The following is a 131,631-nucleotide window of genomic DNA, read 5'->3' as shown; positions in this document are numbered from 1 at the left end:
GTTCTCGCATATTCTTGAACTTGAGTCATAACCTTATCATGAATTCACAAATAAAATTCTACGAATAAATACTCATTAACGTAAATTCTTTCGTGTTCCCAGCTATGGACAACTCCACATTAAAGGTAGAGTGGTCACAGAACCACTCTGACATGGAAAAAAATAATTATATATAAATTTTTAAAAAAATTTTTTTTTTTTTTTTACTCTTACAAGCTTTTTTTTTCACCCTACATTTTTTTTAGGTCCAACATAATTAAACTTTGGATAAAATTTGGTACTTAGTTGTAAACTAAGGCTACTGTTCCACTTAATTTTTTTTATTAGATGTGAATTTTGATAAATCCATAATTGGATTACATTTTCTTGTTGTATATTCCATACTTACAAAATTTCAAGAGAAAATCAAAGATTAATAACTATGTCATCAATCGATTGTTTAAATTTTGAGTTTTTGTAATCTAAAATTATACATAAAAAATAAGCTTATGGATCAAATAGTAAATAAAATCTGATTGACATGAAATTTGACATGTGTTTTGAAAACATAAAAAACATGCAATTCAACTTATATTTTCAAAATATATAATCATATTAATTTGTTTACTGAGAGTGTTAGCCTTAAGCTACAACTAAGTTTGTAGCCAAAATAAGAGGGTCCCAAAATAATTGACTATGAGAAAAAAATTAGTTCAGAAAACCAACATATTAGCCATTGAGACAGGGATGGACCCAAGGGGGCCTGGCCCCCGTGGCCAAAAAAAAAAAACATTAGTAGGTAAGTTTTCAGTATATATATATATATACACTTGGCACCCCCTTACCTTGTAGCTTGGGCCACTCCAAAATCATGAACCATTAACCCATAAATCTTAAAAAATAAAAATAAAAAAAGAAAATCCAAATTTTATTTTTTAAAAAAAAGCAAAAATGAATAAAAAAAGAAAAAGAAAAATAGAGAATAGTTGAGACAGAAAAACTAAATTAATTCCTGCGAGATAAACTGAGAGGCACTCACGCCCACGCCGCCACGAGAGACCCATCTTCCTACCGATTGCTCAATCGGGCCAATCCAACTTCGTTGCTCCAATCTTCATAGTTCACGCCGCCAAACGAGACCCATTCCAGCCCGTTTCGGTCAATTTCTTCATTTTTCTCCCGTATTTAGATTTTGCCTTCTTGAACTAGTTGAAACTTAGGCAAACTTACTATTTACTTATGGCATTCTTTGATCTTTGTCTTACTGTAGCACGAAGGACGTGAAGAAGAAGATGCTGAGAAGGAGAAGAGAGGAGTGCTTAGATTCACGGTCAAATGATGAAGACTAAAAGTATGAAAGAATATTTGAGTAAAGAATTAATTTGAGATCCTGGCATTGCTTCCTTGGTGAGAGACTGTTAGGAAGAAATTTGGTTGCAAAAATAGAGAAAAGAGATCTAATGGTAAAAGTAAAACACGTGTTGAGCAGTGGAGAGGAAACTTCTAGGAAACTTCCTACTTAAAAAATAATCCTATATTCTTCTTTATTTACAAGATTGTCATAAGTAAATAGTAAGTTAAAAATCTTATATAAAATGTGAATAAGATTATAAATAAATATTTCTTTAAATCCCACCTTATTTAAGATTTCTAAAAAAAATTAAATTAAATTCATTATTTTATATAAAAGTAACAATTATTATTATTATTATTATTATTTGATGGGTATTGATTTTGCCTATCTCCAAGTCGTCTATAAAGGTCGTCCGTAACCCGTCTGGAATGGTACACACCCTTTGGAGCCCACCTGTAACTACCTCGTCCAAGCAAGAAGAGCTCTGGACGAGGTAAGCACCACCATAGTGATGCACTCGTCCAGAGTGCCGACAACCTCGTCTTGAAGGAATTTGCCTGTTAGACGAGAGAACCCCTGTGCGTGTACCAAAGCACACTCAACTAAGGAACTCCAGGACGAGGGTATCATACTTAGGAAAATCTCCGAATATGACGTGATAATCCCTTATCCCACGCACAACCGCCTGGTATCCGTTGTGGAACAGAAGCATAACTTCTAAACGGTTATGCAAGTTACGGTTGATTTCTACCTCTCCTTGAATCCAAGAGAAGTTCCAGTTTTGATAACCGCCTATAAGAACACTATATAAAGGCTGTTTCAGACAAGGCCAAGGTATGTTCATTTATTACTCCAAAAAAGTTGGAACTCAGATAATATAGAGAGAAAAACTAACTTTGCCATCGGAGGGTTTTTGGCCGGTAGCCCCGGTCGCCTTTGATTCGCTTTTCTTTCTTTTTCAGGCTGCAGAGAGAACCAGTAGTCCATTAAAATCCGAAACATCCAGCCTACTGATCTTCTTTGCATCATCAGTTGGCGCCGTCTGTGGGAAAGGAGTTATTCTATCCCAGACAAAAGGCTGAATGGTTCGAACGAGATCAAGGGCTACCAGCCCAGGCCACCAGGAGAGTAGGGATGCCTCTAGCAATCCCCTTTGCGATCGCAGATCAACACCTGCAATGCAACCGCCTTCTATTCAGCATATACAATCCATGGCTGCCGTTATGGCAGAACTGACACGTCAAAACTAGGAGTTGAATAGGGAGATCAACCTCAGGAGGCAGCGTCAAGGACACATGGAGGGAAGGGCCCCAAGTCAGGAAGGAGGAGGGGAAAATGTAGAGTCCGAAGATCAAACAAGGGGTACCGCTTCAAGAAGGGTGCCGCACTTGGAAAAATAAATGGACCAGGTGAGAAAAGCCATGGATGAAATGAGGAAAAACATGAGGCGAGCAAACCCAGTAGATGATATGGTCCACCGAACAGACTCCCCTTTCACAGCTTCCATCAACAGTCACCCTCTACCCCCGAAATTCAAAATGCCTTCTTTAGACTCATACGATGGAAATCGCGACCCTTGCGATCACATTGCAACTTTCAAGACGACCATGCACCTGCAGGGGGTCCCAGACGAGATCATGTGCAGAGCTTTTCCCACCACACTCAAGGGACCAGCGCGAGTGTGGTTCAGTAAGATTCCCCCAAACTCAGTGGGATCATTTGAAGAACTGAGTAAGCTGTTTGTCAAGAACTTCATTGGAGGATAGCGTCACAAACGTTCCTCCTCTAGCCTGCTGACTATAGAACAAGGGGACAATGAAAGTTTGCGATATTTTATCATCCGGTTTAACAGAGAAGCCTTAACGGTTGATGAGATGGATGACAAGCTATTGCTGGCCGCTTTCCACAATGGGGTCAATTCTGACTTGTTCATTCATAAGCTCTACGAGCAGGAACCACAGACTATGGCCGAGCTTGTCCATTCAGCCTAGAATTTTATGAATGTTGAAGACGCTATCATAGCCAAGAAAAGAAAAAGGGCAGAGCGCTCGGAAGTGGGCCACCATCGCTATCCGGACCAGGGACCTCGTCCAAAGAAAGTTCGAGTAGACGAGAGAAAAGATAAGGATGGTAAGAAGGCCAGTTCCTCCGCGAGGAATCAGCAATACACGCTCCTGACTATGCCATTAGAGCAAGTTCTTATGCAGATCAATGATGATCCGTCCTTGAAGTGGCCGGACAAAATGAAGGGAGACCCCAACAAGCGTAATAGGAGTAAATACTGCCGTTTTCACAGGGACCATAGGCATGATACGGACGAGTGCTTTGACTTGAAACAGCAGATAGAAAATCTCATTAGACAGGGAAAATTGAGGAACTTCCTTGGACGAGACCAGAGAGATGAGAAAATGAAGGCCAAGGTGGAAGAATCATCACGCCCCCCACTAGGAGAAATAAGGGTAATTATAGGAGGGAGCTCGACGGCGCAGTCGTCCAAGTCAAGGAAGACATACCTGAAGGTGGTGCAGAACATCCAACAGTCTGGACGACCTCCTAGGACGAGGGAGGTAAACCAACAGGCTGTTACTTTCACGGACGAGGAGGCAGGACGAATTCACCACCCACACGATGACGCGATAGTCATCACCCTACTCATCTCTGACTACACGACCAGGAGGGTATTGATAGACAATGGCAGCTCTGCAGACATTCTCTACTACCCCGCATTCCAACAAATGAGGCTAGGACGAGATCAGCTTCGACCAGTGAACTCGTCGTTGGTAGGATTCGGAGGAATGAAGGTGCAACCTGTGGGCACCATCACGCTGCCAATGGTCGTCGGAACGTATCCGCAGCAGATAACCAAAGAGGTGAATTTCCTTGTTGTTGATTGTGCATCGTCATACAATGCAATTATTGGAAGGCCAACTTTGAATAGCTGGAAAGCGGTAACCTCTACCTACCACCTGTCCATCAAATTCCCAACCGAGCACGGAGTAGGCCAGGTACAAGGAGATCAGCTGGCTGCCAGAGAATGCTACTTAGCTATGCTGGCCATGGACGAGCACATGCAGGCGATGAGTATAGACGGAAGAAGGGTCGTGGCTGAGCCCACTGAAGCATTAGAGGACGTCCCTTTGGACGATAACCAGCCCGAGAAGTCTACTAGACTTGGGGCGAGCATGGAAGAGGGGGCAAAGCACGCTTTGATTCAGTTTCTGAAGAAAAACCTCGATGTCTTTGCATGGAGTCATGAGGACATGCCTGGCATTGATCCGAGCGTCATTACCCATAGCCTGAACGTGTGTCCCTATTCGAAACCAGTGCGTCAGAAGAGAAGAGCTTTTGCTCCCGAGCGAGACAATGCCATTAAGAAAGAGGTGCAGAAGTTGGTCGCCGCGAAGTTCATCCGAGAAGTTCATTACCCAGACTGGTTGGCGAACGTAGTCATGGTCAAAAAAGCCAATGGCAAATGGCGGATGTGCGTGGACTTCACTGATCTAAACAAAGCTTGCCCTAAGGATAGTTACCCATTGCCGCGCATTGACCAGTTAGTGGACTCGACGGCAGGTCACAGGCTACTTAGCTTCATGGACGCTTTCTCAAGGTATAACCAGATTCAGATGAATGAAGTGGATCAGGAGAAGACCTCATTCATCCCGAGCCAAGGTTTGTATTGCTACAAGGTAATGCCCTTCGGTTTGAAGAACGCGGGGGCAACCTACCAAAGACTGGTTAACCATATGTTCCGTCCTCAAATCGGGCGAAATGTGGAGGTTTATGTGGACGACATGCTGGTGAAGAGCCAGGACGAGGATAAACATCTGGACGACCTTCAAGAGACTTTTGATACGTTGCGACGGTACCACATGAAATTAAATCCGAGCAAGTGTGCTTTCGGGGTTTCATCGGGTAAATTGTTGGGGTTTATGGTGTCGCATAGAGGAATTGAGGCGAATCCGGATAAAATCCAGGCGATACTGAACATGGAGCCACCGAAAAATATCAAGGAAGTCCAGTCTCTTACTGGACGAGTCGCCGCCCTCAACAGGTTTGTATTGAAAGCTACTGACAAATGTTTACCATTCTTTAAAGTCCTTAGGAAGGCTTTTGAATGAACGGACGAGTGTCAAAAGGCCTTCCAAGACTTGAAGACGTATCTAATGACGGCACCATTGTTGAGTCCGTCTGTACCTAGGGAAGAGTTGTACTTGTACTTGGCAGTGTCCCCACACGCAGTAAGCTCAGCGTTAGTCAGAGAAGAGGGGAGAGTCCAGAAGCCGGTCTATTACACAAGTCACGCGATGAGAGGGGCAGAAGGACGATATCCGATGATGGAGAAACTAGCCTTCGCATTAATCATGGCTTCCAGGAAGCTGAGACATTATTTTCAGGCACACGTCATCAACGTCCTAACAGACCATCCCATAAAAAAGGCGATGAGCAAGTTGGAAGCTGCTAGACGGCTAGTACAGTGGGTCGTTGAGCTCAGCGAGTTTGATGTCAGGTACCTCCCAAGGAGCACGATAAAGGCGCAGGCGTTGGTAGATTTCATTGCAGAATTCACCCCCAGTCAGGACGACCTAAACAAGGACGAAGGAAATGAAATGTGGGTGGTTAATGTAGACGGATCGTCCACTGTTTGTATGCGGGGAGGGATTGGAATTATGTACTGAAGTCCCCTGAGGGTGACAAGCTGGAGTATGCGGCCCGTCTGCAGTATCCAACTACCAACAACGAGGCTGAGTACGAGGCTTTACTCAAGGGATTGGAATTGGCCAAGTCCTTAGGGGTGGAGTCGTTAACAATCAGAGGAGACTCTCAACTGGTCATTAACCAAGTAAATGGGATGTGTGATGTCAAGGAAGATCGAATGAAGAAGTACCTCAACAAAGTGAAACGCCTTGCCCGGAAATTTTCAACCATAAGTTTTATTCAACTTCCAAGGGAGGAGAATGCGGAAGCAGACGCCTTGGCAAAAGCCGCCTCGGCAGGAGTCATAGACGAGTTCGGCGACATCCAGTACATGCCAAGCATAGACATCCCTGACATATAGCAGATAGGAGGAGGAGAAAATTGGATGAGTCCGATAATAATTTACCTCAAAGATGGGAGGCTTCCAGAAGACAAGGATGAAGCGAGAAAGTTAAGGGTCAGGTCGGCCAAGTATGTCCTCATAAATGAGGTGTTGTACAAGCGGGGCTTCTCCCAACCCTACTTAAGATGCCTGGCTCCTGACGAGTCAAACTATGTTCTGAGGGAAGTCCATGAAGGATCGTGTGGAAATCATTCAGGGGCAAGGTCCCTTGTCCATAAGATCGTCCGTGCCGGCTACTATTGGCCAACAATGCGGTGCAAGATGCTAAAGCCTATGTCAAGGTATGTGACCAATGCCGGCCGTTATAGCAATGTGCCTAGATGCTCGTCGAATATCGAGACCCCAATGTACAGGCCATGGCCCTTCGCAATGGGGGACCGGATATCCCGGTCCTTTTCCCATAGGAATCCGGCAAATGAAGTTTTTGGTGGTAGGGATAGATTACTTTACCAAGTGGGTAGAAGCCGAGCCTCTTGCAGCAATCACTCAGCAGAACGTGAAGAATTTTGTATGGAAGAATATCCTATGCAGGTTCGGAGTACCCAGGATATTAGTATCTGACAACGGACGTCAATTTGACAACGCACCCTTTAGGGACTTTTGCAATCATTTTGGGATCAAGAATCACTATTCTTCACCCTCCCATTGAGGCAAATGGGCAAGCGAGAAGTAGCAAACCGATCCTCGCCGAAAATCATCAAGACTCGGCTTGAAGGGGCAAAAGGATATGACCAGACAAGCTGCCAGGTGTTCTTTGGGCTTATAGCACGACTGTACGAACTCCGACAGGAGAGACCCCTTTCAAACTAGCCTATGGGAGTGAGGCTGTTATACCAGCGGAGGTCCATATGGCAAGTTACCGAGTGATGAAGTACCAGGAGAAAGACAACGGGGAACAACTTCGCTTTGACCCCGATCTTATTGATGAGGTAAGAATGGATGCGGAGCAAAGGACGGCAAGGTACAAAAATCTCATGGCCAGACAGCATGATGCCATGGTAAAATCCAGACGGTTCAGTATTGGGGACCTTGTCCTCAAAAGGGTCTCCTTGGCGACTAGGAACCCAGCTCATGGAAAACTGGGACCCAATTGGGAAGGACCCTACAGGGTAATCAACTGCAAAAGGCAAGAGTTCTACTACCTGGAAGCCCTGAACGGGCGGAAGTTAGAGTATCCTTGGAACGTGGAACATCTGCGAAGGTACTATCAGTGATGAGCAGGGACGAGGGAAGTCAGTGGCAAAATTACAGTTGTGATTTGCGTGTTTGTTATATTTACTTTTGCTTTTACTACTGTTATGGTGTGTTATGAGTAAAAGTGCACTAGTTTTTAAACTTTTGCACTACTTACAGAATAGCTTATGAAAGACGATGCTATGTACTTGAGTATTTTAATAAGGCACTAGCTTGTAAGCATGTGCCAAGCTTGTGAACAAGGTTCATGTAATAATATGGTTTGGATTTCTTATGTATTTGAATTCCAGTTTCCCTGATAATACCCACGGACGAGGCAAAAGCCTTAGACAAGTAAAATCTCTGGACGAAGACAAACTCGTCTAAGCTTTCCTTAAAAAAGAATGAGGATAAAGCAAAGAAAAATGCTAAGACATGCTCGTCCAAGCTTTCCTTAAAAAAGAATGAGGATAAAGCAAAGAAAAAATGATAAGGCATGCTCGTCCAAGCTTTCCTTAAAAAAGAATGAGGATAAAGCAAAGAAAAATTGCTAAGGCATGCTTGTCCAAGCTTTCCTTTAAAAAAAAATGAGGATAAAGCAACGGGAAAAATGCTAAGGCATGCTCGTCCAAGCTCTCCTTAGCCAGGGCCTACTCGTCTAAGAAAGAAAGTAGGCATTAACACATGCATCCCAACGACGAGCATATGGTCGAGACGATTGTGAACTCGCGAAAATACTAGTAATCGCCTAAAGAGCAGGCAAAATGATCATCATCGTCCTAAGCTAGTCGTTCATAAGGGCATCATGTAAACAATCACCCAACACTTGGGAACATTGCTTAAAAGGCAATTGAATAAGAAAATAATACACAAACTCGTCCATGGAACAACAATAATGATAAGCGAAGATAAACATTCATTAGACAATAAAGGGTGAATGACCACCGTCCAAAAACCCTTGAGAAATAAGCCTTGAAAGGCAATTGTTTATAAACTCATCAAAAGTATTTCAGACGAGATAAGTGTACCCTTATACATTTAAAAAAAAAAAAAAACACTTGAACAAAGAGAATCTTCAAATAACAAAGGCATCGTGCATCGGGTCGTCTCGAAACGGTGCTTGGTTGAGGCATCGTCTTCAACGTTGACATCCTCAGAGCTGGTCTGAAGAAAAGAACTAGCAGCACCTCCAAGTTGAAGGACGATAGGACTGAAATCAACTTCTGGAAACTTTTCTTTTGCCTCCATGCGAAAGTCTTCAAATCCAGCCGCATAGTTGGCGTCCAGAAGGTCAGTAAATTGCTTCGAAGCCCTAAATTCCTCCACGGCTTCGTCCTTAGCCCTCACAAGGGAATTTCTTAGCTCGTCGATCTTCTTCTGAAAGTGGTCAAGACGAGAGTCTTTTTCCACTATATCAGCCTTTAGTTCCTCGACGAGGTTCAGCAAACCCTTGGCCTCGTCCTTAGCCTCGGCGTAGTCTGCCCCGCCTACATAATCATCTTTGACCTCCTTGATCCTCCTCTCCAACAGCGAAAGCCTGCGTCCCTGTCCGGCTCGAGCTCGCCTGGACGCAGCTATAAACTTGGACATGGCCTGCACAAACAAATAAGAATTTTCGTATCAAGCAAAGTAAACAAGCATGAAAAACTAATGACGAGAACATATTCGTATCAGTTACCTTGAAAAGATCGTGGACACCCGAGTGCTCAAAATCTTTCAGGGACATGTTATAGCATGCAGTCACGTCCTCGTCAGACACTGCTTGTTGGAACCTCTCCCAAGCCAAGCCCTCACTCTCAAGAAGGTTAGGCACAACGTCAACGGGAGGTTGGGACGAGGCAGGAACGCCGGTCTTGGACGGTGGAGTGGGAACAGGCTCAGACGATTCCACGTCGAAGATCTGGACGGACGGTGGTTGAAGAGGAGGAATGGGGGCAATGGGAGAGACGACCCCAGGCTTGGACGACTTTCTGTGCTTGGCTCTCCGGCTGGGGAGGTTTTCAAGATTGATGGCCTTTGACAGGCTCCTCTTATCGCCAACAGAAGGACGAGCCCTAATCTCAGTGTCTTGCTTACCACGCTCGTCCACGACCCCTTTGCCTTTGTTTTCCTTCATGGTAGCCATCCCTAAAATAAACAACAATAATAATGAATGTAGGTGAATAAGTCAACAAATGCGTCTAAGATGACAAAAAAAAAAAAAAAAAAAAAAAAGGGGGAAATGCAAGACGAGAACTTACGACGACGAATTGTGATCTCGTGGGCTAAGGCTTCTGGAAAGGGCTCTGGGCCAAGTCCCCAAGTCGCAAGACGTTGGAGGGTGACCAAGGAATGGAAGTCTCTCTCTGGGTGAAGACGAGCCTTCTAAACGCGTCCTAGATAAAATTTGTTCAACGACGGCCTTCTAACACCTGCAATAAAGACGAGAAGTTTAACATGGAAGAGTATGTAATAAAGGCGATGTCACGGTAGTGGTAAGCATACCTTCAGGACGAAGGTTCCCTATGTCTCCTGTATAGGGGGGAAACGAATCCCTGCTCAACTCAATAGGGCGTCCTGCCCAAAAACCGGAGACGAAGAAGAACTCCGTCTTCCAGCTCCTATCTGAAGTAACCAAAGATTTAATTATCCTACAATCTTTCCTCCTGGCTGTGAATTGATAGAAGCCACGAGATTGACTAATTTCGGAAGGTTTATAGCAAAAAAGGAATTCGTCCACGGTAAGAGGACAATCCCCTTCAAAAACCTCTCTCCACAAAACTTGCATGGAAACAACTAGTCTCCATGCATTAGGATTTAGCTGACACAAACCTATACCTAACCTAGTAAGCAACTCCCTAGCGAAAGCGTTGAGAGGAAGCCTAAGACCCCCTAGGAGATAGGCTTCATAAACCCCAATGCCAAAACGAGGTTGGCAACACCACTCATCACGGACGGCCAATCTAGGATTTAGCTCGTCTGGAATTTGGTACCAGCTTCGAAGAGACGCTAATTTTCTCTCGCCTATCCTGGCCGGAACCCCCACAGCACAGCTGTAAACAGTCTTGACCTCGTCCTTCTGAGTGGACGAGGGCGCACTAGAGGGGCCAGCCTTAGACCCTGACATCACTCTTGTCCTAAACTCCTCTTGGAAAACTTCTAAGGGAACCCCAGGAACCCCAGAAACATACTCGTCCGTAGTATTGCCACCGCTACTGCTGCTATCACTACTAGAACCACTATAGCTAGTCGTGTTGCGATACTCGTCTATATCCCTATCAACGCTATTGCTAGACGAAGAAAAAACCTCGGACATTGTGGAAATGTAAAGGAAGCCTAAAGACGAGCGTAGAGAAAATACCTGGTTCTAGACGACAGAAACTAGGGACGCTGGAATACTCCTAGACGAGGCGACGGACGAGAGATGTCAAACAAGGAAATTTGAAAAATGGAGAGGGTATGGGAGGAAATCCACTATTTATAGGCGTTGAAAAGTGAGGCCTGAAATGAAATATCCAATCAGGGAGAACCACGTGGCAACTTCCTCAAAAACTCAAATCGACATGACGGTTAACCAAGTAAGTGATGACACGTGGCACAATTTGGTGGCCTTTGGAGCCCCACCCTCTACCTTGAGGCACGTGGGATGATATGTTGAAGCGTGTCCAAAAATCGAAGAGCTTTGGACGACCCTTAAACAGGGGGCAACTGATGGGTATTGATTTTGCCTATCTCCAAGTCGTCCATAAAGGTCGTCCGTAACCCGTCTGGAATGGTAAACACCCTTCGGAGCCCACCTGTAACTACCTCGTCCAAGCAAGAAGAGCTCTGGACGAGGTAAGCACCATCATAGTGATGCACTCGTCCAAAGTGCCGACAACCTCGTCTTGAAGGAATTTGCCTGTTAGACGAGAGAACCCCTGCGCGTGTACCAAAGCACACTCAACTAAGGAACTCCAGGACGAAGGTATCGTACTTAGGAAAATCTCCGAATATGACGTGATAATCCCTTATCCCACGCACAACCGCCTGGTATCCGTTGTGGAACAGAAGCATAACTTCTAAACGGTTATGCAAGTTACGGTTGATTTCTACCTCTCCTTGAATCCAGGCGAAGTTCCAGTTTTGATAACCGCCTATAAGAACACTATATAAAGGCTGTCTCAGACAAGGCCAAGGTACGTTCATTTATTACTCCAAAAAAGTTGGAACTCATATAACATAGAGAGAAAAACTAACTTTGCCATCGGAGGGTTTTTGGCCGGCAGCCCTGGTCGCCTTTGATTCGCTTTTCTTTCTTTTTCAGGCCGCAGAGAGAACCAGTAGTCCATTGAAGTCCGAAACATCCAGCCTACTGATCTTCTTTGCATCATTATTATTATTATTATTATTATTATTATTATTATATATTTTAAGAACCCCGAAACACCCTGAAACGGGCAATATTAGAGACAAGTAACAGAAAGAGGAACATTGATTTAACTTTCAAGGAATAAAAATGGTAAAATTAGGAAAAGTGCTTGTTGGTAGTGCATAATAAATTTATAGTGTCGAGTTCCATTTTCATAAATAATGTATTAAGAAACAATAGTGTTTTGTCTCTTTTGTTTTTGTTGATAAATTATTACATCTTAATATATTAAGAAACAATAATTTTGTGTATTTGTATTGGTTGATAGTTTGTTAATAATATATGGATGCATATTTGATTTTTTTTTTTTGCTTAATTATCTTCGGCCCCCTAACTTGAAATCCTGGGTCCGTCCCTGCATTGAGACCTGTAAGTTTGTATCAAAATCCTATCATGACTATCATCCTAAGAACAAATTCCCGTTGACGCATCATATCCCAACATTCCCATCACACAGTCATCTTCCAGATTCTATTCCAACCAATCAATAATACAATGTGCAACTCCAAGGATATATCTCTGCCTATATATATGTCAATTACGACGAAGGATTTAAAATAAAGAAAGACATGAAACTGGTATATAGAAGATCAGTGAAATTTGTCTGTGTCTTGCATGAAGAGATAGAGAGTGGAGTTGAGCCAGGGATGACTTAACCGAAATTTTCTGTGCAAGCAATATGCTTTGTCTCGGCCATAGGCTAAATCTTTCTTGGCTCCCCTTCGCTTTCTGTATCTCTCATGCTAGGCCCTTGATAATCATGAATTTGCACCAAATAATATCTCTCTCTCTCTCTCTCTCTCTCCCAAAGACCCAAAAAAGATGAACTCTGTGATTGTTTTGGCAATGGTTAGGATACCGCTTTTTATTTCAACTTGGTAGTCATATGGTCTCATCCTAGTTTTAAATTAAATATTAGTATAGTACAACGAAAACAGAAGGTTTATAAACCCTTTGTAGTAGGAAAAGGATCTATTTGCAGTGAAACATAGAGAGGAATGGATCCTTTTCTTTGTAGAAGACTAGTCATTATTTGCAAACGTAATTCCTAGAACTCATATGAGGAATCGGATATCGACAATGCCAAAAAGAAAACATGACTATAGGGTTTTTATTTATTATCATTTTTTTAATTATTTATTTATTTGAGCTGACCAAAAAAGGGGAGAGAGAGGACTCAAATGACCCCCGGTATTTATTTGAGCTTACAATGTCAATGATCCAAGAGGCTATTTGCAAAACGTGACTCTAGTTACTAGAAAATAGGAGAGAGAGAGAGAGAGAGAGATACGTAGCAAACCAACCAAAACATTGAAATTCGAATGACCTCCCGTACTTATTATCGATACATTAAAATAATTTATTCATACATTTTATATGCTTTTGCAAATGTCAAGGCCATTATGAAACCTATTTGCGTTGTGGAGGACTACAATTAATGGATTTCAACATAAGGCTCTTGTGCTCCTACAACAGAAGGATCACGATAGCAACTATTGGTTGCCCTTATGTACTTCCAACAAAAGCTACAAATGCCAAAGTTAAGATCATGAGAGAAATATCGTCACAAATTGCTTTGAGCCTTCCATTTACACTTAGGTTGTGTTTGGTTGGGTGTAAAATATTTTTCGGGTGTAAAATAATTTCAGGTAAAAATATTTTTCAGAAAAGAAAAAATTTTCAAGTGTTTGATGGTATTTTAAAAAATACTTCGAAAATATTTTTAGTGTTTGGTTGTGTTCTTGAAAATACTATGAAAAACACATTTTCTACTTGTTGCTCATATTTTCTCACATTTTCTCAGCTCCCAAACAAATAATATAATTTCTCAATACAGAAACACAACACAAACAAAACCCAAAAAAAAAATTCATCAAATCCGGTCAGAAAAGAACGAATCAAATCGGCGATCTCGCCGGCGACTGGGTTTTTCGCGTTGAGGCATTGATAATCAGATCAGCGATGGCGAAGGGTTTTTCGCATTGAGACAATGGCGATGGCGATCGGCGAAGGGTTTTTCGCGTTGAGGCGATGGCGATCGACGATGGTTTTTTCGCGTTGAGGCGATGGCGATGGCGAAGGGTTTTTCGCGATGGCGATCGATGATGGGTTTTTCGGGTTGAGGCGATGGCGATGGCGAAGGGCTTTTCACGATGGCGATCGGCGATGGCGAAGGCACGATCTCGCCAGCACGAGTTGGGGCACGATCTCTCTCTCTCTCTCTCTCTCTCTCTCTCTCTTTGCGCATCTGAGTCCGGAAATGGTTTGAAGTGAAAATTTTCACTTCAAACCATTTCCAAGTCAAACCCATTATTTTTACGGTCAACGAAAATGCATTTTCGGAAATTCTATTTTCCATGCGCAACCAAACACACGGTTTTGCAGAAAATGATTTCCTGAAACGGTTTGAAGCCAAAATAAACGGACCCTAGTCTTGAACTTGTTCAACTAGTATTTGGAGAGTTTTTGTTAGTCAATCATGGAATTGGCCCTAAGCTATACTTAAACAGTACTTGCAAATACATGTATTGGGAGTGAATCTAAATAAATCTTGATTTGGAAAATTTTAGAGTACACCAAAGAAATTTAGAAATATATGTTGAAAACCTCATGGTTTAATCATTGGAAGAGTCAAAGAATAGAAAAAGAAACCGATTCCCAATTTTGATCGGACCAATTTTGGGTCTAATTTTTCACTCAACTAGTCAGTTCAATCCGGTTTTTAAAATAGTAGAAAACCTACATAATAACACAATATAGAAGGTTAGCACAACTTCTTTAGACGCAATAACTTAGTTCATTTGTACATATTTAACTTCCTTCCAAAATTGTTAGTACATTTGTATTTGTATTTTTCTTTTTGGAGAATCTAGTACATTGCTGTTATTTCCTTGTAATTGTACAATTTTTAGTGAATATGTAGTGTTAATAAATTGACAACTCCTTTGTTGGTAAGATCTCATTCTTTAAAGTAAAGGATATTGGTTAATTAAAAATCAAGACATAAAATTGCCAAATGGACAAAAGTCTAGGCTAATAAAGTGTGGTTAGAAGAAATATAGATTACAAGATATTATATAATTAATCTGTTAGGTTTTCCTTATGTTTTAGGTATTTTTATGGATTGTCAAAGGGAAAATTGTTAATGTTATGTGTCCATGAATGTTGGCAAACTATTCTCAAAATATGTGCAAATGTAACTTAAGTTGTAAGTATTTAGTGTCTTGTTAAGTGATTGAAGATCACATTTCAAGAAAATCACTTAACGAGATCACATTTCAAGACACGAGAAAATTCTCAAGAATTTTTTAAGAAACAATCGTGTCTGCTAGCTGCCTTAACTGCAACTCAATTGACTGAGGCTCATTATAGATTGATTCATTCCTCAACACCAGTCGATTGGCCGAACCACAACAAAATTGAATTCTTAGATTTAGCCCCATGATAAAATTGGGGAGAAAATGTCCATACACCCCCTAAACTTTCAACTACTGGCCAAAAGACCCCCTCAACTATTTTATTGGCTAATTTACTCCTTAAAATATTCATAACGGTCAAATCAATGATTCAGTTAGTCACACGTTAAAACACTAACGGAATAAGCACATGTCACTCATGTGACTTTAAAATACAAACTTAAAAAAAAAAAAACCCAAACATCCAAAACGCAACGAAAAGAGGAGAAGAGAGGCAGGTCCAGCAAAGAGAGAGAGCGAATCCACGCTGTTCAGAGCCACCGCCGAGCTTCTCTCCTCCGTCGTGCCGCCCTTGTCCCGGCAGTGCCTTGGTGGTTCCGCCGTACTGTTCAATATGGGTATTTTTTTTTTCCTTCTTACGTATTTCTATTGAAATCCTCTAAGAACTTTTTTTTTTTTTTAATCTCCATGTGCGAATTTTTATAGTAGAAATTCTTGTTTTGGTTTAATTTATGGGTTGGTCTCTATGAAATTCTTGGTTTTTTACTATCTCCATGTGCCTTTCACCAACTGTTGCATTTGAGTATGCCATAAAACTGTTTGATTAAATGACTGAGAGAGATATGGCTGCTGCTAAAGGGGTTCGGTTGCTTGGGGCCTATATTAATTAGCTAAATTGACATCTTCATGCAGTTCAAAGAAAAAGCGAAAGGGTAGGAGGTGATTGTGGAATTGCTGTCATGGAAGTTAATATAGAGCTAAATACACACAAGTGGCAATCTCTCAACCAGTGAGTTTCTAAATTTTAGGGAAGGGCTACATTAGCTATATAAGTTCCAGCAATAACACCAAAAAGCTTTCCGGGTAACCAGTTCATCAACTCTATTTGGTCCCTAAATAAAAGAGATTTTGGAGGTGCTGCTACTATTTTCTAACTAGAGTCTCTGCATTGCAACATTTTCTTTCTGGGAACTTGGCCACATGTCTCTTAGTTTCTTTCAATGGCAATGTACTAGCATGTAAGCCAAAGATATTGATGCACCAAGTGATTAATATATAATATATAGTTTAGTGTTAAAGTTATGGCTTTTGGTTAGTTTTTTTTATTATTATTTTTATAAATCTTAGGACTCCATGAGGTTTAGCTTCCCCACCTTATGGGTCTCGGTGTAATGATTCCAGCCATATGGTCTACTGACTAAGCCACCATGTTAGAGTAGTACTACTACTACTAGAAGTTTCTGAAGCAGAGATTCCTATTCCAACATCATTGCTTCTCAGTTCAGTTAAAGGTTTATGCAGTTTAGGTACTTAACCTAGACATGTTTTTTCCCCGCTCCATTTTCTTTTTCCAAAGTTTATTTGTTTGATTAGTACTGTAAAAACTAAGAACATGTGATAGAATTTGAGTATTAATTCAGCATTTTGTGGGTCATGCTAAGCCACCATCGTGGAAACTAGTATCATTGATCATGTGCATAATCCATTTATAAATGGTAAACAATGATATTGATTAGCAACAACAATGCATATTGTAATATTTTGAATTATGTGAATTGAATTAGCAGCAATCATGCACATGTGCATGTGCAAATTGTTATATTTTTTTTCCCACTATTATATATATATATATATATATATATATATATATATATTTTTTTTTTTTTAATTTTGTTTTCTCCAGCTCTTCTATTAATGTTCTTGTTAATTTTTTATTTTAGCCATGGATGAATGTCCACTGTCACTTCCTGAAAATTCACCTTCTATGCCAAATGTACAAGCCCCTCAATCCCAATATGTATCTATTGAGGCTAATGGCCAATCTGAAATTGTTAATGTTCTAATTGATGTGGAGGATGACGAAGATTACAATTTGAGTGATTTTTTCTGAATTTGATGATGATATAATTGAAGATTTTGGTATGGAGATGATGGAATCAATAAAGCTATTGGAGGCAAGCAAATATACATCTGGAGCTAAAGGGAGTAAAAAATTATCGGTAAGTTTCAAGTACTACTTTGTTAAACTTTTCATCCAAATTTCAAGTACTACTTTGTTGAACTTTTCCAGCCTTTTTGCATTTTTATAGGGTACTCAGCAATCAAATATAGGTACTCAACAATCAAGTCAGAGTCGTACAAAGGACAACACTAGTGGAAGCAAGAAAGATAAGGGAAAGGCTAAGGTCTAGTGGCAGCAAGAAGATAAATAATTTTTTAATTCAATATTTTGTTTAGTGATACACGGCCTTCTAAAAATACTGATGGAGCCAGTATACCTTTGTTTTTCAATATTGCTGGAAAAGTGTAATTATTGATTCATTGAGTGTTATTTTTTTGGCAAACAATATACCATTTGTAAACACTCATTTGATATTTCAATCCATGACATATTGAGATCCTTTTAAGTTTTATTACGCCATATATGCAGTTACAATGCACGTCTCTGTTTAAACTTATATGTAGTTAGAATGCACGTCTTTGTTAGGGTGACATTTCTTTGGTCATCTTGAAAGCTATGACAATTACAATAAAAACATAGGAATGAATCTACAGCCTTTCCTGTTAGTATTTTTCCCACCACACCCTAAATGGTTAGTTTCAATTAGTTCCTCCAAGAACCAACATTTGGAATGGACCAATATATATTGAATGAATTAAAGAATTACAAATGGAAATGTGGCAAGTGGACAATTACTAAACTTGAGAAAAGCTTTTCCTACAGATAATTACTAAACTTGAGAAAATATACTGCCATTAATTTCATAAGTTGAACATTACATAGTTGTGAACATTTGTATATTACATTACATCTAATTTTCACATATAGATACATTACATTACAAATCCTTTTTTTTAGTACTCCTACATATTTAGTCGCCGCAAATAAAGATGACTTTCAACGTTAACACTTGGACCCCATACAAAAGGCTATCACAATCCCACTATTGATTTAAGAAACCACTAATAATCACCAAACCCACTTAGGGATTCTCTTATGCATTGCAGCTTCATTCTTCAGCCTTCAGTTAGTGTCCAATAGTCTAGTAGTTACACTTTTTTCTAGTTGGTGTGAATTCAATGTCATGCCTCTCAAAGTAGTTACATACATTACATTCTTCAGTCTTCAATCTGATCACCTGAGACAGCTACGTTCCCTGCAACAAACAGATTTTAAAATCATAAGAACCCCAGGTTACATAAACCAATAATTTTTTATATTACACTCTACTAAAATTATATACTACCAAATGCCAAGTTTGAATGAAATTATTGGCAAACAGTGAAGCAAGATATCTGCAGCACAATGCAAGCATTCTTCCATTCAGGTACCAAGATGCATTTATTAAAGAGGTGGATGTGAGACCAGTTTGTCATAATCCTCCTGCAGGTCAGCAAACACAGAGTTCATTTTAGATACCTCATTTTACTGATTGGTATTTCAAAGACAAATTTGTCAAGCAGGAATGGTGAACAAGGAATAAGATGAATCAAGGACACTTTCACTTTAAATATATATATCAATTAGAATGGACCTTATTGGCAGTTTCTCCCAGTAAATACGATGGTGATCACAAAAATGATAACATAACAACAAATCCATAATAATGTTCCTTGCATCACATTTAGAAAGATAATGGCTTCAATCTACCAAACCTACTAGTCTAAGTTTATTACCCGTAGAAGTAAGAGGCTTTTTATTAGCCATGACAATGCAACAGCCCAAATCAACCACTTGTTTCATTACTCCAATAGTCTCAGAACTAGCAGAACAATCCACTAGAGTCAAACCTACAATAAATCAAAAATACCAAATTCGAAACCAAGAGCATGAAAATAGGCCCCAAAAAAAAACCCAATTTCTAGAATTCAGTGAAACATAAAAGAACACACACGTGCATACCACATGCCCATTGATTTACCCAAAAGAGCTGCAATGTCTATAAGTTTTGTCATTGAATCTGAACTGGTTAGTACTTGATAATCAGCTCCTTCAAAGAAAAAAAAAACATACAAATAAAATTGTAAATCCATTTTAATGAGTAAAAGCAAAGACATAGATATATATAGTAATGGAATTACTAGAAGTAGTAGAGTGTGAGGAGAGAAGAACCATTGGACTTGAGTTGACAAAGTTCCAAAAGAAATAAGTATGGTACTGCTTATGCATTTGAAGCTAAGAACAAATATGGTGAGTTAGTGTTCAGGGGCATCAGGAGCTGTGCTGCAACCTCTGTGACTTATGCTCTTCAAGAAGCCTTAGTGGAAGCATCTATCACAGCTAGAAGCCTAGGATTTCAGCAAATTTTGTTGCTAAGTTGTTGCAAATAGCTAGTCCAAGTCTGCAGTGGGTGGAGAATTCCGGATTGGAAGGAAAGGACTATGAGGCAGACATTTCACACCTTCATGGGATTAGTTTCTAAGCTGATTTTTGTACCTAAGGTTGTCCTTTCTAATGTTTGACAGTTAGCCGTGATGGCTACAAAAATGCCAACTCAGTACTGTTGGCCTAGCATGGATCATGTTGTTAGCTAATTTGAACTTTTTCTTTATATGGTATATAAAAAAAAAAGGCCTATCTATTGGAAATTAGTTTGAACTGATGCATGCAGCCAGTTTCAGGCTTCATTGGTTAAACCATCAGAGCAGTAGCCATATGTCTCTCAAGCATTTAATCAAACACCTAGTGAACAACACATGGAGATAAATAAAAAATAAAAAATTTCACAGAGACCCAACCCAAAAATTAAAACAAACAAATAATTCTTACTATAGAAATTCTTACATGGAGATAGAAAACAAGTTCACCGCCGAGCTCACAGAGACCCAACCCAAAAATACCAGGTGGTACAACAAATCAAGCTCACAGAGACCCAACCCAAAAATTAAACCAAACCAATAATTTCTATTATAGAAATTCGTACATGGAGATTAAAAAAAGAAGAAGTTCATTGTGGATTTAAACTCAGGGATGGATTTAAACTCAGGGAACGAATGAAGGAAAAAAAAAAAGACATACCAAGATAGAATGGCGCGGCAGAACCACCAAGGCACCGCCGGAACAAGGGTGGTGAGACGGCAGGGGAAAGCTCACAGTGGCTCTAAACTGCCCGCCTAAGCTCTTTCACTGCCGGACCTATTTCTCTTCCTTCTTCTTTTAGCTAGGTTTTGTGATTTTGGGTGATTAAAGTTTGTTTTTAAAAGTCACGTGAGTCTCACGTGCTTATTCCGTTTGTGTTTTAATGTGAGACTAACTGAAGCATTGATTTGGCAGTTTTGATTAGTTTAAGGAGTAAATTGGCCAATAAAAAAAGTTGAGGAGGTTTTTTGGCCAGTAGTTGAAAGTTTAGGGAGTGTATGGGCATTTTTCTCTAAAATTGACCCTGGGATTTGTGCCATAGGGTTCCAGAAAGTAGAGAAGTTCATTGATCTTAGGTCATCATAATGATAGGGAAAACATAGAGAGAAAGAGAGATATTGTTGCAACTGTGTGCACTAAGGGTTTTGTTTTGAGAATCGTCTCCAACATCGTATTGAAAGATATCGAGGTTTTCAAACTGAAGTTGCAGTATAAACCTTCTTCAATCAAGTTGTATTGTAGTGTTTGACAGGGATTGGGTCTTTGTGCATTGTAAAGATTCACAAGGTAGAAGAGTTCAATCATGTTAGAGTGTGTGTGGTCACACGAGTAAATCCTACTGTAGATAGAATTTGTAGGATCAAGTTATATTTTTATTGTTGTGCTTCCACTCTACTATTTTAAATTCTTCCATTGGGTGGTATTCGACAAACCCACAAAGGGTTTTTACGATCACTGTCTCCTTTCATAACCACCATATCAATGTATCAAATTTATTTTTTGCTACATTATTTAATCATGCTATGGTTGTGCCCACTGTTCGCTAAATTAGAATCCATTGCGTAATTGATTTAATTAATCAAGTTGGCTAATTTGGATTAGAAGAAATCAAGGTAAAACATTTTTTAACAATATCCAAATAATGATATGTGAGAGATTGTTATTAATAGTATCTCCTCTTAAGGGAATTAGGTCAAATCACTATATCAATTAAATTTATTGACCTCTTGCCATTGTTCATATTCACAATCATGTATTTTTAGATATTAAAAAAATATATATTTACAAGCATTTGGTTAATTCTAACGGCTACAAATGCGATATCAGTCCACTGATTTTCTTTTCTTTTCTTTTTGTGAAGAAGTCCACTAAAATTGTTTGTGTAGTTTATTTATTTAATGTTCATATTCATCCATCGTACATATGGCATTAATTTTATTTCATTTTGTATTATCATTGGCTTTAGTACGACTTTGTATTTACTAAACTCAATAGAACCAAAATTTTGTCACTAGTTCGATATCTAGGGCCAATGAAGAAAGAATGCAAAACAACTCCAAAAATAACAATAAAAAATGTATATCACTTGCAAAGACTAATAGCAGGCCCTCAGTAATATTAAAAGGCTTTCAAGGCCCAAATTTTGAGATAATTTCTTGTGTATTCAATATTTTAATGCAGATCTTCAATACACGCATTTAGACACTAAAATTTACAATTTTTTTTACATGAATAAGGTTTTGATACGGGTTTCCCAACACTCAAAATGAATTGACCCTAGGAGACTCGCATTAATTGGGGGAGAATAGATGAAAAAAAAAATTAAATTCCACTTTTTAAGCCTTTTATTATCAACTAGGGTTACTGGTGCATCAATAAGTACATGTATAATGCCTTCGAACTAGGTTAGGAAACCAATCTTGGTGTCCTTGCATATTCTTGAACTTGAGTCATAACCTTATCATGAACTCACAAATAAAATTTTAAGAATAAATTCCCATTAACGTAAATTATTTCGTATTCCCAGACAGGGACAGCTCCACATTAAAGGTAGGGTGGTCACAGGACCACCCTGACATGGAAAAAAAAATTATTATATATAAATTTTATGATTTTTTTACCCTTACAAGAATTTTTTTTTACCCTACATTTTTTTTAGGCCTAACATAATTAAACTTTGTATAAAGTTTGATAGCAAACTTAGTTGTAGACTAAGACTATTATTCCACTTAATTTTTTTTTTATTGGATATGAATTTTGATAAATTCACATTTAGATTACATTTTCTTCTTATATCTTCAATGCTTACAAAATTTCAAGAAAATCAAAAATCAATAGTTATGTCATCCATCAAATGTTTAAATTTCGAGTTTTGTAATTTAAAATTATACATAAACGATAAGTTTATGGATCAAATAGTAAATAAAATTTGATTGATATGAAATTTGACGTGTTTTAAGAACATAAAAAACATGCAATTCAACTTATATTTTCAAAATATGTTGTCATGTTAATTTATTTAGTGAGTGTTAACCTTAAGCTACAACTAAGTTTGTAGCCAAAATTTGCCCTTAAACTTTAGTATATTCCCTTAAAAACATATTAGGTCCTTACAAATAAAAAGAGAAATCCTTACAATTAAATTTTTATTTAATTGGATTGTATATCTCTCTCTCTCTCTCTCTCTCTCTCTCTCTCTCTCTCTCTCTCTCTCTCTCTCTCTCTCTCTCTCTCTCTCTCTCTCTCTCTCTCTCTCTCTCTCAAAGACCTAAAAAAATGAGCCCTGTGATTGTGTTGGCAATGGTTAGTATAACGCGTTCTATTTCAACTTGTTAGTCATATGATCTCATGCTAGTTTAAGCGTAAATATTAGGGCGAAAATGGGCAAATGCCCCCTTTTCCAAACTAATTATGGAAATGCCCCTCTTTTGAAACTCGATTTTCTCAAAATCGAGTTTTAAAAAAAAAAATTCTAGAGCCCTATAGCGACGTTTTAAGGAGCCTATAGTGACATTTTAAGGACCTATAGCGGCGTTTTGTAACTTGAGCTCCATGAACTCAAGTTTCATGCAAGTTTTTCTTTTCTTTTTTACCTATAACTTGATTTCATGAAGCTCGAATTACAAAATACCGCTATAGGCTCCTGAAAACGTCACTATAGACTCCTTAAAATGTCGACATAGGGCTTAACTCGATTTTAAGAAAATCGAATTTCAAAAAATGGGCATTTCCTTAATTAGTTTGAGAAATGGGACATAATGCTTTTTTTTTTTTTTTTGTACGTGAAAAGGACATTTGCCCATTTTGGCCTAAATATTAGTATGCTACAACAAAAACAAAAGGGTTTAAACCAAGGGAGTTAATTCCGTACCGTACCGGCCGGTACAGCCGGAAATTTTCGTGTCGATGGTTGAACCAGTACAGAAACTGGGTTGATCCGTAACGTCCTAAATACCGGGGTGTTTTGGCTTGTATCGGCTATTTTAGTGGATTCTGGTGCTTTTCGGCGGTAACTTCATTCCGAACCGGTACAATTTGAAATGGGTTTCTATAAATTTTTTGATACTTACGTGCTTCGCCACTATTAAACCTTCATTCACCGGTGAGATATTGCCGGACGTTGAGGCTTGAGCTTGTGGTCATTGCGTCCTAGCTTCTTCATTTTTCTTCTCTCCTCACTGTCTCTCTTTTTCTTTCAGCATTTCTTCTAGTCTGGGTTTCTAAAGAGAATGTTTACATAGAAACTCAAATTGATTTCTTCACTATTTCACTAGCTCATACCTACTTTTGATATAACCAAAGTTATTAATAGGCGGAGAAACCGAAGTGGTTTGCCTGCCACTTCTTTACTTTTTATTTTTCTAATTTCATAGAAAACCGCCTAGAGTTATTTTCATTTATATTTTTAATTTTTTTACCACTCCTATTTAGTTTTAATTTTTTATTGGATAGTGAAATGGGCTAGACATTAGCTTAAAATAATTTGAACATGCATAAAAAAGAGTAAATTTTTTAAATACAATTAAATATATTAATTTATACAATATAAGTTTTTTTGAGTAAAAAAAAGAATATATATATATATATATAAATATAAAATTGTGAAATTGCGGTAACTCTGAAACGGTACACCGATATTGACCGGTACCGAAATATTTTATTTTTTTAGTTAAACCGAAACAGGTTTCGGTACGGTATTGACTTCCTTGATTTAAACCCTTTGCAGTAGGAAAATGATGGAAAAGACTAGTCATTATGTGCAAACGTATTTCCTAGACCTCATATATATATATTAAAAGGGAGTCCCCTTCTAACTAAACATATTCTATATAACTTTTTTTTTTTTTCTAAATTTAACCCATCTTCGAACTTTTTATCAAAAAATTAAAGAAGTATATCTTTAATTAAGTTCTATATAATGAAGCAATTAATGGACACCTGACTTAATTAGTAGACATGTACATGCATCTTTAAGAGCAACATACTCATTGATTTTTTTTTTTTTTTTTGAGAAACAACAGACTCAGTTACTATTCACTAAATTAATACATCAGTCCATGCCTCAAATCTTTTGTGTACACTTTTTTGTCGGCACTACCACCTCCATTTGCATTGAATCTCCCTAACACCCATAATATTGGGGAAAAAGAACCACAATCAGATAGAGTATTACCTAAAGAAAAAAAAAAATCAAATATATGGTTAGGTTAGTGAATTATTAAAATGAATAAGTTCATGATAAATTCTTTTGTGGACATCCACCATAGCTTTGGTCGATTCCTACAAATCATGTACAGCCTTAGGTGTCTTCTCAAAAAAAAAAAAAATGTATAACCTTAGGTCAGTTAGGTGAAAGATCCTTTCTCTAAAAATTAATATAACTACAGTGAATTAATAATTTCATTAATAAATTTTTCATATATGGTGGAATAATCGTAAGTTGTGATTAGTGAAATATGAAATGCAATACAATAAATGTTAAAAGATATTTGTATTCCAAAATGAACACCTTGACTTGAGAATCTTAACAATTTCAGTTTAACAAAAGTATATTAATATTATGTTTACAATATTTTCACAACAAATCTTAACAAAATATTATTACTTACTAGTACTTTTAAACAAGGCCCACCAGTAACAAAATTGTTGAGAAATTGTTGTAAAGATGTTATAGATGTAGTATTTTTCACAAAAATAATCTTAGCTTCCCAAACATAATCCTCATTCCCTTAAACAAAAACATAGAAGTCCAAATACCAACAATAAAAATTAGCACAAATAACAACAATAGCCCAAACAACAACAAAATTAGACCAAACAATAAAAATGAACAAAATATTCAACATAAAGCCCATTTAAAAACAAAAAATGAAAGCATAATCATTTAGATTTGTAATTCATTCAATTCTTTCATAAAAATAATCTCTAATTTTACTTTATTTCTTGTATACACCCCATTTTGTAACTCCCATTTAACCTAACTCATATTGCATCTAGCATACCATTGCATATCACATCACAAGGAATAACTGTAATTTTGACTATATGATTTCTATTGAACTCATAACGATCAAAATGATAGTTCGTGAGTCTTAATCGGACTATTGAATTTTAAAAAAATATATCAAAAAACATGTTTTAATGGTAAATTAAAAATTCATGAATTATGTCTTAACCATATGTGATTATGAACTCTTACATTTAATTGGTTTATGTTTAGGCTAAATTAAATTTAATGATGTGTCATAATATTATTAGTTGAGGATATAGTTCATGGTAAGGGACATGTTTGAATGTAAGAAAACTAATCAAACCTTAATTTAATAAATCCTAATCTAGTTCAATAAAAATGATTTATTTTAAAATTAAATAAAACTACCAATCAATTAAACTAAACAAAGAGATATTGAAGCAGTAAAAAGATGTAAACAATCAACAAAAAAATTATTAAGGTTTTAAATTCACTCTGTTAATTCATATCAGCATATATTCATGATGATAATCTAGAATTCAATCTTTTTATGTTGTAAAATATTAGCATTTCAAACGAATGGTATCGAACATGTGGGACGTTTGTCACCACACGCAGCCGAGGATCTCAGTCCACACCCGCACTGCCAGTCGACGTCCTTCAACCACACACACCAGACATGTGTTGACCTGCACTAAATCGCTTAATACTTCCTCTAAGCCAGTATCCTAAAGGTTTTCTCGTATGACTTCAATGACTTTTCATTGTAAAACTTGTGTTATGTATAATGCACATTAGTAGACTTTACATTCATACACTAACTTCTCATACAATGCTATTCTTCTTAATATTGACCAGTTGTGTCCCCAAAGCAAAAGCTATATCCATGCTCTCCGAGCGTCCCCATTCCTTCATAACCCACAGGTCCAGGATCGAAATCTAGCTCTGATACCAGTAATGGTCCCTTAATGTGTATGGTAATGTCATTAAACTGTGAATCACTAACATAAATAGAGAGAGAATAATAAAAAGTAATGTCATAATAAATAAGGAGTCCCAGTATTTATAAACTCCTTCATGTCTCTTGGGAAGAGATATGTCTATTCACCAAGAGTTGTATCTTATATAAGAGACACAACTCTTCAGTAAATAACTAATTCTAACACTTAATTAATACTCTACTGTATGTTGGTGAAGCAACACCATCCACCAAATAGGGGACATTGTATAAGTGAGTGTGCACCATATTATAGTGTGATCACCTATTACTAATATATACTAACAGTAAATTGTTACTGGTTCTAATTTGAACCTATCATTGAAATTACCTTCTCTTCCACTAATAATAGTTAGTAATAATCTTTCACTTAAAATTTATTGTGAAAGTATTATATTGTGGGCATAACATTTCTTAATATTAAAGTTTTTCTATTCTTATCCAAACTCACCGTTTTGGCTTAAGAATAGACCGAACCAAACTATTGTAGATAAATCTCCTCACGCTTGCTTTTTATATAGTTAGTAGATTTGAAAGCCACGAGAAATTGAAATTGATTGATGTTGCTTTTAGGATATCAATGAATATGGTCTGTTGTCAATATTTATGAATGCCAAACCCAAACGCTAGTTATAAATTTTATCTAATGGTTTTATATTTGTGGGGGGTAATAAATAGCCCAGTTGGTATTGGGCCATTAGCCATAGGCCCAATGAAAAATAGAGAAGGCCCAATTGATGAAGGGGGTCCACTCAGGAGCCCATATCATACCAAAGAGCTTTGTTTGGCTCAATGTCACTCGTCAAGGAGAATTTCATCTGAAATCAACAAGCCAAGGAGAACTTGCTCGAGGTATATGGCAAGGAACCACAATGCTTGGGGATGCTCCACAAACAAGCACATTATTCAAGATATGACACTGATTGTGAGGAATAGCTGCAATAGTGGTGTCAGCAAGAGACAATGGTGGCCTACGCATTAATTTTTGAAGTGGGCAGTATAAATAGTGGGTTAAACACGTACTACCAGTATGATTCCAAAAGGCGAATCTGATGTCTAACAGAGCCCATATCATTACAAGCTCACTACTTACATTAGCATAAATAGGGGACAACCCCATGATATATGGGGGAGAGAGAGAGACAAAGAGAGATATACCAACAAGTGTGTGCTTAAGGGTCTGTTTGGTTGAAAGAGTAGAAAAGTAAGAAGATAGAAAATGGAAAAGGGAATAGAAAAGTGGGAGGATAAAAGAAATATAGGTTAAGCTTGGTAACAGTTTTTGTTTTCTATTTTCAAAAACTTGTTTTTAGGAATATAAGGAAAAAACAATTTTCTTGTATTTTTAAATCAAAAACATGTTTGGTTAGATGAAATTAAAAAGATAGGTTTTTGAAAAAAAAATAATACTAAAATATGTTATTCCTAGGATTTGAACTCTAATGCTAACTCATTAAATGAGACAAATTCATTAAATCAAATGTGTGTTTTCATTAACTTTTAAAAATTAGAAACTGAAAACAACCTCTTACATGTTTTCAATTTCCTTCTTAAATTGAGTTTTGAGAACAGTTTTTGTTTTCTATCCATTTTGGGTTGCCAAACAAGTTTTTTAGTCTCAAAAATAGAAAATTGTTTTTGGAAACTGAAAATAAGGAGAAAAAACTTATTTGTTTAGTTGAGAAGAAAAATGAGAGGATGGAAAATAAAATTGGTATAAATTTACAATTATGTCTCCGTTAAATAAAATAAAAAAGTAACAAATTTTTTTTATTTTAAAAAAATTTTGTATGGACACTTCTATATTAAAAAAAGAAAAATAGCACAAGCCAATGGAGAGAGAGTCACGGAAACTTAAGGTAACGGAGAGAGAGTCACGGAAATAAAAATCAAAGGAAAAAAAAAAACCAGCAATGAAACTACGAAGCCCATGTGCAATTACACATGAGTATTTTTATCAGCTATTGAGCTTTCCCCCCCCCCCCCCCCTCCCTCCTGTTCCTTCCCATTTTGAGAAGAAAACATTTTGGTAGGCTCGAGGAGAAAACACCTGGGTCCACCACCTTTTTTTTTTTTTTTTTTTTTCTCTCCTCCTCCCACCCAAACATCCACTAAAACTACTTTCTATCTACTTTTCTCTCCTCAATTTTCCATCCTCCCTAAAATCTCTCCAAACAAATATAGCCTAAAGTGTAGTCTTATATGTTAGTATTTTTGGGTCTTTGTATCATCTCTACCATCTTGTTTCTAAGTTTGGTCTCCTTGGATTTCTCATTGTGAGCTATCCCTTCATTCCCACAAAAATATTAATTGCGACATTAGTCTAGTCCAAGCAAGGTTGACTCGACCCCCACAATATTAATTTTAGAAATGCTTTTTTAAAATTTAGTACATGTTTATATTCTCAATATATATATATATAATGTAATACTGTCATATCATTATTTTATTGTATTGCATCAATGTCTTATATTGCTTTCCTCCCCAAAAAAAAAAAAAAAAAAGGTCTTATATTGCAACCATGTCTAGTGTTTGTATAACTGCTACTTATCCCCCCTCTCTTTAAGTCTAAGGATCAAGTTCCATCTATTCGATCTCCACACATATACACGACAAGACTAGCAGTGCAGTTCCACAGCTAGATGAATCAAGTTTTTGTTTCTCATATCTTAGAGCCAAGCAATTCAAACGGAATAAAGAGAGAGCTATGACAAATTGTATAGATAACAAACTAACAAGGTTATCACAAAATAAAAGACTATAGCTAAGCTAAGTGAAGGAATATACTGTAAACCAAAGTAGAAATAAACTTTATGCATTCCAAATCTCGGAAGGGCCAGCATCAACAAAGAAAAGCAACAATAATATTTCAATTAACAAATACTAAGGTTTTGTTTGGTAATGGTAAGTGAGTTCTAATTTATATTTTCACATTTTAAATAATATTACACACACTTTTCTATACTTTTTCACCCATTTGTATATCAAAAACACACCTAGTTGATTAAAACTCTTTTAGACCGGAGTATTCATTACTTCCACTTGATATTCATGTCATGTGGATAACAACTCAAAAGACAAAAGTTACAATACTGCCACGGGGTAAAGAGAAAGTAATATGACAGTGTCACTGTCACTGACCCCAATGTGACAGAATTGGTGGAGTAGTTGATTGATCCTTCAGAGAAATTATTGGGATATAAAGTAACAAAGGAGCAATCAAATGAGTTGGAGTAGATGTGGAATCCACTAATGGATGGTTTAGTCAAAACCGTGTGGAGCCAGATTTGAAAATCACTAATTAATGCTTGCTAAAGTGACAAGGAAAGAAAGATGGAAAAATATGTAAGTTCTCTCCATCTATTTATTTTTTCTTACATTCAATTTATAGTTTGTTCATACAAAAACATAAATACTCTCTCTATATATATTCTTTCTTTTGATGAATATTTAATTCTTTAGATTGATGAATGTTTATGTTTAACTTACTTTAGATTGATTTGATTTGGTTATATTTTAATTTTTTATATTTTTAATTTTATTTTCTTTGTATGTTGCATGTTATTCTATGAAATTAGGTCTTTTAAATAAAAACAGAAGAAATTAACCCGAACTCTAACTGAATCCAAAACTCAACCCATTCAAGCACCATTGCCCAACCACCTCAAAGCCACCAAATCACCACTGTGTATGCCAGCCTAACCACAAACTTAACGGCAAACCTAGGCGAAATCGCTGCAACCACCCTGTAATTATGTCATATTTGAGTGGATTAATAGTCAAAATGAGATTAAATGAAATGAATCAAGCTATCTTGTATGAAATGAATCAAATACTTCAATTTTCAATATTCCAGAAATGTATTAAAATTTAGCTATCTAGTATGAAATGAACCAAATGACACTAGAGATATGAACTTGTAATTGGTAAGAGACAAAAATTAAACATTCAAAATCAAAATCATAATTGATTGAGTTGGAAACTTTGAATTAACGCGAGATTTCTGTTTTTTTTTTTTCCTAGAGAGAGTAAAGGAAAGCAACATAGTAGGGGTTCAACAATTTTTGTAATTGTAAAAAATTTGAATGAGATAATGTTTGGTCTTATATGTGAGTATTTTTGGGTCTTATATCATCTCAAACATCTTGTTTCTGACTTTGGTCTCTTTGGATTTTTCAATGTGAGCTATCCATTCGTTCCCACATAAAAATTAATTGTGACATTAGTCTAGTCCAACCAAGGTTGACTCAACCCCCACAATATTAATTTTAGAAATATTTTTTTAAACTCTAGTACATGTTTATATTCTCAGTATAAAAAAATAAAAATAAAAATGATGTAATACTGTCATATCCTTATTGTATTGTATTGCAACCATGTCTCGTGTTCGTAGTAGTGCTACTTAGTCCTCTCTTTATATATCTAAGGATCAAGTTCCATCAGTTCGATGCTCCACGCACATACATGACAAGACCAGCAGTGCAGTTCCACAGCTAGAGCTAGATGAATCAAGTTTCTGTTTCTCATATCTTAGAGCCAAGCAATTCAGACGGAATAAAAAGAGAGCTGTGACAAATTGTATAAATAACAAACTAACAAGGTTATTACAAAATAAAAGACTAGCTAAGCTAAGTGCATGAATATACTGTAAACCAAAAGTAGAAGAAGAGGAAATAAACTTTATGCATTCCAAATCTCGGAAGGGCCAGCGTCAACAAAGGAAAGCAACAATAATATTTCAATTAACAAATACTAAGGGTTTGTCTAATAAAGGAATTTAAGTAATGTTGTTTGTATTTTTTTTAAAATACATATGAATAAAAAATATATAAAAATATATATAATATTATTTAAAAATTAAAAATATATTGTTAAAATGGTCTACCAAACTGGCATAATTGATTAAAACTCTTTTAGACCGGTGTAGTCGTTACTTCCAACTTAATATTCACGTGGATAACAACTCAAATGACAAAAGTTACATCACTGCCACGGGGCAAAGAGAAAGTAATATGAAAGCGTCAGTCACCAACCCCAAAGTCATACATAAATAGTAAATGATCATGCTTTTCCAATGTGACAGAATTGGTAGGGCAGTCGATTGATCGTTCGGAGAAATTACTGGGTTATGAAGCTGGAGTATATGTGGAATCCACTAAAGGAGTTAGTCAAAACCGTGTGGAGCCAGATGTGAAAATCACTAACCAATGCTTGCTAAAGTTTTTTTTTTATTATTTTTTTTAAGAAGAGAAAGATGTAAAAATTAATTAAATGCCACTAGGAATATACCATCCAAAAGAGAATATGCTAAGTCAACTCAAGTCCACGCCTAGTGGAGCCAAAAGTAAAAAGACACAGGTAAATTAGGCCTTGAAGCAAAATACTAGCTGATTAGGCATTTCCCTTCTGGCAATTCACTTCTCTTCAACTATCCTGTATTCCTATAGCAATTTATTCCTAGAGTGAGTCAAAGAGAGATCATATGGCGGACTTACTTCTTTCTGCCTTGGTGAGCACTGTGGTGGGGAACTTGAATACTTCTGCACTTCAAGAATTTGGAGTTGCTTGGGGCTTGGGAGCTGAGCTTGACAAACTGAAGAGCACGATGTCTACCATCCAATCCGTTCTCCAAGATGCAGAGGAGAAGCAGTGGAACAGTAAAGCTATCACGGATTGGCTGAGAAAGCTCAAAGATGTAGCTCGTGACGCGGATAATGTTCTGGACGAGTTTGCAACTGAAGCTCTAATGCGAAAGGTGGAGAGAGAGAAAGGTGCAACAAGCCAAGTAAGTAGATTCTTTTCTCTTCCAAACAGAATTATATTTCGCATGAAAATGGCACGTAAATTGAAGAATGTGAGGGATAGACTAGATGCCATTTCTAGGGAGAGATCTGAATTCCACTTGAGTGAGGGAGTTATAAACACGGAAGTTGTTGATGTACAAAGGAGAAAAACTTGCTCACTTGTGAATGAAAGTGTGATTTATGGAAGAGATGAGGAAAAAGAAAAGGTCATTGAGGTGTTGCTCACTAATGTGTCTGATGATCAAGATAATCTGGCCATTTATGCTGTATGGGGCATGGGGGGCTTGGGTAAAACAACGCTTGCACAGTTAGTCTACAATGATGTAAGGGTGGAGAAGCATTTTGAATTGAGAATTTGGGTTTGTGTATCAGATGATTTCCAGATAATAAGGCTGGTGAGGGCAATCATAGAATCCATTGATGGTAGTGGATGTAATCTATTAGAGTTAGATCCACTGCAGCAACACTTGCAAGAAAAATTGCGTGGGAGGAGATTTTTACTTGTATTGGACGATGTCTGGAACGAGAACCATGAGGAATGGGACTGCCTAAAACATATGTTGACGTGTGGAGCGAAAGGTAGTATGCTTATAGTTACAACTCGGAATGAAACAATTGCGAGAATGATGGCTACATTACATCCTATACACCGCATGGGATGCTTGTCAGAGGATGATTCTTGGTCCTTATTTAAAGGACGTGCATTTGGGATGGGAAGGGTAGAAGAGAAATCAGAATTGGAATCAATTGGTAAGGAAATAGTGAAGAAGTGTGGAGGCGTGCCTCTAGCTATAAAGGCTCTTGGAAGCCTCATGTCCTTAAAAAGTAGGAAGAGTGATTGGGAATCAGTGGAAAAAAGTCAGATTTGGGATTTACCAATAGGTAACAATTCTATCTTGTCGGCCCTCAAGTTGAGTTATCACCATCTACCCCCACATCTAAGGCAATGTTTTGCTTTTTGTTGTGTATTCCCCAAAGATCACAACCTTGAGATGAATAAGTTGATACAACTATGGATGGCTAATGGTTTTATTCCCTTCAAAGGGCCATTGGAGTTGTATGATTTTGGTGTTGATATCTTCAATGAATTAGTATGGAGGTCTTTCTTTCAAGACGTCAAGGAGGAATATCCCGGCTATATAACGTGTAAAATGCATGACCTCATGCATGACCTTGCTCAATCTATTATGAGTCATGAATGCCTTGTAGTGGAATCCGGTAAAGATGTGAAGGTTGCAGGCAAGATTATTCACATGTCTTTCGACCGGTACTCATCGCAAGCCATTTCTTTGAATGAGGACCTATGTAAAGTTCGATCTCTACGCACATGCCTCGGTACATCTGGTCGTAAAGCTTTTCTGCCATTCTTCTTTAAACAAAAGTATCTTCGGGCATTGGATTTTAGATCTGTCTATTCGGAAGTACCGAGATCAATCAACAATTTAAAACATTTGAGGTATCTTGACATGTCTGGCTCTAAAATCAAAGTTTTACCAGAATCAACAACCTGCCTCTTGAACTTGCAAACGTTGAAACTAGATAGTTGTCATTCTCTTTGTAAGTTACCCAAAGGTATGAAGTACATGAAAAACCTTATGTATCTTGGGATCACTGATTGTCCTTCTCTTACTCGTATGCCTGAAGGAATAGGACAATTAACTTGCCTCCAATCATTGAGCTTCTTCATTGTTGGCAAGGAAAAAGGTTATCAAGTAAGTGAGTTAAAAGGTCTAAACCTTCGAAACAAGTTGACAATAAAGGAACTTGATAATGTCAGAAATTCAGTGGAGGCCAAAAATGCAAATTTGATCGGAAAACAAAATCTTCATTCGCTAAGTTTGGTTTGGCAGAGAGACAATAAAAGCCATGTACTGGACCATGTTGAAGATGTTCTTGATGGTCTCCAACCTCATTCAAATCTGAAAGAACTGTCCATATACAACTATCATGGTTCAAAAATTCCAACATGGATTCAAGATTTAGTTCTTTGTGATTTGGTTGAAATTTCGCTATATTGTTGGGAAAGATGTGAACATTTGCCACCTCTTGGCAAATTATCATTCCTTAAGGTTCTTGTTATAACCGACTGGCATGCTGTGAAATATATTGGCAATGAGTTCCATGGAGACGGTGTAAATTCATTCCCCTCATTGAAGATATTTAAGCTCTATAATATGCATGATTTGGAGGAATGGAGAACAATGACTGGAGGAGAAAGTTTTCCCTGCCTAAGCACATTAGAAATCACGCGTTGCCCAAAGTTAGTTGAAATTCCTATTATTCCTTCCATTACAAATTTGACTATGAGTGGCAACAATGCAATGTTAATTAGGTCACTGATGAATCTCACTTCACTTTCTTCCCTTGTGATTGGAGACATGGATGATGAATTGACAGTTCTTCCAGATGGACTGTTGCAAAATCATAAGATGCTTGAAAAGTTGAATATTTCCAAAATGCCCAATCTCATGTCACTGACTAATCAGTTGGATAATCTTTCTGCATTGAATGAATTTCGTCTTGAAAATTGTGACAAGATCGAAAGTCTTCCAGAAGGACTCCAGAACTTACATTCATTACGGGAACTGTACATACAGAACTGTAATAATCTTTTGTCCTTACCAATGAATGGTTTGCAGGGCTTATCTTCACTACGGAGTTTAGAGATTTGGAGTTGCAACAAATTCTGCTCATTGTCTGAGGGAATTCAATATTTAATTGCACTTGAGGATTTATATATTGACAGCTGTCCTAAGTTAATTTCATTGCCAGAGGGTATTCAACATCTAACTGCTCTCCGTTATTTGCGAATCTGGAATTGTGAAGACTTATCTTCTCTGCCGAAGCAGATTGGTTTCCTCACATCGCTTTCATATTTGCGAATTTCGAACTGCCCTAATCTAATGTCAATACCAGACGAGCTACAGAATCTTACAGCACTCAAAACATTGAGAATTGGAGGATGTCCACATCTGCAGAAGCGGTGCAAGAAAGACAGTGGAGAGGATTGGCATAAAATATCTCACATCCCCGACATTGACATCACTTCTTATCCAGAGACATCATCATCGACGGGTTGGGGATCGCTACGAAAACTGAAATGTTGCTAAGTTGGTCAACGCTGAGATGGCAATGTTAACACGCTTCAAAAAAAAAAGTTTATTTATAAAGGTAGCTTTCTCCCCCTTTTTTATTTTTCTTTTTAATGGGTTTTTTTTAACATTTCTTATCTTATCAAATTGTATTTGGATTTTAATATGGATATTAATATATGCATTACTCTAATGTATGCTTGCAGTAAACTAAACCCATTATGCCTTCGGTGGACAGTGCAATGGTACATTACCTTCAATCTTTGCTTGCTGTTGAAATTCAGATTTTCTTCTCTTTTTCTCCCAAAAATAAAGGTTCAATTCAATTTTGTGACTCACTTTTCATTACTATTTGTATATTTGTTGTATTTTAAAATTGCTATGGACAATCCAACATGTTCCACTGTTATATATATATTTTTTTTCTCAAAACAAGAAAAGAAAGGATTTTTTTTTTTTCTTTCTAAATAAGCAAGAAAATCTCTCAAAACAAAACACAATTACAAACAAGTCAAGTAGCTCATAAACTAGCGAAAACACATGCAAAGCAAGCAAAAAAGAGTTGCAACTCTCTTAGCAAAGCAACAAGCCTCTTATCCAGAACCTAGTAATCAAACTTGAGATGCATAATTAGAAGCAGCATTTTCCATTCCATATATAGAGCAAAAAATGGGCCAAAAAACCATATAAGTCAACCTTGTCATTAGTTCAGTCATACTAATTTTTTCTATACTTCTTTTGTTTAGATGATAAATAGTGGGAGTATGAAAAATAAGATTTAAACCATATGTACGGAGCACAAAATAATGCCATAACAATTGAACTATCACTTAAGATAACAATTATTTTCTTTTTCTTTTATTATTTTTAATTCTCGTACAACCATTCCCTCCCTTCTAAAAGCTCTACATTACCAAATAAATAATAACTAATTCACTTTTGATAATTCAATAATTACAATGGGAGGAGGAATTTGAGCCCTAAATATTTTTATTAAAAACACTAGAAGATATCCATTAAGCTATAAGGTTCTTGGCAAATAAAAATCATTATGGAATCATGTCTTAAGAAAATCCTGAACATTAGCAATGCAAAATCGCCCTAAAAAGCTTGAACATCGCACATCTTTAAATTGAAAAAGAAATAGAAAATTTAATAATTTGACCATTATTCTGTCACCTCTTTATGTGTGAGCCTAGACTTTCCCTCAATAAGTGATTAATACCATAATCAATTACCAATACCATAATCAATTACCAATTTATGCCAAAATCTTAAGCTGATAACTAGTGGGAGAAATTAACATAACCATTATTCTAAAAAGTCTATTACATCATCCATATAAATACCAAGTATTTTTTATCATAATATACAAAAATATTTATATCTTCTGCACTAGTGAAAACTGAAAAGAATTTGCCATAAAAATTGGCAAGAAAGTGAAATATTGTAAACCAAGTTAAGTATCACTAAAGTGTGTTTACAGTAATGGGATGGAGGACCACAATCCCTATCTTCAATTGCCGAAGTTAGTTACAACGTGGTTCATCCAACATCTCTACTACCGGAGCAAACTGCAAAGTTGAACAATGAGCAAAGATGAGATCATGAGCGAGAAAGTTCATAGATCAAATTTTTAATATGGATGCACACTAACCTCATCATCTTCTTCAAAGTATATTCCATCAACTGCACTGTTCAGCTGAAACTCCCACCCTAGATTGTTCTCAAGTAGCTCTTTAAGTTTCCTCGTCTATAATAATAAAAAGAGAGGACATTACAAATTGTCGTAAGTAGCAGAAAGCAACTACTTGCAATGAAGTGAAAGCTTTACATTCCCTTACGGGAAGTTTCACTCAAGTGAAGGCTCAACAAACTCCTTTCCTATGGGCTATGGACCAAATGACTTCAACCGAAGTGTTAAAATGCATTAAAACTAATATGGCTCAAATTGAGTGTAATGGCCCTTACATAACATTGGGAGTCACAAACACAATTTTACCAGAACCAGCTGAAGCTACCATTGACTGTTGAAAAATATCAAAATATTGACAACTATTGGCCTTTATACCAGATGGCAAATATTGACCATTATTGGCCTTCATGTCATGCATTTCAGCCATCACTAGCCATTACAGGTATGGCATTGATATCACAAATTCATATCGGGCTATCAGTCATCTAAAACCAAGACAAATCAACTATTTTCCAAGGTATCCACTATAATTTGATTCTAGACTAAAATATGATTTACACCCTTTAAGTCTGGGGTTGCTATCATTTTGTCCCTCAACGTCTTTTCATTCTTGCCACTAACCCACCAAAAAATTACGTCCTTTTGAATAAAAAGAGAAGAAATTAACCCAAACCCAAAAATCAACCCATCCAAGCTCCATTGCCCAACATCTCAAAGCCGCCAAATCACCAGTGTGTATGGCCAGCCTAACCACAAACTTAAAGGCTAACCCAGGGTAAATCACTGCAACCACTGATGTCATATTTGAGTGGATTAATAGCGAAAATGAGACAGACCACGATGGAAGGGACACTTTGACATTGATTTCATATTTGAGGGTGTAAATTACAAATTCTCATTGTCGATGGACAACAACTCCAAACTTACAAAGTGTAGATGGTAGTTTAGAATTGATTGTATGTCTCCCACCATAAAGCATAAAGGCTGAGGTCATTGATTCAATCCTATAAAAATACGTGAGTTGTCTCTATCTATTAAAAACAAGAAAGTAAACATCCTTATTCAAGGAAATCAAAAAATGCATACTTCAATTTGCAAGATATCATCTTAAAACATACTTAAATTTTCAATATTCCATAAATGTATTAAGATCTGGGTAGTGAGTTGTCTCTATATATTAAAAACAAGAAAGTAAACATCCTTATTCAAGGAAATCAAAAAATGCATACTTCAATTTGCAAGATATCATCTTAAAACATACTTAAATTTTCAATATTCCATAAATGTATTAAGATCTAGCTACCCAGTATGAAACGAATCAAATGACACTAGAGATATGAACTTGTAGGCTTGTAGCTGGTAAGAGACAAAGATTAAACATTCAAAATCAAAATCATAAATGATTGAGTTGGAATTAACGAGAGATTTATGTTTTTTTTTGGTAATTGTAAATAATGTGAACGAAATAATGCCTGGTTTTATTAATGAAGCAAATTTCCTTGACAAGAATTTTTTGTATAGGCAGATTTATATGTTATATGCGTGTATCTATATATAACCAGTTAAAGTAATAAATACACAACATCTAATTTGCAGAGTTGATAATCCATAATCTTATGCAGACCAAAACAGAGAATCAATTGCTAATGCCTAAAAGGAAAGTGTATGAAGAGAAAATGAAAGCCAAGCAAGTTGCCCCAAGCTCCAACCTCCAAACCAACAGAGAATCAAACATGATGAACACGAAGAAGCAGGATTAGTGTTCCTACCCAAGACAGCAGATGTCCATCAACAGATGAGGCATCTAGCATCAATGAAAAGAACTCCTGCAATTTCATTCAGCAATTAGTCAACAATCTGTGATGAACTTACCAATTCTTCTTTACAAGTAAAAATGTTACGATGGAAACATAATTCAATCAACGCGATTAAAACTGACTAAGCAATGATTTTTATAGCTTTTTAAGCAAGTTGCTCAAATTGACCGATAAATGTTGGTGAGTAGGTAAATAGTTCACTCGATCAATGAAAGCCTTGAAATCTGACTTGCCAATAAGAGTTATATCAACAAGGGAAATTGTAAATTTGCAAAAATGCCCGTTAAGCATGGTAGCACAATCATGCATTTAAACAATGACTTAGTAACCTCAAAGAGGTACCTTGCAAAGATGGTGCAAAAAGCTATCAGCAGATAACCATGAATCATCCAATAGAGCGGATACCCCGGTTGCTGCACCACTGGTATCTGTATGATCTTTCTCAAGCCCAAATTTCAATTGATAGTAGATAACCTTAATGAACTGCACAAAATTATATAAGTTGTCAGAGCTCTATATAAAACTAACAGCGAAAATAGGACAATTACATTTATTGAGTGTTAATCAGTATTAAATGAAGAAAGAAAATGCAATTTTAATTTGGCGAATTGCCAAGAGCCATGTAGCTAATTAGTTGGCACTTATTAGTGTTTCCAACCAAGACATCCAGAGTTCAAATCACCCTACTCCCAAATATCAATACATCAAAAATTTTAGTTTGGCAAATCAAACATACTAGGAAATTCTATGCAAGTTAACTACAGATGTTGCAAATATAGTCACAACCTGATAAACCAATGAAGCTTATTACATGCCCAATATCATAGTTAAAAACTTCAATTTATAAGGGACTACATCAGAAATAAAACCTTCAGCAAGAAGAGGACTTCAAAGAAGTAACTAAAATAAAAACTTTTGATAACACAAACATATAACAAAGGGCAAACTGAAACTGATTAGGCTTTTGAAAATTAGGCCAGACTATCAAACAACCTTATCCTTTCTTATTTAGTGTATCGATGTTATTATTAACGAAGTAACAATGTCCGATTGTCTACCAAACAAAATGGCCCCACATTGAGTACAATGATGAAATGAAAAACAAAATCACCAAAAGAAAATAGTTGGCAAAGGGCCAAAGACCTTGTAGGGTTGATTTGCGTCTTGGATATGCCTTAATAGCTACATCCTAAGCTTAATGGCAACTCTAGGAATTTTTTTTTTCAAAGGGTCATTAAAATATTTAAATTGAAAACAAAATTTTATAAAAAGAGAACTTGAATATATCGAATTATCGACACACAAAAAAATAAATAAATAAACACGCACATGAAGTTTTACAATTTCCTTCTACGGGTTTTACAATCAATTGTCATTATCTATTGTCAATATGGGTAAGTGTGACAAGTTTGTATAATGTTTTTATTTGTATATAGTTGTCATTATCTATTTGTCATTGTTTTTATAAAAATATTTTTAATTAAATAACAAAACTCAACCCATTGACATTTTACTAGTTGTAGACCCACTCAAGCACACTCATCTATACATAAATAACACACTAAATGTCTACTTGACAAATCAAATGCATGAACAATCAGTCAATCACTAACTCTACTATTTTTTTCTTGAATGTAACTTTATAATAAAAAGTTATTATAACATAATAACTATAACAATACATACACACATGTAACGAACACTTAGTATTTCCTAATTATTAAATTATAAAAAGTTATATCATATTTATACTATACACGCAAATATTCACAAACCACAATTTACACGAAACATTATAACAATAAAAAAATAATTTGAAAAATAATACACAATCAATATCAAACACACTCACATATATAATAAAAATTTATGATAAAAAGAGAGATACTCACAACTCACAAACACTCGCTCTTTACTCTTAGAGACAAAGAGACGAAGACAAATAGAGAAGAGAGATAAGATTCATGAGACTAAGTTCAATGATCCGATCAGATCAAAGAGAGAGAGATCTATGTTGTTTGGTTTGGGGATGGTCATATCTGTGTTGTTGTTTGGTTTTGGGTTGAGCTAATATGTGATCAGGGTGTTCCAAGCCACAGGCGTGCATGATTTAAGTCAAGGTGTGCAAAAGTATTTTCAGATTAAATTAAACTAGTAAAAAAAAAAAATTATATAGATAATTTTTCTTCCCAATACCCCCTGAACAACATGTAGAACCGCCCCTGCCCAAGCTACCATTGCTCCGCACATTAAATCAGATAGTAAAATAGCCAAAAATCTTAGAGCTCATCTAATACCTCTTCGTGTTTTAAATAACAACATTCAATGTTCAAATCCCCTTCCCCCATTGTAACTATCGAATTATCAAAAAATTTTAAAAAATAATAATTTTCCTTTTAATTACCAAATTAATAATAATAATAATAATAATTTAACCAATTTCCCTTTTATTTACCAAAAATAATAATAATATTTTTTTTAAAAATAAATAAATAAGAAAAGAGCATTACCTTTGTGAATAGTTGAGTCCTTGTGCTAAAAGGCTGCTAAAAATATAAACTTTCAGACATACATTTTAACAAAAATAAAATCCTCCCAACATTTAAAAAATTAAAATAAAGTTATTAAATATAAACCACATAGGACTCCAAGCAATATCATAATAATATGTTAACTATATAGCTACATACAACCATGATATCACCCATGAATTATTTCAGAAACAAGTGAAATTTTCTACAATAAATAGATATTAAAAACTTCCACAACATAGCATCAACGAATATGTTTGAGTCACCTCCAACAAAGATTATGCCGTTCTAATTCTAACAATGATGGTGTCACTATTCAATGACCAATGCCGCAATTACTATAATGCTGTCTGCAATATCAAATAGCAAAATTATGCAAGACAGCCTAGGCTTCACCACCTGAGGATTGTTTGGAATCACACACCAAACACAAATGCAATTTGCGCGAATAAATATCATTAATCAAGTCTCAATAGTCTGCCTACAAAATAAATCTAGAGCTTTTGTAGAGCTTCCAAAAAAATAAGAGATAAAGACAAACATCCATGAAATGAATCCTAACTGAACTCAAATACTAATCCAAATACTAAACTAATCCCTACCTAAGATATGAAATTTAATCTTTATCATAACTCAAACTAAATAAATAAAAACTTAGAATATGAAGTAATACAATGAAAATTCAAATGTAAATATTGAATTAATCTCTGGTTGTGCTCCTGCATCGCAAAACCTACAAATAGATTGATGTCCCATGATATAAAAGCACCAAATTGACCTGAAGTCCAAATATCAAAAGAAAATGATGTTCTGAAACTTTTAAGAAAAGTCTTTTGTATGATAGATCATTTAAAAGAAAAGGTTTGCGTTCCAACCACATTTGTTCAACTAAATGACAAAAGTTGAGGAATTTTGGCAATTTGCACCATCAAAACCACAACTTTGGCCCTAGAGCATAAAGTGCCTTAGAATTCCTACACAAAGTAACAAGAAACTACATGGATTTGAGGTATTTTTAAATCAATTAATATTCCACACATGTTTTTGAAAATGAAGTTCTGAGATCAATGAAAACAATGACAATTGTGTGCATTTCAGGGCAATGTTTTCAATTATACCAAAAGATTAAGTCGAGTTTTTGGCACTGAAGAGAATCATCACATCATCTTCTGCATCTTTCTTTAAACCAAAGCTATGAAAGCATAAGATGACATGTGGCACAAAAGGACCCAATATGCCTACACCTTTCAAGTTTACTCACGACATTAGGTCAGAACAAATTCAATCTCACAAAATTGTTCAACAAATCAATGGAAAACTATTAGCCAAATGAATACTTACAGCCTCAATACATCCAAATAAAAGGTTAACCAAAGCTTTCCACTGTAGAAATCCTTCAAGTGATTGTCCCATCTGCCGAATTTTCAGATGTCATAAAACCTAACAGCAATTTCAACATAATGAAAGTTTTATAAAGGTCTACACATACCAAAAACGCAATAAATGCAAATTGCAGCTCTCCAAGAAGTACATATTCAGAACCTCCATAATCCTTTATCAGCAAACTTTCTAACAATTGTGTCCGAACAGATCAGTGGAATTTAAAACCTAAATCAGCAAATGCTAAATGGTAGAAAAATCTGTTGAGGTCATGTCTAAGTCTCTAAGATCTCTTACCTTGTCAATATTCAAGGAAGTAAGTTCTTGCCCATGTATTCCTTTTTGTTTGATAACACGGGGAATTGATGTATAGTAACATCTTCTGCTCTGAGAATTGTCCATTGATGTTAAGAACTTACTAGACTTCATCTGCTCATCTAGTGCTTTCTCCATTGCTGTTTTAGGAGTGTTTGTAACTATCCCTGACTCACATGCAACAGTGATCTCTCCTCCAATGGGCTCTGCATGTTGAATGAATCATTTAAATTTAAATGTTTATGCAGAATTGACAATCAGAAGACACAAACCATAAATTCAAACAACAAAAACCAAGCCTTAGTCTCAAAATTTAAACCAAAGATTCAAAGTAAACAAAGAATCAAGATAACTGAAGATAACTGGTATAAAAAATAAAATAGAATTCATGATCTAAACCAATTAAAACAAAGATATAATGGTAGACATTAGGTGCAGCATAAACAACAGATAACATTATTGAAGTTTCTGAGTGGCACAAGCCGTTTATCTTACTAAAGCAACACTCCACCCGATCAAATGCCCTTTCTTTACACATCTTGCAAATGTAATATATCAAACAAGAAGAAGATGGTGTCCAAGCCACAGTAAGTTCTACCCAAAAATTTAGGCAAAAACCAATAAATACCAACTAAGGAAAAATCAAAGGATCAAATGACTTTTTAAGTGGGCAGTTCAAGAATACTTCTCCATCCCTCAAACACATGTAACACCAACACACAATAAATTTTTTCCCACACCACCAAATCCTAGGCTGTAAAAAGACTCATTACAGAAAGCCCATCGCGCATTTTTAGTCCCTCATAAGGCATAGAAAATAAAGAATCAATGTATATTTTGAGTGATCAGTGTCAAAGTTCATATCATGTAAGAGTTACGTTGGACAAAGTTGAAAGTTGATGTATACTAGAATGATGGTTAAATGACAAATTCTAGACACATTTGTACCTTAGATACACCCAGAGGGATGGACAATGGAAACCTTTCAAGGGGGCCTAGGAGTAGAACTGTTTAAACATATGATGGTACAGATAAATTGCATAAAGCTTGGTAGGCCAGGATATTATTTTCAAAGGGAAAAATTAGAATAGTACCAAATTCTACTGCTTAAATGTATCTTTGAGGAGCTTGGGGACCATGGCCCCAGTATATTTTTTCCTGGCAATAGACCAAAAGTTTCCATTCAACTTTAACTACTACATGTGCCTCTCAATTGTGAAACCTCCAAGATATCCACTCACCAAAAATGACCACAACCTCATATTTCTTCATTCTTGCACACACACCTGGTGAGTCTTGAACCAATCTCATCCTCCACCCTATTCTTGAATGCAAGGACAGAATACCTTTATCTCTCACTCTCTAGGGTATCTACAATAAACCTTATTGGAAAACAGAACTCCTTCTAAGAAATGGTTAATTCTCTCTTCTTAGATGATAACTCCTCCACACAAAATGAAATTGATGAGAAATTTGCACACATCTATAGACATATAACATGTATCCCATAGCATGACACTACTCTGAATCGTTGAAGCTTTCTACTATTACATGGTTTCCCAGCTTTAGTTAGATAATTATGAGCTTAATTTCCACCATTTGCCTAGTGCCAGTCCATCTCAAAGTCTACCATTTTCCAACTTCAAAGTCTAGTCTCAAATCTGTTTAATCTATTTTTCATAAGAAACATAACTAGAACAGAAAATCAGTGAGCAAGAAGCATCTAAATATTGCACAACATGAAAAGAAAAAAAAAAACTCAAATTGATTGAAAAAGAAACATATATGCAGATGGAAAATAGATAATAAATCAAACACAAGTGACAGTTGTAAAGAAACTCATAATAGATTGCAGTATTAAGAGCCTCAAGTGTAGTTAGATGGAACTTACCAATCCGTTCAATAATGCTGTTTGTAATGTAATTTGATAAATGCTTCCAATCTCCATACTGGCTTTAGATTGTAAGGACCAAGTTGTCTGTCAAACTCCAAACTTTTAACTGCTTGACAGTATCTCTCTTCCTTAAAATAGGAAAAGTGAGAGAGAAAAAACAAACACAGTTACAGATCAATAAGATTTTCAAATTTAGACTTTAGAGACTCAGCAGCATTCTTCACAAAAGCAAAGTTTCAAGCTTCAAAGCAGGTAGCTTGGTGAAACTGAGTGGCATAATAGTTATAAATCTTGTAAGTGATCTCCTAGCAGAATATATTATGAGGGTTGAACATCCACTTGTATAAATTTGAACAATAGGATCTACTAAGTAGGGGAACATAACCATGTGAAAGTATTATGTCAAGTTGGAATTCTCACTGTACTACACAATTTTTGTATTTTCAATAGTTACAATGGGGAAAGGGGGATTTGAACCCTAGATGTTTTTGTTGGAATCACCAAGAAGAGCTAGTTGAGTTACAAGGCTCTTGGCACTCCACAACTTTTGTATGGTTAGAGTAGGTCAGAAAAATATTAGAATTCTCACAATACTACACAATTTTTGTATTTTCGATAGTTACAATGGGGAAAGGGGGATTTGAACCCTAGATGTTTTTGTTGGAATCACCAAGAAGAGCTAGTTGAGTTACAAGGCTCTTGGCACTCTACAACTTTTGTATGGTTAGAGTAGGTCAGAAAAATATTAGAATTCATATTAAGAGATATCACCTAATACGTTCCAATAAAATGACATGATACAGAAATGTCAAAAACACCACCAAATGTAACTCGCGTTATTAACTGTATACTTGCTATAATATGTTTTTGGGCAGTCAATTCTCAAGTTAACTCTGATTTAGAAAACAGATTAAAACCCAATTTAAGGAAATAAGACAAGAAGAAAACCAATAGTGCAATTGCATTAAGCAATCAATTGACATCAGGTTAGTCTTGTTTTTAGATGTAACCATCCTGTCTCTACCCCTATTGGAAAATTAGTTGACAACTAACTCTGATGTCAACTTTATAAATCATCTGACATACTTGGTCAAATGCTCAAATGTTTTTAAATAAAACCATCTTTTGATTTCCTTACAAGATTGCAAAGCTTTATAAGTATTTGATTGCAAAGAGGGGAAAAGAATCACGTTTTCGTAAAATGGATGCTTGATTGATTTTTCTTGCTTGGTAGCGCTTCCAAAATGCAGCAGGTTAGCAAGTTCTGTTTTGCCAAAACCTAAAAGGGCACAAGTTCCCTAACTAATGTCAAGACTTGAGGCCAGAATTCAAATCCATGCAGGTTGCAAAATACATCAGTCTGACTCTGTCCCCATACTAGTAGCTATATGCATCACGTACCAAAATAAATAAATAAATGGTATGTGCAACTAAAAAGGTCACAAACCTCTTCTTCGGATACTTTGACCAATCTTTCCTGTTGTTGATCCCACCTACGAACAATTACCTGTTGCAGCCATTTACATGAGGAACATCATTCTTGGTGCCAATTTTCCAGCTCTTTTGAAAATAGCTTATCGTTAAATCTAATCAATTATTGGCAAAATGAAGTGGGCTTTGGTTAAATCTAATCAATTATTCTCCAGTTACAAGGGAGTATCACATTTTAAAAAAAGCTCACTTTATCTAAGCTTTCATGCTTAAAAAGGCAAATACACAATAACCTTATTGTTATGCAATGGCAGGATGCCAGTAGGAAACTATGCTGAAAATGATAACATAAAGATGTCAATTACTTGTTTCTATTTTATTCTCTCAGCCACAATTTTATACAAACTGTGTCAAAAAGAAGCTTTTCTCTCTCTTCATAACATGGGCTGATTTACCTAATTATTTGTATAATAAATCATGTTGGCCTATTATTTTTACAGTTCAAACGCGTGCTTTCCATCAAAGCCTCATTTCAAACATAGAGAAAATAGTTATTAATGAACTTGGAAAAGATCTAGATCCTCTATCTAGGAGCATGGATGCATCAAATAGTTGAAGTGTACAATTAGGATATGTTTTGGACCCACCAACTTGACCAGATATGCTTCCTATACATTCAGATCATCGCAGGATACTTCGGTGATACAACAAGGACACGGCCATGACATGTTTGGGCCTATAATGAAATTTTCTTAATAAGAACCGGGTTTATAAATACTCTTTAAAATACTTTAGGATTCAAATATTAGACAAAGAGGATACAACTGCTTTATTTTTAAAAAATATTTTGAAGGAATGAATAACACATCTAAAGATGTTGCTTTAGGGATATGAATGAATAGTGTATGTTGTGGAAAAGAGAATACACCATGAAAATAAACAAGAAGTAGCCTAAAGAATAGCAATGGGATAATATCTACATATGAGTTGACTCTATGAAGGAGTGAATAGAGTTACTATCAGTAAGACCCAATACAAAAGACCACTCATAAAGAAAACTAATGAAGGATGCTTTTATTTGAGAAGACGTGCACTCCACATATTCAAAAATACGCCGATTTCATTCTCTCCATATAGTCCGCATCAAACATAAAGAAATAAGATTCCAGATATTCAAATTTGGTCCACGACATCGCCACCCACACAATAAATCGAAAACCTTTTTTGGGTAAAACCCACTGAAACCCAAACATCCTAAAGGTAAAACTCCATAACTCAAAATCTATGCTACAACAAATCAAGAGGTGATTCATAGTCTCCCCACTACCGCAGCACATACAACACCTACTCAGCATTGAAAAGCCTACCTTGATGAGATTCTCAGACAAAATCCTTGAAGTACATGCATTTAACTTCCATATCATCCTATCATTCCCCTCCCCAAGGGTAGTATGAGAGTCTAACAAATGGAAAAATGAAGCCACCTCATCAATCTCCCAATCGTTAAAATTTCTTATGAATTCCACACGCCAATTCCTACTCTGCCCCTCCACCTGCCTCTCCAACAGTGATTCCACAGAAGCATTCTTATCCATGTTGTGGATATTATTCTAAACATAAATGCTAGCCCAAGATATTTGTTCTTCCATATCCATTATTGTTTGTATATCAGTTTTAAATTTATTCCTTGTTTATCCTCTGAATGAAAAAATAATGAAATACGTATGCAGAAATACATATTATTTGATTTGTCAAATTAACATGCATCCACCATATTGTACCATAATAATTCAAGAACTCACATATCATAGTATTGCATCTGTATCTCATGTTGGTATGAATGCTACTTAGCCCTCTATTTATCTTATGTTCCAACTGTCCAATGCACCACAAATCAACATGACAAGACTAGAAGCACAGTTCCACAGCTAGATTAATCAAGTTTCTGCTTCCAATATGACATTGACATTAACACTGCAATAGATGTAAACAGTTATAAATTGTAGTACTAAACAAAATGAAAGATTCTACAAAGAGCGGAGCGAATTGAACCCTCAGAAGGAGCAGCGTCGATAAAGAAACCAATAATTGGTGAGAAATCCTTGCCATCTCTGTGCGCAACAAGTATTACAAAATTGCTCTACAGACAAAAATCGCATAAAAATACAATAACTAAATTACAAGAACATAAGATTTCTGACAATGAAAGTAACCTAACCAGGTGGATGAACTATAATAAAGAAAATGAGAAGCAGGAGGAATCATCTTGATGCCCTTAAAAGCAGGCCCAACAGAAAACATCTGCCACATTGATTGATTGATTGATTGATGAATAAATATCGGTAAAACCAAACAGAACAAAGAAGAATATAGTATATAGTATATGGTACCTGAGTATCGATGCCAACGAGGGTGTATTGAGGAACATCGAGGAGGAGAAGTGTAACGCCCTGCATTACGAGCTCTTAATGCTGTGTCCGGATCCATACTGAGAGACATCTAGAAGGCTCTCCCGTCTCGTGCACGTGACGCACAAAGAGAAAACGAAAAATGAATTTTCATTTTTATCCCTTTCTTTTAGTCCATATGAAAGGTAAATAGTAAAACAGAAAGGCAAATTAAATATGACTAGTTTAAATATAAAGCATTCAATTTTTCTAGGCAAAAAATGTACTTTTATTTTATTTGTTAGAAATAAAGTTTGATTGAAATGTGTAAACTTTGGGCAATGAAAAGGTTATTTGGGATGTGTAAAGTCTATAGGGGAGATATATATCCATAAGTGTCTATAGGAGAAATGTATATCCATAAGTGTACTCATTATTACAACCTTATTTCATAAACTCTACAAGCATTCTAAGGTCCTATATATATGTGAGATTACTATATTGTTACTGTACACACATCTAAGAGAAATCAAAAGAATTGTGGATTACAACTTGAATATAAGAGTTTATCAATATATATTTCTTGTTTCTTTTACTTTGTTTTATATATTTCTATCATTTTACAACACCTTATCAGCACGAGCTTCTACCCAATCTTTGGAAAGGAAGTTGTCCTCCTATTGTTCTTCAATCATCAAAGATTATTTGTATAGTTTTCTCAACTCACTATAAGTTTTCTTTTTAAGGAATTAGTAATTATCCTATTTGTTTGTCTTTACGTTTTATGCTTATAATTTTAATGATTTTTAATTGATTAAAAATTTTATGAGATTCACATTATTCTATTGTTATATATTGTTATGAGATGCACGTTATGAGATTCACATTTAATTGATTAAAAATATTTTATTAAAAATAGTTTGTGATAAAGCAACTTAATAATAGTTATATGTACCGTGTATGAATCAACTTTGAATATATATGTCTATATAACATTCTTTCATTAGAATTTTGTATGATAAAAATATTTGTTTATTTAATTACTTACGTAATTATATATTTGATATAAATATCAAACCTTACAAAGCTTGAATTTGTTGTTGTTGACATCTTAGGCAATAATTCCTTATCATGGATCCTTGGTACTAAGATTCATCTGGAAGCAATAAATCTTGATGAGATCTATGTTGATGTAATAAATCCTGAAGATATTATTATGGATGGCAACAGGGTATCCCAAAAGGATCGTTCAAAAGCAATAATTTTTATTTGTTATTATTTACATAAAAACTGAGTACTTTACAATAAAAGACTCTTTAGGAGAATCACAAGTTCTAGAAGAACTTGATCATCCTAAAAGCTTAGTATGACTAAAGTTGCAATAAATTAAAGGTGCAAGTGAATTAATTTGGCACTTTACAATCAACCCACAATTAAAATCATATAATAGAAGACACATATATCATGTTTCGAATGTGCTCCTACAGTAGCAATATCGAATGCATATGTTCATAAAGTGTTATGAACTAATGTTTTATCTTTTAGTGGCTGAACAAAATAATGAGTTGTTACTGAAAACCATCAAAGGATCATGAAAATAAGTGTTATAGGTGTGGAATGGAAGGTCATTGGTCATGTATTTGTCGTACTCCTAAACATTTGGTAGATTTGTACCAAGCCTCCATAAAAGAAAAGGAAAAGGGAATTGAAATGAACTTTTCTAATTATAATGATCTTGAAGATCTTATGAATTATCTTGATTTTTCAAATGGAGTGGATATGACTCATCTTAACGTCTCTGATTTCTTTGAGAATGTTGATGGAAAATTTGATAATTTGATTGGTGATGGAAATGTCCATACCAATTAATTATTTTCTTTTATTATATTATCGTATTCTAATAAGTATGATTGGTAATGGAAATGTCCATACCAAATAATTATTTTTCTTTCATTATATTATGACATTAAAATAAGTATTTTTTTATATGTTTTATTTATATTTAAAGTAATAAAATTTAATTTATGTTTTGCATATGTGAAAATGCATGGGTCATACTAGTAAAATCAATTCCAAGATGAATAGAGAAAATTTGTGTCTAGCAGACAGTGCAACAACTCATACAATCCTTAAAAATAAAAATATTTTCAAATTTAAAAATTATGCAAAGCCAATGTCAATACCATACTAGGTTCATCAAACGTAATTGAAGGCTCTGAAGGAGCGATTATCATGTTGCCAAAGGGCACAAAACTTTGTATTAATGATGCTTTGTATTCTTCTAAATCAAGCAGAAATTTACAATGGTTATCATATTAAAACCAATAACGAAGGCAGTGAAGAATTTATTTATATTACTTTAATAGTATCGGGCCAGAAGCTCATATTAGAAAAACTGCCCATTTTCTCTTTTGTGCTATATTATACTACAATGAGAACAGTTGAAACAAATGTTGCAATACACCACACCAGAAGTGTTCGAACCCAAAGGTTTTTATGCTTTGGCATGATCGTCTTGGACATCCAGGATCAATAATGATGCATCGAATTATTGAAAACTCTCACGGACATCCCTTAAAGAACCAGAATATTCTTTTATCTAGTGATTATCCATGTAGTGCATGTTCTCAAGGTAAATTTATTACCAAACCATCACATTCAAAGATTGTTGTTGAGTGTCCATCTTTCTTAAAAAGAATTCTGGGTGATACATGTGGACCAATACACCCACCTTGTGGTCCATTCAAGTATTTTATGATTTTAATTGATGCATCAACTAGATGGTCACATGTATGTTTACTTTCTACTAGAAATGTTGCATTTGCTAGGCTTCTTGCTCAAATAATTAGGTTGCGAGCACAACAGAAAACATCTGCCACATTGATTGATTGATTGATTGATAATTAAATATAAGTAAAAGCAAACAGAACAAAGAAGTAGAAGAAGAAGAAGAAGAAGAATACGGTATTAGTACCTGAGTATCGATGCCGAGGAGAGTGTATTGAGGAACATCGAGGAGGAGAAGTGTAACGCCCTGCTTTACGAGCTCTAATGCTCAATAATTTTATTTCAATTGTTGTAAACTTTAGATTGATTTTAGTGGTTTTATTTGGAAGGTGATAGATGATTAGAGATTTTAAAGTTTTTTTTTTTCCTAGTACTTCAAGAAAAGTTGTTGCTTTCTAGTTGGTGATTCGTTTTTTTACTATTACTTTTTATAATTTTTAGATTTCAAAGACTTTTCATAAGAAAATTGGACTATTTAATTGAGATGGTAAATATAAACTAAAATGAAATGTCATAATTTCATTAAACCAATTATCTCACATGATGGTCTTTACGGACAGTCCAACACAATGCATAGATGGAATGGAGCAAATCCAACCACGTAATATTAGTAGAGGAGACAAAATTTTGAAAATTTAGAAGATAATATTAAAATTAACTCAAACTTTAAGAGTGTAATATGTAAAAATAATAAATTTTTAAAAAAAAGTTTGAAACAACAGTAGGTTTTTGTACTTTAAAAAAATAAGCTAGGTTCAAGTTACATATTGTGTAACTTTTTTTAAACCATTGGATTTAAGTAGATCTAACGGTTAAAAAAAACTATAATTATTACAAATATTTAGATTAGAATCTAATTAATTACTCTCATTTATTACATTCTAAACTTATCTCTATACCCAAAAAAAGTTTGACTTCTGACTCTCTCTCATTTACGCTTCTCTCTCTGCGTTTCTCCCTCTCTTTCTCCTCCACCACCTCCACAGGGTATTACTCTCAATTTAAGCTTCCCCTACTCTACAAAGGCCTCTCTTGCAAATATTACCTTTTCTAGTGCCCTATATGGGTCAAATAATGTGCAGTAGAAAACCATTTGGAATCACATGTAGTTAAAACCGGCGGGCACTGCCTTCTCTTGTGCTGCCATATCGTTGCTCACCACTACGTGCATTAAAGGCTCGAGTTTCTGATTCAGAACTTGAATATTCATCCTTAAACTTTGGCATTTCTCTAGAATTGTATGGTCCACTGTACGCATCAAGATCTGAGCTGTCACTGCCAAGTGCCATCCTCCTAAATGTCATAATTTCTTGATTGTATTGGCCAGAATCATATAGTGTGCTCTGGCCATATTTCACCCCAATAATTTGATTTAAAGCCTAAACTAATAATCTATCCTACCCTTATCTATTTACTTGATTCCTAATAACAAAAATACAATATCAAAATGGTATAATTAAAGAGATAAATAGAGGCACGTCACAGACCACTGTGCTGTAAATTCATTGGCATAATGCCTGTAATTCAATGATCATCAGAACAGTGCAATCATAAGGCAATAAGGGGACTGTCAATTGGTCTTGCACTTGCATATATAAAAAGAGTGGCAAGGTCACCTTTATTTCTGTTCATTGGAACTTCTGACTCATTGGGTCCCTTGGTTGAATTTTTGTACCACCAACCAACCTATTATGAGTACAGTATGATTATAATATCATTGCTCTCCAATCATCAACAAAAATGATAAACTCAAGCCGCTCATACCACTCTAACAGAATCCTTTTTAGACAACAATTAGACGAGAGAGAGAGAGAGAGAGAGAGAGAGAGAGAGAGAGAGAGAGAGAGAGAGTCAGAAGTCAAACTTTTTTTGGGTTTAGAGATAGGTTTAGAAGGTAATAAATGAGGGTAATTAATTAGATTTTAATCAGAATATTTGTAATAATTATAGTCATTTTTTAACCGTTGGATCTATTTAAATCTAATGGTTTAAAAAAGGTGTAACTCTTTAGAGTTACACTAGGGGTAACTTGAACCTATCTCTAAAAAAATTATCTAAAAAGTAACCTTGGACTATTTTTTATTTCTTTCCTCAAATAAAAATGCCGTCCTAGTCTATTTGTCTTGCATTAGTATCTACTTATTTGGCAATTGGATGCCAAAGAAAGTGAATACATTTATGGTTTGTTTGGATTAAGGGGGAGGGAAGAAAAGTAGAGTAGAGTAAATTTAGCTTAAAATTAGTCTATTTTCATCTAGCTCTATTCTACTCCCTCTCATTACCCTATCAATCCAAACGGACCCTTAATCTTTCTCCCTTATCCAATGGGTGGTTTTGGGTAGATACTAGATAGCTAGAAAAGTAAAGTTTGGCTGTAACACTTGTTGGGGTAATTCGGTTTTAGGAAGTAGGTTTTTTAATCATATAACTACTTTTTCTAAACTTTTTTCTTTTAATTCAAATCATTGAAAAGTTTCAATTAAGTATTTTTAACTGAAGAGTTTTTCAATTAATCCAAGACTATTAAAACCATGGTTTACATCCAATCCAAGACTATTAAGTTAGAACATTTAATTCTTCTCAAACAAAAAGTTAGAACATTTTTTTTTTTAAATCTTGAGAAGAACTCATTGTTGCTCGACGAAAGGAAATTATCATATTTCAGAATATACTTTCCGAAAAGAGGAAAATAGAAAATAAATTTGAACTATGAAGATCAAAGGTATAAATAAATATATAAATATAATGCTATAGTCAAAAGACATAAATTATAACTAACGGAGGAAGGGGTTATTCAATATTATTTGGTTCCATTTGATTTTTGTTTACCCTATTATTTTTTCCATTTTTAAATATTTGTTGACTCTGCATAAAATCAAAAATAATCATATCACATATTTAAAATAAGCAAATTAGATTTTGTTTCACCATTATCAAAATTTTAAATAAATACAAATTAATACTCAAATTAATGATGATAATCAAGATTTATTTAAATATTGATGTTAGTAAAAGTTAAACCACTCATTAGTGTAATTTCTGTTAAATGCTAGAATAGATGCGGAAGTAGAAAAATATATAAAATAGAAAACACAAGAACACAAAATTATGTGGCAATTTGACGACTTATGTCCATGTAAGAAACTGTTAATGGCTGCATTTTTTATTATATGAGAGTTTATATAGTACAAATTATGTATTACAATGAACCTAATATATGCATATATAGTATGTTAAACTCTAAACTAACCAATCACTAACTATAGTTAATAAACTTATAGTATAAGTAAGAGACTTGATTTGCATCCAGATAAATTAGGCTTGAGCCTACTCTATTGGACTAATATATCTAATATATTTCTAACCATTGCAATTTTTTTTCCCTATAAAAGTTTAGACGTATTTGGTTTCCTCAATCTAGGAGGAATAGGAAACATATTATTTGTAATATTTTTTTTATATGGTAATTTAATTTGTGTCCTTAATCTAATAGGAATAAGAACACTATTGCGAGACTAATTTGGTATCCCAACTGGACTATATATACACACATAGGCTTAGACTTACGTTCCAAAAGTCTCTCTCAGTTTCTTTCTCAGAGAGTTGTTTGTTGTTTGCATCCTCTTACGACTATCAAGCATGTCTCTACTCAGAAACCACTCCGTCATCGACCATACTAATTTCTTGGTATGGCAGCAAAGCCAAACCAGCAGCAACCACCAGCAGCCACCATCTCAGACGACGATGTTGAATGTCTTCCCCATCAAATTTCAACTGCGTAGTCTACGGAAAGTGGAGTTCTACGAAGGAGACAGTCCTGAACCACATGCTTCCTTCGAAAATACATTTCGTAAAAGGGTATCCGCCTGGTTGTTCGAAGAAGATAAGGCGTTGTTGCGTGACAATGGTGATCGCTTCTGTTTGTATCACGACTTGGGCATCCCAGAGACATATCATTGTCCTGTGTTACAAAAAATAGCTAGTGTTGTTGCATCGGCTAGGGGATCAAGGATGCCAATTGTTGTGGATCTAATGCACACGGTGAAACGCGTAATAAAGATACCCACGAATCATGATTTGGTGTTTTCAAGGAATGAGGATGAGGCGGATGTTGATACGGTACTTTTGCACTCCATAGAAACTTATGAATCTAAGCCCATTCCAGCGGCGAAATCTTCCGTTCGAGCTTTGGAGAAGGTCAGGTTTCAAGGAGGGTCAAACTCGATTCAAGAATGTACAATTTGCATGGAAGAGTTTCGAATTGGTTCAGAAGTCACTCGCATGCCTTGCTCGCATATCTATCACGAAAAATGTATCTTCAAGTGGTTGAAGATGAGTCACTTATGCCCCTTGTGCCGATACCCAATGCCACAACACTCTTGAGATTTTCTTTGTTAGTGTTATGTTAACGTTGTACGTGGTTCTAGATTGGTTTCTTTGAAAAGATTAGTTTTTTTTTTTTTTTTTTTTTTTTTTGAGAAAGTTGAAAAGATTAGTTGATATTGAAGTTTGATTCTTTTTTTTTTTTTTTCTTCTTTTTTAGTAGCTAGACATTATGAAAAAAATTTATGCCAATATCTTGGAACTTTGATACGTGCGAAGTGTTTTATCATTGTTGACCTCCCCCATAACTTGGATTTGGTCCCATTTGATTTCTATGTAAAAAAAAAAAAAATGGTTAGTATTTTATCCAAAGTATCCACTATGGGCTATTTTATTTTAGTTCAAATCTTAAAGGTCAAAATGTAACAGTTAAGAAAACCTATAGAACTAAATTGTGATTGAGCCAAACCAAGAGGGGTAAATTGTTTATCCACAAATTAACTACGTTTTTTTTTGTTTAAAATTTTGAAATAAACCTAAAAAATTAATTTTAATCCGTACTTGAGGGAGTTAGATATAAGAATTGAAATTTCATAGACTAAATTGTAATAGAACTAAACCACAGTGGGGTGAAATTATAATTTTTCCTTGTTGACTAAGTGAATAATGGTTTTGCATTCAGCTCGACAAATAAATAGAGTATCCTAATGTGATGAATGTATTACTATACTAAGGCTATCTATTGATATGTTTCCTCAAAGAGGAAGCCCTAGCTTTTCAAAGAGTGTAAAATTAATTTGTCATTTTGGTATGGCTGGAATTCTTTGTGTGGCTGAATGGATTAAACATACTGAAATCAACTCTCTAGGAGTGTTTTACTTGCATGATAATATTAAAAATTAAAACTAATTAAAAATTATTAGTCTTAATTTTTACCTAAAATTCAACTATCCCCTTCAAAGTTAATGTCAGAGGGAAGGGAGCGGCCACATTATATCTTACTGTACATCTCCTCCCTTAAATTATTAACAAAAAATTTTCATTATGTTAAAATTTTTTTTACTTAATGGCCATCCTCATTTTTTTATTATAAATAATTATACAAACACTTAAAGAACTAGTGTCTCATTTTTCTCTTTCAATATTTTTTTTGTCCTATGTAACTCATCAACTTTAAGAGCATTTTTATTATATATTCATGAAAATATATTTGTAAATCTATTTAGTTAAAAACTCTTTTTCTTTTCCAAAAAAAAAAAAAAACCCTTTTTGATTGAGTTAAGAAGATAGGATTGTGTGGTTTTTTTACTTTAGGAGAAAATATATTATGAATTATATGGATAGAATTTTGGGGGCCATTCTATTTTTTTATCAATAAAAAATAGATTCATTTAGTTTTTTGTAAGTATTATATTTCTCTTATTTTTTTATATTTATATATGTTAAAGCATTTAAAAATAACATTCATTATATAATTTTATCTAAAACTAATTGATGTATATACATATATATATATATATATATATATATTACGTATTTTAAAACTATTGTTATTGATGAAGCAGTATCTCGTCGGTTCCTCTGGGATTCGTCCAGATGATTCCCGTCAGTACTCTGACAACCTTGAATGAGCAAGAACTTACTCGATGGGTTACCGGTGTGGTGCCTGCCACAGCGCCTTCGATGGCAAAGTCAGTACGAAAGAAGGCAGTAGTTGAAATATCAAGAATAAAATTAGTTAAAGTTGTGTTGTTGTTTTCGTACCTTGTTGTGGTGTTGTGAGGGCTTTATATACCCTTGGGGATTATACCCGTTGGGGTATTAATGATCCTTCTGATAACGTTTTTAGGGGAGTAATGGGCGTTAATGCCTTTCCATTGGTTCGTCCAGCTGGTCTTGTAACGATTGAGGTTTTATTGGCAGCGTTTAATGACATTAACTCTTCCTCTGATGACGCTGATAATTGGTCAGGTTCGTCCGTAAGACCACCTCGTCTATGTTTAACTTCGTCAGTCCCATCAGATGCCCCCGGGTTTCACGGTCGTCAGTGACGATCGTGGAAATCGAACAGTTTTTTTTTTTTTGGCTCTTGGGATTCCGTGCCGCATTGAATGCGTGGTGGTGGTGTTACGTGGGTTGTGGCCACGTGGCATGATGTGGTTGGCGGAGAATTATGTCCCTTGGGTTTCCCGCCGATTTTCGGTTTCACCTCCATTTGGTTTTTAAACTCCTTCTTCCTTGCTTTATCTTACATTTTTTTCCTAATTCTCAGTTTGTCCTAGCTTTTTCTCTCTCACCTATTTCTCCATTTCCCTCTGAGCTGGTGCGTGTCGGACTTCTTATCTCTTCTCTTTGAGGTATGTTTCCTATTCCATTTTTCTTTCTTTCCTCTTTTTTCTTCTTCGCAAGTGTTTGATTCCCTTTTCTTTTTGGTTTCTGCTTGTTTTTTTTTTTTTTTCAGTACTTTCCTATTTACCTGTGCTTTTTCTGGGTGTCCATGGTCGGTAGCTTAGAAGTTAGAGAAACTTGCCCTTCGATTTCCTTTCTTTTCGCTCGTTTAGAAGGGTCCTTAGGTGTTTTTCCCAATTTGGAGGGTTTCGTTTTTGCGGGTAATAGCTTAGGCATTGTTTTGGGCGATTTGTTTCCCCTCCTTCGCCGGTCAGTCGATTGGTTTGAGGGTTTGGTGAGGGAACAACGGCCGATGTCTGAGGTTAGGTCTAGTGATCTAGAGACGGGGTTATCATCTAGTGGTGATTTTATGGAGGGGGATACTGCCGCGTCGTCCTTTAGAGAAATTAAGGCTTTCCATGCCCTCGTGGAGGCGTGTGGGCTAGATTCCGAGGCCGTGGGTAGGTTTAGGGATAGGTTTCAGTTCCCGGAGCGAGTTCGGGTTCGTCGGCCTACTGACGAGGAGAGGGCTTGTCAGTTTTTCCCAGGTGAAGTGTGCTTTTATGAGGCAGCTTTTACTTGTGGATTAAGGCTTCCCGTTCACCCGTTTGTAATGGAGCTTTTAGCTTACTTGGGTATCACTCCTGGGCAGCTCATGCCCAATTCGTGGAGGATAGTAGTCAACTGTATGGAGATATGGTTGGCTGCTAATGGGGATATGATCAAGGTAAACGAGCTTGTTTATTTGTACCGTTTGAAAGAGTCGAAGGAGTATGGGTATTATGAGCTAGTACCTTGGGAGAGAAGAACCAGAATCGTCAAGGGCTTACCCTCGTCCTTCAGATACTGGAAGTCCAGATTTGTGTTTGTGTCAGGGGACGACTTTGAGACCCCCTCTAACCAGGATTGGGGAGATATCCCCCGATTGCTTCGTCGGTGGGGAGCCCCGACTTTAGGTGCGTCAGTATCCTTTCCTTTCCTTTTCTTATTGAATCCGATGTTATCGTTGCTAATCTCTCTTTTTTTTTTTTGGCAGTCAAAAGGAGACCAAAACTAAAAAGCAGGTACAAGGAGCGTGTTGAGGCAGCCATTGTGTATGCCCAGTCTATCGAAAACTGGGACGACTTGGTAGATCCTAGGACGCTCGCTTTTTACAACTTAGGCCCCGATCCATCTCCCTTCGTCCTCCGGAGTCTCGATATTGAAGGGAAGGAGTAAGTATTTGGGTTCGTCAAATCTATATTCGTATTTAATTGCTCTGTTCTTTTACAATACTTCCCTCTCTCGCAGAGATGACGACTAAATTCAATAAGGGTATGTACGAGAAGATGCGATCGAGGAAGGACGAACCTTTGTCCAACATTGGGAAGAAAGTGGTCCAGGTGAAAGGGAAAGTTTCCTCCGTCACACCGATTACTTCGTCAACCCCCGTGATTTCTGGTGCCGACACTACGAGGACGGCCTCGCCGGCTACTTCAATAGAGGAGATCCCGACCCCTGCTTCGAAGAGGCCTCGTACAGCGGAGAGGGGGAAGGAGGCTACTTCTTCGTCGACCATTTGGGATGACGAGAAGTTGGCGATGGACCGGGCTCGTGGTGTCGTGACCGCAGAAGACCTAAAGGTGTTCTCGGGCATGCCCATAAGTGAGTTGATGGGTCGTCATCTCCAGAAGCTCGTCCAGGTAACATATATGTCTGTTCTTTACGTTGGTTTGTTTTGAGCTAAATGTTGCCGTGTATAAACTAACATGTATATTTTTTTTTTTTTCTTTTAGGTGCTGGGGGAGACTGTTCATCTTTCGTCTGAGTATCTTGCTCAGGAGGTTGAGGTTGAGTCTTCGCTTTCCCGGATCAAGGTCTTGGAGATGGAGAATTCAAAGCTAAAGAGGGAGCTAATTGCTTCGATGGAGGGCGCCCAACAAGCCAGGGAGGAAGCCAAGAAGCTAAGTGACGAGCTGAAGGTAGAGCAGCAGCTTGTGCTTGAAAAAGACGGGGAGCTGGCAGCTGCGAAGGAAAAGATCAAGGTCGTCGCCTCCAGAGCTATCGAAGGTTTCCAGCAGACGGAGGAGTACAACTCTGTGCTCTTCAGCTGGTACTTCAAAGGGTTCGAGCTTTTAAGGAGGTACTGCCTCAAGCACCCTTCTGGGATTGACCTGGAGACATTGGATATGGAGGAAGTAGACAGGGAAATCTCGGCTGACGAGGCTGCTCAAGCCGCGGCTGCTGACGCTCCTGGAGGCCTTCCTGCTGTTGATGTTCCAGTTGTCGAAGCTCCTACTCCTGAAGTCCCAGCTGAGGACGATGTCGATCCGGACATTTGAACCTGTTCTTGACCAGCAAAAATTATCTCCTTTTTTTTTCTTTTTTTTTTTTTTGTATTCGTCAGTAACGTACATCCGTCTGTGCGGAATCTTATTACTTAGACAAAATTTTTTGCTTTTGTCTTTGTCAGTAATGTACATCCGTCGATGCGGAATCTTATTACTTAGACAATTTTTTTTTTGTCTTCGTCAGTAATGTACATCCGTCGATGCGGAATCTTACTACTTAGACAAAATTTTTTTTTTATTTTTGTCTTCGTCAGTAATGTACATCCGTTGATGCGGAATCTTATTACTTAGACAATTTTTTTTTTGGTTTTTGGTAGCGGGCCTCCGAGACTTTCTATTGATGGTACCTGTATGAACACATTATTTGAACCATTATTTCATTTAATTTTGAGGAATCGGTACACTCTTGATTTACATCTGTTGGTGGTACTTCTTCAAGTGCTCTATGTTCCAGGGTCGCGGGAGTTTTTGTCCGTCTAGGGTCTCCAAATGATAGCTACCCTGTCGGGAGTAGTGCACGACCCTATAAGGTCCTTCCCACGTGGGACCGAGCTTCCCGTGGGCGGAGTTCTTGGTTGCAGTAGTCACCTTGCGTAGGACGAGATCGCCAATTCCTAGTCTTCTGAGCTTGACCCTCTTGTTATAGTATTTATTCATCTTCTGTTGGTATTTCTTCGTCACGTCCAAGGCCTTATCCCTAACTTCGTCTAAGCAATCCAGATTGATTCGAAGTTGGTCGTCGTTGTCCTCCTCATGGAACACTTCTCGCCTGATGCTGGCCATACCTACCTCGACGGGAATTACAGCTTCGATGCCATAAGTGAGCCTGAAAGGTGTCTCTCCCGTTGGGGTTCTTGCCGTCGTTCTGTAGGCCCACAAGACATTGGGCAATTCTTCCGACCATGCGCCCTTAGCTTCGTCTAGCCGGGCTTTGACGATCCTGAGCAGGGTTCGATTAGTTACTTCTGTTTGTCCGTTTGACTGCGGGTGTCCAGGTGACAAGAATTTATTCTTGATGCCTAGCCCCGAGCAGAAGTCTCTAAATCCCTGGCTGTCGAACTGTCGGCCATTATCTGAAATAATTGTTTGTGGGATCCCGAACCTGCAAACTATATTTCTCCAAACAAAGTTACGGATTCTTGCGTCTGTGATCGTTGCCATTGCTTCCGCTTCGACCCATTTAGTGAAATAATCGATAGCGACGAGCAAGAACCTTACCTGTCCTTTTCCTTGGGGTAATGGGCCGACGATATCAATCCCCCATTGTGCGAACGGCCACGGGGAGGTAATCGTCGTCATCTTTTCTGCTGGCAACCTCTGGACATTCCCGAACCTTTGGCACTTGTCGCACCTCTTGACGAGATCCGTGGCGTCGGCCTGCATGGTTGGCCAGAAGTATCTTGTGCGGACAACTTTGCTTACCAGGGATCTGGGCCCGGCATGGTCTCCATAAATCCCTTCGTGGATTTCGTGAAGGACATACTTGGCTTCTTCCTCGTCGAGGCACTTCAGATAAGGTAGGGAAAACCCTCTTTTGTATAAGGTATCGTTCAAAATTGTAAACCTAGCCGCTCTTGCTTTAATCTTCCTGGCTTCCGCTGAGTCACGAGGGAGATGCCCGTCTTGGAGATATGAGACGATCGGTTCCATCCAACCACCTCTGTTCTGGACGGAGAATACTGGGACTTCCTCAATGCTGGGGTGTTTCTGAATCTCCATTAGAATTTCACTGTTCATTGGTTCTTCGTCGGACGAGGCCATTTTGGCGACCTCATCTGCCACCGCATTCTGGTTCCTCAGGATCCGAACAAAATCCAACTTATCGAATCCACAGGCTAAATATTTAATCAGCTTGAGGTACTTCTGCATCCTCTCTTCTTTTGCCTCATATTCTTCCCGGATCTGCCCTATTGCCAACTTCGAGTCACTCTGAATAAGCAGGTTCTTAATCCCGAGGGCTTTGCCAAGTCTCAGTCCCGTCAGTATGCCTTCGTACTCAGCCTCGTTGTTGGTTGTCGAGAATTTTAATTGGACTCCATATTGGAGTTTTTCTCCATCGGGGGTGTTTATAATGACCCCTACTCCTCCTCTCTTTTGGGTTGACGATCCGTCAGTCTGGATCGTCCACCGTTCCACCTCTTTTTTGTCGTCGTCATCTTCTGGAAGGGTGAACTCGGCTATGAAGTCTGCCAGAGCTTGCGCATTGATTGCCGTTCTGGGATGGTATTCGATGTCGAACTGGCTGAGTTCAATTGCCCATTGGACCATTCTCCCCGCTGCTTCAGGCTTGTTCATGGATTTTCGGATAGGTTGGTCCGTCATTACAAGTATAGGATGTGCTTCGAAATATGGTCGTAGCTTTCGTGAAGCCATTATTAGGGCGAAAACAATCTTTTCGATCCTGGGATACCTGGCCTCCGCTCCCTGGAAGGCTTGACTGACATAGTAAACCGGGAGCTGCTTCTTATCTTCCTCTCTAATTAAGGCCGCACTGACGGCCGTGGCTGATGCTGCCAGGTATAAATAAAGGCTTTCCCCTGCTTTTGAGGGACTCAAGATGGGCGAGCTACCGAGGTAACGCTTGAGCTCTTGAAAGGCTGCTTCACATTCATCGGTCCAGGCGAAAGCTTGCTTCCATGTTTTGAAAAATGGGAGACATTTGTCCGTCACTTTAGAGACGAACCTATTGAGTGCAGCTATCCTTCCTGTGAGCTTTTGGACTTCCTTGACGGTCTTGGGTGATGCCATGTTAAGTATTGCTTGCACCTTCTCTGGATTTGCTTCTATCCCCCTTTGGGATACCATAAACCCTAAGAACTTTCCTGAAGCTACCCCAAACACACACTTACTAGGATTGAGCTTCATCTGGTATTTTCGGAGGGTGTTAAATGTCTCTCCCAGGTCGTCCAGGTGAGCCAATTCTTCTTTGCTCTTGACGAGCATATCGTCCACATATACCTCCATATTTCTCCCAATTTGCTTGCTAAACATCTTGTTTACCAATCTTTGGTACGTTGCTCCTGCGTTCTTCAGTTCGAAGGGCATTACCTTATAGCAGTAGAGTCCTTGGCTTGTGATGAAAGCAGTTTTTTCCTGATCTTCCTCAGCCATCTTTATCTGGTTGTAACCTGAAAATGCATCCATGAATGTTAGTAACTTATGTCCGGCCGTAGAGTCTACCAACTGATCTATCCTCGGCAGGGGAAAACTATCCTTCGGACAAGCCTTGTTCAGGTCCGTGAAGTCCACACACATTCTCCACTTTCCATTTGCTTTCTTCACTAGCACGACGTTGGCCAGCCATTCGGGATAGTAAACTTCTCGGATGAAGCCTGCCTGCAACAATCTGTTAACTTCTTCCGTAATTGCTTGGTTTCGTTCGGGGGCAAAGACCCGTCGTTTCTGCTGGACGGGTTTTTTCTCGGGATCTGTCTTCAACTCGTGCTGGATTACCTGGCATGGTATACCCGGCATATCTTCGTGACTCCATGCAAATATGTCCAAATTTCCTTTAAGGAAACGGACGAGTTCATTCCTCATCTCGGGGCTTATGGTTGTACCTATCCTCGTCACTTTTGAGCTCTCCCCTTCAACGAGTTCCACCATTTCCAGGGCTTCTATGTTGTCTTCTTTTTCTCCCTCGATCGTCCATGTGTGGTTTTCTCCTGCAGCCAACACGGCCTGGTAGCATTCTCTGGCCAAAACTTGGTCTCCTTTTACCTCACCGACTCCGTCTTTGGTTGGGAATTTTATCTTCAGGTAGTAGGTGGACGTTGTTGCTTTCCACTGGTTGAGCGTGGGCCTCCCAATGATCACATTGTATGAAGAGGGGCAATCTACCACTAAGAAGTCCAGATGACGGGTCTGCTGCTTCGGGTAGGCGCCTATTGTGACTTTTAGTGTCACAATGCCCTTGGGATATACTCTGTCACCGCTAAAGCTGACGAGGGGGGACTCAAACGGGCGCAATCTACCAGGACCTAGTTTCAACTGTTGGAAGGCCGATAGGTACATGATGTCTGTAGAGCTACCGTTGTCTACGAGGATCCTCTTAGTGTTGAACCCTTCAATTGTGAGTGCTATCACCAGAGGGTCGTTATGGGGCTGCCTGACTCCCCTCGCGTCGTCTTCGCTGAAGAATATATCCTGGTTCGTCCGTCTTTGTTTTAGTAGGGGTTCCATATGGACACTGTTTACTTGTCTCTAGCATGCTTTCTTGAGGGACTTGTATGATCCCCCCATGAAAGGTCCTCCTGCTATTGTGCTTATCTCCCGATCACCTCTTGTGGTTGAGATTGGCGACTCTCGTTCTTGGACGAGGGCTCTCGTTGGCTCGTGTCGCCCTCCCTGAACCTGTTGGAGTCCCCCTTCTTTACGTACTTCTGAAGTTTTCCCTTCCGTATCAATTCTTCTATCTGTCCTTTCAGATCTCGGCAATCTTCTGTGTAATGGCCGTGATCCTTGTGAAATCGGCAGTATTTGCTTTTGTCCCGCACATTTGGTGACGAATGCAAGGGCCTCGGCCACTTTAGGTGGTGTTGATCCTAGATCTGTGTCAAAATCTTGTCAACAGGCATAATTAGAGGTGTGAATTTTACCAGTCGTGGAGCTTTCTCGTCTTGTCGTCTGTCGATGTCACCTCCCCGGCGGCTTGGGCGCTCCCTCTTTTGTCCCCTGAGTTCGTCTTCCTTCCTTCCTTCCATCTTCAGCTTCCCCTCGTCTACGATGGCCGCCAGTGCGTCCTCAGCATTCATGTACTTTTGGGCCTTCAATAGCATCTCCGCCATTGTCCGGGGCGGATTCTTTGCCAACGAGACGACGAATTCTCTGGACTTAAGCCCTGCTTTAAATGTCATCAGTTGGACCTTATCGTCTGCGTCGTCCACCTCTAGGGTCTCTCGAGTGAAGCGTTTTACGTACGACCGCAAGGTCTCCCTCTCTCCTTGCTTAATAGTGAGTAGGTGATCCGCTGGTCTCTTGGGGCATTGCCCCCCGACAAAATGGCGCAGGAAAGCATTACTTAACTGCTCAAAGTCGTCTATGGACGAAGTTGGTAATCTTGTGAACCACTCTCGTCCAGCTCCCCTCAGCGTAGTGGGGAAAGAACGACACATGATCTCATCAGGGGGCTGTTGAAGGCCTAAGGTCGTCTTGAAGGTGTTGAGGTGATCTTGGGGATCCTTGAGCCCGTCAAAAGGCTCGAGCTGAGGCAACCGAAATTTCGCCGGCACCGGTCGTTCTAGGACTGCCATGGTAAAAGGGGAGTCTGTCGCTTTGACCATTTTATCCAGGCTTCGATCGGTCTTTTCTTTGATGGCATTTCTTAATTCGTCCATCTCCTTTCTCATCTCTTGGAGGATGTCAGAATGCTGTTCCTCTGGGGTTACCGTTCTCTGTCGGTCACTCCTTCCATGGCTATCCCCTTCGTCCTCTTGGACAGCTCTTGACTGGTTCTCTTATTGCTGTAACCTCTGTCTCATCTCTTGGTTCTGTCTGGTAAGTTCTTCGACGGTGGCTGCGAGATTTCGGACTTGCTGTGCTAAGGCCGCTGAGTCCTGGTTGGATTCCATCTGGAGCTGGTAGGGACCACGTTCTGGTTGTATGAGAAAAACGATCCCCACAGACGGCGCCAAACTGATGAAGCAGTATCTCGTCGATTCCTCTGGGATTCGTCCAGATGATTCCCGTCAGTACTCTGACAACCTTGAATGAGCAAGAACTTACTCGATGGGTCACCGGTGTGGTGCCTGCCACAGCGCCTCCGATGGCAAAGTCAGTACGAAAGAAGGCAGTAGTTGAAATATCAAGAATAAAATTAGTTAAAGTTGTGTTGTTGTTTTCGTACCTTGTTGTGGTGTTGTGAGGGCTTTATATACCCTTGGGGATTATACCCGTTGGGTATTAATGATCCTTCTGATAACGTTTTTAGGGGAGTAATGGGCGTTAATGCCTTTCCATTGGTTCGTCCAGCTGGTCTTGTAACGGTTGAGGTTTTATTGGCAGCGTTTAATGACATTAACTCTTCCTCTGATGACGCTGATAATTGGTCAGGTTCGTCCGTAAGACCAACTCGTCTATGTTTAACTTCGTCAGTCCCATCAGTTATACTTTTTTTTTTTGAAGGCAAACTATTGTTATTGTAAGGACACAATTCAAATTCCCAATCTATGACTGAAAGAAAATGGGCTTGAAGGGCCTTTTTTACAATAAATTTGTAGAGGATGGGTTTATAATCTAGATTTCAAGGATGGTTTAGACAATAAGGAAAAGAACGGGCTTCGGGCCCAATGGCACGAATTAAAGAGTTATTTGCAAGAGTATGACTGAAAGCTCCTCCTTGGACACAATCCGAGGATAGTTTATAATAGTATTTTTCTAATGTTGGATACAATTATCGATTATCATATACTATTGACCTTCTACTTCACTGAAAAAGCCCTCCTTTCTTCGTAGGTCTTCCCCTTTATTTATACTTCCTCCTCTTCTCTTCATCATCTTCCACCTCATGGTTGTAACGCTGGCTTTGGATACTTGTCCCATCAATTCTTTCCCAAAGTCCTCTGGGGTCAGGGACCAAGTTCCGAACCTCATGCTCAGGTCCCATCTTCCCCTTTCTGCAGTCATTTATATCAATCACAGAGCTTTTAATGCATGGGTGATGGTAGCAGCTTTACCTTAGATATTCCACCGCTCTTCCTATTATCCTCCACGTATGTCGTGTCTTCCCGTAGTCATAGGATTTCTTATAGCATAGTCCTGGGACTCCAAACCTCTCTTCTTATGACCTCGGCTTAACAATCCGAGGACAAATCTATTCCTCGGACGTAATTGGTCATTCGTTTATTATATCTTTACTTGGCATTTCTTTATGAGATACATTCAGATACTCCAAGATCATTTGATGTCCTCGAATTTGGGTTTCTAGCCCAAAAGACTTCGTTGGGCCATCCTTGGTAAATTACTGGGCCCAATGCCCCTACAGTTATACTTTAATATGTAATCTTAACATATTTAACTTGAGTCCCTAGAAAGATTTTCTGACTCTATTATTGTTTGATGTCTTGAGTCATTCTTCAATGACGGATAACTACAGTTGGAGTGTTTATTTGTGTGGTATCAATAAGTAATTATTTTTTTAGTTAATTAATCTATTGCTTTAAGAATTTTGTGATCTAAATCACATTTTTTTTATATAAACTATGTGTAACAATAATTTTTTTGGGTTATAAAAAAACTTATACGAAATTATACAAAAAAATTAAATAAAATTTTTTATGCTTACATGCATCCAAGACTTTTGAGTTAGAACATTAATATATATATAAATATATATCTTGTGGAGAATTTGTTTTTTTCTCTCTCTCTAACACAAGGGAATTACCATGTTATAGAATATATTTTTAAAAAAGTGGGGGAAAAAAAGAAGTATGAACTATAAATATCAAAGGTTCAATTGTATACGCTGTACTCATGACATTCGTCATAACTCATAACTAGTGGAGGAAGGAGGTTTTATCATTGTTGGCACCATAACTTGGATTTGATCCCATTTGATTTTTATATACCCTATTTTTCTTTTCTAAATATTTGTTGCCACTGCATAAATGAAAACAATCATATCTCCTATTTAAAATAAGCAAATTAGATTTTGTTTCACTATTATTAAATTATAAATAAATACTAAAATAAAATGATGATAATCAAGATTTTTTACATATTGATGTTAGTAAAAGTTAAATCACTTAATTGTGATTTTTTTTTATTTTCTTATAAAAGTTTAGAAGTAATTGTTTTCCTCAATCTTGGAGTAATAGAAATCATATTCAAAAATAATAATAATTTTTTTTTGGATAAAAGGTTAGAGCGAGTGGGTCTTTCCTTTCTTTTCTTTTTTTTCTTTCTTTTTTTAATATAAAGTTAGAAAAATGGGCGGGTTTTTCTTGCTTTTGATTGATTTAGTAGGAAATAGGAATAGAACTCTATTTCAATACTAATTTAATATCCCAACACAAATATATATATATATATATATATATATATATATATATATATATATATATGTATATATATATATATATGTATATATATATATATATATATATATATATATATATATATATATATATATATATATATATATATATATATATTTATATATATAGAACACATAAACATAGAATCATGTTCCAAAAATCTCACTTTCTTTCACAGATTTCTTGTTGTTAGCAGCAATAACCCTAAAGAGTTTACATAACTAATTAATTTCGCCTTATTGCTATCCACCTAAAATTTTCCTTAAAAAGTACTATTCAACAATTAAATTAAAGAATCTATACTTTATATATATACACACACATAATATCGCATCTCTACTTAATTTGATGTTTCATTAAAAATTAATAGTAAATATATTAAGAGTGTGACACAACATTGTCAATAGCGATCCAGCATCCATTCTCCCATTAGTTAAACAATAATTCCATGACTGAAAATCAATGCTTCATCATCCAAACTTACATATTAAACTAGAATCAAAACAGAAAAAAGCTACACATTATGTCTTATCTCATTGGTTATCTCTACTTTTGTTGATTACCTTTAAACAAAAGCACTAAAAATTTAATAACTTTAAAAACTAATACTAGTCTATCAGCCTGTAACTCCTACCGGTGAATGGTTGGACCTTTTCATCTACTTTCTTCAATGCCACATCTTATTTAGAGTTCTTTTCCAATTCCTTATTAGAACCAAAGACTAGCTTTCCTGGTTTACTTCTCAGGTTGGACTGAGTAGCCTTGCTTTTCTCATTGACTTCATCTACAAAAATTTGCTTCAACCTGGTAGAGCAATCTGATACAACCGACTCCATTGAAAATCTCCCATCCAAGCGCCTTGCTTCGCCATAAAAAGGTTCAAACTTCACATGATCACATCATATATCCTTTACTGCTTGCTCCTCAACTTTCTTCGTAGCCATGACATCCTTTGTCAAAGTTTAGATGGTAAGAAGTCAGATGCAAGCACTTCAAGATGAGTTTGCTGAAGAATGAATGAAGACATTAGCTCAGGCAGAGAAGCAGAGCATTGGAGCAAAGCATTGGAAAAGTTGTGGATGAATTCGCTAATTCACTAAACAACTACTACAGCAGATACGACCTGTAGTTTTAGACTTGGATTAGTTGGTTGTTATGTATTGACACGTGTAATGTGATGATTGGTTGTAGATAGTTGATCCGCATATTTTGGAATTAGTTTAGAGTTAGTTATTTTCATTTCTTTTGCTAACTCTGTTATATAAACCTCTTGTACATCATTTTGTTAATTAATGCAAGTATTACAGAGCTTCTTCAATCTTGATTCTCTCACTCTCTCTCTAGCTTCTCTATCTCATAGCACTCTGTTTTCTTATTAGTGAAGTAGGTAGTCACTGTTGCATCTCCTTGCATAATTGTTGAGATCAACTTCTGAAGCTGTGAAATTCGTGGACCATTGGCTTGTGAGAAACGATTTCTGAGTGAATTCCAAACCTCCATTGCAGTGTTTCTATAAATCACACTTGCAATGATGTGAGGTGAAACGGAATTCAAGATCCATGAAGAAATCATGGAATTGTTCTTTGACCAAGCAATCTTTTCTAGAGGGGTACAACCATGGAAGCTGTGATAGAACCATCCACAAAACCTAGCTTGCTTTTCGCATCCAATGCCATAATTAATCATAGCCCTAGCCCAATTAGGGTAATTGTCCTCTGTCAAGAGCTGAGTGACAAGAATTGCACCTAGTGATTCTCCATGGTGCAAGAAGAAAGGCAAAGGTAGACCTATATGCAGCCACTGTGGCAAAATTGGCCATTTCATGGAAAAGTGTTACAAACTAGTGGGATTTCCACCAGGGTACAAGCAAAAGGGCAGAGTTTTTGTGGCAAATCAAGTGACTTTTGATGGTGAAACTGGTCAATCCGAGGCTGCATCACAGTCAAGCTCTTTTCCCTTTACAGCTGAACAATGCCAGCAGTTGTTGTTAATGCTGAGCTCCCATGCATCTTCTTCTAACAACCAAGATGTTGTTCATGCAGCCAATTTAGCTCTCTCAGGTATTTCTTGTGCCCCTTTCTAGGATTCTGTTTGCCTTAGTTTGAAGAATTCAATTTTTGCTGAAAATCCTTCAAACAAAACAGCTCACAATGCAGAAACTTAGGTTCTTGACACAGGAGCCACTGTTCATATCATTCATTCTACATCTCTATTTACCAAAATAACTAGTTCAATATCTTCTTTTGTACATTTGCCTAATGGTGAAAAAGTTCTTGTCACACACATAGGCACAGTTCAACTCACTTCAACCTTGATTCTTGAAGATGTGATTTGTGTTGCAGCTTTTTCCTTTAATCTAATTTCAGTAAGCAAATTAACCAAATCCTTGTCATGTTGCTTGGTTTTTCTCTCAAACTATTGTTTCATACAGGAACTTACTTGTTGGAAAGTGATTGGATTAGGTAAGCTTCATAACAACTTGTACTTGCTACAAACTTCAGAGAATTCCAAGCCTGTCTCCGTAGCCACTACTATCCTAGAGTCAGTTTTCAAGCCTTTTGCTCATTCTGTTTCCAATGCTTCTAATGTCAATTAGCCTTACTTGTGGTATCTTAGATTAGGACATGTGTCTGATGACAAACTTCACTAATATATATTAGATGTATCTTCTTTTCATTCAAATAAAGACTGTGTTGTTTGTCCAATTACAAAGCTTAAAAAATTGCCATTTCCTAATTCTAATCATCTATCTGAGCATGCTTTTGATTTAATACATTGTGATGTATGGGGACCATTTGCTAAAGCAACTCATGATGGTTTTAGATCCTTTCTTACAACTGTAGATGATGCTACAAGGTCCACATGGGTTTATCTCATGAAATCTAAAACAAATACTAGGCCTTTGTTAATCTCATTTTACAAGATGATCTTTACTCAATTTCAGACCAATATCAAAGTAATTAGAACTGAAAATGCTCAAGAATTTTTCCTCAAAGACTTTTATGCTTAACATGGGATTGTCCATCAACACTCATGTGTTGCTACTCCACAACAGAATTCAGTTGTGGAGAGAAAGCATCAGCATATTTTAAACATTGCTAGGGCATTGAAATTTCAGTCTAATATACCACTTTGCTATTGGGGAGATTGTGTTTTGACAGCTGCTTATATCATTAACAGGCTGCCTAGTACTGTTTTGGACCATAAAACTCCCTTTGAGAAACTTTATTGCAAGATTCCTTCTTATCATCACTTAAAGGTGTTTGGTTGTCTTTGCTTTGCATCTACACTAGCTCACAATAGGTCTAAGTTTGCTCCTAGATCTATTCCTTGTGTCTTTCTTGGTTACCCTTTTGGTGTTAAGGGTTACAAGTTGTTAAATTTGGTCACAAGGCAGATATTCATCTCAAGGGATGTTTCATTTCATGAAAATGGTTTTCCTTTCATTTCTTCTGTCACTTCACTACAGTCCTCTATTTCTTTTCCTCATATTTGTCCTAATGTGGCAATCCCAATTGATGCCATGTTTCTAGATCCTATTTTTTCCTCTCCAGGCATTCCTTCTTCTACTTGTAGTTCTACTCAGGTTTCTAACCAAGTATTGGATCATGGAGAGATATAAAGCAAGATTAGTTGTTAAGGGGTTTACTCAGCAAGAGGGATTAGATTTTACTGATACATTCTCACCAGTTGCCAAGTTGACTATTGTTAAGACTCATTTAGTCCAATTAGATGTCAACAATGCGTTCTTAAATGGGGATTTATATGAGAAAGTGTATATGCAACTCCCTTAAGGCTTTCACAACAAAGGGGGAAATGTTGTTTGCAAATTAAATAAGTCTTTGTATGGGCTCAAACAGGCATCAAGGCAATGGAATGCAAAATTTTGTTTTGTTCTTAAGCAGCTTGGTTTTAAGCAATCAAAAGCTGACTACTCATTATTTACAATGAAGTTTAATAATTCTTTCATAGCATTGGTGGTTTATGTTGATGATATTCTCATAGCTAGCAACAATGTTCAAGAAGTTGAAGCACTAAAATTTTCTTTAGATCAACACTTCAAACTTAAAGACCTTGGAGGTTTGAAATATTTTCTTGGTCTTGAGATAGCTAGATCAGATAAAGGGATTACCTTGTGTCAACGAAAATATGCCTTAGAGATTTTAAAAGATGCAAGAATGTCAGCTTGCAAGCTTAGCAAGATACCCATGGAGCAAAAGTTGAAGTTGAGCAAGTTTCAAGGTAAACTGTTGTCTGATCCTAGAGTGTACAGAAGGTTAGTGGGTAGGTTGTTATATCTAACTATCACTAGACCAGATATAGCATACCCTATTCACAAGTTGAGTCAGTTTATGGCCAAACCCAGGAAGCCTCATTTAGATGCAGCTTACAAGGTGTTGCAGTACATAAAAGGTTGTCTTGGTCAAGGAATTTTCCTATCAGCCTCATCAGATTTTCATTTGAAAGCTTACACAAATGCTGATTGGGCATCTTGCATAGATACCAGAATGTCAACCACATGGTATTGCATATTTTTGGGTAATTCTCTAATCTCTTGGAAATCTAAGAAACAATTTATAGTGTCTAGATCTTCTGCTGAAGTAGAATATAGAGCTATGGCTGTCACAGTTTGTGAAATGACTTGGCTGTTGGCATTATTGAAGGATTTGGAGATCTATCACCCTCAACCTGCTCTTTTATTTTGTGACAATCAAGCAGCCATTTATATTAGAGAAAATCTTGTATTCCATGAAAGAACCAAGCACATAGAGGTGGACGGCCATGTTGTCAGAGATAAGGTGCAAGACAATGTAGTTAGATTGTTCTTTACTCCCATACACACACCACTGGCAGACTTACTTACAAAGGCTCTTAAAAGTCAACAGCTGAGATACTTATTAGGTAAAATGAATATTGTGAATATCCACAGTTCAGCTTCTCATCTTAAGGGGGAATGTCAAAGTTTAGATGGTAAGAAGTCAGATGCAAGCACTTCAAGATGAGTTTGCTGAACTACTGTTGTTTGCATCTGACTTCTTACCATCTAAACTTTGACATCCTTCACTACTGGTGTTTCTGGTTCATGGTAATCCAAAGGTGGAGCAAATTAAGTCCACCTCACAGTCTGTCTCAAAAATACTTATAGCATCAGACGGTGCTATTTCGATCACATCAATGAATAAATTCTTGTCATTATGCATGATCACGATGGTATAACCCTTTGTCAAACAAAAGAAGTTCCTCAATGTTGTTTCCAAAACAGCTCTAGGGTTGGAAATCTCCAAGAAATCCTTAGTATGAGGTTGTAACTTCACGTAAGTTCCTTTCCTCAAGCGTATGCTTTTGACATTGGCACGGTCTCCTTGTTCTAAATCCTAGTGCTCCATCATCCAGATTGGCATGAACACAAAACCCTCCGGGGCATCAAATTCCTCAACTCCACAATGCGTGAGTTCCCCATTTGTAGGGTTGCTTAACTTGAACAACATGGGGTTTGTGAAACCTGTTAATGCAAGGAAACTGAGAGCTGAAGCAGGCATGATGATTCTGTCACCGTTTTCTAGATGGGATTTGTTGCAGTATGAGAAAGGGTAACATAGATAGGTTTGTGAAAAGCTAGTGTGAAGTCTATGATGAGTAAATTGATCCATGAGGAGGATCGATGAACAACACAACGATAGAGTTTCTTGGAATTGGTTTTGAGGGCAAGGCAGTGAGAAGAAGAATAGCTTTAGATTGATTGTTAGGCCCTGAAGTATGCGTGTTTATATAGGAAAATTCTTAGGTAGTCCTGGAATATAGTGAAATGGTGCTCCCTCCTCTCACATTCATGGTAGACCCTACCATAAATTTAATGAGCGGACCCCACCATGAATGTGAGTGGAGGGAGCACCATTCTCCGTGCTCTGAGAGTACCTAAGAATTACTCGTTTATATAAAGGTAAGAGAGAGAATTTGTTTCCAAAAAGTGAAAGGAAATCTGTTCCGAATAGGAATAGGAATAGAAAGAGAGAGATTTCTTTTTATAATTATTTTAAGGCTAGGATTTTGGATTTTTTTTTTTTTTTTTTTTTTTTTGCTTATAATTCCTGAATGAAATGTTGGGATTTACTTATAAACTAAAGCAAAGAAAATGAGTAGAATAGATATGATCAGGCGGCCCAAGGCCCAGGCCTAAGGCGGTAAGGCCCCACCCAAAAAAAAAATCCCTAGGATAAAAGGCCACTTCCTCAATAGTAAAAGGCCCAAAAAAATTTTATAAAAATATTACATTTTTAAATGATTGAGCACTTAAAAAAAAAAAAAAAAGAGTAATGCTAAAAATTTTACTATAAGCTTACAAACTAACATAACATCAATTACATAAAAAAAAACAATTCAAAACACTCATTAACTAGGTTGTTGTCATTCATCAATCACAGTGATTATCACATTATATTGTGAACATTTTGTAGTATTTTTCTTTTTTATTTCTAATAAGGCTTCCAAAATAAGAGACTAATAGAAATTTAACTCAAGTGAAACCCTAAAATGTTTCTAAAAAAACTATTGCAGATTTATTAGATCATCAATGATGAATAATATCCCTTTATGGTTTAAGACTTTAATTTTGTAAACTAATTACCAACAAAGTTACACACCAAATAATATCTATCTATCTATCTCTTCCTCTTAAAAAGAATATATAAATTTCAAATTTAGATTACAACTTTACTATATATATATGTATATATGCATGGTGATATATCCAAGTTAAAATAAGTTTTTCTTTTAAATAATTTTTTTTAGTTCTTTTTGTTTAAATAACTATGAAATTCAATCTTCTATATGAAATTAACCTTAGCTTAAATAATATTCGTTTCAACTAAAATAATATTGCTTTTGTTTTAGTTCTTTTTGTTTAAATTTTAGGGCCCATAAAGGCTCCATCATTTTACATCCTCAAACACTATTTTATCTATTTTACCAACTCATTTCACAACTCACCTAACATCGTAGTTTCTATTTTTACATACAACTCATTAGAATAATATAAACTATACTAATAAATAAAATATTCACTTTTATGATGAGAGAGAAGAGAGAGTCTAATTGGTTTATGAGGAGAGAAAGATTAAAATAATCACTTTTATGTTTACAAACATGCTACACATATATGTAACCTTACTGTAACAATGATGGGAAAAAAATTTAGATTTACATACCCAGATGTGGCATGAGTTTAAGGATCTAGGTGGTAAAGTAAAATAGCAACAGTTTTTTTTTTTTACACCCCCAATACTAGTGCTCTTATACATCTAATTCCACTCTTTTGCACAACATGTTTATGTGTCAACTTGTGATTAAATATCAACAATTACATACAAACCACTATAGATACTAGGTGAAAAAATAGGGAGAAAAATGTTGTTTTCCACTAGAGTATGTTTGGTTGGGGTGAAAACAAGGACGATGAAAAATAGGGAGAAAAATGTTGTTTTCCACTATTTGGTTGAGAAAGGAAAATAGGAGAGACAAAAGATTGGGGAGAAAGTTTTCTTTCCTAGGCCCACTTTTTTTATCCTCCCAAATTGAGAGGAAAATGTAAAGGGAAAAGTGACGAGAAATCCATTTTACACAAATACCCTCACCTACCGCTTACATATTATGTAACAAAGGTATAATAATCAATTTATATAAATTACATTTTCCGTCATTCCATTTTTCTCTCCAACCAAACAAAAGAGTTTTCCACCCTCCCATTTTTCCACCCCTCCAACCAAACACACAAGAGGAAAAAACCAAATATTTTCTATCCTCCCACAATTTTCCATTCTCCCATTTTTCCTCTCCTCTAACCAAACGGAGCCTTAAAGAATGTTTTGCATTTTGGAAGTGAAAATAGGCGTGCCTCTAGAGTTTTCCTTTTTCAATGCACAATCCTTTTTCAAACAAAAACAATAAAATTCAATCAAGATGAGTCTTAAATCTGGCTGTAGCAGAACTCATCAAGACAACATACATAACACATCCGCAGTGTATGTTCAGTTAAAAGTTGAATGTTCAAGATTGGGAAAGGTCGCTAGAAATCGAGCGAAATTGTACTACAAGTATATTATAGTTGTATACCTTATAAGCAGTATATTGGCTGTAAGGTTGAAAATTCATATTGTATAATTTAGGCGTCAGTAATCAGTTTTTTAATCAGCAGCAATCTTTTATTTTTATGGAGGGATGGAGAGAGAGACAGAGAGAGGATGAAATCACATTTTCTTTTTATAAATAATGCCAAATTGTATCAGATAAGCATGATTATTAAATATGCTCCACCGCGTATCACCTATTTAGTTGAATTTTTCAGCTTTGAATGCAACTTGTGGATTGCGAATGCATCCTAGCTTTGAATCAAGCGAATCTCCAAACTACTTGATTGAGGATCGTATCCCACGCTATTATAGTCATTCAATGCCCTCTGCAGAAGTGCCTGCAAGGACGAGAAACACTCCAACAATCAATTTACAATTGTGCAACGATGAGAATCCAATCGCAGATGGTAAACTGCAAGCCATAGTTTAATACTCTCAAAAGTAATGGTTCCTCTACTAATGTCTTCCTTTCCTCTTTTACTTTGTAGGCACACGCATGGAAACAGATGTAGAATCACTAATCTTTTTTTTATGAAATTTATAAAATCACTAATCAAAGCTTGCGAAAGTGACAAAGAAAGAAAGACATTAAAATATAACCCCAATCAGGTCGTGACTAAAGCATATTAGCATCTCATAGAGGAATATGCTAAGTCAAGTCCACGCCATGTGAAGCAAATGATGGAAAGACGTGCAGAGTTGTAGGTAAACTAGTCTTTAAAAACATAAAAATAATTAAAAAAAAAAAAAAAAAAAAAAACCATTTGATCACGAAGCACAATAGCAGATCAAGCATTTCTGTTTTCGCAATTCACTTTTCTTTACCTGTTCTGTATTCCTATAGCAATTTGTTACCAAAATAAGTGAAGGAGATAGCATATGGCGGCCGTACTTCTTTCTTCCTTGGTGAGCTCTATCATGAGGAGCTTGAATACTTTAGCGCTAAAAGAATTTGGAATTGCTTGGGGATTGGGAACTGAGCTTAACAAACTTGAAAGCACGCTGTCCACCATCCAAGCCGTTCTCCAAGACGCGGAGGAGAAGCAGTGGAACAGTGAGGCTGTCAGGAATTGGCTCAGAAAGCTCAAAGATGCAGCTTATGATGCGGACAATGTTGTGGATGAGTTTGCAACTGAAGCTCTAATGCGAAAGGTGGAGAGAGAGAAAGGTGCGCTAACCCAAGTAAGTAGCTTCTTTTCTCTTCGAAACAGACTTATATTTCGCATGAAAATGGCACATAAATTGAAGAATGTGAAGGATAGACTAGAAGCCATTTCCGTGGAGAGATCTTTTCACTTGAGAGAGGGAGATATAAAAACAGAAGCTTTTGATGTAGAAAAAAGACAAACTAGCTCATTTGTTAATGAAAGTAAAATTTATGGAAGAGATGAGGAAAAAGAAAAGATCATTGAAGTATTGCTCACTAATGTGTCTGATCAAGATAATCTTGCCATTTATGCTGTATGGGGCATGGGGGGCTTGGGAAAAACAACACTAGCACAGTTAGTCTACAATGATGCAAGGGTGGAGAGCCATTTTGAATTGAGAATTTGGGTGTGTGTATCAGATGATTTCCATATAAGAAGGTTAGTAAAGGCAATCATAGAATCCATTGATAGTAGTGCATGTAATCTTTTAGAGTTGGATCCACTACAACAATATTTGCAGGAAAAATTGCATGGGAGAAGATTTTTACTTGTCTTGGATGATGTCTGGAACGAGAACCACGAGGAATGGGACCGTCTAAAACATATGTTGATGTGTGCGATGCCAGGTAGTATGGTTATAGTGACAACTAGGATTGAAAAAATTGCACGAATGATGGCCACAGTACTTCCTATACACCACATTGGATTCTTGTCAAATAATGATTCTTGGTCCTTATTTAAAGGACGTGCATTTGCAATGGGAAGGGTAGAAATGAACACAGAACTGGAATCAATTGGTAAGGAAATAGTGAAGAAGTGTGGAGGCGTGCCTCTTGCTATAAAGGCTCTTGGGAGCCTCATGTCCTTGAAAAGAAGGAAGATTGAGTGGTTATCTGTGAAAGAAAGTCAGATTTGGGATTTACCAATAGGTAAGGATTCCATCTTGTTAGCCCTTAGGTTGAGCTATCACCATCTACCTCCACATCTAAGACAATGCTTTGCTTTTTGTTGTGTATTCCCGAAGGATCACAAGCTTGAGATGGATAAGTTGATACAACTGTTGATGGCTAATGGTTTTATTCCCTTCAAAGGACCATCGGAGTTGTATGATTTTGGTGTTGACATCTTCAATGAATTAGTATGGAGGTCTTTCTTTCAGGATGTCAAGGAGCAATATCCAGGCTATATTACGTGTAAAATGCATGACCTTATGCATGACTTTGCTCAATCTATTATGAGACATGAATGCGTTGCAGTGGAATTCGGTAAAGATGTGAAGGTTGAAGGCAGGATTTTTCATATGTTTTTTGGCATGATCTCATCACAAGACATTTCTTTGAATGAGGACCTATGTAAAGTTCCATCTCTACGCTCATGCCTTGGTACATCTGATCTTAAAGCTTCTCTGCCATTCTTCTTAAAACAGAAGTATCTTCGGGTATTGAATTTTGAATTTGTGGTTCAGGAAGTACCGAGATCAATCAACAATTTAAAACATTTGAGGTATCTTGACATGTCTGGGTCTAATATCAAAGTTTTACCTAAATCAACAACCTGCCTCTTGAACCTACAAACTCTAAAACTAGACCACTGTGATGATCTTTGTGAGTTACCCAAAGGTATGAAGCACATGAAAAGCCTTATGTATCTTGGCATCATTGGTTGTCATTCTCTTACTCGTATGCCTGAAGGAATGGGACAATTAACTTGCCTCCAATCATTGAGCTTCTTCATTGCAGGCAAGAAAAATGGCTATCAAGTAAGTGAGTTGAAAGGGCTAAACCTTCGAAAAAATTTGACAATAAAGGAACTTGATAATGTCAGAAATTCAATGGAGGCCAAAAATGCAAATTTGATTGGAAAACAGAATCTTCATTCGCTACGTTTGTTTTGGCGGAGTGACAATAAAAGCCATGTACCGGAACATGTTGAAGATGTTCTTGATGGTCTCCAACCTCATTCAAATCTGAAAGAACTGTCCATAAACAACTATCATGGTTCAAAAATTCCAACATGGATTCAAGATTCAGTTCTTTGTGATTTGTTTGAAATTTCGCTAGATTGTTGGGAAAGATGTGAACATTTGCCACCTCTTGGCAAACTATCATTCCTCAAGGTTCTTGTTATAACTGGCTGGCATGCTGTGAAATATATTGGCAATGAATTTCATGGAGACGGCACAATGTCGTTCCCCTCATTGAAGGAATTTAGGCTCCATGAGATGCGTGATTTGGAGGAATGGAGAACAATGAATGGAAGAGAAAATTTTCCCTGCCTAAGCACATTAGAAATCACTGAGTGCCCAAAGTTAGTTGAAATTCCTATTATTCCTTACCTTACAGATTTGACTATGAGAAGAAACAATGCAATGTTAATTAGGTCAGTGATGAATCTCACTTCACTTTCTTCCCTTGTGATTGATGACATGGATGAATTGACAGTTCTTCTAGATGGACTATTGCAAAACCATAAGATGCTTGAAATGTTGAAGATTTCCAAAATGCCCAATCTCAAGTCACTGACTAATCAATTGGATAATCTTTCTGCGTTGAATGAATTTCGTCTTCAATATTGTGATAAGATCGAAAGTCTTCCAGAAGGACTCCAGAACTTACATTCATTACGAAGACTGTCCATAAGGGAGTGTAATAATCTTTTGTCCTTACCAATGAATGGTTTGCAGGGCTTATCTTCACTGCGGAGTTTATACATTTGGAGTTGCGACAAATTCTGCTCTTTGTCTGAAGGAATTCAATATTTAATTGCACTTGAGAATTTAAATATCAACGGGTGTCCGAAGTTAATTTCATTGCCAGAGGGTATTCAACATCTAACTGCTCTCCATTATCTGGAAATCTGGAACTGTGAAGACTTATCTTCTCTGCCTAAGCAAATTGGATGCCTCACATCGCTTTCAAATTTGGGAATTTGGTACTGCCCTAATCTAATGTCTATACCAAACGAGCTACAAAATCTTATGGCACTCAAAACATTGACAATTAAAGGATGTCCACATCTGGAGAAGCGGTGCAAGAAAGACATTGGGGAGGATTGGCATAAAATATCTCACATCCCCAACATTCGCATCATTCCTCATTCAAAGATACCATCATCGACGGGTTAGGGATCGCTACGAAAACTGAAATGTTGCTAAGTTGGTCAACGCTGACATGGCAATGTTAACACACTTCAAAAAAAGTTTATTTATAAAGGTAGCTTTCTCCCCCTTTATTTTTTCTTTTTAATGGTTTTTTTTTTTTTTTACATTCCTTGTCTTATCAAATTGTATTTGGATTTTAATATGGATATTAATATATGCATTACTCTAATGTATGCTTGCAATAAACTAAACCCATGATGCCTTCGGTGGACAGTAGAATGGTACAATTACCTTCAATCTTTGCTTGCTGTCAGTGTTCAAATTTTCTTCTCTTTCTCCAAAAAAAAGGTTCAATTCAATTTTGTGACACACTTCTCATTACTATTTGTATATTTGTTGTATTTTAAAATTGCTATGGACAATCCAATATTTTTTTTTTTTTTGCTTGAGTTCTTAGAGATTTCCTATTTGTCCAATCTCAATTGTCATTATCTATTGTTAATGTGGGTAGGTGTGGCAAGTTTGTATAATGTTTTTATTTTATACAATTGTCATTATCTATTTATCATTGTTTTTATAAAAATATTTTAAACTAAATGACAAAACTAAACCCACTGGCACTCTATTATTTGTTGACTCACACAGCCACACTCATCTATACATAAATAATACACTAAGTCTCTATTTAACCAATCAACTATTTTCCAAGGTAACCCCCAAAATTTGATTCTAGTCTATAATATGATTTACACCCTTTAAGTTTGGGGTTGCTATCATTTTGTCCCTCAACGTCTTTTCATTCTTGCCGCTAAACCACCAAATAATTACATCCTTTTGAATAAAGGAGACGAAATTAACCCAAAGCCAAAAATCAACCCATCCAAGCACCATTGCCCAAACACCTCAAAGCCGCCAAATCACCACTATGTATGGCCAGCCTAACAACAAACTTAAAGGCTAACCCAAGGTAAATCACTGCAACCACCCTGTAATGATGTCATATTTGAGTGGATTAATAGCGAAAATGAGACAGACCACGATGGAAGGGGCACATTGACATTGATTTCATACTTGAGGGTGTAAATTACAAATTCCCAGTGTCGATGGACAGCAACCCCGAACTTACAAAGCGTGGATGGTAGTTTAGCCTTGAATGTATGTCTCCCACCATAAAGCATAAAGGCTGAGGTCATTGATTCAATCTTATAAAAATACGTGAGTTGTCTCTATCTATTAAAAATAGGAAAGTAAACATCCTTATTCAAGGAAATCAAAAAATGCAGACTTCAATTTGCAAGATATCATCATAAAACAAACTTAAATTTTCAATATTCCATAAATGTATTAAGATCTAGCTATCCAGTATGAATGAATCAAATGACACTAGAGATATGAACTTGTAACTGGTAAGAGACAAAAATTAAATTTTCTGTGATGAACTTACCATTCTTCTTTAACAAGTAAAAATGTTACGGTGGAAACATAATTCAATCAAGTGATTAAAACTGACTAAGCAATGATTTTTATTGCTTTTTAAGCAAGTTGCTCAGATTGACCAATAAATGTTGGTGAGTTTACCGTAAACTGTTCACTAGATCAATGAAAGCCTTGAAATCTGACTTGCCAATAAAAGTTATGTCAACAAGGGAAATTGTAAATTTGCAAAAATGCCCATTAAGCATGGCAGCACAATCATGCATTTAAACAATGACTTAGTAACCTCAGAGAGGTACCTTGCAAAGATGGTACAAAAAGCTATCTGCAGATAACCATGAATTATCCAATAGTGCAGATACCCCTGTTGCTGCACCACTGGTATCTGTATGATCTTTCTCAAGCCAAAATTTTAGTTGATAGTAGATAACCTTAATGAACTGCATAGAATTCTATAAGTTGTCAGAGTTCTGTATAAAACTAACATAAAAAATAGGACAATTACATTTATTTAGTGTTAATCAGTATTAAATGAAGAAAGAAAATGCAATTTTAATTTGGCGAATTGCCAAAAGCCATGTAGCTAATTAGTTGGCACTTCTTAGTGTTTCCAATCAAGACATCCAAAGTTCAAATCCCCCTACTCCCAAATATCAATGCATCAAAAAATTTAATTTGGTGAATCAAACATAATAGGAAATTCTATGCAAGTTAATTACAGATGTTGCAAAGTCAAAACCTGATAAACCAATGAAGCTTATTTCATGCCCAATATCATAGTTAAATACTTCAATTTATAAGGGGCTACATAATAATTAAAAACTTCAGCAAGAAGAGGACTTCAAAGAAGTAACTAAAATAAAAACTTTCGATAACACAAACTTGTAACAAAAGGCCAACTGAAACTGATTAGGCTTTTGAAAATTAGGGCAGAATATTAAACAACCTTACCCGTTCTTATTTAGTGTATTGTTGTTGTTATTAATGAAGGAATAAGGTCCTATAGTCTACCAAACAAAATGGCTCCACATTGAGCACATTGATGAAACAGAAAACAAAATCATAAAAAGAAAATAGTTGGCAAAGGGCTGAAGGCTTTGCCGGGTTGACTTGCATCTCAGATATGCCATAATAGTTACATTCCAAGCTCAATGGTGGCTCCAGGAATTTTTTTCAGGGTTCATTAAACAGTAAAATTAACAACAAAATTTTTTAAAAAGAGAACTTGAATATATCGAGTTATTCATACACAAAAAAATAAAGAAATAAATAAAACACTCACACACACACACAAATATATGAAGTTTTACAATTTCCTTCTATGAGTTTTCATATTTTGAAATCCTTACCTAATAGTTAATTATCAATTGTCAATATGGATAGGTGTCACAAGTTTGTATAATGTTTTTATTTGTATGCAGTAGTCATTATCTATTTGTCATTCTTTTTATAAAAATATTTTAAACTAAATAACAAAACTCAACCCATAAGCATTGTATTAGTTTTTTTTTTTTTGATAAGTAAAACATCAACATTGTATTAGTTGTTGATCCACACAACCAAAGTCATCCATACATATAAATAATACACTAAGGATGGGTTTGGATTGGGCTGAAACGCAGTGCGTCTGCGTTTCTGCCCCTTTTTTTTTTTTTTTTTTGCTGGACGCGCACCTGTCACTGTTCATTGGCCATGAACAGTGATTTTTAGGTGTGAATAGTGTTTTTCACACATTAAAAAATTATTTTCCTACAGTGTTTTTCAATTTTCAGTTTCAGTTTTCAGTTGTATTCAAACAGACCCTAAGTGTCTACTTAACCAATTAAATGCTTAAACAATCAGTCAATCACAAACTTTACTAATTTTTTTTCTTGAATCTAACTTTATAATAAAAAGTTATTATAACATAATAACAATAACAATACATACACACAAACATGTAACAAACACTCTGCATTTCATAATTATTAAATTATATAAAGTTATATTGTATTTATACTATACACACATTCACACACCACAATTCACACAAAATTTATAACAAAAAGAAATTTTGAAAAATAATGCACAGAATCAACATCACAATCAGTATCAAACACACACTCACACATATAAAATATAAATTTATAATAAAGAGATAAATACTCACAAACACTCACTTTTTATTCTTAGAATTAGAGATACCAAGATAGTCAACTAAAGAAGAGAGATAAGACGAGATAAGATTCATGAGACTGAGATAAAAGATCAGATCAGAGAGAGAGAAAGATCTATGATATATGTTGTTTGGTTTTGGGATGGTCAAATCTGTAGTTGTTCTGTTTTGGGTTGGGCTAATATGTGATCAAGGAGTGCAAAAGTATTTTTAAGACTAAATTAAACTAGTAAATAAATATTTTATATATAGATATTTTTTTTCCCAATACCCCTGAACAACAAGTAGAACCACCCCTGCCCAAGCTATCACTGCTTTGCATATTCAATCAAATAGTAAAATAGCCAAGAGTCTTGCAGCTCAACAAACACCTCTTGGTGTTTTAAATGAAAAAATCCAAGGTTCAAATCTCCTTCCCCCATTGTAATTATTGAATTATCAACAAAAAAAAAAAAACTTGAATTTTCCGTTTATTTACCAAAACAATAATAATAATAATTTAACAAATTTTCCTTTTATTACCAATAATAATAATAATTATTATTATTATTATTATTATTATTTTAAATAAATAAATAAGAAAAGAGCATTACCTTTGTGAATAGTTGAGTCCTTGTACGAAAAGGCTGCAAAATATAAACTTTCAAACATACATTTTAACAAAAATAAAATCCTATCAACATTTAATAAAACAAATCAAAATATAAACCACATAGGACTCCAAGCAATGTCATAATAATACGTTAACTATATAGCTACATAAAACCATGATATCACCTATGAATTATTTCAGAAACAAGTAAAATTTTCTACAATAAATAAATATTAAAAACTTCCACAAAATAGCAACAAAGAATATGTTCAAGTCACCTCCAACAAAGATTATGCTGTTCTAATTCTAACTATGAAAGTGTCACTATTCAATGACCAATGCTGCAATTACTATAATGCTGTTTGCAATATCAAATAGCAAAAAATGATGCAAGACAGCCTAGGCTTCACCACCTAAGGGTTGTTTGGAATCACACACCAAACACAGATGCAATTTGCACAAATGAATATCATTAATCAAAAATAGTCACAATAGTCTGCCTAAAAAATATATCATCTAGAGCTTTTATAGAGCTTCCAGGAAAATAAGAGATAGAGATAAACATCCATGAAATAAATCCTAACCAAACTCAAGTACTAATCCAAATACTAAACTAATCCCTACCTAAGAATATGAAATTTAATCTCTATCATAACTCAAACTAAATAAATAAAATATGAAATAATACAATAAAAATTCAAATGTAGATATTGAATTAATTTCTGGTTGTGCTCCTGCATCGCAAAACCTACAAACAGATTGATGTCCCATAATGTAAAAGCAATGAAATGACCTCAAGTCAAAATACCAAAAGAAAATGATGTTCTGAAAATTTTAAGAAAAGTCTTTTGTATGATAGATCACTCAAAAGAAAAGGTTTGAGTTCCAACCACATTTGTTCAACTGAATCATAAAAGTTGAGGAAATTCAGCAATTTGCACCATCAAAACCACAACTTTGGCCCTAGCGCATAAAGTGCCATAGAATTCCTACACAAAGTAAAAAGAAACTACATGGATTTGAGGTATTTTTAAATCAATTAATATTCCACACATGTTTTTGAAAATGAAGTTCTGATCTCAAGAAAAACAATGACAATTTTGTGTATTTCAGGGCAATGTTTTCAATTATACCAAATGATTAAGTCAATTTTTTGGCACTGAAGAGAATCATCACATAATCTTCTGCATCTTTCTTTAAACCAAAGCAATGAAAGCATGAGATGACATGTGGCACAAAAGGACCCTCTATGCCTACACCTTTCAAGTTTACTCATAACATTATAACGGTGAGAACAAATTCAATCTCACGAAATTGTTCAACAAATCAATGGAATACAGGTAGCCAAATCAATACTTACAGCTTCAATACATCCAAATAAAAGGTTAACCAAAGCTTTCCACTGTAGAAATCCTTCAAGTGATTGTCCCATCTGCTGAATTTTCAGATGTCACAAAACCTAACAGCAATTTCAACATAAAGAAAATTTTATAAAGGTCTACACATACCAAAAATGCAATAAATGCAAATTGCAGCTCTCCAAGAAGTACATCTTCAGAACCTCCATAATCCTTTATCAGCAAACTTTCTAACAATTGTGTCTGAAAAGATCAGTGGAATTTAAAACCCAAATCAGCCAATGCTAAATGGTAGAAAAATCTGTTGAGGTCATGTCTAAGTCTCTAAGATCTCTTACCTTGTCAATATTCAAGGAAGTAACTTCTTGCCCATGTATTCCTTTTTGTTTGATAACACGGGGAATTGATGTATAGTAACATCTTCTGCTCTAAAAATTGTCCACTGATGTTAAGAACTATACTAGACTTCATCTGCTCATCTAGTGCTTTCTCCATTGCTGTTTTAGGAGTGTTTGTAACTATCCCTGATTCACATGCAACAGTGATCTCTCCTCCAATGGGTTCTGCATGTTGAATGAATCATTTAAATTTAAAAGTTTTATGCAGAGTTGACAATCAGAAGATGCAAACCATAAATTTAAACAACAACAACAACAACCAAGCCTTAGTCTCAAAATTTAAACCATAGATTCAAAGTAAACAAAGAATCAAGATAACTGGGATAAAAATAAATAAATAAAATAGAATTCATGATCTAAGTAAGTAAACAGAAGAAAGAAGAATATAGTATTAGTAATAGTACCTGAGTATCGATGCCGAGGAGAGTGTATTGAGGAACATCGAGAAGGAGAAGTGTAACGCCCTTTCTTTACGAGCTCTAACGCTGTGTCCGGATCCATACTGAGAGAGAAGAATTTCAAATTACTGTTCCTCTTTTAGTTTTGAAAATTTTTGTGGTTTTTCTTTTTTTGTTCGGTGTTTCCAGAAGGCTCTCTCGTCTCGTGCACGTGAGGCACAAAGCGAAAACGAAAAATGAATATATCTTTCTTTTAAAGGGTAAATAGTAAAATAGAAAGGCAAATTAAACATAAATGATAAATAAATAATAAAAAAAACAATTCAAATTTTCAGGGCAAAAGGTGTAGTTTGTTTGTTTGTTTTTTTGTAATTTTTGTTGATTTTTCTTTCTTTTTTTTTTTTTTTTTTACAATTACACTCTTCTTCTTTTAGGCATTTCGGTTGTATTTATAAGGGTAATGCTCAATAATTTTATTTCAATTGTTCTAAATTTTAGGTCCATTTTAGTGGTTCATATATATAACAAAAAGGGATAATAATAAAAAATTCTTATAGTTTTATTGCTGGTACAGGTTTTGTTTGGGAACAACTTAATTAACTGAAATTGAAATTTTTTTTTGCTAAAAGTATAGAAAAAAAAATTAAAAGTTAACTAAATAGTACCATGGAACCCATGAATAGTATCAAAAAAGTGTAATGGGACTCATGAATAGTACAAAAAAGAAACTAAAAACTTAAATAAACTAAATTAAATAAGAAAATCACAAACACACTCTATGGTTCGTTTAGAAACAGCTTATTTAACTGAAAGTAAAAACTTTTTGTTAAAAGTGTAGAAAAAAAAAGTTAAAAGTTAGCTAAATAGCACAATAGGATCTATGAATAGTACAAAAATAAAGCTAAAAACTAAATAAGCTTAAGGAAATAAGTTCATCCCAAACTCATCCTAAATCTCAAATTAAGGGTGTAAGAACTGGGTTTAGAGGCCCGAGCCCACTTAGAGTAATAGAGCCCTGCACTTCAACCCAAGCCCAACAATAGAATTTTTTAGTGAAGAGATGGGAAAACAATTACAATACAGTAATATATCAAGTTTCTGGCTAAGGATGTTTGTCACAGTCAAGGAAAAATGAGTCAAATAAGTAAAAAAGCTCTCTTCGGTCTTTCTCAAGGATGTGTTCTTATATAAGTCTTACCGAAATTATCTCAGTTCGTACATTGTTCTTTTTCCTTTTTCTTTGATTTTTTCCCAAAAGTCCCCTCATTTCAGAACTTCTTTCTTCTTATATATCTTACTTCTTTGCATCATGACCTTCCACGTGTATGTCCCAAAACTCTCACTCTGATACTTGTCCCATCAAGACTCTGTTGAAGATGGTAGAAGGGGTTGCTAGCTGTGAAAATATTGTTCAAATATCACCTCTTCATAAATGCAATAAATAAGTTTACTACAGAACATTCAATGCAGGAGTGGTAGGTATACCATTTCAGGTAACTTCCTACAGCTCCATTGTTTCTCCCACAGAGTGCTACCTCTCCTCCTCGGGCACTCATAAGACCTCATGCCTCTTTCCCATCTTCTATTCAGGTAGACCTCCTCCTCGGATCTGAGACACTTTACAAATGGTTTGGTAAGGAACGTCATGCTCCTTGTCCTTCTCGGTCCTCAAACACCCCACAAAGGGAATCACTTTTGTATACTAAAAAGAAGGCAAAAAATAGTGTTGTGTTTTTCAAAAAATCAAATTAGCTCTAGAAATAAGTAGGTTCAGTTGTTCAAGCAAGATTCACTATATTGTATTGTAGGGAGTTTTTTCTTTTCTTTTTTTTAAGCCAAAGAATTCGAGTTTACTCTCATGTGGAGGAGATATCAAATATGTTATATGCATCATCTCCCTCATGGTATGTGAAATTCACACACTATTTTTACTATAAAAAAAAATTAAATAAAAAAAAACCCATACATTATGAAAAGTTAGTGGATCAATTCATTTTTTTAGGAGGTGGCCAAAGGTGCCAAGTGCCAACTACATTAATAGGCCTTTGGTGCTCCTGTGTTATTACTTACTTATCATGAGACTATTTGGAACCACAGTCACAACTTTGTAATAACACAAACTGAAATAAGCTAAAAGACAAAATCGTTTATGGAGAGGACGGGCTTGATGCAAATTTACTATTTTAGGCTTAAGGCAATAATGAGATTTTTTTTATTCCAAATTTTTATTTGAATTTTATTTACTATTAATAATAAAAAAATCTAACAATAAAATTACCCAATAGTCTTAATTTTCATAAGTAAAAGACATATTCACTTAAAAACAAAATTTAATAGTTGATTTTTTCACATCAATTATGTAACCTTAGTCTCAATTTTTTTTGGGGTCGATTATAAATCCTCAACAAATTCATCAAGGACAATCACATGTATTCTTTTTTTCCTTTATTTTAATTTATTCAAAGCCATACTCTCTGTTACTTCTTTAAATGACATGTCATTTTTTACCACTCCACTAATATTATTTAGTCTTCTTCTACCTCATTTTGTTCCCTCAACTTATATCAACTCACACTTTTTTATTTGTGTATTAGTTGTTTTCCTCTAAAAATAATCAAATCATCTCAAACAGCTTTGTCTTATCTTTTCATCAATAAGAACAACCACTTTCTTTGAGCAGGTTTTCTCATTTCGAATATTGTGTTCATAGTTGATCCTCAGCTCGAGAAAATGATGAAGGTGCGGTAGGTTGAATGCTAGCTTATTTTTTTATTTTTGATTAAAGGATGGCTAGCTTAAAGTTAATCATTTTATTGTTATAATTGTATACAAAGTAAAATTAATTAGAAAAAAGTGAGCCACTTAATTTTTTCCTAGAGGTCACCAGATCATTAGGATGTCAAGCATCAAATCAATTAGAAAAAAAGCCAAGAACTTTAAGAGGGAGGTGCAATTTGCAAATATAAAAGCTACAAAACGTGAGAAGGAAGTACGATTTCAAGAAAACTCAAATAATTATACCACTATTTCAAAATCCTAGACTGAATTTATCATTGAAGTGACACTAGTGAACCCTACAGGGACAAACTAATTTCACGACAATCTATGTTAGTTTTGTGCGTATAGAAGCTAGCAAAACATCTTGACTAAAAAAAAGGCGTGAAATGCCAAACGCCAAACGCCACTATCCAAATGGTGCTTAATAGGAGAGAATCCCACCTCCCACAGCTGGGCAAAATGCTAGCATGCAACTTTCGGTTTTAGTGTCCATACCATTTGTTGTGAATGCGTTGTATTGTGAACTTTTTTTTTTTTTAATGTTGTGGGCTAACATAGTCATTGTCTTAAGTATTTAATAAAACATGAATTAGTTGAAGTATATTTTAGTGAGCATTTGTTAGACCCAAAGTGAATAGTAATCACTAATCACCGTAAATTGTTAAATTGGCTCATTTTAGTGCATCTTATTATTAATGGTATGGATTTATTATTGTGTAATTTATTTGGTTAAAGGCAACCACGGGCTTGAATTTTAAGTACTCACAATGGAAAGGTCATTACCCTCTACTTGCTAAAGTATTAGTTTGGCACATTAAAACCAATATATTGTGATTATCTCAAAACCCATATATATATATTTGGTAATTCTACGATACTCTTTCTTTTCTTGAAGGGTACCATACCCATAAGTAGGCAACTTGCTATTCTAGATTATCAAAATATCCTATTATCAAAAAAAAAAAGTTACCAAAATATCCAAATTTGACAGTTTCATTCTCACATTGTGCAGTAATAACATCACATGTAACTGTACTTTTGTCACATGTAGGGTACGTTTGGTACACTGAATGTAGATTACATTAGGAATAGTAATATTTATTATTAGAAATAAAAGACATTGTAATGAAATAATTATTACTATTTATAAGTTTGGTTGTTACATAAGGAAAGCTTGTAAAAGATGATTTATAAAGAAACTTTATATTTTTGTAAATATATTAATTTTAAAACTTATTATATGCACTAAGAAATAATCATTACATCCATTTTAAAGAGGAATAACTATTCTTTAATTTACGCTCCGTTTGTTTTTATGTAAAATATTTGCAGGAAAATATTTTCATTTTAGGCTGCGTTTGTTTCGGCAGTAAATAGTTTCCGGGTGTAAAATGATTTCAGCTGAAAACATTTTCGGGAAAAGAAAATATTTTTAGGTGTTTGGTAACATTTGAAAAAATACTTTGAAATTTTTTTTCAGGTGTTTGGTTGTCATCTTGAAAATATTATAGAAAATGTATTTTGTATTTGTTGCTCACATTTTCTCACATTTTCTTAGCTTCCAATCAAAGTATAAAAATCTGTTCTGAGATAAACAGAACAAACAAATCCAAAAAAAAAAAAAAATCATCAACTTTGGGAGAGAAGAAGGAAGAGAGAGAGAGAGGAGAGATCGTGCGATCGAAGGCGGCGGAGGCTTCGATCGCGCGATCGAAGGCGAGACACATGGCGGAGGTTCGATCGCGCGATCGATGGCGAAGGCGAGACACGTGGCGGAGGTTCGATCGCGCGATCGACGGCGGTGGAGGCTTCGATCGCGCGATCGACGGCGAAGGCGAGACACGTGGCGGAGGTTCGATCGCGCGATGGACGGCGAAGGCGAGATCGCGCAGTGGAGGCTTCGTTCTTTGCTTGATCGCGCGGTGCTCGGCACGACTCGGACGGCGAGATTGTGCGGCGTTTGGGCTGGCCGGAGCTTGGCTGGCTGGCCGGAGTTTGGCTGAGGTGAGCTTGGAGATGAGTTTTGGACTGTGTGAGGAGCTCTCTCTTCAGTGTGATTTTCGGAAATGGTTTGAAGGTAAAATCAAAGTGGAAATGATTTTCCGTTGGTTTGGGCTGATTTTCCGGTCAAACTGTAAATGGTTTTCCGTTGACCGAATTTTCCGTGGCTGCCAAACATACGAAAACGCGGAAAATGATTTCCTGAAACTGTTTTCAGTCGAAACAAACGCAGCCTTATAGTGTTTGGAAAAATACATGAGATTACTTTGTAAAATATTTTTAACACAAAGTAAAATACAAAAAAAACTATTAAAATATTTTTAAAAATCCATTAACTTCTAAAAAATACATAGAGACCGATGAAGGAGCATCAAAGTTAGTAAAAAATATTGTTCTTTACTTAATTTTGAACAAACTTTCTACCAAGATATATAAAAAGTTTTTGCTTACTTTACAACAAACAAATTCCTTTACTTTCTTAAGTGAAGCCGATGTTAATTTTTTATTCAAAAGGTTGGGCAAGTAACAATCTGGGATTAGAGTTCAGAAAGCTAGCAAGAAATTGAATCTAACAATCATGAATTCAAGGTCAGGAGATTTGGGAAAAGCAATCTCACAAAATTGCATAACTACTACTATCTTGATTAGCTTTAAGAACTTTGCAAAAAAGTATACATTAGAGATGGGAATTAAATTGCTTCAGTTATCTTCATCTCTTTAGTCCTTTTGGCACAATACTTCATCCCGTCTTTGAGAATATATACATATATAATGTGATGTTTAATGGTCAACATAGAAATCGTTTCAAATTTGCCCAGTAACCACCAGAATCACCACCAACGATTCAAAAAATAGCCATCAAGACCACCACCAGCCACCACCAAAGATTCAAAAAAACAGCCCCCAACTACCGAAAAAACAAGCACCAACCACCAAATCATCACCAACCATCCAAAAAACAACCACCAACAACCCAAAAATCCATATCAAAAGGCAAAAACACCCACAAAACCAACTCAAAAACCTAGAAAAAAAACCCATGAACAAAAATTCTAATCTGAAAATCCAAAAACGCAGCAAATCTAGTAGAGGTGAGATCGAAATAGCCACCAACAAGATCAGAGTAGCCACCAAAAACCTAAGCTACCACTCAGCCTTCAAATCCCGATGGATTTTGTGAGAGAGACGAGAGGAGGAAGGAGAGTGTGGAGTTGGTCTTGGGTGGCGCCGTTGGTGGGTGGCACTGGTAGGTTTTGGGAGAGAAGGATTGGTGGGTGAGAGAAAACTAAGAGATAGCGTGAGAGGGAGAGAGAGAGTGTGTGAGATAAAACTAGGAGAGATAGCATGAGAGTCATCGAGATGAGAGTTACTAAGCAAATGTAAAATATTTTACTAAAACTTTAAGTGTAAAATATTTTATACAAATTTGCTTAGATTGATTTGGTTGACTGAAAATATTTTATCTTTGACTAAACATTTTACTACAAAACAAACACCGTAAAATAAGAAAATATTTTTCTGCAAATATTTTACATTAAAACAAACAGAGCGTTAAAGAATAGTTATTCCAATGTAATAACTAATCCATGTAATAAAGATGCACCCAAATGATCGAATTGATATTACATATGAATAATTATTCCATTACAGGTTCTATTACAGCGTACCAAGCATACCCTTAGTGATTCCCTTTTTTTCCTCACATTTAATGGTTTCATTGTCACATTAGGTAATAGTAATACCAACATAACATTCTGTGGTACCCTAATATGATCAAGTTCAATAAAGATTAAGAGGTCTTTATGGTTATTGTTGGGTTCGAAGACTTTAGGTTTAAATGTATTAGAACTTCATTTTGTAATGTTGTCAAACCATTATCAAAACATTTAGTCATGTTTTTAGACTTGCTCAAAGTATGTTTTTATATAAAGTTGGAATCGAGTGCACTATAGGATTTACTGTGTAAATCTGCCTGGCTCGATCGATCGAAAATTAGACTCGATCGATCGAAGGTGCAGATTATTTTTCTACAGAATTTTTCCAACTCAGCCCAAGCCCGGTTTGACGTGTAGGGTTTTATGTTTTGCCCTAGGTATAAAAAGATAAACCCTAACCACGTTTTAAAGGTTATTGCAGTTGTTGTTTATGATGTGTATGTGAATCTCTTGTAAGATCTAGAGGTGTTTGCCTTCACATATACTTAGGGTTATCAAGAATCAAGATTATGTCAAAAACTTGATGATCATTTAGTTGCTGCATTAAGAGCTTAAAGATACACAAGTAGAAGTGCTTGTTCTTGCTGAGAATCTAAGAAATAAGTAGTCCGTGGATTCGGAGCTGTCATGTGGTCGTGGTAGTAAGTTTCCTAGTCGAGGTTGCAATAGGACGTTAGTGGTCTAAGTCGCTAATGTGTAAACTTCAATTCTTTCATAGTGGATTCGTTTTACCTTGAGGATAGCTAAGTTAAATCCTCCCCAAGTTTTTTACCGGTTTGGTTTTTCTGGGTTATCATATCATTGTGTTATTTATTTTTCACACTATTTCAATGATATGATTTATATGTGTTAACCTAGATCTGCATAATTTACCTAAGTTAATCACTTAACTAAATAACTAAGTTAATCTGGTTGTGTTTAAGGGATCTAAAAACATACAGTTATTGTACATTTGGTTTCCAATGGGGTTTAAACTTTAAAAAGCTGTCATGGTTATTGTACATTTGTACAACTGGTGGGGGCTCAGCATCACATATGAAAAAAGTTCTTTATGAAAGTTTCTATTTTTACAGGCCAAGTTTCTATTTTTATGGTCAAGTTCAACATCACATGTTAACTATTTTTAGTCAATTAACATGCAAATAACTTCAAATTTAATACTAGATTTTCGTTGGAATATGTATCTAATCACACAATAAATTAAAAAAATAAAATAAAATAAAAACTTGATTTTTTTTGTTGGAATCTATATTTGAAAGAAGATAAGTTAAAACTAATATTTTATATCTAATCATATATTGAACTAGTTGTTTGAACCGATAATTAAACTAGTTTTTTTTTTTGTTGCTGGCATGTATCTTTATAATATGCTAACTTGCTAAGCATTCCAAAGAATTCTAAAAGTAGTTGAATTAGTAAAATGTGGGTGAGTTGGGCTTGGGCAACCATGTCTACCCACTTGATCAAAACCTAACATAAAGCCCGAGGCCCATCAGACGAATTAAACTTGGTACGTAAGGAGAGAATTGGCCTTAGGCCTTTCACAATGGGCCCAACCCCGAGATTGAGACCATGGCCGAGGGGACGACAACTTGAGAGGCTCTTGAGTGGTCGGCTAAACTCTGATCGATAACAAAGGCAGTCAGGGTGAAACATGAATCTAGTAAGATTGGTAGCTGAGGACTGATAGTGTCATTAGAGAACCACCCCCAAACACTATTCGGCATCTGGAACAAGTTTAAAGGGAATCTTCTAAAGTCATAAGGATCTCTTAGGATTCTAATGAACATAGGTATATGTGTGAAAGTGGGGGAGATAATAATTATGACCCCATTAATAAGAGACTATGAAAAGGAGAAGAAGATAGAGGCAAGGGGTTGGAAAATTCTGGGGAGGGAGAGAGCAAGAGAGAGGAGAAAAACAGGGAAACACAAGGAAATTGAACGTACCAAGGGAAGTTTGGGGCCTAATCCGTAGGACTGAGTCTTAACCCACTTATAAATAAATTGTGACCCAAATACTCTAGTTCAAACAATTTTGGGTGACCACATAAAACATTTGGTTTATACTTTATATATACTAAAAAATATAAATAATAAATAATAATAAAAATAAGGGTAAAATACAGTTAATGCCCATAAGATTTGGATTAATGTCAGCTAAGTCCAAAACTTTTAAAAAGTGACTAACTTAGTCCCTAATCACTATGAGAGAGAGAGAGAGAGAGAGAGAGAGAGAGAGAGTAATTGTTTAGGGTCCAAGTTGGTTTTACTAGTTTAGGAACCAAGCTAGTTAGTTTTGAAAAGTTTTAAACCTTGCTGACATAAGCCAAAATCACAAGGGTGTTAACTGTATTTTACTCAAAAAATAAAAAAAGGAAAACATTTGGTTTATTAAAACACATTTGTCAATCTTGTTCGCCAGATTTCAAAATGTAGCCCAAACCAAACTTTTCTTTTTCGAAAGTTTATTTTCAACGAAACTAGAGACTTGGTACATCATACATGACTAAGACACAATTATTTAGTAGCAATGTGTCATAATAATAACGAAAAGGTACATCAAAGAGAAGGTATTACATGTCAAATTCACGACTAATAAAGATGAAGCGGAAGTCGAGGCTCCATCACTGCAATAAGTGGGAATTTGAGAGATGTTGCAAATCCATAAACTTCATCCATGCTTAAATCTTCACAATTCATGTTATCCGGTAATTTCCAGTAAAATCCATGCAACATATTAGCCAAGGTAGTGCTAACCACCTTTAGTCCATGGTTGTAGCCAGGGCACATTCTCCTCCCTGAACCAAATGGTAGTAGCTCAAAATTTTGCCCCTTCACATCAATAGCCTTCCCTAAAAACCTATCTGGGCAGAACTCTTCAGGTGCATCCCATAGTGAAGGATCTCTCCCTATACTCCATGTGTTTATGAAGACTCTAGTTCCTTTCTGAATTTTGTAACCAACTACATCACAATCTTCAAGAGCTAAACGTGGTACAAGTAATCCAGCCACAGGGTGCTTCCTCATCGTCTCTTTCACAATTGCTTCAATATAAGGAAGTTGTGGAATGTCTTTCTCTTCCACCCATCTCTCTCTCCCAATTACTCTATCCAGCTCTTCAGTGGCCTTTTTGATGAGGGGTGGTTGCTTTAATAATTCGGCCATTGCCCATTCCAAAATTGTTGCAGAGGTATCTACGCCTCCAGCCAGTAGATCCTGACAAAATGTCAATGCTAGTATGAGAAATTGCCAAAAGCTTTTTTTGCTCAATTGGTGGGCATCTCTTAATATGCCGAAGACATTGAGGGATCAAATTCCCAATTTTCTTTATGTTAAATTAATATTAAAATCACCAAAATTTTTATAATTTAATTGGTTAGTATCTAACTATTGAAATATCCACACAAAAAAACTATTAATGTAAAAATTAATAAAGTAATTATTATCTGACTGAGGAATTGGAGAATCTAATATACTATACATAAGGTAAGTTTTACCCATAAATGAATGTCAAATTTTTTTTTTTTTTTTATAGTTTGTAATTGTAACATATTAGTTTATAAAATTTATATAGTAAAATTTGTAATATGTCTAACGTCAATCAAAAGTAAATATGACATACTAGAGAACATGGGAGAAAAATAATCAAGTGTAGGAGGAGAATTTATTCATTCCTCACATTATTGTCAGTTTCGTTTCGTTCCAACTAGAAAGTTCCATTACTCTTAGATAACCAATATGAACTACCCACCATCTCTTTCACTTAGGTCTAAATTTCAGCCCACTCGGATCCATTCCACTAAATTCTAAGTGTTATGATGATTTCGGCTAGAATGTAAAAACAAAGATTTTGTTATTTCTAAACTCATTTTTTGTCACTACTCTACTCACCTATGAAATTTTTTTTCCCTCTCATTAATATTTTTTTTTTCATTTACCTTACTCACATTTGACTTTTTTTCTTCATTAAGACTTTTTTTTTCTTTTATATCATATTTGACATGTTATATAACGATGATATTAAGAATAAGCATTATTTGATTTTGATTTGATAAACGACATGTTAGAATATTACGTGATGAAAAATTACATCTATTTATTTTGTACATATATATATATATATATATATATATATATATATATATATATATATATATTTGAATTGCTAAAGTCGAAGAAAAATTGAAAAAATAACTTTAGAAAAGTAGCAGTACGGTAGTACCTGGGTGAGTGCCTTAATACTATCGTAAGTGAGCTTAACATCAATATTTGGATCATTAGCCAGCTGCAATAATATATCCACCATATCCATTGGCACAAAATCCTTCACTCCTTCCATCTTTTTCTTGTGTTCGTTAAACACATGGTCAAGGAACCGATCAAATTTCTTCTTTAAAGCCTTCATTTGCTTCACGTACCCCTGCAAGTCCAAGAAATTGAGCCATGGTATCCAATCCCCAATATTAAACACCCCATTTAGCAAGAACAACTCTTCTATCATTTCTTGAAATTCTTCTGGGCTCACTATCGAGGTCTCGTATTTAGACTCACCACTAACATATTTCTTATTGAATATAAGTCTGCTCATACTGCTTAGAGTAAAACGGAAGAGATGGTCTTTAAGCACAACCGGCTTCTCTGACAATGTGCAAAGGCGTGACAAAAACGCACGCATTTCTTCAACACGAATGTATTGATAGGACTCGAGTCGTTTTGAGTTAAACAACTCAGAGAGGAAAATCTTACGGCCTTGGCGCCAATATGGTCCAGCAGGTGCCCACGTGATATTGTGATGGTTATAAGATAAGTACTTGCCAGCGGCAGATTTGGGTCTAGAGGCAAAGACATGGTCATGTGTTTTTAGGAATTCCTTTGCCATTTCAGCAGATGAGGCAACCACAACAGGGAAAGATCCAAACTTTAGTTGCATAATTGGTCCATATTTTTGGGCCAATATGTGAAGAGATTTGGGGGGATGGGAACCTTTAAGATTTAGATTGCCTATGATTGGCCAAGGTTTGGGACCTGGTGGAAATTTTAGCTGGTGGGATTTGAAGGGTAATAATTTTGAGAGAAAGGCTAAGGCTGCTAGTGATGCCATTACTATAAGAGCCCAAGAAGAGGAAGACTCCATTTGGTGACAATTATTGAGAGACAATGGTGAGAGTTCGATGTGGATGATGGGGTTTATATACTTGAATATATTTGTCTTTGTACCTACGATCTATGCATGTGATGTCCTTGTGTAATTTGGGCGTAGTAAGACATAAGGGCCCAACATTGAATTATGGGGTGTCACGTCCCTGTCAACTTTAAAAAAGAAAAAAAGGGGGGGGGGGGGGGGGGAGGGGGGAGAAGTCAGATTTTAAGCCCCTCCCACGTGCCCCACCTAACCTCACTATCCATCATTCTCCACCACTCATTTTTCTCTTATTTCTTCTCTTTTTTGGTCGGCTCTCACCTTTCTTTCTCTCTTTCATTTTTCTTTCTTTTCTCTTCATTTAAACACACCGTCTCACCATCATTTTTCCAGCAAGATCACCGGAAAAATTCTTAGGAACCCATAAGCACCTTCATCATTTTATTTGAGGTAAAAAATTTCTAATCTTTTGGTAGGTTTTACACTTTTGCTTGAGAATATTTTTATCTAAGTTTTGATAATGATACCCATATAATTTATGTGCATTAAAAGTGATATTTATGTGTTTTTATGTATGGATTTTGTATTGGTGGAATTTTTGATGAGTGGGTATATATATATTTTGTGCTAAAATGACTATTTAAGGTTTATGTATGGTGGAAAAATTTAGAGGTTTTAAGATATAATATATAATGGTTGGTAAATTTAATTTTGCCATTGTCATTGGGTTTATTTGGAGTTAGTGAAATTCTAAATTTCTTGTCTTGGAAGATATGTTGATCTTTGCTTTCATGGGTTTTTTAATGAGGTAATGTAAATCTTATGAAAGCTAGTCATAATGTTGGAGATATTATTTATGGGTTAACTTTATAAATTGGAGTTGATACTGTGGGGAGTAAAATGACCCAAGTGGGTATATGGGCATTTGGGCTGTAGCAAGGAGGGCCGACCTGTTCTTGAGCTAAGAATTTGTTAGTACGCGAATCGGCCCATACGTCGAGGATCCGAGGACACATCCGAGGGTGAGTTTCTCTCGGATAGGCTAGAGCTCGGAACTTCAGCATGAAGGTCAAGGCAATATTCGGAAAAATTTGTTGGTTAAAGGGGAAACCCTGAACCTTCGAGTACGCGGTGTTAGAAAAATACCAAAGGCTGCCACCTCCACATTAAAGACTATGACCTACCCTGGCCGCATTAATGGGGAAGTGACCCCTGAACAGTAGAACTGAAACTTCTGGTTACTATTCAAAGGCACTAAAAAAAGAAAAATCTAGGAGGGAGGGGGTTGGAGCAACACGTGGATAAAGCATCAGGAAAAGAAGTATTTAGGGGGAATGAACGCTAAAGAAAAAGGAGGTCGGTAACTAAGAAAGAAATTAAGAATTGTAACCTTTAAGAAAGAAAGAGAAATAATATAGAAGTAGTCCTCGGCTCACGTCCGAGGAGGTTTATTTGCAATTATCATTTATTATTTACAAATATTTGTAACTTTTAGCCTGTTATCAAGTTCTCAGTACTTCTAATCTAGATTTCAAGCCCACACTCTACAAATTTCATTGTTTAAGGCTCATTGGGCCTGAGCCCGTGATTGTCTTTGGGTCCAGGTGCAATTGTGCACTTACTAATACCTTGTGAATAAATTTGTTGAGAAACTTTGGGAATGGTATATATTATTATTGATGAGGTTAAATAGTTGACTTGCCTAAGTGTTTATTTGGCAAATCCTAAATTTTGGTTAGATACAATTTCAAGTTTTAGACTTATTGTGATAGATTTACTTGATATTGTTTAGGTTCTAACTAATCTCCTTGGAGCTTGGAGAGTTAGGCTTTTGTGGTTGCGAGGTAAGTAGCTTCTTAATGGGATATTTTTGAAAAATTACCATATTTCACAAACGATGTTTTTGGGTCAAACATATTTTGGAAAATTATATATGGATATATGTTTTCTTAAAATTCTCGTGTTGTGACCCTATTACATATTATTATATATAAAAATGCATCATATTTGGTATTGCATTTGGGGAAATGTATGAATTGTTGATATGAAAAAATGAACATCTTTTATTTAATCTTTGATAAGGAAATTATGGATTCTATGGTATAATAGAAAATTTAAAGATGCTTATCTTGCCTTAGTACTTGAAAAATTAATAGAAAATCTTTTTGGCAAGAATGAAGTTGAAAACCTTACAAACTTTATGGAAGTAGATTATTTAAGGCTTTTCTGAAACTATTTGGATATAAACTATGTGTTTCAAAGTAATATAACTTGTGAGCATCATGTAGTTTTAACACCATGCCATGTGTGATTTCCCGGTGATCACCCGATTTGGTTTTCGTAGTTTTTGTGACAACAGAATCAAATCTAGGTCAGTACCTTTTCATTTTGGATGACACGTTCTTCCCTGCTGTCCATGGGGGGAATAGGTTCCTTGATTGTGTGTGGGTGAGGCTGCTGTCCATGGGGCCAAAAGACCACATGCAAGAGAGGTCCTATTTGACACACTCTCTCTGCTGCCCATGGGGAGAGAGAAAAACCTTGAGGGTATGGGTGAGACTGCTGTCCATGGAGCCAAGAGTCTGTATACTAGAGAGGACAATATCATGCCAATTGTGAATGGGTGGATCCCCTAACTGATCTATGTGGTAGTGTGGTGTGGTATATTATTGTAATAATTTATCTTATATTAGATATTATGGCTTTGGAATTTATATTGTTAGTGCTCACAGATTATAGTATATTGCTTCAAGGTAGTTACTTAGAGAAATTTGATATTTTATTATTTAACCATTCTTGTCATATTATTATTATTGATGATAAAACTTGCATTTCCCCCACCCCATTAATTATGCTACTTACTGGGCCCTGTCTCATCCCATTATTTTTTTTATAAACTTTTCAGAGTAGGCAACAATATTTTGAGACATCTTTTGGTGGCTAATAGTAGTTAGACTAACTACTGATGGAGGCAGAATTTTTGTAATGGAGTTATTTGATGATGTACATTTAGAATAGGCTTGACTCATTCTTTTGTATATTATAGCGGTTGTGACTATATTCCATTTGATGGGACAAGCTGTTGATATGTAATTATTATTCAGACCTCTATTCTTTTGTGGCCAATAGTCTTTGTAATTAATGCTTAGAGCTCTGACCTACTTTGAGAGTATATTTAATGGAAGTATTAAGATAATTCTTGATGTTGATACTTGATAGGATTTATGTGGATTGAATTGTCAAAAAGTAAAAATTTACAGGTACTTGAGATGTCTTTCTCACGCTTTGAACCCTTTGGAGTTTGGGGCATGACATGGGGGATGTTGATGTTTATTATAACAGACTTTTCCCACCCCCTGCCCCACCCCCATCCTCCTCACGCATTTTGGAACCCAAATTTCAAAGCCTCCTACCATCGGATTTGGATATTGCACCAACCAATTATTCGCATGGATGTAAAAGTTGATTTTCTTTTTAACTTCTACACTTCATAACATGTTGTAATTGAATGGTACAATATAGAATAGAGGGATCCATGACTACTCTCCCAACACTCTCCTTTTGTTGTTGAAGTTACTACTGCCTATCCACCTTGCAGCTACAGCCTCAACCACGTGGTTCATGGTTTACCATAATCTAGGAGTAATTCCAAGCCTTCACACCACGTCTATTATGATCATAGTTTTAAAAACTAAACTGAACAAAAAATTGAAAAAGAGAATGATTTTCGATTTTCTGGTCCGACTAGAATCGAAATGATGGTTAGACTGATGACGTTATAAATAAATAATTAATAAGTTTAAAATTATAAGTATATATAATTTATAATGTTTAGTTATATATATGTGTGTGTGTGTTTTTTTTTTTTTTTGCATCTCATAATAATTTTTTTGATAAACATGTTTTTACATCTAATAAAGTGCAATTCTTATATTACTATGTGATTCATGTTTAAATTTACTAAAGAAGCATGTTCAATCCAAACATAATTGACACAAATGTTACTATTGAAAGCAAGAAGAAGTGTACTCATGTTCAAACTAAGCATGCCTACAAAGTTGAAGGGATAAGCACTAATCAAGTTTTTTAGGTTCTAAGTACTTAGGAACTAATGTATTAGAACTCTAATGTGTATTGTTGGCAAACCATGATCAAAACAGGTGTTCAGTCTTGTTTTAGACTTGCTCAAAGTATATCATTCATGTAAAGTTGGAATCGAGTTAACTGCAGAAGTTACTGTGCAATTCTATCTAACTCAATCGATCAAGAATCAGACTCGACCGATCGAAAGTCGTGCAAGTTGTTTTTTCTGTAGATTTTCCAACTCAGCCCTGAGCCCATATAATGTGTAGGTTTTTTTGTTTTGCCCTAAGTATAAAAGGTAGACCCTAGCCATGTTTTTTATGTTGCTCATATTGCTGTTTGTATGAATCTCTTGTGAGATCTAGGAGGTGCTTGCCTTCACACAAGCTTAGGATTATCAAGAAGGAGATTGCTTCAATAGCTTGATGATCGTTCAGTTGCTGCTATAAGAGCTTAAAGATATACAAGTGGGAGTGCTTGTACTTGCTAGAGAATTCAAGAAAGAAGGAGTCTGTAGTCTCGAAGCTTGCACGTGGTCGTGTCAGTAAGTTTTCTACTAGTGGGTAGCAATAGGATGTAAGTGGTCTAAGTCGCTATTGTACAAATTTCAATTCTTTCATAGTGGATTCAATTTTACCTTGAGGATAGCTAAGTTAAATCCTCTATAGGTTTTTTACTGGTTTGGTTTTCCTAGGTCATCGTATCATTGTTTTGTATTAACCTAGATTTGCATAATTTACCTAAGTTAATAACTTGGCTAAATAACTAGGTTAAACTGGTTGTTTTAAAGGGTCTAAAAAACGTACAAAGTCAATCAAACAGATAGCACACAGGGTAACTAGGCTAGTGCAAAATTACTTAACATGATTGAAGTTGTTCCTTACCATGAGTATTTCATCCATGCCACTGATGAAGCTATGCCATGTGGATAGAAGCAGTTACCAGATGATTTGTATCAGTGTACACGTGGATAAGAAGTCAAAATTGATTGTAACTATTTTTCCTTTATTTTCGGAGTTAGTTACTTCCTTTAGTTGAACAGAGTGTATATATAGGTATAGTTATGTATTACCAATTTATTCTTGTAATTCATTTTTCACAATCAATAAGATCAAAGGTTCTATTTAGAGAGAGGGTTCTAGAATTTTACAATTACAAAGGCAAACCTATATATAAAATTACTATATATTTAGTCATTTATTGGTGATGTGGTTTCACCTCTTTCACATTTTGGTTAACTCATTGTTATGCATGTGTGGCATGTGGCTTTTTTTAGGGCCCGTTTGGATTGAAGGGGAAAGGAGAGGGAGTGGAGGAGAGGGTAGAATTGGTTGAAAATAAACTAATTTTGAGTCAAATCTATTCTACTCTACTCTACTCTACTCTATTCTTCATTTCTCACTTTTAATCCAAACGGACCATTAGACTATAAGGTTGTCAACTGTTAAGCACTTTACTCCTTCTAGCTTCCAGATAATTAAAACAATCAAGTTACACACTTAGGTGGAGTTTAGATAGCGCGTCCAAGTTTCCTGCGTCCGCGTTTTGCTTCTTTTTTTTTTTTTTTTTAACCCAGCCACAAGTTTGGACTTTTCAGCCATGAACAGTGCACAAATGCACTGTTCATGGGTCCCACAAATTTTACTTTTCAGCACTTTTTTCATTAAAAATTGGTCTCACAGCACTATTAACACATTTAAAAATTATTTTGCTACAGTGTTTTCAGTTTTCAGTTTCAGCAAAATAAGTTCTATCCAAACGGACTCTTAGGAAAAAAAAAAAAAAAAAGTAAAAAACACTTTTGGTTTCTTTCTAATGGAAACCACCTCTCCGATAAGACATTTCTTCCAAAATGTACAGTTGAGCTTCTTCCTAACGATATCATTAACTATTGTGCACAATAATGGTTTGTGCTACTTTTTTGGTTCAGCAAAAAAAAAAAAGATAAAAGATTGAGAGTTGAGGCGTAGTGAGAATGAGAGAGGAAGAGCAACAAAGAAGAGAGGGCCACACAAAAATTTCATGATTGGTGTAGATGTTAATATCCACGCAAAAATATCTATGCGAAATAAACTTTTACGTGAGTGATTTGAGTTAACGTTACTCATGCTATCATCCATCAAGTCCTATTAATGGGGGCAGAGTTAAACAGCTAAATTGACACGACAAGACTAGAGGCACAATTCCACAGCAAAATTGACATTTCAAATTGACATTAGAATATTCTTAAAGCATTCTCATATCCACGCAAAAAAGAAGAGAGAGGGCCACACAAAAATTTCATGATTGATGTAGATGTTAATATCCACGCAAAAATATCTATGCGAAATAAACTTTTACGTGAGTGATTTGAGTTAACGTTACTCATGCTATCATCCATCAAGTACTATTAATGGGGGCAGAGTTAAGCAGCTAAATTGACACGACAAGACTAGAGGCACAGTTCCACAGCTAAATTGACATTTCAAATTGACATTAGAATATTCTTAAAGCATACACAGGATGTAAAAAAAAAAAAAATCCTTTTAACGCGTCAAACACCGACATTATCATTTAATCACATTATTTTATAACATCTTATTTATCAGATGTTTTATCCTTCAATTCTATACATTAAAATAATATTTACTACATATTAAACTAATATATTAACTCCTCCTATTATCACTACCATCATCATCATCAACAACAACAACAACAACCACCCTGCCACAACAATGGCCACAGCCACCACGGGCACAAACCCACATCCACTAATGACACCTCAAAAAAAAAAAAAAAAACACACACACACACACAACCAGAGAGATCGGCACACATCCACCAAACCAAACAAACCCACATCTACCACCGGCACAAATCCACGCCTCCATCGCCGTCACTGAGGGAAGTTTTCACTTCTGGCCACTGTGTCCTTCACACTGGAGTTCCTCTTCGTCGCAAAGTGGGTTAGTGATCAATGGCGAGATCGGCGATGGCGAGATCAGCGATAGCGAGATCGGCGTGCCGAAATCGACGATGGCAAGATCAGCGATGGCGAAATCGGCATGGCAAAATCGACGATGGCGAGATCGGCGATGGCGAGATGACGAGGTGAGACGGTGATGAGAAAATAGAAATCATCGGCGTGGCCAGAGAGAGAGAGAGAGAAAACAAATTTAATAAGCCAAATAGTGTTTGACATATATCTCCGTACCGTCTCATCTTTGAGACAATACTGTGCATATGTATTAAAAATTTTGGCATTTGGAACATCTCATGAAGCTCATATTTTGGAGTTTGGTGTGCCAAATGTGCCATATTTTGACATTTGACACATTTGGCATGCCTGATGAGAGTGCTCTTATCAAACCTTTCAAATGCTAAAAATCTTTTTTTTATTTAGCATTTTTAACCCAAAAGCTTGTTCCATCAAACCTATTAAATGATATAATTTTTGCAATTGATGAACAGTGCAATCTCATATTTGAGACTGCATTGTTCACCAATTGTAAAACTTTATATTATTTTTTTATTAAATGGGGCCCATTTTCTTTTCTTCTTTGTCTTTCTCATTCTATTTCTTCCCTGTTTCACCATTTCTCTGCTCTCTCTTTCTCCCTCTTCTCGACGTCTCTGCCTCCCTCTTCAACGAAACCCAAGCTGGAGCATCAACCCAAGCCGATTTTTTTTTTTATTCACTCAACGCTCTCTCTCTAATCTATCTTTCTCTTTCTTCTCTCACTTCTTTCTTCTCTCTTCTCTCTCTATGCTTCGCCGATGTGGTTTGCCGATGAGTGGGCTCCGCCGTTTGTGGGATGTCAATGGCTGTAGTCCGGTGATTGTGGTCATGGATCGTGGGTCCGATGGCTGTGGTCCGGTGGAGGCAATGGAGGTTTTTTTTTTTTTTTTCTTTTGCGTGGTTCTTCTTGGGTCCGATTAGGCTCTGATCATGCGAGGCCGACACAAAACGACATGCTATCAAATCTTTGATTTGATTTTGGGTCTTGATTTGGTTTTGGGATTTTGGGTCTTGATTTGGTTAAGGTGGGTCTTGATTTGATTTACAGGTGCGAAGGAGGATGTCAAGCCGCGCCATGGAAGAAGATGACGACGGGGAGGGAAGTGGTGTATGTGTCCTGCGAGTTTTGGTTCGGCGTGATATAGGTGGTATTGTAAAGTGGTGTATTATATATTATAAAATTGGGTTTTAAGATGCTAAATGCTATATTTTTTGAGATGTTTGATAAGAATGCTCTTACAAGGAAGTACTGTCACATTGAGGAGGAGAAGTGTAACGCCCTGGTTTTCGAATTACTGTTCCTCTTTTTTTTTTGAGAGACATCTAGTAGGCTTTTCTCTTGCACGTGACGCACAAAGAGAAAACTAAAAATTAAAATTAAAACTTTCACCCTTCCTTTAGTCCATTTGAAAGGTAAATAGTTTTAGCAAAAAATAAAATAAAAAAAATTGAAAGGTAAATAGTAGAACAGAAAGGTAAATCAAAGATGAATGGTAAGAATAAAAACAATTCAAATTTTCAGGGTAAAAAAATGTACTTTAAATTTTATTTTATTTTATTTTATTTTTGTAAGTTTAGTTTTATTTATTTATTTAATACTATTACACTCTTTTTCTGTTTTTAAGCATTTGGATTGTATTTATATGGGGAATGCTCAATAATTGTATTTAATTTTTCTACATTTTAGGTTGATTTTAGTGGTTTTTTAAATATCTATATATAAAAATATAAAAAAAACGGGGAAGTAAAAAAAAAAAATAACCTACAGTTTTATCATTTGGACACATTAAGGGTCCGTTTGGATAGAACTTATTGCTGAAAACTGAAAACACTGTAGTAAAATAATTTTTAAATGTGTAAAAAGTACTGTTCATGCCAAAAAGTACTGTTCATTGGCCTAAAATCACTGTTCATGGCCAATGAACAGTGACAAACACGCTGAAAAAAAAAAAGAAGGAAGGCCAGACATGGACGCTGGACGTGGAAGCTGAATCCAAACACATTCTAAATCTCAAATTTTCATACTTGTAGTTGAATGTAATAAAAAATAAAACCACAACAAATCCCACCCTTGCAAATGGAATGCACATCTATGAAGGTATGGATTTAATTAAGGTGTCATATAAATGTTTGGAGTTTAGTGTGTTCTAATAATAAAACTTTGAGATTGATATTTAAGGGGATCACTATAGCATTTTCGTAAATGCAAAAGATTATAGACCTACTGACGTGGCAAGTTTTTTAGCAAAAAATTAGCACTTTTATTTTTTATTTTTCAAGGATTTATTTTTTATTTTTCAAGGATTGGTGTGATTGCTCTTAGCTGTAGTGTCACCTTTAGTTTGGAAATTCCAACCCGTGACTTTTGGTGTTTTATTGTGTCCATACCATTTTTTGTGGATGCAGTAAACTATTAATTTGTTTATGTTGTGGGCTAGTATAGTCATTGTCTTATGTATTTAATAAAACATGGATTAGTTGGAGCATATTTTGGTGGCCATTTGTTAGGCCCAATAGGAAACCAGTTGATTTTTGGTGTAGGTCGAGATAGACCTCTCAGATCTTTTATTCAATCATTAGAAATTTTACCAGTTAAGTTAACTTGAACCCATCACTTGTAAAGTTAATTTTTAAATTACATTATTATTATCCATAAAAAGAGGTGGCCCCATCAAATTTGAGAAGGCACCATCCTTTTCAATGCACAATCCTTTCCAAACAACAATAAATCTTTTGAGACTTGTTAAGGTACACTCCACTTGACAATACACCCACAATTTCAAGAGTGACATCCACATTTTTTGAGAATACCCACATTTAAAACATTGAAATGATTCCTAAAAAAACAAAAACAAAAAACATTGAAATGAGTGTGGTGGACCCAAGTGAAATGCCTAGTGAGACGCCGTGTAAATCTTTTCATTGAAAAATCTGGTAGCTGTAGCAGAACTCATCAGGATAACATACATAACTAATCCCCAATGGATCCTAAAAAAAAAAAAACTCACCCCCAATGAATGGTCAGTCAAAGTTGAACGTTCAAGATTAGGAACGCAAGTTCATGAAATGTTTATGTGCATCTGATCCTAAAAATCCAACTAAATTATACTTCTAGTATATTATAGCTGTATATTGGCCATAAGTTTGAAAATTCACAATTTCACATTATATAGAAATTAATAATAAAGATTAGAAATTAATCTGCATAATACAACTAACCTGTACTCCAAACAAATCAACCTTCATCTTTAATTTTTTGTTTATAATTATGAAACCAATTACAAACTCACATTACAATCGCTGCATAACCATGCCCTTAAGCTTTTACCCCATTTGGCCTCTCATGAAGCATGTACCAAAATGCTGTGAAGCAAGTTTAAAGCACAATGGCAGCATGGTTTATTAATGCTGGCTGCCTTTATGTCTTACTCTGGTATAATCAGCAAGAGGGCAACCAAAAAAAAGGCATTGCTCTCTGTCTCTCTCTCCCCACAAGCAAGATTTGTAATATGAATTCTTTAATTTACAAAAGAACCCTCAATTTTCTTTCTAATCAAGGCAAAATTGTTTCTTTTTTCTTTTATTTATTTTTTTAATTTTACATGTCAGCAATCAGTTTTTTAATCAGCAGCAAACTTTTTTGTTTATGGAGGGATGAGGAGAGAGACAGAGAGAGGATGAAATCACATTTTCTTTTTATAAATAATGCTAAATTGTATCAGATAAGCATGATTATTAAATATGCCCCACAGCATATCACCCATTTAGTTGAATTTTTCAGCTTTGAATGCAACTTGTGGATTGCGAATGTCATCCTGGCTTTGAATCAAACGAATCTCCAAACTACTTGATTGGGGATCGTATCCCACACTTCTATAGTCATTCAATGTCCTCTGCAGAAGTGCCTGCAAGGATGAGAAACACTCCAACAATCAATTTACAATTGTGCAATGATGAGAATCCAATCGCAGATGGTAACTGCAAGCCATAGTTTAATAATCTCAAAAGTAATGGTTCCTCTACTAATGTCTTCCTTTCTTCTTTTACTTTGTAGGCACACACATGCAAAAGTTTTACTTCATATACCAAATCTGAAGTTCCCCAACAGACCAAATATATGCATCAGAGAATGACTTTAAAGATCGAATTTGATGGTCAAACTAGTCAAAGCATGAAGAATTTAGATGCAGTAACCTTTTAATGCAATATAATATAAGTAAGAAGTTACTTAAATCAATATTATTTAATGATAAGTAATACGAATTCTGTTAAAAAATGAGAGTTATTTAGTCCATTGAACTCTACCAAAACACATTATGCTTGAGTGATGTCAACTCAATTAGGTTAGATATAAAGTAACGACCTCTTAATTGGATTAGGTATTGTCAGAGTTCTAAGTGAAACAAGAGGATATAATAAGATGAAAACATGGCCACACGTTTCACAAATAGAATTATTCAATATACCCAAGTGAAAATAGAAACCAAAGAGAAAATTTATTTCACTTCCCTAGATCTCCAATCTCTCAATGGCTCATAAAAAGAAGTTCATGTGCATGAAAGCATCTGGACTTGAATTCACCCAAAAGGATAACCAGAAAACTTTTCTTTTTGGGGATAAGCACGAGTAGAAGACTCTTAGTTACCAAATCCGTTGCAACTTCTTACAGAAAGCCAATAAAAACTCATCTCTTTAACATGTCATCCAAGTTTATGCCTATATATACAAGTTAGTGACCAACTTAATGTCACTTAGGGGGAAAAAAAATTAAAAAGATTCCTTTATTTTATCATTCTAGAAATACTTCCACTTAATTATGAAGGCAACCTTTAGTAATGAACTGCAAAAACAGAATAAATGAGTACCTGCAAGCTTGATACTGCAAGCTCTGCTGCCTTGTCAAGGTTGTCAGGATATTTCTAAATGGCACAGAAAATAATTATAAGTAGAAAATAAAATGTGATTGCCAAAAAAACTCTAGCATTTGGTTTGAGGTGTAATTAAATTTAGAGGCATTACATTGCTCCAACCTAGTAGAAGAGAGGTCATAAGATCTCCTGTTCCCTGCAAGCAATGCGCATAATGCTTGTCAATGTAGAACCTCTTATGAGGACATATTTGTTGCAATATAAGGAAGGTTGAAAGCACAAATAAGGATGCAAGGAAAAAGTTGCATCAAAATTAATAATCTAAGGAAACAAGTAAATGAAGAAAAATACATTTGAAGCTGATTCAATGAATAAAGCAGGAAGAGGAAGTGATTAAATAAGAGAACATCTTGCAAAAAGGGAAAAAGAATTAAGGGATTGAAAATGATGCTCAAAATGCTGAACGCAGTATTAAGAAACAGATTTTTGACTTCCTGGAACACCAGGTGTATAGTGAAAGAGATAAAAGACTTAAACTATAAAACTAGTGATGCATAAAGGAACTGTTACATTGTTGCAGAGTTTTTCTATAGTTACAGTACACTGAGATGATGGGCATGAGATTTGGAGCCTAGTGAACTTCCAAATGATGTTAGAAGGCTCATAGGGTGGTATACTTTCAAAAGATGATACTTCTCAATTAAATTTATATCATAACCACCGCCCCCACCCCTTCCAAAAAAAAAAAACAGAAAAAGCAAAGCAGTCAAGAGTAGAATCAAATCTTGGATGGACTGGTAGCTGTATAAAATGATATAACAAGCCATCTTCAGTTTCTGGTGAGGAATCTCAAAGCCTTCAAAAGCTATACTGTTCATGTCAGTCCATATCATTTAGTAACTTTAAATGATTTTGCAATGGTTGACTTTCTTATTTTTATCTTTAAAAGAGACTTCCTCATCAGCCACTCTTTTTTTCTTTTTCTTTTTTTCCTTTGGGTGGGGGGAGTTAATAAGGAACCTGTATTGCAATAAAAGATCAAGTACAAAAGGTTCAGGGATAAGATTGAGGGTTATCTAGTACAAAAATTGAAAACTTTGAGCACATCCCCCTTCACCAATCAAAGATTTTGGAAGCCATGGTAGATGCTCTTCAGTAAGAACATTTATAAGGTAAAATGGGCAAGCTGCAATAAATATGATTTGTCTAGCTCGAGAATAAAAAATTGCATACTGCAACCAGGAGCACCGGGAGAGCATCTAAGAACTGGTATTAAGAAAGTTAGCCTAAGACCCCACCCACCAACCATGGAATAATGCAGTGTATGCAATAAACCATATATAAACTGATTTTTTTTTTTTTTCTAAAACGGAATTGTATGTTCTCCCTTCCTATGTGTAAATGATGTAATCCATTTTCCAAGTATTATGTGCACCATCAAGAAGCCCTTCATGTGTATTTGAATATTGAAGCAAAATATCTTTTATAAAATGAAGATTAATTGTGATAACGTGATTAAGGCAGCAAACTGGGATTAATAAAATGGACTTGTGCTTTATACCAGCTATAACTGAACTTTCTTCTAGTTTCTAATGATGAGCTGTTATATCATTAACATACACAATTTTTACTTTTTTCATAAGTAAAAATATTTTATCATGAAAGCTCAATTTTTTTTTTTTAAAGCACGCATAGTGCCATGTAATTTCATTTTTTTTTCTTTATTTATATACAATATTTCACCTCCTCAATTTTCATTTTTGTCCATCTAATGCAGATACAAACCAAATTATTCAAGTCATATGCATTTAACCTTGAAAAGACATTCCTAAATATCATTGCATTTTAAGATTTATGTCTCACGTGCCCTAGACATGCTACTTCAACAAATATGTCTCATATCTCGGGCCAGATCAAGTAACTTGTCAAATTCTCGCCATTTAGTGAAAAGCTTCATAAAATAAGCAATTCCCAGTTACCAATCAGTCTTAGCACCCCAGAGTACAAGCATGAAAGATTTGTATATGAAAGGAAGTTTAGTAACAATTCACCTACCGTGAAATATGCTGGAATTTTCGGAATAACAATTTTAAATTGCTCAGGAGATTGATCCTGTCACATGCAAGTTATAGAAAAAGAATAAGTGAGTAGATTGGCCAAAATCATATATTTTCAAATATCTCATTAAGGGGTAAGCATCTTAATTTAGTAACAAGAGATAAGAAGGTTTCATGAATTCACATTTATGAGAAACAAGTTTTGGAAGAGAGAGAGAGAGAGAGCACTATAAATTTCCACCTAAATAAATAGTTTGATAGGAAGCCATATAATTCACCAATCTACTCTCAACAAGAATAATATAGATGAAGATTTGAAGAGACAGCCACAATGAAATTCAAATTTTGGAAGTTTCTAATTTCATATAATTATAGTTGCTTCTCACATTTTCATACACCAGTAGATTACTTTTTTAGTTCAACATTTAAAGAAATTAAAAAGGGACTTGTCACCATATCTAAAAATTAATCAAAATAACCCTAAACCTCATATTGAAGAACTTCTTCCTCTGTTGTTTGTTTCCCACATGCACATTCCCCCCCACCCCCCGGGGCAAAAAAAAAAAAAAGAGTCACATTATACCATAGTAACAGAAAACCTACACTTTACACAAACTAAAGGTGTTTAAATATTTAGTGTTTGTTACACACACCAAAAATGAACAAAAATCGTGAACTGAAATCACTTTGGCTTGTGCGAATTAGTGAATGTGATTGCAGATACATGAGTCCCTACCAAGTGTATTCTCTTCTTTTTTTTCTTAGTTTTTTAGATAACACAGGGAACCTTTCTAATGAAGAGCCCTATGCTGTGTAAGGTAATCCAAGGGCATTCACCCTTGACGAGCTAAGCAATCTATGCTCATGCCCTGGAGCCCCCTTCAGGTACATTCTTAGTGGCACACACCAGAAGACCAGCAGGCATTTCTAATGAAAGGAGAAAAAAATAACATAGACACATCCTATTACGCATACCAATGGACAAGAGAATCAATATTCCAAATTATATATATATATATAAGAGTAAAGCCAGTAGAGATAAATATATTCCAACAAAGAATCAATACTTAGCTAATAATATAATTAAGCATCTCAAAGTATGTGATGATGTCCAATGAGGAAATAGTAGCACAGTTTCACACTTAAGATTCCATAATGACCAAGTTTAAGCCATAGTTGAAATCTCAAACCATAACTACATCTAATACAAAGGTTTACCTTCTCCTTCTTATGACTGCCAATAAGATGAAGACTGCCATCAATAACTATGCTTGTAATCACTACCTGCGATCAACCAGAATATATACATTACACTTTGGAAAACATTCAGAATATATACATTATACTTTAAAATTCAGAGATAAAGGGAGGTGTATTATGCTTGAAGTTCATGGACAAGTTCCTTACATTTTCCTTTCTTTTCTTTTCTTTTTTAAATTAATTTTTATGTTTGATAAGTAAAAAAAAAAATTAATAATATGAAAATTTTATTAATAAGAGGAGAAACCTAAGCATACGGGTTGTAAAAAGGAATCCCCCAAAGAATTACAATCAAATATTATCAATGAATCTATAAAAGAAATATAAGAAACATTGCCAAATGCATTAGACAACTCAAACCAATTGTACAAATAGAATGTCAAGTCAAGAGTAGATAACTCAATTCCATTAAAGGTTCAATTGTTTCTCAATGCCATTGAAGGTGCGATAGAAGCAGATTTTTTATATCTTCCAAACATTTCTTGCCAACAAAAAAACAGATCAACCACCATTCAAAACACCACCCATTTAACCGTATATGTCACAAAGAGACCAATGGTCATTAGCAACCATAAAACATCGATTCATCAGAATGATATTATGTTTAATTAGTTTAAAATTTTCCCAATGCCACCGTGAAATAAAAAATGCACCATTTCTATGAATTTTACAACCCCAAATACCCCTAGGGGCCTTACTAAGAACAGACATTGAATTGACCATCACATCTTAGCTTCTAATTTGACATATCAGCCCCTCCAATTTTCGGCATTTATAAAATGTTTAGATAGTATTTTAAGGGAGGGAAGCTTAAGTTACACAACATGAAGTGCTGTGTTTGCAAAGTGTAACTAACATGCAAATTTCTTAATGCTACCAATACAAACATTGGAGAATCTAGACTCATCAAATGCATCACAGACTTCAAAGAAGACAAACCATAGTGCTTATTTAATGGACCTATCTGATGCTCTATTAGCCATGATAAGCATGCAATCTTCAGCATATCACATTGTTGATTTATGGATTCAATTAATGGAAAATCTCATAACCCAGGAAAATGCTAACCATTTCTGAGAAAGCATAATGGATTCTCATGATTGCATAGACTAATTATTAAGAAGCTAATGGAGGTGACAGATTACTTATCAGGCATTAGGTGAGGCTTTAGGCTTTTATTATCATAATACCCCCATATTGGGGAGACTGGCAGAAATGATATAATTAGTGCATCCAAAGTTAGCTATGAATCTTCCCATCAAAAAAGATTTCACTTCATCCCAGTAACTTGCTCATGTGATTAATTCTAAGACACAGTGCTACAGCACACCTATAATGATGCCCCGTATTAATAATGTCCACTTAACTGCAGCATGCTGTAGATTTCAGACATCAAGACTATATCTACAGTTCTTTGCAATGATCCATGTGCATCATGGAGCAGGCTTGTTTAAAGGGGTTAGGAATCGATATTTAATACCAGAGCTTATAGAAACCGTATTTAATAGCAGATCATAGAAGACAAGACCATTAGCAGTTTATATTCTTCTGCATTTGCTAATATTTTCTTTTCATTACAAATAAGCATTAAAATCACAAGCTTGAGTGATCATTTTTACCAGATATTGGTACCATACAAATATGGTTGCCTCATTGACTTGGACACATTTGTAATCAAATATCAACAGATTTTTTTTATTAGTAAAAAACTTCAATTACAAAGCACTAAGAAAGTTGCAACCCTAGTACAAAAGGTACTACAACTTCACCAATGCAGGATAGCAATAGACAAATGATAATTTACCATGGTACATAAATTAGACTCCCATATTCAAAGAAGTGAAAGAATCATAGGTCTTAGAGGGTTCAATATATTATGATATAACAAAACCTTTGATGGTCCTGCAGCATGAAGGATGTTACAAGCTTCCCGACCATCTCTTTCAGAGCCAATCCTGTGACAAGTATATCACATCTTTAGGCATGAGCTACAGCAATGCAAAGGCAAAGGATAGAGAAAAGAATACAAGCTTATCTTTTATAATATATACTAAGATTCGCTTCTGAAATTTTATTAGTCTAAAACTTCAAGTAGTAGCAGATTCAAATGAGGATATGAAAACAAAAAATAAAAAAAACTTATAGGTAAAATTTAATGTGTTTATGAGTTCAACTCAACTCTTACGTATTTATATATTAATACACACATTTAAAGAAAGACATAAATGCAGGTGAGGAGGATGGATGAGGGCTCCTAATAGAAAGAGTAAGTGAATGGCAAAACAGGTGCAAAATGCAATCTACTCCAGCATAATAACACAGGACATATATGTATGTGTCCCATTATTGGTTGAAACATTAATTTCACTTTGTATGAGATGATATCAACTAATTATATTCTTCCATAAAAGTAGTTAAGGACTGGATTAGAAGCCAACAAATAACACACAAGTTAGGGGAAAGCAAAGATAGTGACCCTTTTAAAATTTCATATTCCAATTTTTTGAACACTTTACTCTTTATTTTCTACTCGTTTAGTTAACTTTTATCTGCTAAACTTATTTCCATGCAAATTTCCAATAATCCGAAACAAGTAGAGAAGAGGGAAAAAAATGAGAATCATATGTTGAAGACCTATATGGTATATCTAGACATATCAAGATGTAAAAGACTCATACTCAAAAAGATAAGCTACACCAACCCTATCAAGGTATAAGTAGATACCTGAATCCAGTCAACTGTTCTGCTTCAAACTGGTTGGGAGTCAACATTGAAGCCACTGGGACAACCTAGTCATAAAGGAATACCAAAATGTTACCATCACATCAATTTTTATATAAACTTTGCATTAAGAACATTAATATCAATTGGTAATTATTCATGATTAAATGATTACTCCAGCTCTCCCATATTCACGATCTCATTGACAAATTCCAAACACAGTTAAAGATATTGGTCTTACATAATTTTTAGCTTTAGTAGTAGTCAAGAACATCCAAATATTCCAAAGTTCATATCCAAATTGCATATATGAAAAGGATAAGATATTATAAGTATGCATATTAAAAAACATATAATGGATATCAGATTGCTCACCTTTTCACGATATACTGATACCAGCTCTGAAGGAACATAGAGCTTTCCTTCATCACCCAGCACTGGATCACAGACTAGCCATGAAAATCCAAATATCAATTAGATATACATGAAAAAGTTTTTCCCCATTTTGAGGGCAAAAAAAGATATATAAACGGACATTAACATTCCCTAAGACACAATTAGTATGCTTCACCTATTAGTCTTAAGCTAAAAGGCAACAAAGAAACACTGTTGTATATTTATCACACTTAGAACCATCTATTGCTTCATTACAATGTTGTGTCAGATTTGTGGAGCCATGTATTTAGAACATTTGGGATTCCTTGGGTTTTACTGGAAACAATTATTGACCTTTTGTTTAGATGGAGGAACTGGGTTGTTAGGCATTCATCAGATATATGGAATATGCTTCCATCATGTTTGATGTGGACCATATGAAGGGAACGTCATCAGCGCATTTTTGAAGATGCGGAAAGTACGGGTCTCAGCTGCTAGCAACCTTTACTAGTTCCTTATATGAGTGGTCCCATGCACAGAGATTTATGAACAGTGATTCCATACCTATTTTTATGGATATGCTGTCTTTATGTATATGATCTTTTCTTGTTGAAGTTCTTTAGGCTTCTTTGTGATCTTTGTACATGAAGCACCTTTCTTTAATAAAATTTTTCTTATCTATCAAAAAAAATATATGACACTTGAAGCCTAAATATAATAAACAGATACTGGATATTTTATCAGCTCAAGCCAATAGTTTATTCTCTTCAAATCTTCTATTTAAGTATATAATCTCTTTAATATTTGGCTTATGGGGCACTTTAAACTGAGTGTCCAACTTATAAAGCCAGTATGACCTACAGATTTACTTGTACAAAAACTCATTTCTAACCTAACCATAATTGTCACCAGCAGCAGCCACAGCTGCATCAACTACAATAGGTAACAGCAGTGCCTCATCCAAACTACTTTGTGCCAGAAATCAAAAACCATGTTTTATTTTTCCACCATATTTTAACTACGTAGATTGTTTTATTTTAGTCTTTACATAAATCGATATTTTTCAGTATAGAAAGAGCGCAACATGAGATGTACCAAAAGGTAATAAAAAATTACCATAAATCAATATAATCTGTCAAAGTACTTTTCTTTGTACAAATGAGTATACAGCTGGAAATTTTACATCATAGTGAGAACAGTATATTCAAGTAAAAAGTACAACATGTCCTATGAACTCAACAGATCAAAGCCCTCACAAACTACTTTTCTCTAGTCACTAGTATCTAGGTCACTGTCTTTTATGGCAATGACTGAAAAAATTAGTAGTCCAATCTTTATCTGAAATGTAATGTACTCACCATATATAAGTTTCGGGTTTATAGAACGAAGCTTATTGACAACTTCCAATATAGTGTTCAAAAAAGAAACTGAACCAATATAACCTGCAAATAAATTAGTCAACACTTAACGCCATGTAAAATGAAAAAGAACATGTCCCAATAAAGAACAGATCATAGAAATTGAACAAAATAGCCAGATAACAGGAAAGCAATTTTGATCATAGTTTCTCAGAGAAGGAAGAAATAAAAGGGCACTATGGAAAATGTGTCTGAGTTAAAAGCAAACACAATCAGAGGAAGATCCAAATACACATATAATTCTTTCAAACAGTCAGAAATAAACTCAATTTTCAAAATAATAGATTTTTTAAGGGTAAATAATGCAATATTATTGATAGAGATAAAACTTTATTTTTCACAATGATAAACACTAAGGATCAAAAGGCATACAAACAATCACAAAAATATCAAGTGGAAGGTCTAACTAAAAAATGAATGAACATTGTGAACAACAATTCCACTATAATCCACATCAAACAGCCCAGCACCATATTCCAAACATCTGAGCCATATTTCCCAAACCAGTTTCTCCAACAAAACAATAGACTTGCAGCAGACCCCAGCATGACCCAGTGAATCCCAAACATCAGAAACACATCTGAGAGAGCATGAGCAAAATCACAGTAAATTAAGAGGTGGTCCACTGTTTCCCCATTCCTTCAACACATACAACACCAATTCACTAATGGCAAACCCCTCCTTGTAAGATTATCCAACATAAGGATCCTACCTGAAGCTGCTGTCCACATAAAGAACACCACCCTCTTAGGACTTCAAGGAGGAAATTGACATCTTAAGTTAGAAAAATTATTTTCCATGCCCTTAGGTAACATAAATAAAATAATATCTATCAGATCTCAAGCTAAACCCTTTGTTATACCTATAAAAATATTTAGAATCAATATTCTCTATCAAGGATCAGAAATGACTTTGCTTACATAACTTTGGAATAGGAAATTGACACTTAAAGAAGAAAATAAATTTTCTACTCCCTTACTAGGTAACATAAATAAAATACAAATCTATCAGATCTCAAGCTAAAACCATTTGTTATGCCTTTAAAAATATTTATAATCAATATTCTCTATCAAGGATCAGGAATGACTTCGCTTACATAACTTTGGGGAGCACATAAATCAGTTTTCACTATCTCTCATGGAGATTTGCGTTAAAAGAAACGGGTATTTAATTATGAACATCCAATGGGCAGATGACCCTGTCAGTTGATCATACAATCATTGTGAAATCAAGTTTAATGTCACAAGACTCCAAAGACCCAGATTTAGTTAACCAAAAAAGGTGAGCAGGTCATTAGTAGTTCATGGTGCTCTTTTTTGGGCAAAACAACCCTCCATACAAAAATCTAGCAAAACGGTTTCCAACTTTCTGGTTAGTAAAAAATTCATTATAAGCAAAAGAAAAAAACTTTGGCCCTCGTGGGCTTAGCTCCACATTGCTAAGGAGTGATGAGGTTGAGTGTTGATAGGTGCCTAAACTACCTAGGAGGTTAGAGTATTCCTTTTGAGGTGATTTAGGGAATAGATCTCATCCACTCATCTCCTTCTTCAGTGACTAAGCAGGAGTTAAAAAAATAAACTTTCATTGCAAAATATAGGCCAGATCCATAGTACACTAGTGATGCAAGGAGCACCAACATCATTTAAGATTTTATTTTTGAACTTGAAATTAATTGTCTTTGAATTTGAATTTGGATTTTGGATTTTTAATGTTGAGGGTTCATGGAATTTTTTTGGATATTTCCGTTTGGGCATAATTCTTCATACCCTATTTAACTAGTGATCTTGTAATTGGGAAATGCAATGTAATTTAAATATGAAAATTATTATTTGAGAATGTTTTTATCTTTGTTTGGTGGTGATGTGGTGATGCCTAGGGCTTGCAGGCTGATTCTAGGTAGTGAAGCCTAGGGTTTGTTCTGTTTATCTCTTTTGTTCCTCGTTTATCCCCATTTTCGTACACTTTCCTACATCAACTAGACATATACCATAGACCACAAAATGGAAAAGAAATATAAAACCAAATCAGATCTAAAAGGCAAAAGACCCAAAAATTTACAAGGAGTTCATTGGACAAGATCTTATAGATGTCAAAAGCTGATTAGGTAGCTAAGGGTTGGAACATGAGGATAGTAATAGAGTGCACTGCACTATGGTCTACTAACATGCACCATAGAGTCAATATTACCATTGGGCATAAATTATGTCAAACTAGAATTAGAAAATATCTCAATGCCTGCCTCAAAATAGACACCTTCCTACTTCCAAGTAGATCATTCTTTAGTTCTATCTAGACACTGTTAGGGCTTGGGTTGATACAATCAAAGGAAAAAGCTTTTGGCATTTGAAACCTCGTACATTGAGGAAAGCATCTTTCTTTTTTATGATGTAGGAGAACTTCACTCAGATTAGTTGCACATCATAGAGCATATTGTACAACAATCCTCACTGTTGATCAAACTCCTACGAGCAACTGACCCCACATTGAGGAAAGCTTCTAAAACTATGGATCCATGCAAGAAGTAAAATTCAGCATATAATTGGTAATAGTTTATATATAACTGGCACCAAGTGGATCCCTTGTTAGGGAAATTTGGGAAAAAATCCAAAAGACTCAAGTTTAGGGGAAAAAAAATCAGATGACAGATGGTGAAGCATGGTAGTGGACTGCCAGTCGGTTTGTGGAATGGATAGACCTTAAAAGAGCTACAGGAGTTAATTTTATGTCTTGTACTGGTAGAATTAGGATAGAATTATCTTGTAGATTTTTTTTTGTTTATATTTAAGTAAATATTTCATTAATGAAATGAAAAAGGGCGCAAGTCAACCCATGTACACAGGATGTATAAAACAGGTACACCAGCATTAGGAGAATTATCGTGTAGGACTTATAGATTCGTTGTAAGCTTGAGCTTTTCTTCATGGACTCTTTTTTTTTTTTTTCCTTTTTTTAATGAATAAGTGGAAAAGTGAGTATATATCCAGTACATTTTAACTGGTTTCAGGATCTATTGTAATCTTTTTCTAGATTTTTATGCCCTGTACTGGTAAAATTGAGATAGAATTATCTTGCAGAATTTTTTTTATATGTAAAAATTTTATTAAAGAAACGTAAAAGGGGCGCAACCCATGTACACAGGATGTATGCACAGGTACACCAACATTGAGAGAATTATCTTATAGATTTTATAGATTCTTTGTATGCTTGAGCTGTTCTTAGTGGATAGTTGAGTATATATCAAGTATCCTTTACTGTATTCACAACCTATTGTACTCTTTTCCTAGATTTGACTAAAACCTTTTTTATTAATTATCCACACACAAAAAAAAAAGTGCTAGGCAAAGTCTAGGTCTAGAGACCAGAATTTTGAATGGTACAAGGTAGTTTGGATTAGGAATTCGTACGCAGGAAAACATTTATATTGTGTTTGGCTTGTACAAGAAATAGGCAGTGATCTACTACAACAGACTAAGATATTTGAACAATCGCTATAGTTAACTTATATGAAAATATTTTAATATGGAGCTCAAACATACAAAACCATTTATTCATCTCTCAAATTCTTCAATGCCTCTTAAGAGGAGCCATCTGCAGGAGTAGCTATCTAAATCTCAATATAACTCATCAAAAATGATTTTGAGATTGTTAAAGCATCAACCAGAAACAATTACAGGAGGTTCTGTTAAACATGCTTCCTCTGCCATGCATGGTTCCCATCTATAAACAACTAGAACCAGATCCTGTTTTTTCTTATAAATACTTGTAGATGACAAAAAAAAAAATCTCCTCTCCTGTCTCCAAAAGGTTTGTTAAACAAATCCCTCTCCAAAGATAATATACAGCTACCATGGCACACAAGACCAAAGATCCAAGAATTAAATGACAATTACAGAAAATAGTTTTAACATACCTGTTAGTAAATGAGTGTAGTATAATAAATTATTCGCTTCAAGGCCTTCTATTAGTTCCCATAGCTGCTGTCCATTCAAAACTTGTCCCTTAAAACTTGGGTATCCTGCATCATTTTTCAAGTAGGCTAAACCAGGGTTACACCTTTGTTAGACAATGCCCAGACTATACAGATCGATAGATGACATCGCACCATAAGTCAGGCCTCAGAGTTTCTGAGTCTGTTCGGGTGAGGTAATAGTAGCAGCTTGCCTGTGTGATTTGAGAATTGCACTGAATTAATTGGATCCACATCATAGCCCAATAGTTGTAGAGGGAAGACGGCTGATTTATTTCCAACATATCCCTAAGGAATAGAAGCACCAATGGCATTAGGTATATATACTGTTACAGCCTCAATCTAGATAGTGCCCAAAGTATACGCTGAACAGATGTTTGGGACTCCATATGGAATGGAATACTTGATTCAAAGTAAAATTTAAAAATATATATATATATATATATATCTTGTTGTACACAAGGAAATTAGTATAAATTACATCAATACAACAACAAAAATTTAAATTTTAAGCTTGAAACATACTGTTTCAGTTACAATGCTGCTTTGGGGAAGATACACACAGAACTCATTTCAAATGCTTTCCAAAACAAAAAAGAACAAGATCATTCCCTTTGTTGTCAAAAGACCTAACAATTTGTAGATGCACTGACACCATCATTCTAGAGAGGGTTCACAGACAAACGATTATGATATATATTAACACTTCGCATGAGAATTAATTGAATGTATGGGGACACAAATCATAGTATCAGATTTTCAAGACGAATGATAGCATAAATCCAAATATCTACCCGTTTATTTTTTAGTTTTTCACAATTGGGTTGTTTGAAAAAAAGTCATACCTAGAAAATAGTGAAGTTAAAAACAACTATAATTTGGCAGTGTAATTTGATAACGCATTACCAAATGCACAACCAAAGTGGATTAGTTGGTTGCTTTGCAAAACAAATCAATCCCTTCTTTTATTGATTTCCTTGATTCTTGTAATTTTTGTACTTGAATTGTTGACCCCTTGTACACTCCCTGTACTAGGGTGTCTCTTTTTTTATATCAATAAAACTTATTACTTATCAAAAAAAAAATATTGGCTTTTGAATGCAGTTCCAAAATCAATGAGAAGATCTTGTTTCACATGGCACATTCGTGCTTCTTAGAATAAAACACATTTCACATAACACACAGTTCCATACTTCTTTTTTTTGGCAAGCAAATTAGAGGCTATAGCCTGATTTCAGGAATCACAATTCATAAGAAAATACTCATAAGTCTGAATATACCTTCCTCAACAAATAGCCAGTGTGCATTAAATTTCAGAATACTTCAAATAAAACCAATTTGATGATGACTACAGAATAAGTAATTCAGCTCCTACAGGTATATTTTTCTTGAGCTGCTTGGCACATTCTATAGTGCCTTCATTCTCCCTCTACTTTCACAAACTCCCAAGGGGTTCCCACAAGAATCGGCAAACGAGGATTAATAACAAATCTTCTCAAGCTTGATGGCACTTTCAAGTAGATTAACAGTAAGATCAATGTTTATTGCACACCCCACAAATCCCACTATTTCCACCTCCCTGAGGTGCTCATTAGGATATTTAATAGCCTTCCTTAATTCCTTTTCTCTCAGGCCCATAACAGCTCTAAAGCTATTTTTTGTAAAAAAGGTGCCACCTCTATTATTGATATAAAAAAAATGAGGGCCATGAGGCTCATTCCATCACTTGCACGTACTCCCCATTTAGGGTATCTAAGTCTGGCCAATGTTTGAAATTTTGGGGATTCCATATTTTGATAAGAAGAGATTAAAAATTAAAGCATCAAAAAAGGTAGCTTGACAGAAGACAAAATGCACAATTCAGAGGATCACATCCACCAACATCTACATCTAGAAGATGGGGCAAGGCCAAAAGACTCAAGATTTGGAGCAAAAATCTCAACACTTTTAAATTCAAAACAACATCTTATGTTTAAATACTTCAACCCCAGTGATAAACCGCAAATCTTCAGAGTCACTAGATCTTCAGAATAGGCAACATGTAATCTTTCAAGCAAGGGACAATTGGAAAGAAGGTGCCCAAGAAGCTCGCCGGTTACATGTACGTACATTAGAGTGAGGGATGTCAGGGACTTGATGCAAGATACTCCAACCACAGAACTTTTGATGCTAGTAAAACGTTCATGTGGAAATGTATTACACATTTGTTTTTGGCATGCCTCTGTTGGTGTAAAAAGTCCAATTCAAGCGTCTTAACTCCCTTGGAGATTGCAAAGTTAATCCAACCATCAATGTGATGTTTATGATGTATATCAACTCAAAACAAACTCTAAACTAGTCTATATTTGAGCCATGTACTCTTAGAACATGGTTCAACCGTTTCACAAACTTTCTCCTTTCAAATTTCAATTTTTTTTTCTTTTCGTCAGCAACGTCCCAAAAAGTATCTGGATCATCAAATTCCAAACAACCAGTGAAGAATGGCCACAGATGTTTCCATCTATGAAAAAGAACACTGGTTCCAACTGCTTCTTTCATAGTCAAGAAAGGCAGAATCGAGACTAGCATTTCATCTGGCAACTGACTTATACGGTCCTCCAAATCCTTGTCGTTGGAAGACAGAGGCAGAGGAGAGTCATTGATTGAGGAGAAGGGTATAAATAACAAATAATGACACAACACCCATTCAATCTAATCTAACCCTCATCCTCCTTTGTATAATTTTTTTTCCTATTCCTAGAAAGACTTTAACTTGTGTGCTTTCTTCATGTTCATGTTGGGAAAGGAATAGAATTCCTCCTCCCATTGAATTCTCCAATCACAGAGTTCTGTACTTTACATTACCACAATGAAACAAGCTAATAATTTCTAATGCACACATTATAATAAATATATATATATATATATATATATATATATATGAAAATTAACACCAACACCAACATCGAAACTAACTGAGATTAAATTAACGAACTACCATTAAATGCAAAGATTACATACAAACAAACTCCATTAATCAATTGAAAAGCAAGTCATGTTAAAATCTAGTCCAGGCGAAATTTTCAATGTTGACAAGATAAAAATGACAAAAACAAATTCCCCTTTCACTTTCTCAAGTTTCTCGGCAGCCAAACAGAGGATAAGCAACTAAACATCCAAAAAAATTAACAAATAAAATAAACAGCAATACCTGAACTGTGTGAGATTGAATACTGAGAACTCGACCGGTCTCCGAAGGTAGAGCCAAGGAAAGTAACGGAGGTGCCATTTCTGAATTTCGCAAACTTCTTGACCTTCAATACCATTCAAAAAAAAAAAACAAAACAGTGAAGAAGAAGAAGATAAAACAAACTAAAAAATGATCAAAAAGAATAAGATTTTCAAGGAAAAGAATTTACCGGAAAATGTGAGTTTCTCGGGAAATTGAAATTCTAGAGTGAGAAGAAGTGCCGAGTCTCAGAGACCGCAACAACATATATTATATTCTGTTGAATATTATATAGAAGCGTGGAGCCCGGCGCGAGAGAGAAATTTGGAAAAGGTCTGAAGATTGAGGGGTTGGTATTTAGCTATTTATACTTAGAAGAAGGATATGACGTGGATTTTTCCCGCAAATTTACGAAAATGCCACTGCCTATTGGGCGGCGGCTTTGATTTTTTTGGGAGATACGTGTATCTGTAGCTGTTTTCAAAAGTAAATTTTAAAAGGATTCAGATCCTCTAGAGTTCCTAGGGAACTCTACCAAGTAGAGTTCATTAAATCCTAACCACTCTTTAATGATTTAATGATTTATCAAGATTTCATTAACAATCATCTTAATTGTTTTGTTTACAACATTATTTTATTATTTTAAGAATATTATTAATGAAATGCTGACATGGCAGAATCTAAACCATTAAATCATTAAAGAGTGGTTAAGATTTAATGAACTCTACTTGGTAGAGTTCCTAAGAACTCTAGAGGATCTGAATCCATTTTAAAATTCAAATCTTTTATTGGGCTAAAAGATTATGTGTTAACTAGAACCTATAAATGGGTTGAAGATACCAAAGTTGAAAATTGAGTAAAGTGGTCTTTAAATATAGGTTTGATTAATCTATTTTATGAAACTTTTTATTGAAAATTGAAAGAGCTACTAAAAAATTTTGTTACTTTTTTTTTTATAAAAGATTCCTTAAAAGAATTTATTAATAAATGCTCTAAGGACATCCATTAATAAAATCTTTTAACTATTTATACAAAGAGGAAGTAAATTATGTGGATTTTGTGGGTGATGATGAAAATGCCACTCTTTACTATGCGTCAAGTCAAGGTTTTTTATAATTATTTTTTTAATAAATATGATAAAAGTGTCAATTGATAGCATCCACTTCTATTGAATAGTCATTATTATTGATAAGGGTGATTTTACAAGTGCCTTAAGAAGGCTGACGGGAGTAGCAAGCCCGTCAGCTCTTGTCAATAAAACGTCTCCTCTTGACGTCTGTGGCTACACCTCATGTCTGACGGCGTTGGGCTAAAAGAAGAAAAGATGACGGAGTCAAAGCTAAAGGTCCTATTCTAACGGCCTTACTGGAGACATACGTAGACTGACGACCTTGTTGGTGGCATACATAGGCTGACGACCTTGCTAGTGACATACATAGGTTGACGACCTCACCAGAGACATACGTAGGCTGACGACCTTAGAAAGTAAAAGCTGAAGGGGATAACCCAACATTCATCCATAGCTTGTTTTGTCCACCATGTACGTGCATATAAGGAAAGTTCTTGCTCTATACGATTGGCCTTAGTCAAGAAGATTCCTATAAGGAAAATGGCTCTAAATAATACGTAAAATCCACAAATTACTCTCCTAGAAGAAAAGTACATTCTCACCCAGGCGCTTATTTTGGATCCATGCTACTATATATACCCAAAAACTCTCATAAACCAAGGTACGCATAATTCACTTCAGCTCTAACACTTTAGGGTTGTAAAGGAGAAAATAAATTCTAACTTGACCTTCAGAAGGTTTTTGGCCGGCACCACACCGGTGCCCTTTGTTGGTCTTGTCTGTTGTTGTGCAGGTGTTGTTTCGAGTAAAGTGAGGACCACGTGAGAACTAGTGAGTTTTCATACTTCATCAATTATAATACTAAAACATCAATTAATTTTTGTTATTAGAGGATAAGAGACGGTGTATATTGAGCTAATTAGAAAATTTCAACGGTACCACCATGCACTTTTAGTACGGAGGTTACTTTATAAGAGAGAGTTTCACATGCATATACAATTATATTATATTAGAGTATAATTTCTATCTTAAAAAAAAAAAATCTAATATTTAGTTAGGGGAAAGTGGAAGGGTGTTTTGGTAAACTGGGTGCATGTGTGTTGTGTCGGGACTTTGGATCGAATCTGAGTTGGGAGTTGGAACGTTGACAAAAAAGCTAGGTTGGCGAAGAGGAGTACAGCTAAATGAAGAGTCACGTTGAATTTCATTTTCAGAGAATCAGAGTGCGGATCGAACACGCCACTTTATGGTTATAAAAAAAAAAGAATGTAGAAAATAAAAACAAAAGGCAAAACGTGTAGATGCCTCTCTCTTTTTGAGCAACGACACCAGAAAAAGTACTCTTTCCCTTTTCTGGTAGATCCTAGTTGTAAATGCTATTCCAAATTCCAATTATTTTAGTTGCTGCGGGAATTGGAATTGGAATTTGGAATTGATACATTACGGTATAAAAATATTGATTAAACTACACTTGTCTCCATTTTAGATTTGAGGTTGGGAATTGAGGATCTTGATAAAAATCTACCCCAGCAGGAGTGTATCCGAGACAAATACTAATTTTAATAACTTAGCTTATGAGTATGAATAATTTCCTCTTTGTTTCATTTTTTTTTTAATAAAGATATAAAAAAAAGAGTAGAGAACGACCAAGGTGACAATTCTATTTGGGTGTGACTATAATAGCACTCTATCCGTTGGGTCCAGGGCCCTAAAAGGTTGCAAGAGGACTACAATGAGCTATAACTTCTCAATCCCACAAGGGATACTAGTGAACGTTAAACTGCTGAGGGAGGCAACTTAAGTAAGTTCATATTCGAATTCGAACCTTGGACTACACACTTCAGTGTATCTTGTGCATCACCCAAGACCACTAGACCACCCCTTAGGTGGTTTCCTCTTTGTTTCATTTTTTGTGCCATGAAGTGCTCCAATTGATTTCTTAAAGTAAAAATATTATCCACTTTTAATTTATTTTTCCAAATGATAGAAGTCTAAATTTGTAATGTTAAATGGACACGAAATTAAACTATTATGGATTCATTGGGTTGGTATTTATAAATCTTCCATATCTAGGGAATCAATTATGGAATTCTATGCTAAATAGAATCCTATGTTGTAATTGGGTAACAACCCTTGCAATCCGCTATCTAGTTGAGATCTTAAGTTTTATTTTGCCTTGCCAAAGGCCTTGTAGTTAAATTGGCACATCTCCATGCACAAAGGGCTTGGGGGATCTAGGGGGGAAAATGTTCAAGCTGTGGGGTTAATAGCATGCTGTAATTATCTCTTAAAAAAAGTTTTATTTTTTCTTCTTAGCACTGTTGGAATTTTTTTTATTTTTTATTTATATATATTTGTAATTCAATAGCTATAACAAGAGATATATATTCAATTACCCAAGAAAGAAGAAACTTTACACGAACAAGTGTGTGTGGGCACACACACAATGCAAGCATGGTGTTAAAATATAACATTATTAGCAACGCAATGTGTTATACCATGTTGTATATGCTAGAGTGGATGTGAAAGATGAAGCATAGAATTGGAACATCGAGAACACGAAGGTTACGTGGTTCAGCCTTGTCGGCCTACATCTACGGAGGAATCCCTTAAAGGTTACATTTTTATTATATAAGAGTATAGTACAATAACTTGTGTTACAATGAACCCTAACATGAGCAGGGGCGGAGCCACGTAGTGGCTTGGGGGGGCCATGGCCCCTGCAAAAAAAAAAAAAAAAAAAAAATCTATTAGAGTAGCTATAAAAACTAATTGGCCCCCCCAATATTTGTCATCCAACCCCCCACCATACCCATAATATCTCTTCTATTCTAAGGCCCAGCTTTAGTTTTAGCCTTATGTACTCCAAATAAAACAAAAAACTGACCCACAACCCACTTAATAGTCAAGTCCAAACACTAACAATACAACTACACTTTCTCTCAATCTCAAAAAACCCACCCAGCACCCCACTTCTATAATTTCGGTCAAAAAGAAAAAAAAAGAAAAAGAAAAAAACCCACCCCACCGAATCCCATTCCCTTGACTTCTTATTCTTTTTTTCTTTTTTTGATACACTTCCCTACTAGAGTTTCAGCTCCCAAAACTCAGCATCAGTCCTTGTCCTCACAGTCTGGAAAAAAAAAATCCTAACCAATTTTTTATTTCTTCTTGCTTTCTAAAACAAGTCAGCCAACATATTTCATTGTCAAATTTTAGGATTTGGAACTTGGTGACTGTCTAGTGAGTTTTCTTCTCTTTCTTAAGCATTAGACATTCATCTCTTTTTAGTGTCATTTTTTAATTTTCTCAACTATCTACACCTAAAATTCACATGTTCTTTATATTTTCATAGATTTTTAGAGAAATACATGATTGAAGGCATGTGGAGATTGTTTGTGATGAGTCTTGAAGGGAAGATCTAAAGTTGTAGGCAGAAGCAGTAGGCATTGCCACACAACCCACACCCATCTTTACACTTTGTGGAGACAAAGTTTCTAAGGTAAAATTATTTTGATTCATTACTTATTTTTGATTAGTTAGATATTATGTGATGTGGCTGTGGGTGTTGTTAAATTATTTGGTTTATGTTGTGTAACAATACTTGTGTGTTTAATTTTTGTTTTTGTTTGAGGGGTTATTATTAATTAAAGTCGTATTAAAAATGGGTTGATTGTTTAAATTATAGTGGATTTTTTTTTCTTGAGTATGAATATAAAAATTTCTAATTAAAATTTTATTTTTTAAAGTTCTTTTCAGGTTAATTTTTGAGTCATATTCTTAAAGCTAAAAGAAAAATGAGCAAACGAAAAACAATTGATGCATTCTTTAAGAAAAAAGATGTTAACAATTCAGAAATTAGGACACTTGTGGCTGTAGAAACAAATGTTGATACTTCAATGCCTGATGAACACCTCTCCAAATGTTCAAGAATTCAATATGAAGAGATAGATCGTGATCTAGGATCACGTAAACAAATATATGAATTCCCTATCAACAAACAAGATGAAATCCGACGAGCTTATCTCAAAGAATGTCCATATTAACCTAAAAATATAGACTATCCATACAATGATGATACTCATCGTCATTGGTTTCAACCTTCATTGTTTGAATCACATTCACATAGGGATTGGTTGGAATACTCACCTTCAATGGATGCGATATATTGTCTACCTTGCTACCTTTTTAGTAAGAAACCAATAGATCGTCTCAGATCAGATGCATTCATTTTAACAAGTTTTAATAATTGGAAAAAGGTGAATGATGGAATGAATTGTCCTTTACTTCATCATGTAGGGAAAGATGGACTC

The 131,631-nt window shown here is 35.6% G+C and overlaps 6 protein-coding genes, 1 long non-coding RNA gene and 4 pseudogenes across 8 annotated transcripts; 3 read left to right on the top strand and 8 right to left on the bottom strand.

Annotated features, from left to right (window-relative positions):
- Positions 1 to 32,116: 32,116 nt before the first annotated feature.
- On the top strand, positions 32,117 to 36,010 carry LOC142642768 (putative disease resistance protein RGA3). Its single transcript, XM_075817190.1, has 2 exons — positions 32,117 to 35,713; positions 35,841 to 36,010. The coding sequence occupies exon 1, from the start codon at positions 32,221 to 32,223 to the stop codon at positions 35,650 to 35,652; it is 3,432 nt and encodes a 1,143-aa protein (XP_075673305.1). The 5' UTR covers positions 32,117 to 32,220; the 3' UTR covers positions 35,653 to 35,713; positions 35,841 to 36,010.
- Positions 36,011 to 36,924: 914 nt separating this feature from the next.
- On the bottom strand, positions 36,925 to 53,161 carry LOC142643883 (uncharacterized; annotated as a pseudogene).
- An 8,163-nt stretch (positions 53,162 to 61,324) lies between these two features.
- On the bottom strand, positions 61,325 to 61,696 carry LOC142643882 (uncharacterized). Its single transcript, XM_075818608.1, has one exon. It carries the CDS (start codon positions 61,694 to 61,696, stop codon positions 61,325 to 61,327), a length of 372 nt encoding a protein of 123 aa, XP_075674723.1.
- Positions 61,697 to 61,932: 236 nt separating this feature from the next.
- LOC142643880 (uncharacterized) lies at positions 61,933 to 65,095 on the bottom strand. The gene is made up of 4 exons (XM_075818607.1): positions 64,634 to 65,095; positions 63,050 to 63,544; positions 62,336 to 62,914; positions 61,933 to 61,986 (listed from the first exon to the last, which is right to left on the bottom strand). The coding sequence occupies exons 1-4, from the start codon at positions 65,093 to 65,095 to the stop codon at positions 61,933 to 61,935; spliced, it is 1,590 nt and encodes a 529-aa protein (XP_075674722.1).
- A 4,459-nt stretch (positions 65,096 to 69,554) lies between these two features.
- On the bottom strand, positions 69,555 to 74,561 carry LOC142642171 (uncharacterized; annotated as a pseudogene).
- Positions 74,562 to 77,864: 3,303 nt separating this feature from the next.
- Positions 77,865 to 81,584, top strand: LOC142642771 (putative disease resistance protein RGA3). The gene has a single exon (XM_075817192.1). It carries the CDS (start codon positions 77,952 to 77,954, stop codon positions 81,342 to 81,344), a length of 3,393 nt encoding a protein of 1,130 aa, XP_075673307.1. The 5' UTR covers positions 77,865 to 77,951; the 3' UTR covers positions 81,345 to 81,584.
- Positions 81,585 to 82,816: 1,232 nt separating this feature from the next.
- LOC142643879 (uncharacterized) lies at positions 82,817 to 87,758 on the bottom strand (annotated as a pseudogene).
- An 8,816-nt stretch (positions 87,759 to 96,574) lies between these two features.
- LOC142642035 (dimethylnonatriene synthase-like) lies at positions 96,575 to 99,310 on the bottom strand. Its single transcript, XM_075816383.1, has 2 exons — positions 98,374 to 99,310; positions 96,575 to 97,367 (listed from the first exon to the last, which is right to left on the bottom strand). The coding sequence occupies exons 1-2, from the start codon at positions 99,283 to 99,285 to the stop codon at positions 96,744 to 96,746; spliced, it is 1,536 nt and encodes a 511-aa protein (XP_075672498.1). The 5' UTR covers positions 99,286 to 99,310; the 3' UTR covers positions 96,575 to 96,743.
- A 237-nt stretch (positions 99,311 to 99,547) lies between these two features.
- On the top strand, positions 99,548 to 102,502 carry LOC142642703 (uncharacterized). The gene is made up of 3 exons (XR_012845722.1): positions 99,548 to 99,741; positions 101,084 to 101,135; positions 102,197 to 102,502. It is a non-coding gene; the product is annotated as an uncharacterized LOC142642703 (long non-coding RNA).
- Positions 102,503 to 110,051: 7,549 nt separating this feature from the next.
- On the bottom strand, positions 110,052 to 126,586 carry LOC142642767 (pyridoxal kinase). 2 transcript variants are annotated; one of them, XM_075817188.1, is made up of 13 exons: positions 126,440 to 126,586; positions 126,232 to 126,334; positions 123,236 to 123,329; positions 122,985 to 123,089; positions 119,015 to 119,083; positions 117,657 to 117,730; positions 117,285 to 117,349; positions 116,452 to 116,515; positions 114,519 to 114,584; positions 113,299 to 113,355; positions 111,395 to 111,439; positions 111,241 to 111,294; positions 110,052 to 110,280 (listed from the first exon to the last, which is right to left on the bottom strand). In XM_075817188.1, the coding sequence occupies exons 1-13, from the start codon at positions 126,514 to 126,516 to the stop codon at positions 110,140 to 110,142; spliced, it is 1,014 nt and encodes a 337-aa protein (XP_075673303.1). In that variant the 5' UTR covers positions 126,517 to 126,586; the 3' UTR covers positions 110,052 to 110,139. The 2 variants fall into 2 exon arrangements, with proteins under 2 accessions (XP_075673303.1, XP_075673302.1); XM_075817187.1 differs by having other exon boundaries at positions 119,015 to 119,098; positions 126,440 to 126,580.
- On the bottom strand, positions 124,274 to 126,054 carry LOC142643098 (putative F-box/LRR-repeat protein At5g54820; annotated as a pseudogene).
- Positions 126,587 to 131,631: the final 5,045 nt, after the last annotated feature.

The sequence above is a fragment of the Castanea sativa genome, chromosome 7 (assembly GCF_040712315.1).
Source record: "Castanea sativa cultivar Marrone di Chiusa Pesio chromosome 7, ASM4071231v1".
NCBI classification, from domain to species: domain Eukaryota; kingdom Viridiplantae; phylum Streptophyta; class Magnoliopsida; order Fagales; family Fagaceae; genus Castanea; species Castanea sativa.
Note: the sequence above shows the minus strand (reverse complement) of the source record. Positions and strands in the feature narration are given on the sequence as shown.

Coding starts and splice junctions, on each gene's coding strand:
- LOC142642768 (XM_075817190.1), top strand. CDS start 32,221: ATGGCGGACTTACTTCTTTCTGCCTTGGTGAGCACTGTGGTGGGGAAC.
- LOC142643882 (XM_075818608.1), bottom strand. CDS start 61,696: ATGGCCAGCATCAGGCGAGAAGTGTTCCATGAGGAGGACAACGACGAC.
- LOC142643880 (XM_075818607.1), bottom strand. CDS start 65,095: ATGGAACCCCTACTAAAACAAAGACGGACGAACCAGGATATATTCTTC. Junction 63,545..64,633: donor CCAAAGACGGAGTCGGTGAG/GTAAAAGGAGAC, acceptor AAAACATGGAAG/CAAGCTTTCGCCTGGACCGA. Junction 61,987..62,335: donor ATGCCGGGCCCAGATCCCTG/GTAAGCAAAGTT, acceptor CAATTATTTCAG/ATAATGGCCGACAGTTCGAC.
- LOC142642771 (XM_075817192.1), top strand. CDS start 77,952: ATGGCGGCCGTACTTCTTTCTTCCTTGGTGAGCTCTATCATGAGGAGC.
- LOC142642035 (XM_075816383.1), bottom strand. CDS start 99,285: ATGGAGTCTTCCTCTTCTTGGGCTCTTATAGTAATGGCATCACTAGCA. Junction 97,368..98,373: donor GTATTAAGGCACTCACCCAG/GTACTACCGTAC, acceptor ACATTTTGTCAG/GATCTACTGGCTGGAGGCGT.
- LOC142642767 (XM_075817187.1), bottom strand. CDS start 126,516: ATGTTGTTGCGGTCTCTGAGACTCGGCACTTCTTCTCACTCTAGAATT. Junction 117,350..117,656: donor TATCAGTATATCGTGAAAAG/GTGAGCAATCTG, acceptor CTTTATGACTAG/GTTGTCCCAGTGGCTTCAAT. Junction 110,281..111,240: donor TTGCAGTATCAAGCTTGCAG/GTACTCATTTAT, acceptor TCATCCTTGCAG/GCACTTCTGCAGAGGACATT.